The following is a 144,179-nucleotide window of genomic DNA, read 5'->3' as shown; positions in this document are numbered from 1 at the left end:
ATGAACACCCCCAAAAATCGAAAAACACTGCAAAATCAGCACAATCCCATTCCATCCATGATGTTTAAATTCAAGACAGCCCACAGAAAGACTAGGCCCCATGCACCACTCACTACCCCTGGTCAAGGCCCCAACAACAGGTCAAAAATCGAAAAACACAAAATTTTACACAAAAAAAAATCGAAAAACACAGAAAAATCAGCACAATCCCAATTCATCTATGGCCTCCATGATGTTTAAATTCAAGACAACCCACAGAAATACTAGGCCCATGCAAGACTCACTACCCCTGGCATAAATAAAGGTTGAAAAGTAGGCAAAATGGTTGGAGGCCTAACAACAAAGCCTGCATTCAAAATGGCCACTTGCCTGCCAGCACATGGCCAGTGCCTGTAGCTGCACTCAAAATGGCCACCAGCCACATGGCATGTCCCTCCCCATGAACACCCCCAAAAATCGAAAAACACTGCAAAATCAGCACAATCCCATTCCATCCATGATGTTTAAATTCAAGACAGCCCACAGAAAGACTAGGCCCCATGCACCACTCACTACCCCTGGTCAAGGCCCCAACAACAGGTCAAAAATCGAAAAACACAAAATTTTACACAAAAAAAAATCGAAAAACACAGAAAAATCAGCACAATCCCAATTCATCTATGGCCTCCATGATGTTTAAATTCAAGACAACCCACAGAAATACTAGGCCCATGCAAGACTCACTACCCCTGGCATAAATAAAGGTTGAAAAGTAGGCAAAATGGTTGGAGGCCTAACAACAAAGCCTGCATTCAAAATGGCCACTTGCCTGCCAGCACATGGCCAGTGCCTGTAGCTGCACTCAAAATGGCCACCAGCCACATGGCATGTCCCTCCCCATGAACACCCCCAAAAATCGAAAAACACTGCAAAATCAGCACAATCCCATTCCATCCATGATGTTTAAATTCAAGACAGCCCACAGAAAGACTAGGCCCCATGCACCACTCACTACCCCTGGTCAAGGCCCCAACAACAGGTCAAAAATCGAAAAACACAAAATTGTACAAAAAAAAAAAATCGAAAAACACAGAAAAATCAGCACAATCCCAATTCATCTATGGCCTCCATGATGTTTAAATTCAAGACAACCCACAGAAATACTAGGCCCATGCAAGACTCACTACCCCTGGCATAAATAAAGGTTGAAAAGTAGGCAAAATGGTTGGAGGCCTAACAACAAAGCCTGCATTCAAAATGGCCACTTGCCTGCCAGCACATGGCAAGTGCCTGTAGCTGCACTCAAAATGGCCACCAGCCACATGGCATGTCCCTCCCCATGAACACCCCCAAAAATCGAAAAACACTGCAAAATCAGCACAATCCCATTCCATCCATGATGTTTAAATTCAAGACAGCCCACAGAAAGACTAGGCCCCATGCACCACTCACTACCCCTGGTCAAGGCCCCAACAACAGGTCAAAAATCGAAAAACACAAAATTTTACAAAAAAAAAAAATCGAAAAACACAGAAAAATCAGCACAATCCCAATTCATCTATGGCCTCCATGATGTTTAAATTCAAGACAACCCACAGAAATACTAGGCCCATGCAAGACTCACTACCCCTGGCATAAATAAAGGTTGAAAAGTAGGCAAAATGGTTGGAGGCCTAACAACAAAGCCTGCATTTAAAATGGCCACTTGCCTGCCAGCACATGGCCAGTGCCTGTAGCTGCACTCAAAATGGCCACCAGCCACATGGCATGTCCCTCCCCATGAACACCCCCAAAAATCGAAAAACACTGCAAAATCAGCACAATCCCATTCCATCCATGATGTTTAAATTCAAGACAGCCCACAGAAAGACTAGGCCCCATGCACCACTCACTACCCCTGGTCAAGGCCCCAACAACAGGTCAAAAATCGAAAAACACAAAATTTTACAACAAAAAAAAATCGAAAAACACAGAAAAATCAGCACAATCCCAATTCATCTATGGCCTCCATGATGTTTAAATTCAAGACAACCCACAGAAAGAATCAGTCCACCCACCACTGAGTACCCCTGGGAAAAGGCCCCAAAACAGCAAAAAAATCGAAAATCCCAAAATTTTAGTTGCAGCAACTGTAATGCCCCAAACAAACTTACTTGTAAAATTTCTAATCCAACAGTGATCCAAAGAAAGTCAAAAAGGCCTCAAATCCAAAGATCCAGCAGCATCCACAAAAGGTAATCCTTCCAGGTCCACATCCGAATGAAAAGTGACCAGGAGATGGACAAAGCACTGGGAGGAGCCTGCTGAACAGGAACAGGAAGTTGAAGACTATGGGGCACTTCCTTCCTCCCACCCCCCTGCCCCCCTCCCCAAAATGGACTCCTCGCTAAAAAAGTGCAGGCAAATGTCAAACTAAGGAGTTATTCACATAAAAATCATCATTTCTAGAAGGTTTATGCTGCTTGCTGGTGGATTTCTTGTGCAGAATTGCAAATTTATATTTTCGCGCGCCGCATCTCAAATCTCGCAATTTGCGAAGTACCGCGAGACGTGATCTCGCCGTACTCGCGTTGACAAACTCTCGCTGGCAAGCCGCGATGACGTAATCGCGCTCGCCAATTCCCGCGGGATCACACAGCAAGATCCAAAATGGCGCAGCACTCGCAAACTATCGAAAAAAACAACTCGGCAAACGATGATAAACGCCGCGCGCCGCAAAAATTGTATCACCAACGCCGCGCGCCGCCAAAAAAATCCGCTGCGTGCGAATTTGCGGATTTTGCGGGAAATCCGCAAATCTCGCGGATTGCGGATTTCCCGAAAATCCGCAAAATCCGCGAGCGGAACGGATTTTCCGCCCACGCTCTCTTTCAAAGCACAACGTGGCAGGCTCCACGGGGGGCCTGTCACGTTGTGCTTGGAAAAGCACAACATGTATTTTTAGCATTGCGGCAGGCGGTGCTTTCGGTACCACCCACCACAATGTTAAAAATATGGGATGCGCCCGCCACTGTGGCGGGCGCATCCTAACTGTCTCCACGGGACCCCCGCTTTTATGGCAGGTGGTCCCTTTTTAGCGTGAGGATGGCGGGTGGAGTTTGTCTGCCCGCCATCCAACGTCCTAAGTAAGTAGGTAAGTAGATGTCCTAAGTAAGTAAGTTGTTATGAATGTTTGATTGGCATTGGGGCGGGTGTATTGAGTAACCAATGGCCTCATCTATCTGTGATTTTTCAACTCCGCTTTGAAAATGTTATGGTGAAGACTAAGAGTCAGATCAGATCACCTGATGTTCAACTGAAAGTGAAAGACGGGTAGAAGGAAGAAAGACGGGCGAGATTTAATAAATGTTATGTACTGTGCTTTATAGTGCTACCATGACACTATGTGTATAATTAACTTGTCTTACTGTTTTTCTAAGAGTAGTTTTTACAATTGTCTTGTTTTTTCTTTTTGATATACATCTACTCCTTCCAAGGTTGATTGGAAGGAGTTGGCCGCCAAGGCACGGCACCGCAAACTGGAGGCAATCCAGTGGGAATTTCAGCGGCTGGTGGTCTTGGCATAGGAGGAGGAGGAGACTGCTGCAGCACCTCCTCCAGTGACCCGGGCCCCAGCCACCGCCCTTCAGCGGTATGGCACCACCGTCTGGCAGCCGGACGCCACACCATCTCTGGTGCCCCCCCACTGTTCCTCCAGCTGCCGCACTCTCAAGCACTGTGTCGCCCATTTAGAGGAGCCGATGCGAGTCGTCCCCCAAATCCCCCCACTCCTCTTAGAGTCCCTGTCTTCTGCCCATTTTTTAAATATTGTTTTGGTGGGTGAGAATTGGGCGTTGGGGATTTATGGACATTTGGACTTCAGTTTCTTACGGACATTGGTTGGGGTTAGGGAGGGGGGTGGGTCAACTTTTGTGGGTTTTACATAGTTTATTTTTATTAGGGTAAATTAAATCTATATTTATACTATACATGCAATGTTGTTAATGTTTTGTAGTTGGGGTTACTGTTTTACATCACACTGTTTACTTGCTGGTGCAGGTCCGCCCATAGCCAGTGTTTGATTTAAATAGTTGCTTGACTGTGTAAGACACAAACAGATAGATGCAACACCCCTCACTGATTGAGTTGTCCTTCCAGTACTTTGTCTCTCTCTTCTAGTTTATGCATTCTTTATCTGGACTCAAAGGGGTGTGTGAATTCATTGAAAACATGTCCATTATTAATTATGCCTCCGACAAACTTCTCTTACCTTTGCTTGATATTTAACTTAGGCACAGAGATGGCTGCATGGTGAAGATGGTTTCCTTTTTCTAACATGCCATGATTGGGGTGGTGGTGGTAGTATAGTAGTAGTAGACACTGGCAGGGCAGCAACATTTGCAAAAAAAGAAAATGAGACAGTCAGTTGCCTTTGAGAGACTGTTCGAGGAGTAGTAGAATTAAGTACAGTACCGAACTTTCTGAGCAACAAAAATATGCTAAAATATTTTACAACAAAACATAATGGTGGTGGGGATAGCCTACTAGACAGAGTTACAAACTATAGTTGTGTCGAGTCATTTGACTAGGCCTACAGTGTAACAGTTACTGCTATGTATGAGGAATGACAACAAATCCAATCAATGCCGGCAATTAATTATGAGGTATATGTTCCTTTGTTAAATAAAAATCACCTCTAAAATATACAGCTCATGTGTGGGAAAGCAGAAGAAGATCATCGCTCTGCCTTGAAATTGAAGTACTGTTGCTTTCGCCACATCCGCCCCAGCAAGCGTGTGATTAATTATTGGTGTACATTTAATTTAGTCACACCTCAAAAGTCACACAGCCCAGGGGAAGAGGGTTAGGGTTGGTTGAATAGATGGGAATTGGGTTTGGGGAAAGGTTTGACAGTGAAAAACAGTACGCATGGACAAACAAACGACAATCTTTGAAGACTACCATAGCCATATCAATATGTTAAGGGAGAAAAACGAAATACATGCATGAAGATGAGATCCGGATTACATACACTTCTTGTTCTGTTGTTCCAGGCTTAATACTTTGACAGATAGCAAATAGAATTTGTAAATCTTGGTAGAGATGAATCATAAACAGAGAGAAAACCTAATAATAATAACAACAGCAAGAAGAACACACTGTTGTAAAGATTGTAGACAAAAAAATGAATCAAATTATTTAAAAGAAGGTGAAAGTTGATACTATTACTGTGTTATCCTGGTCAAAAATGGGGACTGGATTTGCATCTCGGCATTCCTCTTGGTCGTCTCGTCCATCAATCTTGGGTGTCGCCACTCGCCACTGCCCGCCTGGAATTTTTTCTAGATTTATTGGTAAGGTAAGTGTGCATTGTAATGTTTTCCCAAGTATGGGGCAAGGCCCGGCCTGTAATTGTAGATGGAAACACAAAGGGGATATTGAGAAACAAAGTTGAAACAAATACACAAGTTATGGTGTAGTGCAACACAAGAACACTTTCCGAGGCGGCATGTATGCATCATTTCTACTCTAGTCTGTTTCCAGCATTGACCTTCAACAACAACAGGACAGATAAGGCCCACAGTGACAGGCCTGATGGCACGTTGCTTAGCACATCCTCCGTTTAGAGTACTTTTTTTAAAGAGTTGGACAAAGGCAAAGCACATATCCATTACAAACATAGCATTTTACACTTTAAGTTAATTAATTAAAAGCACCACAGTCATCCCACCGCTACACTCGACTCCACTTCTACACAGACATTTGGGTCTGCTGTGGTTGTTGTTAATGTGTTTACCTTTAGTCTTTTATGCCATGCATGAAACATCCTCCTGGCTTGTTATTATTCCATCAATCATCTCCGATACTTGCACTGACTGACTGTGAAGGTCAGCCTGCAGTAGAAGTACAAACATTTTATTACGCAACAAGAGTAGAACTATTATTGATTTGAGTCAATCCTTAGTGTGTACCGTAAATTTACTAGTACACTTTGACTTCACTTCGTGCACAACAAACAAACAACAAAAACACAAACACCAATCTCTCAGAGTCATGTCCAATGCATGCCATTCATTTTTTCATTACCTGTTCCTTCTCATCATAGGTTAACAGGCCATCCTTTTCGCCATCATCATCATGGACGGTGCTGTTGTCATACTCAGTGCGCAGATTGAGTCCCCTTCCTATATTCAATCAAAAGCAATGTATAAAGCTGCAGTAGAAGTACACATTTCTTATTTGCAAGAAGGGGAAAATTCACCTTGAGTTACGTTTAATGTGTACTGTAGAAAGATGATTAGTGCACAATGACAGAACTTCATGCACAACAAAGAACAACAAAATCACCCAGTCTGCGACTCTGCGTCCAATGCATGGCATCAATCATTACCTGTTCCATGTCATTTTCACTTACTGGGCAGTCTCTCTCGGCTCTGAAAGGAGGATAGCTATAGTAGTCATCATGTTCCACTTCTTTTGGTGGGACTAGGAAAGTTTTTATTTTTTCTTCTATTTTCCATCATCCAATCATCATGAGGGCCATGGATTTGACCGGAGATTCAGTATGATTGAGTGGAGGAGCTAGATTCAGAGGACTGTACTGTCAAAAATGCAGACACCTGAAAGTTGTATATTGAAATAAGAGTAGAAGACGGTGGTAATGGATTTGTTGTGATTCAAAGTTTTTAACGTTTTTGAAGTAGTGTGGCTAACTGGTTAGAGGCGGCAGACCCGAGAGCAGAGGACGGCCCAGGTCCAGGGTTCGATTCCCGACGCGGCAGGTTTCTGGACCAGGGTCAGCGGACTCGATAATTCTCTCGCCTCGGTGCCCACTCTGATTAGCGATCACACTCGGCAACTCTGGGCACTAGCTTGCCTCATCTTCACTAACGGCCCCACCAGACCGCCGGGGATGCCTGGTCTCACCCTGGAGATACCTATTAAGGGACCATCTCTCAGGGAAGCCAGGAAGGGTTTCGCAGCGGTCGAAGCGTGGAGGTACCCCTTCGGGGGTGATTCCTGCGCTATATAAGCACACAATTAATTAATTAATTAATTAACTGGAACAACAGACGCACAAATAAAGGAAAAAAGGGAGGAAGACAGTAAGTGCAAGCCTAATTGTCAGGGAAGTATAGATCATCCTCAAACTCTGGGGGTTCAGCCAGTAGTAGATAATCATAATGTGACACACTACTTCCGTCACCTGAGCCGCTGTCCTCATCTACCTCGCTTGCTTCATGTATTGTGTAATTCGGTGGTCTGAAGTGCTGATTCATTTTGATCATTGTTAACCTCTCCACGTTTTTGGGTGAGAGACTAGACCTTCTCACTGTTACAATGGAACCAGCAGCACTGAAAACACGTTCGGAAGAGACACTTGCGACAGGGCAAGCCAGATAGCTTATCGCCTGCCTGCTGAGCAGTGGCCATTCAACCCTTTTCCTATACCAATACTGCAATAGGTTTTGATCAATGTACACCTCTCTTGGATCGTCCAGATAGTCCTGGACCATCCGCTCAATGTTCAGGGGTGCTGCTGCTAACCTTTCGGGCTCTTTTCTCTGTGGATCAGCACTGCGCTTATTAATGCCTAACTGTAAATACCAATCGTCTAACGATTCTACTGGGCCTACTGATCCAGTTATTGTTGCTGTTGTCGATAGTGATGGTGAGTTTTGTGATCCAAACGCACTGCCCTCAGCCTCCGAAGTTGCACTTGATGCTGCATGCCCTTCTGCGGTACTTCTTGTGGGCTGATCTTGCGGGCTATTAATTAACAGCCGTTCATTTTCCAACTTACTTGCTGCCTCAGCTATCCAAGTTTTGTAGCGGGCAACATCAATCTCTGAAAACTGAAATAATGTCTTCAGTCCCAATTTTGCCCGTGGATCCAGAATTGTGGCAGAAATGTAATGTTCTTGTGACAAAATTTTATTTTCAATCCTTGTATTTTCAGCTAAGCGACGGGCTAAGCTCTCCACCAAGTCATAGGCTTCCTTTTGTCCTCTACACCTTTGTATAATTCGGACACCTTCTTCAGCTGATGCTCTAGCATTTGCAATAATGGGATAGCTTGGCCCATTGTACAGTCCTTCTTGCTGACTTCACTTGTGAAGACCTCAAAAAGACGAAGCATCTCAGTCAGGCAATTAACTAGGCCCCATTGATCCATCTAAAGGGTCATGCCTTTCACAGTGGCATCCCCTCTTTGCATGACATATTCATTGAGTGGCCTGTACTGCTCAAACAGACGATCAAGCATGTAATATGTCGAGTTCCAACATGTTGCCACCTCCTGGATGAGTGCTTTGACTGGCATCCTATATTCACATTGAATGATCCTCAGCTGCCTCAGAGCTTTAAAAGAATGGCTGAAATGAGTGCATATTCTTCGACAGATGGTCAGTAAGTTGCTGACTCTGGGTTCTTTTTTCAGAAAGTCTTGAACTATAATGTATATGCAGTGCACCAGACTTGGAACCCTGAAATAGGAACCAAGATCCATGGCCTTAAGTACGTTTCTGCCATTCTCTGTGGCAACAAAACCAATACTAAGCCCCCTTGGGCGCAGCCATTCAAAAACCTTGCTGCGAAACTCTTGCAAAATGTTTACAGCAGTAAAAGATTTCTCCATGGCAAACATGGCTACAGCTGCATGTTTCCGAGTAGCTTTAAAAATCTCAGCTGTGTCAACAGCACCTCGTTCAGATAGTTTATCTCTAACCCCCACAAAAGAGACCCACTGTGCAGTGATGCACATGTAATTGGTGGCTTGGCAACTGGTCCACATGTCTGTAGTCAGGTGGATATTGTGAACAGCACTCTGATGCAAAGCTTGTCCAAATAATTCCAGCACATCATGATGTAGTGCCGGGACAGCAATTCTTGCGAAATAGGAACGGCTGGGAACCTTCCATTTAGGGTATATGGCTGACACAAATTCAAGGAAACCCACCCCTTCCACAAATGAAAAAGGGAGAAGGTCCAGTGCTAACATTTAAGCGAGATTTGCATTGTACGACCGTGCCGTTGGGTGGTTGTGTTGGAACTGCCCCTCTAACCTAAGCATGCTCTCAATTGTAGGCTGGATTACTTTCCTTTGTGGTGCTGTTCATTAACCCACTTAGGCTCAACAACGCAGTTTGTCTCATTGCGGTACTCGGTCGCCTTGGTGTCTCAGCCTGACTCTAAGTATGGCTCTTACTGTGGTGCCACTCAGATGTTACTGAGGATGTGGGCAGTACCACTACACTACCGGGGACAGGGCTAGAAATGCCTCCCTCTCCTTCACCTTACACCGCAATAATATAGTTTCCTGATTCTTCCTGACCAACTTCAATGGGTTGAGTTTTTCTACTTTGTTTTAACTGAAGTAGGTGATTCTCCCACACAATAGTGTGGTGTATTCTGAGATTACTTGCTTGGCCTCTGGTACCATAGTTTGTACCAAGCTTACCGCGCCGAACAGCAGTGCGACAAATTGAGCCTATAGCAATGTTCTTCTCCCTGGTGCTAACAGAAAAGAAGTCCCAAACTGGGGAGGAAAACTTTCTGGCACTGCTGGATGTGTCACTTTCAATACCAGATGAACTGGAGGGTGTGCTTGGAATGTGATGACTCTGTGCAGCTACACTGTGACTTTTACTACCACTACCTACTGAGATGGTTGAGCTGGATGTAGGTCCGTGCCGGGCCTTGGAAAATATGGCAGCTGGAGGTCGTGGTGGTGTAACCTGTGTTGGTGGTATCTGTGCTACATCCCGCTCAGTAGCAGCCTTTCTGGATAGGGTGAGAATGTTGGTCTCTATACCCTTTGGGGCGGGAGTGATGTGCGTGATGAGTGGCTCATCTTCATCAACATCACCCCCCTCTTCTACATCTACCTCCATAACTGTAATTTTTTCGGGAACCTTCCTTTTCAGAAGCATTGTCTTGTGGCGTTCATCACTCTCAGACTGAGCTGGTGGCTGCAAAGTGGCATCTCGGTCATCAGAAGCGGGGCCAGAAGAAGAAGATGATGGACTAAGCCTCCTTTTCCTTGCTGGTGGTCTGGAAGACAATAGATCTTCCGAAACAATGGTTTGCTCCACTTTGTCTGCAGGAAGCTCGATTTCCTGAAATGCCCCTATGTCAGGAGCAACAACTACTATTGTGGGCTGTTCTTGCGGCTGCTGCTGTTGTTCTTGCGGCTGCTGCTGTTGTTGTTGCGGCTGGACATTTATCTGCTGAGTGGCCTGCGTTGATTGTGTACTACTTTGCGATGATGACATATCAACATCGCTGCTCGTTAGTAGACTGGCTACCTCTGCAACACTCAAGGGCTTGGGCCTAGGTTGGTGGGGTTGGACCGCTGGTGCGGAGGTGCTGCTTCCAGCTTGGTTCCCGGACAACGCTGCTGCAGGCGTAACTTTTTTGCTCCCAAAAAAAACATTGGCCAGCACACCAGTCGTGGTTAATGGCACTTCCTTTTTCTGTTCCTTCTTCTCACCAGCAACTTTCTTGGTACTGGACCTGGTACCTTTCTTTGGAGACATCTTCTTCAGATGTCAGGCAGGACGCAGATGCACAACAAGTTGTGTTCACACGTGGTTGTGATGCGCAGCAGGACTTCTGTCTGGCTGGCAGTACAACGGGTGATGATGATGACACCTCCTCTTCTCCCTTTTTGTGCACCTAAAAGCAAATGAGCCAGGAGAAGAACATCAATGAAATTTTGCATTTGTTGTTGTGGTTCAGTTACTTACTACTGTACAAAAGATATAGTCTAACCATTTCTGAGACTTTGTCAACAAGGGCTATATTATACTACTGTGTATACACACACTACACTCTCAGGAATGATAGGAAAGAGAATAAGAACCACAAAATTAAAAATGTAATGGAAGTGGGGTGGACCCTATTTGCTATTAAATTATCAGAGCATCACATCAGTCATGGAGTTGCTGTTGGCAAAGGGGGTGGATGGATGGAAGCAGTAAGCCAATAGGAAAATCATGCAGGCCTATATGGCAAACGCAGGACACTAATAACTCCCAACACAAAGAAAGGCCGCCAGCCACATGGACACTCAAAACATTACAAGCAACAAGCAGGGGGCATGGGAAACACCAGGAGCTGACAAAGGGCCTATACAAGCCAGGCAAAGGATGCATGCTAAAGCATACTGTTCTGCCTTTTTAATGCAACAAAATGCAAATATGAACATTCACAGGCCCCAAAAAGGTCAGGAGGGTGCATTGCATACCAACGCACACCAGACACACACAACAAAGGCATGACTTCAAGACGCCCAACATCGAAAATCCCACCCCAAAAAAACACACTTCCCAACTCAATCCAATGCCATCCATGCCCTAAATGATGTCTAAATGTAACAGACCACTCAGAAACACTTGCTTAATACAGTGTGGCTACCTGCTCGGAGCCTACTGGATGAAAGCAGGCCTGTTGACAGAGACAATGCCAGACAAGCTTGCAGGCCTAGGCTTCAAAATGGCCACCAGCCACATGGCCAGGCCCAACAACATCAGAAAGCCCACCACCAAAAAACACACTTCCCAACTCAATCCAATGCCATCCATGCCCTAAATGACATCTAAATCCAACAGATCACACAGAAACACTTGATTTAATAAAGCTGTGGCTGCCTGCTCTGAGCCTACTGGATGAAAAAAGCAGGCCTGTTGGCAGAGACAAGGCCAGACAAGCTTGCAGGCCTAGGCTTGAGGTTCCGTGACAATTGTAAGTGGTGTTTTCGACTCGCACGAATATGGTCGAGTCTGGTATCTATGAACCGCAAATGACGAGTTTAGTGGGTATATGCAGTTTCGCTGTGCTAACCTAAACCGTTCGTCTGTTACGTGGGTTATTCTATCTGTACCCACGGGTTCCATCTTAGATATGGCATCCATTTTGTCTCTTGCCCTCAAGTAGCCAGCGAACGGACGTTGTCCGCTTCGCGACCCTGGGATTCCCAAGATATCTACGGAAGACACATGTCCTTTGAAAATGTCTTTATGACGAGGGGGATGATACTGTAAGGCAAATGGCCCCGCTCGAGGCTCATCTTGCCGTGCCGGTTTATTGTCTCAGCCGTGCATCTCATTAGGCACGTCCCTTTGATGCCTGTAGCTCGTGTTTCCCCGACACCTCCTCTTTTGCACCCTTTCCAATTCCCCACTGTCTCCATCTTCCTCCGCACCTGTCCTTGTTCCTTCTTCGATCTGTTTTTATTGCTGAATGGAATGTACTAATGGTGAGAAGATGGGTTTTTGCAGTTGGGAACCGCCAAATGTTTCCGTACTTATGTTCCGGACCTTGAATGTATCAAAGTGACCAAAGCGACCCCTCTCGGGGATAACTATGGGAACCAAGCCATAAATCTTTGTGTGCCATGTAACCCTATGGAAGAAACTTGTATAAAAGGAGCGACCCACTTGTAGCAATTTGAAGCAGTCTCCACAAGTAGCACGCGTTGTACTTGCCGTGACTTCTGTGTTCCCTGCAGTAAATAAAGCTTGAATCTTTGACGCCGAAGGAAGTGTCCCGTGTCTCTGTCACTTGTACGCCGGAGCAGGTTACCCACGAAGGTTTCAGGTGTTGTCCCCTGGCACCGCTGGGTCTTAAATAACCCAGTCCTTCAGTTGGCGCCCAACGTGGGGCTGCATCAGTGGTACCGGTCCAAGCCCGACGATCGTGAGGAACTTCGTGTGAAATCTCCGAGGGAAGGTGCACTCCGCTTCATCGATCCTGTTGTCGAAATAAGTGGCCCGAAGACTTTTCCCGCGAAGATTCCCGCCTCCTGACGGCTGCGACGGACTGCTGCCCTGACTGTAGACCTGTTTTGGCGCCTGGCGTAGACCTTGGTATAGCGAGACGATTGACGGGCCTTCCTGGTGACGCCATCGATCTTTGAGTTAAGTATTTGTGGGTCGCTCCCAGAGTTCTTGGTTGTGGTTACTTAGTTGTTACATGGTTCCATTGCATTTGTGGTTCTTGGTACTTTGTTGTGATATTTGACGACTGCAGACGCCAAAAACCGAGGGTTTTTGCTCTTTGCTGGGACTTGGTAAATCTCGTAACCCTTGAAGTTTGTGAAACACGGCTAGTGTGCAAGATGCCTGGTCGCTGTACTTTGTTTAGTTGTTTCAGACGTTGTGGTACGGATTCCCGACTGGAGGACTCGTGTCCGATACCTCCGGTTGGAACTCCCACTTATGAGCTCTACAGTAAGCATGGGCTAGGCCCGATTACTTTTAATGACTATTGGATTCGGTATACTAAGAAGGACGGTGTCCTTAGTTGGCCACCTCATGGTAGCTTTGAGACTCCAATCTTAGATAATCTAGAAGCTAAATTATTTGCGAAGAAGTCAAGGCCGGCCATGTTTGATGCCTTTCGGTTGTGGCGTAAGGAAGCCCGACAGAAAGAGATCAGACAGACTAAACGTAATCAGAGAGATGGTGTTGCTACCATTGTAAAGAAAGCAGAGCAGTTTCAGCGTGATAAGGAGGATAAGGAAAAGGAAGTGTTTGATAGGTTACAGCGTATGTCCATAGATAAATGCTATCCTGCTTTGCCTACGGAGTCGGATAAGAAGGAAGAACCAGTTGAGGATCCTCTAATGTCTTATCTTCTGAAATCGCCACCTCCGTATGTACAGGGTACCGCCGCTCCAGTGGTTCCCCCTGTACCTGTTCCTCCACCTGTTCTTCAGCCTGTTCCTGAACCTGCACCCGTTCTTCCGACTGTTCCTGCTCCTTTGCCTACTGCTATTCCCACTGCTCCTCCACTTCCGCATACTCCTGCTCCCGCTACTGTTCCTGCTCTACTAACTCCTGTTGTTGCTTCTGTTTCTACTCCTTCTCTTGTTAGTCCCTTGTGCTATACTTCTTCAGCTACTCGTAGTCGTACTTCTCCTGTTGCGGCTAACTTCTTTCATTCTCCTGTCCTTGGGTCCGCTGGTTCAGATGGTCCTCAGAGACGTAGTCAGCTTCCCGGTGGTAGGGAACGCGCTTCGCTATATAACATGGCGATGGGTTGGATGACGCATCCTCTTAGAAATCCTCCACGTGTTGTACTTGATACGTTCTGTCAATTCAATGTACCGACACAAAGATTTGTTTTCGAAGAAATGTGTAAAGTTTTGCGCGATCAGATATCGGCCGATGCACCTGACGAGGTGTTGACCGCTTTGTCTGATCTACAACTTCAGTTCTCGAACGGACTGATAGTGGATACCAACGTTCGACGTGCTGTTGAGCGGTTGTTATCTTTCCGTCCCACTCCTATACCCCAAGCCCTGTTTGTTGAGGACGTTGAGAGGCAGTTCGATGCGTCTGGTCAGTTTCCCATGCGGGAAGTCCCTCCAGTATGGATGCCAGCTAACCCTCAAGCTCAGCCACCGATTGTGGCACACTTCCAGAGGGTATGGATACATCTCCCATGGAAACGATCGGAAGTGTTACAGGTGAAGCAATCTTTGCCTGACCCTCGCAAAAAATCCTGCAGGGTACTATAAGGAATTGTCGCAGCTTGTAGATGCTACGATAATGAATCTTGCCGATATCGATATGCTGTTTGGCAATGTTGTGCTGCAACCGGTATGGGCTAAGATTCGTCAGGAAAATCACGCAAACGAATTAGGCGGTGATTGGGCGGCCATTATAGCGGCGGATGGGTTGCAAACTGGTGGTGCTAAACCCGAACAGTTGATTGCTGCTCTCCCTCAGAGAATAATTACACTAATGAAAACACTTATGCCGGCTATGAGGGTGAATTGGGACAAATTGTCGGCTTGTAAGCAGAAGAAGGACGAGAGTGTCTCCGACTTCTTTACGAGATTTGAGGAGGCATTCATCGATCATAGTGGGCAGGATATGGGCACTGAGGGTGGTCAACGGTTGTTCGTGGATAAATTTGTCTCTAACTTGTTGCCTGATTTGGGCAGTAAGTTGAAAAATTCTGAAAGTGCGTGGGCCGTTTCTACCTCGGCTCAAATATTGGCTACAGCACAGTATTATGAGAATAGAGAGAAAGAGGAGAACGACCGCGCTGATAAAAAGACGAAAGAACTTAAAACTAAAGTGTTGTTACAGCAAGCGTATCCTCCGCGTTCGAATCAGAATGCTTCACAGCAAAATAGATCACAGTCGCAGTCTAATCGATCACAATCTCAAAATGACTCCTCTTCTCAAAGATCTTCGTTAGGGTACAATCAGTGTGCCTATTGTAGACAGGAGGGTCATTTAAAATTCAATTGTCCTGTCCTAAACGATCGTAATAGTGGTAACTCATCTAGAGGAGGTCGTGGTGGTTCTCAGCAGACATCACGTGGTAGAGGTCGTGGTGCTCAAAATGACCGCTCAGACAACTCATCAAATTCTAATAATTGTTTCGATCAACGTGGATCATCGCAAGGACGATCTGCGCAGTACAATGTAGACGATTATTACGTCGATCAGGGAACTGACGACAGTAATTACTAGGACAGCCATAGACAAGGAGAGGGAGTGGTATCAGTTCCGGTTGATCAGAGAGGGCCTTACATCGCAGTTGCTACATCGGGCGTCGTTGAGCCTTTTCTGTTGGACACTGGTGCAGCGAAAAGTTCCATTATGCATTCGAAACTCCCTGGCGCACCTTTGTCTGGCTTAACAAATGTTTCCGTTGAATTCTCTGGCGCCCCCGTTAGCAATCCAGTTTCACGCCCTTTGCCTCTTACAATTGGGCCACGTGAGCTTGAAGCTCCGTTGATTTTGACTACTGGTTGTGGTGAAAATCTCTTGGGTCTGGATTTGCTAAAACGTTTGTACGCAACTCTGTATTGTTCTCCTGCGGGTGTAAAGCTTACGTTAGGAGAGAGGGTTGTCTCTCCTATGTACTTGTCTCTCGATAAGCTTCCACCGGAATTGAGTTCTCTTCCTGCATCTCTATGGGCAACAGGTACCCATGATGTGGGCCTGCTTGACATCTCCCCTTATGTTGTTCAGTTGAAATCTAATGTGCGATTGCCACGTATTCCCCAGTATCGTATCTCTCTTGATGGTGAACGAGCACTGTTAGCGATCATCTATGATTTGATCGACAAAGACGTTATTGAAGAGACTCGGGGAAACGTGTGCAACAGCCCCGTACTGCCTATTTTAAAACGTACTGATCCTTCGAAACCACCTGTTTATCGTTTTGTTATCGACTTACGGGAGGTAAATAAAATTGTGATTCCTCAGTTTCCTGTTGTGCCTGACATCACGGCGCTACTGACTCTGATTCCAGCCTCTGCGTCTTGGTTTTCGGTGATCGATCTAAAGAATGCGTTCTTCAGTATTCCGATTGCTGAAGAGAGCAGAGACCTTTTCAGTTTCTCTCTTGGTGGACGCAGCTTCCGGTTTAAATGCGCTCCTTAAGGCTACTGTGAGAGTCCATCGATTTACAGTCAAGCCTTGAAGGGTCAACTGGATGGGTTTACGTTGCCGGCTGGTGCGGCCTTAATCCAATATGTTGATGACTTATTGGTAGCTGCGGATACTCAGGACATTTGCAAAATTGCTACGGTGTCGTTGCTGCAACATCTCTGTGACTTACATCACAAGGTGTCACCTTCTAAACTCCAATATTGTTGTCAAGAAGTAACCTATCTAGGTCACTTATTGTCAAAGGAGGGAAGGCGGTTGACCCCAGAGAGAATTGCAGCAATTGCGCTAATGACTGTGCCAACAACACAAAGAGATGTGCGTGCCTTTCTAGGTATCACGTCGTACTGCAGACAGTGGATCCCGAATTTTTCATTACTAGCGAAACCATTGGTGGCTCTTACGTGCAAGGATGTTTCAACTCCTTTACCATGGACGGAAGAATGTCAGAAGAGTTTTTCTGAATTACGTGATTCATTGTGTTCGGCTCCTGTGTTAGGTACTCCTGACTATAGTAAGCCGTTCACATTATATGTTCACGAGAGGGAAGGTTGTGCTTTGAGTGTCTTAACGCAACCTTTTGGTGGTAAGCAACGTCCATGTGCATATTTTTCCTCGACCTTGGACCCGGTAGCTAGAGCATTGCCGAGTTGTTTGAGAGCAACAGCGGCAGCTGCGGTGTCCATCCAACAATCAGCAGGATTGGTCATGGATAATATGCTTACGGTGATGGTTCCGCATGCAGTCGACACTCTTTTAAATCGTACGAAAACTCAGCACTTGACGAGTGCGAGGTTGTCTGGGTACGAGCTAACGCTGCTGGCAAGTCATATTCAGATAAAACGTTGCAATGTTCTGAACCCGGCAACTTTGTTACCAATTAGCACAGAGTCAGATGAAATAACAGAACATGGCTGTTATCTGAGGACTGAAGAGGAAACAAAAGGTCGAGTGGACCTTAAAAACACCCCTTTAGAAGATCCAGATGGAACGTTGTATGTGGATGGCTCGTGTTTTAAATTGCCGAATGGCGATGTCACCACTGCGTATGCTGTTGTGACGTTGAATACTGTTGTTGAAGCTGCAAGATTGAATCAGAATTCTGCCCAGGCTGCGGAACTGATTGCGCTTACTAGAGCGTGTGTGTTAGCAAAAGGGAAACGTGTGAATGTGTTTACCGACAGTCAATATGCGTTTGGCGTCGCCCATAGTTTTGGACGATTGTGGAGAGAGAGAGGTTTTATGACGTCGCATGGTACGAAGATTCAGCATGGCCAGCTTGTGAATGATCTTTTAGATGCACTCACATTGCCTAAGCAGATAGCGATTGTTAAATGCAGTGCGCATCATAAGGTGACGGATGATGTTGGACGCGGTAATGTGTTTGCAGACGAGACTGCTAAGGAGACTGCCCGGAACCTTAGCACTCGAATGTATGTGGCAAGTTCGGTTAGGTGGCCTGCGGAGACTAGTATGTGTGAGGACACTATCGAGAGTGTGAAGGCGATACAAAATGAAGCCACCGAGACTGAAAAGAAGAAGTGGAATGAAAGTACGGGAAAGTTGGATGCGAATGGTTGTTGGGTAGACTTGTCGGAACATAAGAGATGGATGTTGCCAGATGCGTATATGCTGGCTATTGTGACAATGGCACATGGGTTAGCACATATTAGCGTGAAAGGTATTTGTAAGTTGCTGTCCCCTGTGTGGAAGAATGATGGTATCACGAAATGTGCTGAGCGTTTGGTTAAGAATTGTATGGTATGTATGTTGTACAATCCTGGTAAGGGAACCCCAACTCCTCCTGGTAGTTTTGCTCCCCCTTCGTGTCCCTTTGAGGTGATTCAATTAGACTTCATCCATATGGAGCGGTGCAATAACCTGAAATACGTTTTAGTTGTGGTTTGCGCGTTCTCCCGATGGATTGAAGCCTATCCTCTCAAGGACAACACTGCTTTGTCAACGGCAAAATCCTACTGAAGGAATACTTTCCTCGGTACGGAATGCCTCGGGTTGTGTGGTCTGATAACGGAAGCGAGTTTGTGGGGAGTGTGATGAAGAGTGTGTGCAAAGGCCTTGGAATTAATCAAAAATTCCACAGCGCCAATCATCCCCAGTCAGCTGGTTTGGTTGAAGGGTATAACGGCACCCTTAAACTAAAACTAGCAAAGATTCAGGCTACGACTGGTCTTTCGTGGCCTGACGCTTTACCCTTAGCTTTACTGTCAACAAGGGCAACCGTACACTCCCGAGTAGGGCTTAGTCCCTATGAAATAGTGTTCGGTCGCCCTGCGAATGTGTGGGGGGTCCCTAGACCGGGTGTGTTCCGCAATATTGAGTACCCAATGTTGATTGATTATCTTCATGATCTGACTGCTAAACTGAGGTTAATTCACCAACAGGTTTACGAAGCATTGCCGACGCAGACGGAGGGTCCAGGCCACCAGCTCCAGCCCGGAGACTGGGTGGTCACCAGAAATTTTGCTCGTAAGAAGAACTTGGAGCCCAGGTTCACCGGACCCTACCAGGTCCTCCTTGCCACGAGAACTGCCGTTCGTTTAGAGGGCCGGAAAAATTGGGTGGATGCCACCCATACGAAGAAAGTTCCTATTCCGTTACCGGCAGACTCGTGGGTGAGGAGGGGCATTGCTTCAGCTGAATCCGAAGGATTGCCGGCGTTTGTACCTTTCAGCGACGCACAGCCTGTCGGAGAATCCCCAGTGCAGCAGAAAGATACTGTTGAACATTTGTCATCAAAGGACTCGAGACCAGAACATTCGACTGATCAACAAAACTCTGTTTCTTCAACGTATCCTTTGTTTGATGAACAGACACGTCCTGGGAAAACTCGATACTTTCTGCGATCCAGCACTAAGGACAAATAAAGTTTTGTTTTGCCCCTTGGCAATTGCATTATCCCGTTTTCCACGATCAGTCTGAACACCTGTATCATTGCAATTATTCTTGTATATATTGAAGGTTCTTTTTCTATGTATTTTTGCTTCCACAGCTGAGAGACATTGCATATATATTGTAAATAAAGGCCGTAGGGCCGCGCGCGTACTTCCTTCTGGTTAGTAGGTCTTGACGCTAGGTTAAAGACCGTCGGTTCCTGGGAACTCCTAGGGATTGACTATTGCTACACAGAACGAAGTGCGTCAAGAAACGTTGCGGACGGTCATAGGGGATGGCGTTTTCAAAGCTGATGGACGTGGAAAAAGCACAGGCACAAAGATTTGAGCTACAACAACTTAGCCGTACGAAATGTTTTATGTTTCAGATATCTGTATTGCTTTTGACTGTTTCTGCATTATTGGCGGGTGGGGTGTACTATATGATGTCGTACTTCTTACCTTCTGCCATACCTACTCCTACTTCTGACCCTAAACTTACATCCACTGCATCCCCTCATTCTTTTCATATCTTACCTGAACACGAGCAGGCTAGACGTGTAGAATTCCGTAATAATTCCTTTATCCAGCTCCTTCATCAGCACCAGTTAGTGGTTAACACTACTAATTGTTGGGTGTGTGGGTTGATGCCACATACCACGGATAGGGGAATTCCATATCTGGTTTTACCGTACAGTTCCCAGGGTTCCGCTCGAGCATTTCAAACAATGTTTCGAAGCGCACTAGATTCTTACCCCAGTCGAGAGCCACGTTCTCCCTACTCTGGCCCTGGCTCGTATCACAAGCCTTTGTCTATAGCGATAGAAGACTTAGATAGGGATATCTATGAGCCGTCGCTCATTCCGGAGGAAGAGGTCCAAGCCTATAGGGTCCTGAGTAGGGTTGAATATAGTGCGCTCACGAGTGATAAACAGCTTAAAAGCTCACCTCCGATATGGGTCGTACCCCACATTGGTAATTTTTGTTTAATGGGTCGTGGTCGAAGATCGAAAGCTCGACTCGGAGCAAGTGCCTGCACTGAGAATTACATTCTGCCGATGATCTCATCCCCTGTGTTTCTGGCTGCCAAGGGTACATACTTTGTCTGCCATGATCGTGCGTATGCATGGTTGCCCTCCGACTTTGCGGGCTCATGTTTTATCGCAAATCTGTTGCCTCCGACGTTTACTGTAGATGCAGACTATCACAAGACTAGAGTTGTGAGAGGCGTAATTAGCGAAGAGGATACTGCCGGTCAAGAGGCAGGAGACTTTTTCAAGGGTTTCCTCCCGTTTTGGGGGCCTATGGTTAATAGTAGGAACCTGAGACAATTGACTCGAGTGGTGGAATCGACAGCTAACATTACTGCCAGTGCCCTTGGTAATATCACCACAGAACTTCAGGCGGATAGACTTATGACGTTACAAAACCGTATGGTTTTAGACGTGATCCTAGCAGATCGAGGTGGGGTATGCAAGGTGATCCATTCGAGCTGCTGTATTTTCATTCCAGATAACGCTCCGACCGTCTATCAAGCCATCTCAAAGTTGCATAAGATCACTGAGTCCATACACGTGGACATAGGGGATTGGACGCTGCTTGGGTGGTTTTGGGGCCTGATGTCGACTTGGGGTTGGAAGATTCTGATGATTATCGGAGTTGTTGTGGCATTCCTGTTCACGTGTTGCCTTTGCGTGCAGTGTGGTCCTGCCTTATGTGGCCTCTGTGCTACAACGTGTATAAGACAGCCGCCTGTTACCAAAGAAGCTCGATTGGACAGAGCTATGTTACAGCAACATCTAGATGGTCTGATGAATATCGAGTATGATTCCGACTAGTGCTTGCCTACATGAGGGCAAAAGGAGCGTCTGAGGTTCCGTGACAATTGTAAGTGGTGTTTTCGACTCGCACGAATATGGTCGAGTCTGGTATCTATGAACCGCAAATGACGAGTTTAGTGGGTATATGCAGTTTCGCTGTGCTAACCTAAACCGTTCGTCTGTTACGTGGGTTATTCTATCTGTACCCACGGGTTCCATCTTAGATATGGCATCCATTTTGTCTCTTGCCCTCAAGTAGCCAGCGAACGGACGTTGTCCGCTTCGCGACCCTGGGATTCCCAAGATATCTACGGAAGACACATGTCCTTTGAAAATGTCTTTATGACGAGGGGGATGATACTGTAAGGCAAATGGCCCCGCTCGAGGCTCATCTTGCCGTGCCGGTTTATTGTCTCAGCCGTGCATCTCATTAGGCGCGTCCCTTTGATGCCTGTAGCTCGTGTTTCCCCGACACCTCCTCTTTTGCACCCTTTCCAATTCCCCACTGTCTCCATCTTCCTCCGCACCTGTCCTTGTTCCTTCTTCGATCTGTTTTTATTGCTGAATGGAATGTACTAATGGTGGGAAGATGGGTTTTTGCAGTTGGGAACCGCCAAATGTTTCCGTACTTATGTTCCGGACCTTGAATGTATCAAAGTGACCAAAGCGACCCCTCTCGGGGATAACTATGGGAACCAAGCCATAAACCTTTGTGTGCCATGTAACCCTATGGAAGAAACTTGTATAAAAGGAGCGACCCACTTGTAGCAATTTGAAGCAGTCTCCACAAGTAGCACGCGTTGTACTTGCCGTGACTTCTGTGTTCCCTGCAGTAAATAAAGCTCGAATCTTTGACGCCGAAGGAAGTGTCCCGTGTCTCTGTCACTTGTATGCCGGAGCAGGTTACCCACGAAGGTTTCAGGTGTTGTCCCCTGGCACCGCTGGGTCTTAAATAACCCAGTCCTTCAGGCTTCAAAATGGCCACCAGCCACATGGCCAGGCCCAACAACATCAGAAAGCCCACCACCAAAAACAAACTTCCCAACTCAATCCAATGCCATCCATGCCCTAAAAGATGTCTAAATTCAACAGACCACACAGAAACACTTGATTAATAAAGCTGTGGCTACCTGCTCTGAGCCTACTGGGTGAAATCAGGCCTGTTGGCAGAGACAAGGCCAGACAAGATTGCAGGCCTTGGCTTCAAAATTGCCACCAGCCACATGGCCAGGCCCAACAAAATCAGAAAGCCCATCACCAAAAAAACACATTTCCCAACTCAATACAATGCCATCCATGCCCTAAATTATGTCTAAATTCAACAGACCACACAGAAACACTTGATGCAGATCGGTTGGCAGAGACAATGCCAGACAAGCTTGCAGGCCTAGGCTTCAAAATGGCCACCAGCCACATGGCCAGGCCCAAGAACATCAGAAAGCCCACCACCAAAAAACACACTTCCCAACTCAATAAAATGCCACCCATGCCCTAAATGACGTCTAAATTCAACAAACCACACAGAAACACTTGATTTTATAAAGCTGTGGCTGCCTGTTCTGAGCCTACTGGATGAAAAAAGCAGGCCTGTTGGCAGAGACAATGCCAGACAAGCTTGCAGGCCTAGGCTTTAAAATGGCCACCAGCCACAAGGCCAGGCCCAACAACATCAGAAAGCCCACCACCAAAAACACACTTCCCAACTCAATCCAATGCCATCCATGCCCTAAAAGATGTCTAAATTCAACAGACCACACAGAAACACTTGATTAATAAAGCTGTGGCTACCTGCTCTGAGCCTACTGGATGAAATCAGGCCTGTTGGCAGAGACAAGGCCAGACAAAATTGCAGGCCTTGGCTTCAAAATTGCCACCAGCCACATGGCCAGGCCCAACAACATCAGATAGCACACCACCAAAAAACACACTTCCCAACTCAATACAATGCCATCCATGCCCTAAATGATGTCTAAATTCAACAGACCACACAGAAACACTTGATTAATAGAGCTGTGGCTACCTGCTCTGAGCCTACTGGATGAAAGCAGGCCTGTTGGCAGAGATAAGGCCAGACAAGCTTGCAGCCCTAGGCTTCAAAATGGCCACCAGCAACACCAGAAAGCCCACCACCAAAAACACACACTTCCCAACTCAATCCAATGCCATCCATGCCCTAAAGGATGTCTAAATTCAACAGACCACACAGAAACACTTGATTAATAAAGCTGTGGCTACCTGCTCTGAGCCTACTGGATGAAAGCAGGCCTGTTGGCAGACACAAGGCCAGACAAGCTTGCAGGCCTAGGCTTCAAATGGCCACCAGCCACATGGCCAGGCCCAACAACATCAGAAAGCTCAACACCAAAAACACACTTCCCACCTCAATCCAATGCCATCCATGCCCTAAATGATGTCTAAATTTAACAGACCACTCAGAAACACTTGATTAATAAAGCTGTGGCTACCTGCTCTGAGCCTACTGGATGAAAGCAGGCCTGTTGACAGACAAGGCCAGACAAGCTTGCAGGCCTATGCTTCTAAATGGCCACCAGCCACAAGGCCAGGCCCAACAACAGAAAGCCTACCCCAAAAAACACATTCCTCAACTCAATCCAATGCCACCCAGGCCCTAAATGATGCTTGAAAATAAAATACATTAAAAAAACACCAAAGTAACAATTGCTTCATCATGCACACTCCTATGAGGCCATGACTAGCTTGGGCCTACTACTGACTTCTACTACCCACAACATTTATTTAAAAAAAGGAATGATAGTTACCAAAATTTAATTGTCGTTGCAACAACTGCAATGCCCCCAATCAAACAGAGACAACAACCACTTACTTGTAAAATTCAAAATTCAAAAATCCTCAAATCAAATTGAAATGATACAGCAGACAAAAAGAGTGATCTTTCCAGCTCAAAATCCAAAGGCAGAATTACCAGGAGATGGACAAAGCACTGGGCGGAGCCTGCTGGACAGGAACAGGAAGTTGGAGATTCTGTGGCACTTCCTCCCTCTCGCCACCTTTTTAAAAAAGGATTCCTTGCACAAAAAAAGGACAGCCAAATGTCAATCTGAGTAGTTTTTTTATCCAAATCATCATTTGCAGAAGGTTTCATGCTGCTAGAGCTGATATTCTTCTCCAAATTGAAAATTTCACATGTTCGAGTTCTCGAGCATCACATTACTTCCGACGGCGCGTCCAAACTGATGTGATCGCGTTCTCTCGCTCCCTGTCACGTTGGATAGGACGTGTTCGGGTTCTCTCGCTCCTTGTGGCGTTCGATATGACGTGTCCGCGTCCTCCGGCTCTCGCTCGCCGTGGAGAATGAGGTGTCCGAGAACTCAATCATCTCGTGGTGCATGATCACGAGAAGAAAGACATGATCGTGCGACGAATGACGTGATCGGGCGACAAATGACGTTAATGCGGGAGCGAACTCTCGCGTGATAGCGCAAAAGGCTACCACAATCCAACATCTCCTGGAGAAAGTGATCAGATCGGGAACGCAGGGATTCAGGTAATGGGATTGCGCGCGAGAATGTATGTTTTTACAGCGCGAGCAAACCAAATAAAATGCGGATTGTGGAAATTTTTACATTTTCGCGCTTTCCGCGAAACGCGAAAATGTCAAATTATCGCAATTTCCGTGAGCGGAACCAAATTTGACACCCACCCCTAACTCTCAGTCCACTCCTAGGCCCTAATTACCAGGTCACTGAAAAATACATTTTTGTCGGGATCAGAAGTGGGGCTGCTAGTAACTGGACTCTCCAGCAGCTATTATTATTGTTTGTGCCTGTTTATGTATTGCTAGAGTCTGGGTAGATGCTATCAGTCCTAGTGTTAATGAATTATGGGTTCTACTTAGACAGGTTTATGAGATGGAACTAACATTGGCTAAAACTAGGGGACCACGTTCTTGGTTGAAATTTAATCGGATTTGGACTGACCAGTTATGGGAGCATTAAGGCGTTTTTTGCCCATGACGGTGTTTCATTTTCTTTTATGTCTTTTACTCTTAGCTTTAAAGCAGCCTAAATGAGTGAATAAACTTATTTGGAATCATCTATTTCACGGAGTCAGTGCCTTACTTGCATGAGAAAGTTTGGAGTGTTCCAGATATATATATATATATATATATATATATATATATATATATATATATATATATATATATATATATATATATATATATATATATATATATATATATATGTATATATATATATTATTAATTATGTCTAACCTTCTAATGTCATGTATATAATGTTTGTTTCACTTATGGCTTAAAAAAAAGTTTTAAAAAAAAGTAATGGCTGTTTCCCCCGATACCAAACCTGTACAGATATTCAAATGAATGCCACTCTACAGAGCTCAGTATGCAGGCTGATAAACTCCGACGTTTGGTTCAGCATATTAGTCTTTCTTCTTTGTATGCAGAGGATATTGCCATAAATGATGCAATATCTTCCATTTTGATCAATTAATTCCGCATTAGTGATTGGGCGTGATTTATAAGGTTACTTATAGTTAGTATGACATTTCTGTTCCGAAGGCCATTCACATTGTTATTGTTTCTGAACAATAATGTTGTGAGCCACCAAAGTGCATTTCTGAGCAAATTCAAAATAACTTTATTCGGGTGTCATTTCATCTATAAAAGGAATACAAAAATAAGTTAAAACAACAAATTGCCTCCTTCCCTTACAGCATGTCTCAGAAAACATCCTACATGTAAGCTAACTTTGTCGTCATTCAATTACGGAATAAATGTGAAAGCAACTCTGGACTGTCTGATATTACTTCACTACTTTTTCAATAATGGGATTAAAAACAGCCTAGTATATTTTATAAACTTTACAAAAAAACATAAAGGGGATTATTACTATGTCGGTCGGAGTTGCCTCCGACCGACACCGTCTCGGGTCTAAGCGACCTCCGGTCGGGGGTTCTGACCACCTGATTACGATGTGACTGAACACTGGTTGCATATTCTATGGTAATACGGTCTCCCATAGAGAAATGAGGAGGTGTGTAAAACCCTACTCCTTGTGGCAGGCACCCTATGGTGCTTGCCACACATTGCAGGGACTTACAGGGGGGTACCCTAGGTATCCCCTCGACCTGCAACCCCAGGCTACGGAGGCAAGGGGGCCCCCAAAGTCACTTTCCGATAGCCTTTCCATGTCGGAAAGGCCGGCACGTAAAGGCTGTCCGAATCCGTCATTGCAATTCTAACGGCAGAAACGCCGTCCGTGGGGGATTACGGTGTGGTTCTGACCACCTGGAAGACTCCAAGAGCCAGTCGGAACTGCGTTGGCATGACTGGCCGGTTTACATTCTGCCCGCCGACATCTTAATCCGGCAGTCAGACTGCAAACTGACTGTGTCGATAGGAAAGCCTCTGACCATGGTCAGAAGGCTTCTGACTGGCGGACTGAGGCTTTCCGACCGACATCGTAATCGGCTCCAAAGTGCATCATTTTTGGCCGGTTCTTCCATCATGTGGACATGGAATAGCACCCAGGTTTGACCGATAATCAAGTGGAAAACACAGCAAATATTTAGCAGTGCCAGCTCTAAAACAAAATAATAAAGAGTGTTCCCAGCACCACAGTGGTTGCCAAAGGTAAGTAGGTGGGCCGTTAGGAGCTCTCATAGACAGATACAACATAACCTGAGTTTCCCCTTCCATTTTATATAAATGGCGTTCTCATTCAGAGTCATAGAAAGTGGATGCTAATTCTTTCTTCTTGAAGCTAAGACACGAGACTGGCTTGGCAAAAGTCTCTGTGCCAATATGTTGGCTATGTGGCTGAACTGACCATATAAAATAATCTCCAACTTCTGCATTATATTGTTCTACGGTCCTTGGCCTAAGAACAGCCTTAGTGTTTATAGTGACTCAAAATGATTTTCTTAAGTATTTGATAAACCATCGATCTAACTCCAGGAAGCAGCAGGGTGCCTAAATATGAAACAAGATACTTAAATGATAAATATTTAAGAAACGTTCTCAAAATATTTCAAATGCAGTAGGTGGCATCTGCATTAGCTGGTGATAACAATAGAGCATTTAAGTTAATTGGTGTGTTTACCATCCATTTATATAACTAGGGATATAGAGCTCTGCTCTGCTATATTTGTAGAGCTGGACAAAAAAAATATATATGATCAAAATCTTGGATACTGTTTTTCACAAACAACCATGCAACACCTATGGGAGCGCCTCCCTGGCGCAGAGTAATGCAATGCAGCAATTTGCACTGAGTTACAATAATCGAGATTTAAGCCATGAAGAGTCACAGAAGGTGGCCTTGAGAACCTTTATAAATCTTATTTTACATTTGCGTCGTTCTTGCACCACGTTACGTGGTGCTAGAGTGGCGCACAAGGGCTCAGAAATATGCCCTGCAGTGATTAACTTAACGTTGCTTACATTTTGGTGAAAGGAAGGCAGAGGGGTTGAAACACGTCTCAAGACTAAATGGTCTTGTAGGCCCACAAAACAGACTCTGATTAACTCACCCAATGTGCACCAACTGCTTGGACCAGGAATAGTCCCTATACAGACTTTGGTGCTCCCTGATGGAACTGTCTCTATTAAATGTTATACATTAGAATGGAGCAGTAAACATTCTCAATAAGAATGACAGATGAAGGCTGAAGTTTAAAAGTTTACTCAAAGAATATATGTAAAGAAATGCATAGCTGGATCATCAATCAAATAAGTATACAGGAATCTAATTATAAAGATGAAAACAAATTATATCATAAATCTACTACATTAGATTCAGAGATTACCAGCATCTATGCAGGTGACATGACTTGATGCATAATGAAATTCAGTCCTGAGACAGCTAGGTTTCTCCTTGATTAGGTTCAACTGGTTCAGTGTAAATGGAAAAGTTTCAATCTTATAGTGCATAGCTCACATTTTTTAATTATATCAAGGGAAACAACATCGACAGTGATCACATGGTACACTGCGACGTCACATCCAAAAAGGAGGAAAGCATGAAATTTACTTAGGTCAGTATAAGCTTGATTTCTCATACATTAACCCTTGCATGCTTGTGACGGAACCGTTCCGTCACAAGCCTGGGGTGAGCTGTGCTTGTGACGGAATGGTTCCGTCAGGGCCCGCTCGCCGGGCCTGCACGGCGCGAATTCCGGCCTGCGCTGACGAATTAATGGGCGGGCGGGTTTGTGACTGAACCGTTCCGTCAAAAGCACAGCTCACCCGCGAGCCATGACGGAGCGGTTCCGTCACAAGCACGGAACCGCCGCGCGGCCGCCCCACCCCCTTAGCGCTGCGGCGGAATAGCCGCCGCAGCGAAGGGGTTAAACACTACATATCCAAGAAAACAAATCCCACAGTCTCCAGCTCAGCCACTAGACTATATCCCGCCATATTTAAAGTTAAGGACATGCTCCTTGTACGGATGTCCCTTCATTTATCTCACCATTATCGGTTACACCTTGATGTTGCATTCAGCATTGCTGGTGTGTATGGTTGTTAGATTGTGCGCCTACATACCACTGCAGGGTTTGCTGCATTACGTAAGGAAATAGCTCCAGAGACATATGTTTGTGCTGTCTTTTAAGGTGGAGGCCTTTTGGGTGACATTCTAGTCATGCAGAAAGCTGCAACAGTGGATAGTTATGTACCCCACAATCCCTTTTTGAGATATTGTCTAATGACTACATATGGCTATGTTTCAGAATATTGTTAGCATAAATATCGTCTGAAGGAAATATTGTTCCGTGAATTAAAAAAAAATATATATAATGTTCAATTGGGTGTAAATTGTCTATTATTAACTCCAGTACAGTTATATTTTTGTAAACAATATCCAGAAAAAGATATTTCTATCAGTTACTATTTTGATTGTGATATTTTGCTATCATACCCAACACCACCAAATCCAATGTGACTATGTTGTTTGATGTTCGCTTTGTAAGTCCAGTATTACATTGTCATTTGCTCAGTGGCCTGCTAGCCCTACAGGTTAGTTATTCTGACTTCCACCACCCAGTGGAGAACCACACACCACATCTAGAGATCATCACCTGCCTGGCAGTGTTCATTGTGGCAAAAGCACAGACGTGTGGGTGGTCGATATACTTTTACCACTATTGAATGCTGACTAAGCCACATTAACTTTTCAACCTGGTCTGTATTCTCGTTTGCTTTTTGGCAACCTCTACACTGACCCATTGATACTTTTGTGGATTGACCTCCAGTTGAAGGATTCATGATGGTGGAACCAGCAGAGATCATGTGGGTCCCTCACATCTAGCGGGTGCGTGGTACCACAAGTTTGATGGAGCACACTTACCGCCATTTTATGACAGTGCTCCAGGTACATCCAACTCTGAATGAGGCCCATTATATCCCACAGTGTTTCAACGCCTAGTTGCCTCACAAGGGAGAAACTGGGTATCAACATGTCAACATTGATCTACAACATCTACCATGGGACAAGTTACCACTTTGCACAGAACTGAGTGAGCAGGTAGTCTTAAATTCTCCTTGATGGCAGTGTGTTTATGATGTGCATTCTGTCTGACATAAGTGCTGATTTTGTTTGTCTACTGACACTGTGTGGTGGAGGCCTGCCTCACTGACTAGAGAGACTATGCCTGCATAAGCAGACACCTTTTGGGGTCACGTTTCATGAGTGGCTACTTTATGGCGTCATGTATTGTCCTTAGGGTGCTGAGTTGTGCCCACCCTTATAGCCATATTTTGTAGCCTCAGAAAAGGAAAAGAAATGCAAGAGCACCGAGGAAAGCCCATAGTAAGGGGAGGGCTAACAGGTGTTAACATCATTTAATGAGAGATAATCTGGTTACCGGTACCTGGTACCGAGCCGTGTAATAAGTGTTTTTAACATGATAGGCTACACACGTTCATAAAGTGGCATGAAACACCTTCACGCATCTGTGAGTCACAATCAAGTATGTTTTTGGTGTGTGAGGAAGGAGACGGAAATACATTGAATTTGCATCTCGTTTTATTCGTGTTCCTCGTCGTTGACATTGTCTGCGTCTCCTTCTCAGTGACTAATAATACTCTGGTCGCTTCCCCCTTACCCACAGGGATAGTGTCATACTTGGTGAAGTCTGACATTTTACACTATAAGCAAGAACCCCCTCAGGCGAGCAGCAGCCTTCGAGAGACAGATTCTCTTATTAAGAGAAGATGTCACCAAAAGAGCAAGTCAACAAATATGCCATGCCCAGCAACAGCCATTAAAGGCAGGGAAGGGAGAGCTATTGTATCTCTGGCTTGTCACTTGAGGACAGGGAGCGTGGAAATCCTGTGCAGGAAAATATAATAATGAGCTGCCACCGGATATTATCATATTACCCACCTGACTCCTTTCAACCAAATAGGCCTCTCGAACTGCTGAGTGTTCAGAAGATGCCGCCTGCGAAAATAGCCGACTTTATTTCCACAACGTCAGCCCTCCAGCGTCGTCGCCATACATTGTGCGACTCCAGGAGCCCGCTTACGGCCCATGACTCCCAGGACGTAACGAGCCATCGCTTGTCTTTGCAGGTCATCTGAATAAAGATGTCACTTTCAGCCTTTTTTGTCCGTTTCACCTCACTAATTGAAATACTGAGAGAACGTAAATCAACGCTGCGCCACAAAAATAGTCAATTGTGGTATTCACGTAAATTGATGTCATGTTGTTGACGAATTCCGAATTTCGCCTGTTGCAGATGCTCACGCGTCCCGTTCTCGTACATTCTTTGGCAGGCAGGGTTGAAGCTACAATTGGTGCAGCAGGTCCAGTGACACAGGGGCCCAGATCCCGACGGGCCCATTGAATCCTGGTAATTACTGCATTGCACTGCTCAGCAGCAGGCAAATGGATATTTTCTTTGCCTGCACCAGGGCTCATAGTATCCTTGCTACGCTGCTGTTGGCAGGCAGAATTCTCTGTAGACTTGGCTAATATCTACTACGTGCATGTGTTTATTTTGACGTTTTTATAAAGGGATGAGTCTGTGCTTTTACTCACTTTAAAGTAATTGGGTTTGTGGCCAAACACGGTTTGTGTGAATGAAAGAATGAAGAGGTTCGAACATTACTGAACGTATGCAGGATCCCACCAACAATATTCTTAATTTGCAACAGCTGCAATGCACAGAAAATCTGTCAAAGGCGTGTTTAAATAGTTCTGAATACAGGGTTCTTTTAACCTAGAAAGGTCGATTTCTGTTCTTTGTGCAAGAATTATGACATTTTTAAATTTTGATCCCTTTTTTAGGTTTTGACTAGCCAATGCTTACGAAGTAAGCATTCGCTAGAAAAAACCTAATGAGAATAGTATAAGGGGCTTGGAATCCGCCCCGTCTTCTATTGGCTAGCTCCATAAATGGAGGCTAGCCATTGGAAGACGGGCCTGTCCGTCAATGCCAGACCAGATTCGGGGGCGTTCCCGAAAATTTTTGGCTTTTGGCGACGTCGCTCTACGTCAGCCAAAAGCCCTCGGGAACGCCCCCGAATCTGGTAAGGCACTAGTGGCACCCCGAGCGCTCTGCCGCCTCCTACTATGGTGCAAACGCTGCCTCCCTGATTGCCGCCGCTGCCCGGGGCCAAGAATGACTTTAGGAACTCGCCGGGGCCACGGAGAGCAAGAACGAAGGAGCTGCCCTCCCATTGGCTGAGGGGGTCGAGCCCCCTCAGTGCCGCCACGCTACGAGTGGTTCTCGAGCCGCCGCGTCATCGCTGGAGTAGCCCCTTATTATACTTCTAATATGCTTTGTACACCTTTCAGACTTGCAGACAGATCTCCCTTTTGATCTCGATTGTAGGATAAGTGGCAGAGACCCGACCCGAGACAAGCACCCCGCCAAGGGCTTAATGTATTCTAGGCACCCCCCCCCCCCCCCACGTTCTCACGTTGTCCCCGTGGCCCAAAGGGAAGTGAGTGCCTCATCTAAATCAATGTAATTCTTCACCTGGCGATGCCACACATGAAACACAAAAGGGGTGCACCTTTGGTTAAATCCCTCGGTAAATTGCATTCTAGCAGACCCGAAACTAGAACCCTGGTCTGCAGTGGGACATGCGTATCCTTAGTTCAAGAACGAAGGAGCTGCCCTCCCATTGGCTGAGGCGGTCGAGCCCCCTCAGTGCCGCCGCGCTACGAGTGGTTCTCGAGCCGCCGCGTCATCGCTGGAGTATCCCCTTATTATACTTCTAATATGCTTTGTACACCTTTCAGACTTGCAGAAAGGTCACCCTTTTGATCTCGATTGTAGGATAAGTGGCAGAGACCCGACCCGAGACAAGCACCCCGCCAAGGGCTTAATGTATTCTAGGCACCCCCCCCACCACCCTCCCCCCCACGTTCTCACGTTGTCCCCGTGGCCCAAAGGGAAGTGAGTGCCTCCTCTAAATCAATGTAATTCTTCACCTGGCGATGCCACACATGAAACACAAAAGGGGTGCACCTTTGGTTAAATCCCTCGGTAAATTGCATTCTAGCAGACCCGAGACTAGAACCCTGGTCTGCAGTGGGACATGCGTATCCTTAGTTCAAGAACGAAGGAGCTGCCCTCCCATTGGCTGAGGCGGTCGAGCCCCCTCAGTGCCGCCGCGCTACGAGTGGTTCTCGAGCCGCCGCGTCCTCGCTGGAGTATCCCCTTATTATACTTCTAATATGCTTTGTACACCTTTCAGACTTGCAGACAGGTCACCCTTGATCTCGATTGTAGGATAAGTGGCAGAGACCCGACCCGAGACAAGCACCCCGCCAAGGGCTTAATGTATTCTAGGCACACCCCCCCCCCACGTTCTCACGTTGTCCCCGTGGCCCAAAGGGAAGTGAGTGCCTCCTCTAAATAAATGTAATTCTTCACCTGGCGATGCCACACATGAAACATGAAACACTGTTCGTAATTTCCTAATAATTAGGGATTCGAACCTGTGACCATGAGGACGGACACAGGCCCCTACAGTGGATGCATTCGTCCACTACGCCACCCGACCCGGCCATCCGAGCCTCAAGCGCTGTAACACGATGCCTCGCGCCCCGAGGGGCCGCCCCATAAAATTGCAATCAGGCACAATCGGGGTAGCTGAGGTTGTTACCCTAGTGACCAAACATCGAACCCGGCCTACAAGGCCCATGTGTTGCAGTAATCCGCTTTACTTCAATTTGTATCCCTAGCAACTTACACCCATGTCGCCTCGTTTTTATCCTTTAATGTACCCTTTGTTAACTCCTGTATTTTGTTGGCTCAACAATGGCACTATTGCCCCCTGTAAATAACGTTTGCTTTTCCCTATTCCGACACGCTCTAAGACCTCCGGGACCGGCATCCTGATCTGCAGTGGTGCCGAGGCCTAGCACAGCCCCGGAGATTCTCCCGATAAATCATGCCATGGAGGGCGGCATGCTTTCTCGCGCCTACCTCCCGCCGGCTTCCAGCCCCTCGGAGCATGTGTGTCAGCAGGCAGGTGGGGGGGGACCCGAAGGGGATAGCTTTAACAGGGAAAAGGCAGATTTTATTGCCACGCCAGAGTCCCCAGAACCGGCGATGTAAAGAAACCCATCCCCCCCCCCCAGGGCCATGGGCACTGGGAAGAGGGATGCTCTCTGGATTCAAGATGGGGTGAGGGCGGGGCCTGCCCCCCATCCCAGGACCTCCTGCACTTCCTCCATTATGCACAGGTTGCTGGCCCATCGTGTTCGGAATACAGTGACCAACTGGCATTGGTGCAAATTCAGGACGGTGAGTGTAAAAATTCAAGACAAAGGGTCAAAATTCAGGACACAAATTCAGGACAGGAGGTCAAAATTCAGGACAAAACTTCAGGACAATTGGATACGTTTTACAGATACATCAGAGGTCGCGCAATAGTATATAAGTAAGCCCAGCCATATCCAAACATATTCAACCATTTGCAAACCTATCCATCATGTATCCTTCCATCTATCCTTTCACTCATCCATCCATTCATCCAACCTTTATCCGTCCATCCACCCTTTCACCCTAGCCATCTGTACACTCATACATCCACTCTTCTACCCATCCATCCATTCACTCATCCATCCCTCCATCCACCCTTTCACTCATCCATCCATTATCCATCCATCCACCCTTTCACCCTATCCATCTGTACACTCCTTCATCCACTCTTCTACCCATCATCCATTCAATCATCCATCCAGCCATTTACCCTTTCACCCATCCAGCCATCCTTTCACTTACTCATCCATCCACTCAGTCACTCATCCTACCTCCCATCCACCCTTTCAGTCATCCATCCATCCTCCCTTTCTCTCTCCATCGACCCTTTCACTTAGCCATCCTTCCTTCCATCCATCCACCCACCCATCCATCTACTTATCCACTCATGAATCCATCCATTGACCCTATCACTCATCCATCCTTTCTCTCATCCATTTATCCTTTCACTCCTTCACTCATCTATTCATCCTTTAGTCCATCTACCATCCCTTTCACTCACTCATCCATCCTTACATCCACCCTTTCACTCATCCATCCATCCATTCACCCTTGCACTTATCAATTCATCAATCCATCCATCTTTTCACTCATCCATTCACCCACCCACTCACTCATGCACCTTTTTACTCATCCATCCTTTCACTCATCCATCCACCCTTTTACCCATCCAGCTACCCTTCCACCCAAACATCCAGCTATTTACCCTTTCTCCCTTCCATCCTTCCACCACTCACTCATCAATCCACCCATCCTCTTTTATTATCCATCTATTCAATCTTTCATTCATCCATTCACCCTTTTACTAATTCATCCAGCCATCCACCCATCCCTTCCCTTACTCACTCGCCCACCTTTTCATATTAATTTTGAGCTGAGCCTTTTTGAGCTGCAGGAGCCATTCCTGGACTGGGACAGAAGCCACCCAGGGCAGAGACAGGATCCACCACAGATGGGGGGGGGGGGGGGGGGCGAGGGACAGGAGCCCTCACTGGGGGAGGGGAGGCAGGAGGGGGACCAGGATCCACCAGGGTGGGCACAGGGGTGGGCATGCAGTATTTTAGTATCATCTTGGTCTCTTTCAGGGTGGGGTAGGGCTCCTCACCCCCTCCTGGACAAGACAATGAGAAGTCAGTCTCTCTTTCCAAAGTGTTACTTTTGTCATCCCCCACTCTGATGTACAGTACTTAAAGGAGATACTCCAAGAGAACTAATTTAACTGATTGTCCTCCATACTTTGTTATAGTGGGTGCGATTGTGCCATTTCTTAATTTTATTATATTAAAGACTTCATGTTTGAAGAATCGAGGTTTGTTTACAATTTAGTGACTGTAATTAAGCTCTGTGCTGTGAAGAGAACCACGTGCTGCCTCTGTGTAATCCAGACCGGTTGTAGGATGTTTGGGACCGCGCAGAAAGGGAAAGTCTCACACAAATTGCAGAGCCATGACGCATTCAGTGCTGTTTGCATCTGAATAGATGCCCCCTGCTCCTGAAGCTGCAGCCCCCCTCTCAGTCACCTTCGAGCACCTCTTAACAGCTCATCAAGGGCTGGAGGTGTGAGGGGTAGGGGCTGCAGCTTCAAGAGCAGGGGCATCTATTCAGATGCAAACAGCCCTGAATGCGTCATGTCACGTCAAGAAGGGAGGTGAGGGGAAGCTGTGCCGGCTTTAGGGAGGTGCGACCGGTGGCCGGTTAAAATTACGGACAAATGGCGTCCGTTAAAGAATCCTTCACGGACAACGGACAGACGGCCGAAATTACGGACTGTCCGTGAAATTTACGGACGGTTGGTCACCCTAGTTCGGAAGGCGCCTCTAGCCCCCTGAGGGTGGGGGGATAAGGAGGCATGGGCCCCCATTGCACTAGACAACATTTTGCAAGCAGCTGCCTATTATTGGCGATAACAATAGTTTGGCTAAGGCATATGAAATTGCCCCTACTCTCCCACACTCCGACTTCCAGCCACGCTGAAAGCACTGTTGATCCGTATTCCGAGGGAGCCTACCACTCCCATCGGACGCTGAGGTACTTGCCGCCCCGCCTGGCTGTGGCGTGGCCTGCAGATGGAAGCGGGAGTTCGGACCGCAAGGGCTGGGAACCTATGCAGCCATGTTACGGGGGGTCACGAGGCGTGAGATGTGAGCAGTTGTTTCCCTTGGCTGCGCAGGGGGCCTGAGGCACACCTCAGTGCCTGCCCCTTCCCGCTTGTCGCCAAATTAGAAACCAGCACCACGCTACCGCCCATTCAAGCAGTGACCGGATGCCAGCAGTTTGCGTGGCTCCCCCCCCGTCGAGTGGAAGCCCCGCGGTAACGAGACGGTGGTAGAGTCCAGGGTATGACAGATTTAGCAATCCTCGTCCTCTTCATCACTCGATATAGCTGCCACCATGCTGCTTTAGTTTTCCCCTACACGTGTCACATAGGTCTTATGAGGGAGAATCCGATTTTGCTCATCTCACTGACGTGCCGTTACTCTGGAACAGCAGGTCTTTCAAATTGTTCAACTTGGTTACGCCCCTTCCCTTTTTGTCCAGCCCTCCACATGTATCACCAGTAGGTGATCAGACATTGGTAGAGCATGCCAGCATTCTAATCAGAAACGTTTGGGTGCTGTTTGCCAGTTGTGCGATCAAATTTGACCCAAGGCAGCACGGGGCGCAAGATGCTACTATCAATACTTCTTTGGGGGCCAGGTGCCTGCTTGTGCTGTGTGGGTGTGTGTGGAAGGCTCTGTGTGGGTGTGTGGGGGGCTTTGTGTGGCTGTGTGTGTGGGGGGCTCTGTGTGGCTGTGTGTGTGGGGGCTCTGTGTGGGTGTGTGTGTGGGGGGCTCTGTGTGTGTTTGTGTGTGTCATTTGCGAGAGATAAAGCTAGTGGCATTGTAAATGACAATGCCATTTATTTATGTTAAAAAGACATAAATAAAAATAATGTCAAGAGCAATGCCAATAGCTCTAACTTTAACAAAGGCAAAACCATTGCATTGTAAATGCTTGTTCTCCATGTTTCAGGTGCTTCTGGGTTTGTCGGTTGAGCACTGTGTTGGAGTTGATCACGTTCCTAGTAGGCATTTTGGGCCATATTATCAAAAACAGCAATAACATTATCGCTGCTTTAGTAGCAGGAAACTGCCGCTAAAGCGGCGATAAGGGGCTTGATAATATGCCCATGTGAATTCCCATAGAAGCCCAGGTTTGGTGTCCTGTACACCAAAACCTGGGCTTCTATGGGAATTCACAAGGGCATATTATCAAGCTCCTTATCGCCGCTTTAGCTGCAGTTTCCTGCCGCTAAAGAGGCGATAATGTTATCGCCATTCTTGATAATATGGCCCTTAGTTGGGTGTTATTTTCTGCAGTGCTTAATTTGTAAAAGAATAAGTGGTGGGGTCCAAAGTTTTGCGCTGAGGCTCGCGGGCAAAGCTACAAAATGGCATCAGTCCCGACCACCATTCTCAAGTCTTTTTGATCCACCACCAGACACACCCTGCCCCTTCATGTCACTCGTTTATCTTCTTGCTAAAAAAATTTGTCTTTGTGGGCCTGAGGTCTTCGATCGCATGATTCATCCTTCCAGTGGGCTACCCGACTGCGGTCCCAACTGACGCCCAAGTTCTGGTTCCTAATCTTTGGAGATCGAGATCTTTGTGACAGTCGCGTTGGAACGGAAGATTAACGGTCAGGTAAGAGTGGGAGTGGCCCACGTCTTCGGTGAATTGTATTTTGGTTTTGGTATTTGATTCGACTTTTGAAAAAGCCGAAGCCAAGGGGTAAGTATAGTTGTATACTGTAAATATTAGATTTTGCCCTTTGTTGTTTGGAGCCAGGATACACAACAAGAGATGCCTGGATTTAGTAAATTCCGGAAATGGTGTTGTTGTTATTGTACGCAGGACTCCGCATTGGAGGAATCTTGTCCGATTCCTTCTTTGGGGACCCCTCATCATGAAGTATATGCTAAACATGGTGTTGGCCCGATTATGTTTTCTTCACTTTGGCACAGGTATACGAAAGGTAGTGCTGAATTACAATGGCCAATGTACGGTAGTTTTGAACCTCCCGTTTTAGATAATTTAGAGAAAAAGTTGTTTCAAAGAAAAGCTAGACCTGCGATGTTTGATTCCTTTCGGGTGTGGAGCAAGGAGTCCAAAGAGAAAGAAATCAAACTCAAAAAGAACGAAGCTAAAGTAATGCGTATGAGTGTGATTCAGAAATCCCAGAGTCATGATAATCAGAGAATAGAAGAGGGTATAGTAATACATGATAGATTAAATAGAATGCAGATAGACGGATGTTACGTTACAAAGAAGGTCCCCGAAAAGGCCTGGGACAAGGAGGATGACCCTCTTATGTCCTCCATGTTAAACACTCCTCCACCCTATACTCCTGCCATGTATCCGACCCTTAATCCTGCCCAATTGACCCCCGCTACTGCTCCAGTTGCTGTCCCTGCCCATGCCCTGGTTTGTTAAATTCCTCAGCCACTTGTTCACAATGCCCCGACTGTTCAGGCCACTGTACCAATGCAAGTCCACCCTTCTTTTCCTCTTGTTGCACCTTCCACTGGTTCCGCACCTGTCCAACCCAATATGCCTTCAACTCCCATTTCAACCAACCCATTTCTTGTTGACAGTCATCCGACACCTTTCCCCAGTGCAGGACTATTAGCGAATGCATGGTCAGTGATTACATCCCTTATGCAACTCCGCATAGACCACCCACTCCCAGACAACGCACCTTGCGCAGACTGATAGGTAGTACACAGGAACAACTCACTATGAGTCAACAAGCTTGTGTGTGGATGGAAAATAACACTATGTACACCGCTCAGGATATATGGATGACAATGGATCAGTGGACACGCATTCAACAGATTGACATTTTTTGTTAAATGTGTGACATACTGATTCAAATGTGGGAGGATTTTGTAGAATCAGGTCCACCCCCAGGTCTGTCTGACCTTCCCCATAAGGTGGAAAAAGGGGACATTCAGGGCCCAGCACTATTATGTGATCTAATCACGTTAGTAGCCTATAGAGACTCCTTATCTGGTGTTACGTTAAATAAGGGTTTTCCAATGAGGGAGGTACAGCCTGTTTGGAGAGACCGCGTTGCTGGCGCAGATGGCAACCCTGAAAAACTGGCAGGTTTTAGGCATATGTGGGTCCATGTCCCTTGGAAAAGGTCTGACATCCTCCAACTTAAGAACCAATTGCCTGACCCAAATAAAAATCCAGCAGGTTATTATAAGGAATTGACTCAGACACACCAATCTTGCATAATGACTTTAGCAGATATAGACATGTTAATGGGACAAGTAGTACTGACTGAAGTATGGTCCAAAATACGCCATAATGATCAGACAGAATTTGGCCATACATGGAAGGAATTTGAGGAAGCTGACAGAGCTCAAACTGGTGGTGAAAAACCCGATCCCATGATCTTAGCCCTTCCGGCCCAGATACTAACTGCCATGAAAAAGATGTTGACACCTCACCGTATCAATTGGGACAGATTAGCTGCTTGCAAACAGAAGAAAGATGAAAGTGTCTCTGACTTTTTCACGCGATTCAAAAGCACATTCACCGACTATAGTGGACAGGACATGACCTTAGAAGGGGACAGCGACTGTTTGTCGATAAATTTGTGTCCAATCTGTTACCAGAGCTTGGAACTAAACAAAAAATGTCAGAAAGTGTATGGCCCATCTCCACCCCGTCTGGTATTTTGACAATGACCCAGTACTATGATAATAGGGAGAATGAAGAGCGAGATAGAACGGATAACAAGACTAAAGACTTAAAGACAAAGGTGTTACTCCAACAAGCATACCCGACCCAGACCCAAAATAGAGGTGCTCCTAAGTTTCAACGAATAGCTCAGAGACCTGCCCCTGTGACTCCTTGCCCACCGCTGGCACCCAACCAGTGCGCTTATTGTTGCCAGGAGGGTCATTGGCGCGACGAGTGTCCATTCGTGGCCCAGAACAACTCTGCCCCCACTGACCGCTTCACAGGACAACGTCCCCAGAGAGGACGAGGGAGAGGCATAAATAGAACACAGTTACAGGACAGGCACCCCCTTATGCATGAGAATAGATTTGACACCGCTAATTATGAGGACCGTAATTATTTTACTGAGGATTATGAGCCTGAAGAAGGGACGGGGTTCATGTCCCACTAGGATTGCCAAGGACAAGAGAAGGGACCCATGCCTATTCCTGTTGACCAAAAGGGACCATATGTTCATGCTACAACACTGGGCTCCACAGAAAAATTCTTGGTCGACACTGGTGCAACAAAAAGTTCTATTGCTAGGTCCAAAGTCCCTGGGGCCCCCTTATCTGGCGCAACCAACATTTCTGTAGGGTTTTCTGGCACCCCAACAACAACAACCACTGGAACTAACGATAGGACCCTACACGATTGATTCCCCTTTGGTTTTGACTTCCACATGTGGCGAAACTCTGTTGAGGTTAGATCTTTTGAAAAGATTACATGCAACAATATACTGTTCTCCTGATGAGGTTTACATCACCATGGGTCCCCCTACCACACACCCAGAATATTTGGCCTCCCCAGATCCCATTCCCCAGGAACTTCAGACTGTCCCTCCTGCTCTTTGGGCCCAAAGTGATACTGATGTTGGCCTTTTGTCCATACCCCTTTTTATGTTACCCTGAAGGAAAATGCTCGCCCTCCCCTACTTCCCCAATGCAAAATACCCAAAGAAGGGGAGAGTGCATTACTCCAGGTCATTTCTGAACTTGTTGACAAGGGGATGGTTGAAGAGACATGAGGAAATGTGTGAAATAGCCCAATTTTGCCTGTCCTAAAACGCACCGATCCTTCTAAGCCCCCTGTTTATCGTTTTGTCATTGATTTACGTGAGATAAACAAAATAGTAGTACCCCAGTTTCCTGTGGTCCCAGATATCTCTACCCTACTTACTATGGTTCCCCTGGCTGCATGTTTTTTGTCTGTCATTGACTTAAAAAATGCTTTCTTTAAGTATACCCGTTGATGACTAAAGTAGGGATCTTTTTGGATTCTCATTGGCAGGATGGAGTTTCCGATTCTGCAGAGCTCCAAAAGGATATACAGAGAGCCTCTCAATTTACAGTCAGGGACCCAAGGGCCAACATGATTCCCTGGACCCTGACCCTACCCCAAGGTACTGCACTACTCCAGTACGTTGATGATTTGCTTATAGCGGCAGATACCGAGGCAATATGTAAAGAAGCTACAATGAAATTGTTCCTGCATCTGGCACAGTTCAATCACAAAGTTTCCCTCTCCAAACTCCAATATTGTTGACATGAGGTGACCTACTTAGGTCATCTTCTGTCGAAGGAGGGACACCGCCTCACCCCTGAACGAATACAAACAATAAGTAAGATGCCCCCACCAAAAACGCAGAAAGAGGTACGTGCTTTTATTGGTATCACCTTCTACTGCTGCCAGTGGATACCCAATTTTTCTTTACTCATTAAACCTTTTTTGAGCCTCACACATAAAGATGTTCCCCTCCCAATCCCTTGGACAAATGAGTGCCAGCATGCATTTGAAGAACTGAAAACAGCCTTGTGTTCAGGCCTGGTGCTAGGCACCCCTAATTATCAGAAACCTTCACCCTTTTTGTACACGAGCCTAATGATTACGCATTGTCAGTGCTAACACAGTGTTTTGGTGACAGACAAAGCCTCTGTGCATATTTTTCAGCAGTTCTAGATCCCGTAGCCCGTGCACTACCCAGTTGCTTAAGAGCAGCTGCTGCAGCTGCCATATCCATTCGCCAATCTGATGGCCTGGTCCATGACACTTCACTTAGAGTTATGGTTTCTCACGCAGTTGACACTTTATTAAATAGGACAAAAACACAATACCTTACTAGTGCACGTTTGTCCGGATATGAATTGACTCTCTGAGCCAGTCATATCACCATCTGCCGCTGCACTACGCTCAATCCAGCCCCATTGCTACCCTTTGTTAATGATGACACTAGTCCTGATCCAAATGATTGTGTCCTCCGGATAGAGGAAGAAACTAAAGGCTGTGTGTATTTAACTGACACACCCCTAACTGACCCTGATGGTACCCTGTACGTGTATGGTTCTTGCTTCCTGATGGCAGCACAACTGCTGCCTACGCCATCACCACGTGATAGACAGTAGTAGAGAGTGAGAGAATACCTTACCAATCAGCCCAAGCTGCTGAGTTAATGGCACTTATCAGAGCTTGTGAACTAAGTACGGGGATGGCCGTCAACATCTACACTGACAGCCAGTACGCCTTTGGCGTGGCCCATCATTTTGGGCGACTATGGGCTGAGAGGGGATACTTTACTTCTCACGGCACTAAGATACAGCATGGTCATCTGGTCAGCAGGCTATTAGAAGCATTGACTCTTCCTTCAAAAATAGCTGTGATCAAATGTAGCGCCCACAAGAAAGTAACTGATGACACAGGAAGGGGTAATGCATTTGCTGACCAGACTGCAAAGGCAACATCTAAAGATGTCTCTGCCCGTATATATGTAGCTGACCCCTCAAACTGGGTACCGGAGAATGGGATGCACAAGGACACTATTGAGAATGTGAAGGAAATACAGGCAGAGGCGACCAGAGAGGAAAAGGCTCTCAGGGAAGAGCTAACAGGCCTATTAAATGAGAATGGCTGTTGGACGGATCTGTCTGAACAACAGCGATGGTTGTTACCTGATGCCTATGTTTTTGCCAGTGGTCACTATGGCTCATGGCCCAGCTCACATTAGTGCAAACGGCATTTGCAAATTGCTAGCTCCGGTATGGCAAAACAAACACATCCCAAAATATGCTGAGAGGTTAATCAGGCATTGCATGATTTGTTTGATGCATAACCCCGGAAAAGGCACACCGACACCTGCTGGGAATTTTGCACCCCCATCTTACCCCTTTGAAGTGCTCCAAATAGATTACATACAGATGGACAGATGCAATAATCTCCGATATGTCCTGGTAGTTGTGTGTGTCTTTAGTAAGTGGATCGAAGCCTACCCCCTCAAGGACAACACTGCTATAAGCACTGCCAAAATATTGTTGAAGGAATTTTTTCCCAGATTTGGGATGCCCAGAATTATCTGGAGCAACAATGGAAGTCACTTTATAGGGGAAATAATGAAGAAAGTGTCTATAGGGATGGGGATCAGACAGAAATTCCATGCCGCCAATCACCCCCAGTCAGCAGGTTTGGTTGAGCGCCACAATGGAACACTGAAATAAAAATGAGAAAGATCCAGGCTGACACAGGACTGTCTTGGACGGACACCCTCCCCCTTGCCCTCCTATCAACTAGAGCCACGGCACATTCCCGTACCGGACTGTCTCCGTACGAAATAGTGTTTGGTCGGCCGGCAAATATTTGGGGAGTACTCCGCCCCAAATAATACTCTGACATTGAATACCCGTTGTTGATTGATTATTTACATGAATTGACCACTAACTTATGTCTCATTCATCGTCAGGTACAAGATATCCTGCCACCCAAACCAGAGGGCCCTGGTCACACCATCCAACCCCGGGATTGGGTTTGCATCCGGAACTTCCAGAGAACAAAGAACTTGGAGACGAGGTGGAAACCACCCCAGCAAGTGTTGCTGGCGACCAGGTCTGCAGTGAAGGTGGCAGGAAGAAAAAACTGGGTCCACGGAGTGCATTGCAAGAAGGTGCCTCTACCTCTACCATACAACCGGTGGGTCAAGAAAGGCCTGGGAGACGACAAATGCAAAAAGGTCCCGCGCTTTGTACCCTTCATTGATGCCAACATTGCCTGGGTTTCATCTGAACGAGAGGACAACGACATCCTGCAAACTGCCGTTCCTTCGCATCTGAGGTTGCGGGACACTCAACAGCCAGAGCCTTTGTTTCCTGATCAGACAACGCCCAGGTCTACCGGTACAACCTCCGACCCAGAAAAAAGGACTGAAGAGACAAAGGTCTCTGCCCTCTGCTTGACATGGTCCGACAAATCGCTGCAGGGCTGTGATACACTGGCGCATTTTTATTTTTCTCTTTGACCGGAGCCGGTACAGCGGACTGGAAAAGTACCAATAGGGCAGACGGAATCACTGACCGGTGAAGCAACCACCAATCACAGGCAGCAACTAGGGAAGACCAAGTGAAGCAGATGATGAATAAAATGATGAACACTGAAAGCTTGAAAAACAAAGAAATAAAGAAAGAAGAGTACATGAAAAGAATACGTGGCCGGTACTCGATCTGCCTAATAATAGTAATGACTATCTAACTGGGACTGGCCTGCCTCGGATGGGTAATGCAAGCTGCCCTTGCAGCACCTAAGACTCCTGCCTCTACAGAAGCCTCATCAGCATGTGTCATTACCCACCCATGAGAAAAACAGGACAGGTTTCTTTAACAACACTTTCATTCAAATGCTACACAAGCACCAGCTTGTGGTGAACACAACAAACTGTTGGGTATGTGGGTTGCTGCCCCATACTGCAAGCACTGGGATGTCCCTGATTCCTGCTCCTTTTTCTAGAGCTGGTACACTGTGTTCTTTGATGCATTCTATTCAGGTGACACATCCACACGATCCCTGGGGAAGATCAGTAGCAGACACGCCTTCCGCCACATCATGGCTGCGGAGTGGCCAAGCATGGATAAAGATTAAGCAGAAAAGAATGAATATGAGAACAATCATGGGTCCTTCTATCCATCGAACATTTACAATGGTGGGGGAAAGAAAAGACTGCCACCTATCAGAGATCTCCCTGTCTACCCACATCCCGGAAAATACTGCATGAAGAGCAGTGGAACAGTATGGGTGGGAGAAAGTGAATGTGCCTACACACTCCAGCTCAATGGTTCGACTCTCTCAGCTCTGGTGTCCTCACTGAATACGTACTTTGTGTGTGGGAACAAGGCCTACACCTGGCTGCCCAAGTCCTGGGCAGGCACCTGCTACATTGCTTGGTTGCTCCCCCACCTACACAGCTGATGCAAAACACCACATCCAGAAGAGAGGTGTGGTTGATACTGAAGACACAGCTGGCCAAGAATTTGGTGACTTTGCTAAAGGGTTCCTCCCCTTTTGGGGCCCTATGGTCAATAGTCGCAATCTCCGACATCTCACCAGGGTGGTAGAGGCCACCATCAACGCAACTGCCGGTGCTCTCAGTAACATCACAGCTGAACTTCAAGCAGACCGCCTCATGACTTTGCAGAACAGAATGGCAGTTGACGTAGTGCTGGCGGATCGTGGAGAGGTCTGCACATTGATCAAAACAAGTTGTTGCATCTACATTCCCGATAATGCACCAACAGTCTATCAAGCAATCCAGAAGCTCCACAAGATTGCTTCCGACATCCATCAGGATGAGGGTTCATGGTCCCTGACAGGCTGGTTTTGGAGCATGGTATCTCAGTGGGGATGGAAGATAATGATTTTCATTGCAATCCTTGCTGCCACATTGTTCTCTTGCTGCCTCTGTGTTCAATGCATGCCCGCGCTGTGTGGGCTCTGTGCCACCTCTTTGGCACACAAACAAGTGAATCCACACCATCACAATGCCATGATGATGATGATCGAGAACGAGGTCCAGGAAATGATAGACATTGACCAGGATGACGACTGATTATTGCCTCTGCATGATAAAAGGAGGGACTGTTGAACTGCATTTTAAAAACCCACACAACTCCATTTTGTGTTGCCATGCTTTCGGCAACCTGGTGAAGAACTGCTTTCCCCGTCCCCATGGAAACTTGCACAACCCTCCCTGATCCTTGTGGTTGAGCCGATTCCGAGAAGCTGCCTGTGTGCCTCACCCCCCCAGTTGTGTCAAAGACTCAGCTACATCCTATCCACCGTTGGTAACTCAGCCTGTCACAACTCCTGTGCCCTGTGACCATGCCATCTGGTCAAGGAAGCACAAGGCTGTGCCCCGTTACCACACCATCCGATCAAGGAAGCACAAGGCTGCACCCTGTGACCACACCATTGAGCAAGGGAGCACAAGGCTGTGGACATTGGGCAATAAGAGACAGATGTCCCCTGGCCACGATTGCACCTCAAGACTGACGAAGAACTTGTTAAATGAGGAACTAAGCAAAATGTGGAACTGTGTATTGTGTAAATGGGCTTGGCTAGCGCTATATGTATGTGTTTGCTGCGGATTGAAGCAGCAGTCTCCGTAGAATTGGCTTTGTACCATTCTGGAACCTCTGTCCTTAGCTCGAGCTAATAAATAACTTACTTCCCTCCCTGGCTGGTTGTCCTGGTCTCTTTGGTAATGTATGACTTGAACAAGGAGAACTCGTAGATTTTAAGGTGTGCCCTGCACCACTAGCTTTGACTCTCCTACTGGGGGAGAGGTCTCCAAAAAGCCGGTTCTACATCACGTTAGCTTATTTTCATATGAGTTATAAGAATCTGATTTTAGTCACAACTGTCACAGTAGAGTTTGTTCTCTTGACGGACATAAGATTTTCTGCAGAGTTTTTATATGAAAAAGCACACATTTCTAAAGAGGAAGACTAATGTTCACAGTTCACAATGTAAGCTCTAATCTTACTGTCCTGAAAACGTTCTCTTAGTCATGAATACTTTCTCTGGGTTTCTGTTCTTCACAGATGAGTTTCTCCTCAGCTATTCTTGAGACACTACTCTCCTTCAAAAAAGGGGTGGGCACACCGCTCCGTGAAGGCGTAGACCAAAAATTAGGAATATACAGCAAAAGTCGCACTCGTTGAGCGAGCTCATTTACGGAACACTTCTCTTCCTCCTCAGACTACAGTTGAAGTGCGGAGCTCACTGAGCGAGCGTGCCAGAGAAAGCTGTTTCTCGAGGACAAGGGCAAAAGACTAGAGCGCCGATGTTGGGCACAATGGCGGTCACCATCTTGGATCTCTTGCCCGGTAAGAGTGATTGCAAGAAGCAGTCTCCGTAACAGAAGCCAGAGATGGGGACGTCGCCGCAACCACCAGGGATAAGAATTTCTGTGCCTTCTCATCTCAGGTAGACATTCAGAGAAGCAGGCAACCATATTCTGACACAAGGAATGTATTTCCTGCTTGAGTAGGGCTTCATCCCCCCCAGAACCAGTAACCCAAATTCTGACACTGGTGGCAGTGGTGGTATTGGACTTGTGTTTGTGCAGTGCAATACAGTAAGTTTGTGTTATACTACTGTTGGAAATGGCCCTTATTGCAGGGATATCCCCAAACCTTTTTGTTTCTTTCTCCCTTGTATTCCTGACCTGTGGTTGTTGGCAATAGGACTCTGGGCACTTAACCACTGCTGATCAGTGCTTAAGTGCATATGCTCTCTGTGTACATTGATATTGTAATTGGTTATCCATGATTGACATATTTGTATCACCAAGAAGTCCTAGTAAAGTGCACTGAGTGTGCCAGGGCTGGTGATACAAATGGTACTAGTGGGCCTGCAGAACTGATTGTGCCACCCACATGAGTAGCCCTAAAATGGTGTCTCAGGCCTGCCACTGCAGCGCCTGTGTGCAGTCTGTGAACTGCCATGTCTTCCTGTGCCTAACCCTTCCCTTTTTGTGCACATTGGTCACCCCTATGGAAGACCCAAGGTACCCCCTTGGGCAGGGTGCAGTGTGTGTGAAAGGTAGAGCATGTACTAGTGTAGGTGACATGCTCTGGTAGTGAATGACAGCCATTTTAGTTTTTTTCACTATTGTAAGGCTACCTTGCCCATAGGCTATCATGGGGAATGCTGTCTACAGTGGCTACCTGCATATCTTCCATTAGGAGCAAGGTAGGACATACAAGTCTGGTATCCCTGAACTCAGAATTTAGTAACACATCTTTTAGGAAAGGTGGTTTTTAAATCCTGTGTTTGAGAACAGCACTTTTAGAAAGTGGCTGTTCTCTTGTCTGACCTTTGTATGTGCCATGGCCTGTTTGTGAATTGACAGTCTGGTTTGTGAGTGACAGGGTTGGGGGATTCCAGGAGACATAATGAGTCTGCTCAGTGGTGAATAGAGAGATCTGCATCTAGATGGGAGGGAGGAGTTGCACCTGGGACTTGAATATGACTGTGCCTGCCCCCCACAGTGCTGGCTCTACCCCCTGTGGTGCGTCTGATGTTTCTGCCCTGCACTGTGAAAGGAACGAAGGAATCATATCAACAAAGTGCTCCAGGGCTGTGCTTTCCCTCCACAATGCTGGCGCCACCTCCTGTGGGGCGTCTGATGTTTCTGCTCTGCACTGTGAAAGGAAAGAAGGACTCATGTAAACAGAGTGCTCCGGAACTGGTTTGGACCGGGCTCAGAGCCCTCCTGCACAAAGGGAACAAAGACTTTTTGTGGTATGAGTACAGGACCCCAGACTACAGAAAATTAGATCATCCTGGAATCAAGAAGGAACCTCTGCCAAGGAGAAAGCTGGAAGACTAAAGAAGGAAGACTGTCCTGCTGTTGCTTTGCTGGACTGACCTGCAGTTGCTTTGCTGCCGAGAAGAGGGGAAGGACTTTGTTGTTGCTTTGTTCCCTTGCTTGAAGAGATCTCCAAGGGCCTGTTGTGAGCTGGCCTCCTGTTAAGAAGTCCCAGGAACAAAATGACTTTACCCCCAGCTTTCCCTGAACTCTGCTGAGAGAGTTCTGCCCTTCCTGAGTGCTGAATCCTACTGAGGTGTATCTAGAAGTTGTGGCCTGCTGTTTGGAAAGCTGGAGAACAAGAAACTAAGACTATCTGCAAATTGCACGCATTGCTCACTTGCGGAGCGCATCCCCGTCAGTGCGAGGAAATTCGCTCCGGTGCGGGAAAAGTACCATCGCTGCGAGTATCGTCGCAGAGCCTGTCATCGCTGGGTGAGATCGCTGCACCGCTTGCTTGCGGACCGCATCACGTCGCTGCCAACATCATCGCAGAGCCATCGCATCGAGGGGCCGCAAGAGGAGAAGATCGCGGCTGCGTCGGGAATCGCCGCCGCACCTGAGATCATCGCCGTCCCGAAGATCGTTGCATCGTGCCTTTGCGAGACACTCCCTATGGAACCTACGCACCGGAATCCATAAAAGGTATTGCCTCCCTCCCCATACAGACCGGATTTGTCGCAACAGGCCCGCTGCGTCTAGCGGGGCTGTCGCATCGCCTCCCCAGGGTCTCAGGAGTGACGCATCGCTTCTATTCCACTGCACCAGCTTCTGTTTTGGAACTTTGTCGCATCTAAAGGTACTGTTGGCTAAACGTGACGCAACTGTGAACTATTCTAACGCAACTGTGAACTATTCTAACGCAACTGTGGATTATTTTGATGCAACCATTAAAAACTCTTAAAACAACATATCTTGAACTGTGTATGTTGGATTTGTGTTGTTTTGGTCTTGTTTAGTTTAGATGAAATACCTTTATTTTTCTAAACTGTTGTGGAGTCAGTTTGTGGTGTTTTCACTGTGTTACTGTGAGTGTTGGTACAATACTTAGCACATTGCCTTTGATAAGCCTGTCTGCTCATGCCAAGCTATCAAGGGGGTGAGCAGGGGTCATCTAAAGAGAGGATCCTCCATACCCTGACTAGAAGCAAGGGTCCCTATTTGGACAGTGGTACCTACCTCTGCCAAATAGAGACCCCCAGTTCCAACAACTACCCACCCACATAAACAATTTGAGACCATTTTAGGCTCTTTAACCCCTTCGATGCATGTGACAAGGTCAGCTCGTCATGGGTATTACCTGCGCTGTGCGTTTGACGAATCAACCTTGTCACATAACAAGGGTTTTTTTAAATTGCAGCACAGCACGGGAATTGCTGCAGCAATGGTGCGGTTAAATTCTCCTTATTTGGCTCTTTTTGCCTTTTTCTAAATCTACTTTCATTGCTGCTGGACTGTCTGACTTGCAGTAATGGAGTTTGAGCTGGCCACCTGAGAAGTTACACTGTGGTTGAGCTCAAATAGTTTGGTAAGGAAATGGAAAGGGACTGTATATGAAGAAGGGCACTAAAGAGTTGGAGCTGCAGAGAGATTTAGAGGCCTGGACAGTGGCCCACCAGTTGACAACAGCAGCAGAGGAGCAGGATGATGAGCAGGATTAGGACCTGGTTATCAGCTCTGATACACCGCCTTCAGTGGAGGAGAATGGACCATCTCCTGCCCCTGAACAGGAACTCCCTGCCAGAGCAGGAAGCAGTATATCCTCACATGGCCTGCCCCAGAAGAGCTGGTTGACAGGAAGGCCGAGAGGGAGTTTTAGCTGCAGATGGCTAAATTAAAGATGGAGAAAGAAAATGAAATTGGCCATGAAATAAAAGAGAGCGTGTCCGTAAGCGTAGTCTCAGAATGCTGGAAATTAATGCAGAGTAATCAAATTCCAGCAGAAATGGTGACAGCATACACTCAGGGGCCTACTTGCGAGATGGTTTGCATCATGTTTGCACCAAGCAATATGGCACATATGCAGCACAAACCTTAAGTAAGTTTTATGAATCCACACAAGGCTACTTTGATTGGCCCTAAGTGGCTCCATAAATCTTGAGTAAGGCAATTCAAATTTAATTGTTGCTTTGCTTACTCTGCCCTCTGAAGTTGTTCCATGGGTGTTGTGTGGCTGTTCCCACGCAACCCCCATGATTTTGTAAGCATTCCCAGATTTACCAGAGCAGGCAAACCTGGGAATGCACTAAAAATATGTGACTTCCCAGGAGAAGTATAACGAGGAAAAATATCTTTATTTCTCCTTTGTAACTTCCTCTTTCTATGTGTACTGCATACTGCAGCACACATAAAAAGAGGAATATGCCTCAAAGGATTGTTTTTGTGCAGGAAGGTGCCCCTTCCTGCAGTAAACAATCATCCATGCAAAACAGGCACCATTGCACCATGGTTAAAGGGTGCCTGCGTTGGTGCTAGGCTGCCAAAAGGGCACAATCATAGGGGAAAAGGCAGGAATACTTCATAATGCCTTAAATAGGGTGCATTCCTGCCCTTTCCCTGTCATGCAGTGCAGAACAGCAAGGGGACTTGATGCGCTGAACTTTGTGACTTTTTCGTTAAGTTGGCCCCATAGTGTTTAAAAGAAACAAGAAGGTCCATATATACAAGGACCCGGTGGCCAGCTATGTGGTGGGAGATGACCTAGATAAATGGTTTTCTACTTATGATATGACCCTGAGAGTACACAAGATCCCAGAGGAGCACTGGGGAAGTGGCCTGAGAAAGCATATGCCCCCAGTAGGGAGGGTCACACGTCTTACCCTAGAAATAGAGGACCAAACCAGGTATACCTCCATTAAAGCCATTCTAATACCTAACTTTAAACGGACCCCTAAGAAGTAACATCAGAGGTTCAAGGACAGCCACAATTAATGATGTAAATTGCTCACTCAGTTGTGCCGATGCGTTTCTAGTCCAGGGAAACCAGTTCCCGGACTTTCATCAGGCCTTTGTCACTTCTTCTGTATAAAATGCAGAAAAACAATAAAGTTTTATTCACTATCTGAGCACCTCTCTTCAATCTCGTAGTGCCCTGCAAGATAAATAACATTGTACCTGTTGATATCTGGTATCATGGCCCTTTGTGATGTCAAAGACAGGCTCAGGTATAACGTATTTCAGTCTTTGTTTAAGAAATAGTGGCTGACATTGTACCTCAAGGCATTTTGTTCATTGCCTGAAATAGGAAAACATTTTTGTGTACATGAAGACGCTATTTTATGTACACATGGGGGGCAGAAGAAATAGTGCTCCTTACGAGGAACTGCAAAATTGTAATCTGTTCATACCTCAGAATACAAATCGATGTCTCACTCGTGGCCGCTATTAAGCTTGTACTCCAATAATGCAGGCGAATTCTAACAAAAAGAAGGGTGAGGTTTTTCACCCATTACAACCATGTCACCACTTATTGAAAATGTATTGCATATTGCCCACCACTGACGACGTCACGTACCTTTTACAGTGCGTCACGCCAAAGGTGCCTGTTCTTATTTTGTAATTTGCGGTTCCCGGCAGCATCCGAATAAAAACGGTGGCAAAGGAGGTACCCATACTTTTATATCTACCCATTTATGCAGTACTTGTAACATTGTTAGCAAGCTGACGTTTGTGGCGAAAATAAGCCTACCTGATTATATCTACGTGGTAATCGGCGGTGATTGTAAGAGCTGGCTTTCTATTTTCGCACGGCTCCTGAAAGCATGGCACTGATTTAGCCGGTGTCCATGAGTAGATGCAAACCAGTAATATCGCTTTTCTAATCAGCGATACCAATAGAAATTTGAACCTTATTAGGGGCAATACCTTATGCTGCAACATGCGCTCAAATCACTCGATCTCTCTGCTTTGCTCTGCCGGTGGCCATTTTGAATGCCTACATATACATCCTCATTTACCAAACCAACAATTCTGGGATTTGTAGTTTTTCACAAATGAAGAGGCTGTTTTAAACATTTGGTTTCTGCAAAGTGTGGAATAGTGGGGCATCCATAATCATGCTATTAATTATCAAAGTCAGATATAGCAGTGTTTGCATGGGGACAGGTAGACTGAAAGTGTCACATACTGTTTATTCACAATCTTGATCATTCGGAAAGGCTGTTTAATCCTGTCAACGTACTATTAAATTTCAGGATAAGGTATGCCTCTTTTTGTAATAACACTCTGTCAACATCAGCAGGGCGTTTTGCCTGATTCAGGGTGAATAAAATTGACCACTTAAAGTCATTTTCACTATGCTCTTTTTCAACAAAATGCTCAACCATTGGTGCTGTCATGACTTTCTTTTTTATGCGGGACCTGTGTTGACTAATTAGCTCTTTTGTCAGCAAGAACAAAAGCACACTCTAGGGCAGGATTGTCACCGTACGAGGTCGTGTTTGGGTGCCTGGCAAATGTTTGGGGCTTCCTGCATCTCGTAGGTTCTCAGATATTGAGTATCCATTGTGGATCGATAACCTTTACCAGATAACTGCAAATTTGCATTCTATTCACCAACAGGTCCACAAGTCCCTGACACCCACACCAGAGGGACCCGGACATGACATTTGGCCTGGGGACTTCATACTCGTCAGGTACTTCCAGCGGGAGAAGAGTTTGGAGCAACGCTGGAAGGGACCAGAACAGGAACTCCTGGCTACCCGTACCACTGTGAAGGTCGCCGGCCGAAAGAACTGGGTGCATGCCACCCACTGCTGCAGGATACCTTTGCCCTTGCCCTATGATCAGTGGGTGAGGGATGGTGTGGGGGACTCTGAGTACGAAAAGGTGCCCCAGTTGATCCCTATTAGTGATGCAAAGATGACTTGGACCCAAACGGGAAAGGAAAATGATGAAGTACTAAATGCAGCGGTACCCCCGGAGATATGAGCTATTATGGACCCGCTGTTTGTTGATCCAATGATGCCTGAGGCTGCCACGGACAATTTGCGGCCCTACTTGGGAATAGTGCACAAAAGAAGAAGTCAGATTAGACAGGTATGGACTGTGCAATTTAGGATGTACTTTGCTGCAGTAGCAACAGAGTTAGTGTAGGTTAAAGTTATATTTTGTGCACTGTTTTTAACTTTGGACAGGATAAGTTGAACATGCTCCCTTGGAGGGGGGTACATTATCCTGATCGATGTGGGATGTATCATGAGCTTAGGACGGAGCAAGCTCCACCACCGGTGCTCAAGAGCCCCAACTTTTGATAAACAATAGGAGCCTGTACCAGTGAGGCTCTGACCGACACCCGGAACACTTGCCTTCATTATTATTTTTGTTGCCTTTCTCTCCTTGCCTAGTCATGCATCCTTTTGTTTGGCCTATTGCTGAGGAGGAACAGCCATTTGCACCACCACATTCAGTGAGGGGTTGGTCGACAAAGAGTAAAAGAATTTCCATATTTATTGTTGTGATTGCATTAGCAACAATACTTGCTCAGAGATCATCTGCGGAGTACCCCAAGCATCCTCACTCAGCCCCATTCTCTTCAACATCTACATCAGGGGTCTCAAAACCGGTCCTGGAGGGCCTGATCCATGCCAGATTTTTTGGATATCCCCATTGAGATACATGTAGCAATTTTAAAAATCTGGCATGGATCCGGCCCTCCAGGACCGCTTTGGAGACCCCTGATCTACATGGACCCTCTCGTCATCATTATCAGAAAATATGGACTCAGCATTGTATCTTTCGCCAACGACACCCAGTTCATCCTCTCCCTCACCAATGAACCCAGAATCACCAGATACAGCTTCCAGGAAGGAATGAAGGACAACACCTCCTGGATGACCAACAGCTGCCTAAAGCTCAACTCAGAAATCCTCTTCCTTGGATCTACCCCCTGTGCATGGGACAACACCTGGTAGACCACCTCCCTCAGCAATCTCCCACACCCACAGATCACACTCCCAACCTCAGCCTCATACTCAACTCCTCCCTCACCCTGACCCGACAGATCAATGCCATATCTTCTGCGTGCTTCAATACCCTCTTCAAGCCCTTCAAATGGATCCCCCCAAATCCAGAATGATCGTCACCCACACACTCATTTCCGGCACACTAGGCCACGGGAAAGTCCTCTACGCTGGAATAAACAAATCTCAACTCGTCAAACTTCAGTCTAGAGGAGAGGTTTCCTGTACACTTCTTGGTGTGTACTACTACCACATTCCCTGAGCACATTTTTGTTACTCTAGCCCCCCACAAGGAAGCATGTAGACTTTCTTACACTGACAATGTATTTATAAAAATGCTGCATCAGGCTCATAATGTGTCCAATGCAGCTAATTATTGAGTTTGTGGATTGCTCCCTTCAGTTACTCATATGAGCAAAAGTTACATGCCTCCCTCGGATCTGAAATGTACATAATGTATCTCTACGTTTGCTGATGTCAGTCCCTCTGCAGCACTCCTAAGAGACTGGGCAGACTTGGCTTTGCTCGAGTGTATCTGAATAAACATATATTGGTTTGTATTCCCTACTGTCTGACCGACTCTTCATTTGGTATGGAAGACTGAGAGGTGGTGGCGATTGACCCAGGTGAACCTAAAAGGGCCACTTCCTTCAACTGGATCTGCTCCTTTCCCACCGGCCGAACCCAAAGAATCAGACTCCCGCCCTTCCTTCTCTGAACCCACAGATATCCTCTGCGGAGTACCCCAAGCATCCTCACTCAGCCCAATGCTCTTCAACATCTACATGGACCCTCTCGCCATTATCAGAAAATATGGACTCAGCATTGTATCTTATGCCGACGACACCCAGCTCATCCTCTCCCTCACCAATGAACCCAGCATCACCAGAAACAGCATCCAGGAAGCAATGAAGGACGTCAACTCCTGGATGACCAACAGCTTCCTAAAGCTCAACTCAGAGAAAATGGAAGTCCTTGTGCTTGGATCTACCCCTTCTGCATGGGACAACACCTGGTAGGCCACCTCCCTCAGCAATCTCCCACACCCACAGACCACACTCCCAACCTCACCATCATACTCAACTCCTCCCTCACCCTGACTTGACAGATCAATGCCATATATTCTGCGTGCTTCAATACCCTCCTCAAGCCCTTCAAATGGATCCCCCAAATCCAGAAAGGTCATCACCCATGCACTAATTCCCGGCAGACTAGACCACGGGAAAGTCCTCAAATCTCTACTCGCCAAACTCCAGACCATCCAGAATGCCGCAGCTAGAATAGTCCTCGGCATCCCACGACAACACCACATCACTCAGCACCTACGAAAACTCCATTGGCTTCCCGTCAAGAAGAGAGTGACCGTCAAGCTCCTCACTCACTCCTACAATTCCCTCCGCAACATCGGACCCAATACTTCAACAAAAGAATCACCTTCTAGCCACCCAAGAAAAGCCTCCTCTGCCGACCCTGCCCTGTCCAAAATCCCATGCATCCGCAGAACCAGAGCAGGGGGCAATGCTTCTCCTACATCACAGCCAAGACCTGGAAAGAACTCAGCATCAGACAAATCCCCACACTGCAAGCATTCAGCAAGAGCCTCAAGACCTGGCTCTTCTGATGAGGCAGGGTCATCCCCAAAGTGTTTGCCTTTACCGCTCACTTTTAGCTGAATTCACTTTTGCTGGCCTTAAGATCTGTGCACTTTACCACTGCTAACCAGCACTACAGTGTTTGTGCTCTCTAGTAAATTGGTATTACATGCACACAGGACCTGGAAATTAAATGCTGCTAGTGGGCACAGAGCACTGTTTGTGCTGTCCACTTAAGTAGCCCTTTAAACATGATTCTGGCCTGCCATTACAGCCTGTGTGTAGGGTGCAGTGTATTTAATACACTGGACATGTACCTTTAGGTTTTGCATGTTCTGGTAGTGAATATCTCTTAAATATGTTCTTCACTACTGCAGGGCTTACCTCTCCCATAGGATAACATTGGGGTTACCTTATTATATGTATTCCAAATGGGAATAGATAAACAATTTATGGTTGGTGTCTTTGAAATTTTAATTAAAAATCCTATCTAATGGTAAAGTTGGATTTTGAAGTACAATTTTTTAAATGCACGTTTAGAATGTTTGCATTTTCTTACCTTTGCCATGGGGTGCCTGCAGCCCAGCTCTGGATCACATAAGTGGATGTAGTGACTGTTGGGCTTTGTGTATTCCTCCTGGAGAACTACACACAATAGAGCGCTAGGAAAGCATAGATGGGCCATCACTGGCAGAATGGGAGGGAGGAGCTGGTCACAGCCTTACTTACACTTGAATAGGCTGTGGCTTGCCTCCACACAAATGGCTGCATGCCCCACGTAGTTAATTTGCAGTCAGGGCAGGGAATGCAAGACACCTGTTGCCACGACCAGGAAAATACTAACCTGAATCCTTACAGGAGTCTGCAGAAGCAAAGCTGAGACCACAAATCCCTCTGAAGGCTGACTCTGGGCACACTGTACCAAACACTTTGTACAGGGAGTAGTCATCAAGGGAAAAGGGGTTGGGAAAGAGAAAAAGAAGCGAGTATTCTGACTTCTTATAGAAATTGGGTGGGTATAGTCTGACTTTCTTGGACACTAATCTCCAAGGTCAAACCATTAATGGCGTTAAGGATCCCTTCTGTTAAGAGGAAGTACAGGAAAGGTTATACTCCCTATTACACTGTCCCACCAGGTTTGATCCCCACTTCCCATTTGTATACCTTGTCTCTGTTGGGCCACTAATGACTTCTTCTGTAAAAATGTTTCATTAAGTAGCGTGACTGATAAGCATGTATCTCCACCCGAATGAGAGTGTGTGGTTTGTTATTCCCTAAATACTCAAGGAGTGAATTAGCCTCAGGTTTAGTTAAGTAATACCATACACGTATGTGTGCCCTTTTAATCAGTTACCTCATTTGTGGGCTATTCCCTAATCTTTAAAGGTTAACAATCAAACCTCATAGTCTTGTGTTTCTTAGAAAACGAATCTGCAGATGCTTGTAAGGTATCTGATGAACATTTGGATTTATTAATGCACCAGTTTTTTCTTATTACAGAAAAAGATTTTGAAATCAATGGAAACACATATTTGGAACAATTCCTGATCCTCTAACCCCTTTGGTGCTCATGACGAGCTCAGCTCGTCATGAGGCACAGTGCTCGTGTGGTCATGACGAGCTCAGCTCGTCATCACCACACCCGTTTCTATTATGGTCCAGCACAGCAGGGGAATATCTTACGCAGCCAAGGTGTTAATACTTCCAAAACCACAAACAATCTAATGATCATCTTCTTAGCACTATTTTTGTAGTCATTAGTTATGACTTTTCAGTTATTATCTAGACTTTATTATAGCTGTGACTACTTAGATGTCTGAGCGCTTTGTTCTTTCATTTCTGCCAACCATTCCTTAATTTGGTTAGTAGATTAGCCTCAGATGGCTGTCAATATGGAAATATGGATCAGGACTGACTCTCATCATGTTGTAGTGAATATATTTTTACATATTTGGAGCTTTATGGAGGAGTTGTAGCTTGCTGTGCACACTGAGGCAGTCGTTTGTGATATCACCCCTTTTAAACATATACATCAGCAATAGCATCCTAAATGAGTTCTAATTGTTCAGTGCCCCCAGAACACATTGTAGATGTGCATTAGCTGTGGTAGTCTACTCTAGCTAAGCTAGAGATACAACTCCAAAGGCATAGGTGGTACAGTTGAGATTAAGGATGTACATTGAATTTTAGAAGCAAGCAAACCTCTATATTGTGTACAGTATGCACTGTTCAGGTTGATTAATCTTTGTACATTTTGTATCACCAATGACATTGGAGAACAACAGAACTCATACTGCTTTGTGAATTTATAGACTTATTTGAAGATTCGAATTATGTATCTTTTTTAATCAAAACCTTTACATTTCTATAATACCATGGTTATACTTTTTTTCAGGCATACCAAAAAAACAAATTGCATTTTTTTCCTGATTTTTTTATACTCTGATTCAAAACATTTATTGAAGCTTGCATATCCTGAACCCCAATGGGCACCCAGGCTTACTTACCTGAATAAAAAAATGTAAAAAAATAATACACTTTAGTAAAAATCAAAATAGATATACAGGGGTAGAAAATGAGACAACAGAGGCTTAAGACAATCAAGATTTTTTTAAAGTCCTTATTCACTTCAGGTTGTCCCACTTAAGATCATTTCCTGTGTACACCCTTATCTCAGATCTCAGAGGGAGAAAAAAACTCCCCACCACGGTAGTGTATTGCTGATACTTCGGTACAACACAATCTTTTGGCTCAGCACCGAAGTACTAAAACAGTAAATCAGTGCAATCATAGGACCACACACTAACTACCGGTATTTGTTCGATTTTTGCCTTTTCCGTCATCTATCTTTCTAGCCATTTGATCAATGGGAGCCAAAACCTAATCTTCTGCCATCCAGATCTATTGCATCAATTTTTAAGTTATATGTGACCGACCCCAGCCAGTAAATGTACAAAGAGGGGAGACCACTGAGCCACTTCCTACAAATCTCCCTCAGAGCCAGGAGGATCATATATAGGAGCAGGTTTTTTTCTATCCTAATTAAGCTTGGCCTGGCCCTGCAGGGTCCCAAAGATAACAAGGGAGAGAGCAGTGGTGCAAATATATCCATTTACTTATTAATTTCATTGCCAAGGGTGCTGAGGTCCCGGCCTCTTGGAGAGGAGCAGTGATCATCCCTTTGTTTAAAAAGGGAGACCGTGCACAGCCGGGTAATTATAGGCCAATAAGCCTTATTGACACTGTACAAAAAATAGTTGGCCGTGTGGTTGCAAACAGGCTCCTAGACTGGGCAGAAGACAATAATATCCTATCACCCTACCAAGCAGGATTTCGAAGGGCAACAAGCACGGTGGACCAAGTATTCCGCTTCCAATTGCTTCAATGGAAGACTGTGGTGCTGGGAGGAGGCACCCTATATGCGGCATTTGTCGATTTGAGGGCTGCCTTCGACCTGGTGCCACGGGCTAAATTGTGGCAAGTTTTACAGAGTCTGGGGGTCCCTGAGGAATTATTGACCTTGGTAATGCGATTGCATGAGCTTACCTTTGCTAAAATACAGTGGGGAGGCCATGATATGGTCACAGATGAATTTCCAGTAGAAAGAGGGGTTCGACAAGGGTGTTCAATGGCCCCAACCTTGTTAACTTTGTACATAAATGGTGTTGTCCCCCTCATGATAACAGCTTCAGTAGATGCTCCATCTCTTTCAGGGCTAAAAATCCCCATACTAATGTTTGCGGACGATACGCTTATTCTGTCTAAAACCCCTAGTGGTTTGCAGCGTGCTCTGTCCATTTTTGAGAATTTCTGTGGGGATCATGGGTTGGAGGTGAACGCCACTAAAACTAAACTCATGACTTTCAAACCACACCGTAGCTTTAAGTCTAAAATTGTTATGAGTGGGCGGCCTCTTGAGGTGGTAAACTCATTCACATACCTGGGAATTCTCATTACAGATAATAACAGGTGGAGCCAGCATATAAATATTGCTACCCTGCGACATAAGCAATTATCGGGTGCCATTAATTCGGAACATAGGAAGTCTTTGACCAAACTTGTCAAGCCAGCTTTGCTGGTTTATGAAGCAAAGGCTATAGGGTCCGCGCTTTATGGTGCGGAGATGTGGGGCTTTGAAAATTTGAACTCTCTACAAGGGTCAGAGAACACATTTTTAAGGCTACTCACCGGCACCCCGAAAAGTACTCCACTCCTGCCTCTAAGATAAGAGCTTGGTAGGAAACAAATCAAGGACCTGGCCAGACTACGACCAATTTTATATTGGCGAAGACTTTGGACTACTCCCGAGCTTGTGCATTATGCCGAAGGTTTTATTGATGTCATAAAGGCGGACTGTTTTCATAAAATTAGTTGGCTCAATTCACTCAAGGCAATATTGTTCGAGCTTGGGTTAAGTTCTATATGGCTTGATCCAGCAGGTGCATTATTCCCCACCAAGTCTGCCCTAAAAAATATATTTTGGGAACACGTTGCTAGCAAGAGTTTGTGTAATTCTAGTAATGGGTCCATGTCCGCGGGTTTCCTTGAGGTAAAACTGTACCCGGCTCTGGAGTCGTACTAGGATATCATCTCAAAGCCGGGTGACAGGAAGCTCCTATTCCAATTGAGAGCTGGAGCCCTCCTCATAAGATCATTGACAGCCAAATGGGGCTCAGGGGGGTGTGACATTTGCCCAGCCTGTGGAACGGGGAAGGAAACTCTTGGTCATTTTTTGTTCTCTTGTAAAGCATATTGTGCCCCAAGGCGCGCCTGGCTAGCACCTATGTGCAGGAACCTTGGTACCACTTGTAGTTCTGTTGCCCTGCGCATCATATGTTCAAGCCCACTTACATGGATATTAATAGCCACAGCTAAATATATTGGCTGGGCATGGGCGATCAGACAGAGACTGCTAGTTAATTAACTATTCTCTGTCTCTAAAATCTGTCTCTATGAACTTATTTCTATTGCTTTTTAGATTAATAATGAACTTGGTAGCTATACAGAGACTGCTAGTTAATTGCCTATTCTCTGTATGTAAAACTTGTTCCCATGAAATTGACACTATCGCTTTTTAAACTATAAATGTTTTTATAATAATGTATTAATCAAATCTCTTTTTAATCTTTTTTACTTGGCAAATACTGTGAGACTCCTTTTTTAATTGATTGTATTTTATGGATCCAATAGTGCTTTGTGAATGTGTTTGATTGTAAATTTAATCCTATTTTAATATTGTCAATATTTTGTCTATGTTTTGCTTTTATGAGTAATCACTCAAATAAAGCACTTTTTGAATTGAATTGAATTGAATTGAACAAGGGAGAGGCTTACCTGGATTCTGATATTAAGAATATCACACAAAGCATTGCACATGTCTTTCCAAAAGCTATACATTCCCGGGCAGTCCACAAAAATGTGAGTATAATTTCCTTTCTCAAGCCTGCATTCCATGCAATTCACCATTCTGCCTTCCCCCATCTTCGATAGCCTTTCCGGGGTCTAGTATGCTCTGTGCAGGGAAAATAGATGGTTTCTCCTTAAACAAGCAGGCTTGACAGTGCTGTTTAAAAGATTTGTAGATAGTTGCCATTTAGCTATTAACTGCATCCCTAGCAAGAATTTTCACCACAGCTCCTCCCACAGTGTGAAATCTCTGTCCACTATGTGCACCAACAGCCAATACCATCTCGCGACTTCCTTCTTCTTTAGTTTCCCTTGAAAATGATACTCTTCCAGTGCATTTGCGCCCCCATGTCAATGCCCAGACTCTGAGACCAATTTTTAACTATAAGATACCTGAATCTTGATATATCACCTTCCACCACTGCTCAAAGCTCATCCCAGGATGACAGCATGCCATCATGTAATAGTTGGCCTCATTTGTTGACACCACCTACCTAATGGGAAATGCCAATTTTTCCTTGGCCTAGTCTGGGAGCCGAGGGAGTCCCAGATGAGTGCATTTCTGCTGAAGTAGGGAAGACTAGTATCCTTCCTGATGCAACACAGTAGCTCTGCCAAATCGTACAGCACTTTAAGCCTCACCTTTTATAGAATTTACAAGGAACAAGAGTCCCCACCCTGAACACCTGTTAACATCGCTTTAAACAGACTTCCTATCTCTGAGTTGTCCATGCCAGTTAGCAACATTCTGCCATTTTTTTTAATGTAAATGCCCATGTATAATTCTGGAAGCCGGGAAGTGGCAACCCCCCTATTTCTCTTTTCCTGTGCTGCTTTTTCTAAGCAATACATATCCCATTTGAGGCCCAGATCAATCAATCAATCAAACATTTGTAGAGAGCACTACTCTCCCGCGAGGGTCTCAAGGCACTAAGGGGGGGCAGAAAAGAACTGCTACTGCTTGAGCAGCCAGGACTTTGTGAAGTCTCCTGAAGGTCAGCAGGTCCTGGGTCTGTCTCAGGTGGATGGGGAGTGTGCTCCATGTCTTGGCGGCGAGGTGGGAAAAATATCTGCCGCCGTTGGTAGTTCGGTTGATGCATGGGACGGTGGCGAAGGAGAGTTCAGTGGACACAAGCTGGTGGTTGGGAGTGTAGAAGATGAGTCGTTTGTTGAGGTATGTTGGGCCGGTGTCACAGAGTGCTTTGTGAGCGTGGGTGAGGAGTTTGAAGGTGATCCTCAGATGAAACTATTAACCCATCCTGTAGCTTATCAAACCACTTCTTCTTGAACATCAGAGGAATTACATTGAAGATAAACATATATTTGGGTAGTAAATACATTTTAACCAGGTTAATGCTACTTAATATGGAGACAGGTAGATGCTCCCAACTCTTCATCAGCCTGCACTAATCCTTCATAGTTTAAAATAACATTATTTCTGAGAGTTACCTAATATCATATGTAATTTTTACACCCAGGTACCTCATTTCCTATTTAACTAACCCATTTTACCTCTGTATGTTCTAGACCATAACCTCCCTTGTTAACCAAACTCCCATCATGGAACACCTCAACTTCCAAATGCACATTAATGCCAACATAACCATGAGGGGTACCCTTTCCTACAGACCCCAGGCTGCCCCGCTTTCTGCAATGCCATCACTGAAATTATTACCCCCACCTTGTCATCAAATCAAAGCAATACTTCAACTGAGGAGACCTCAACCTCCACCTCGAAGATCCCACCGGCAACAACTCCGCAAACCTCCTGGAGAACATGGACAACATCGTCCAGACAAAAATCATTACCACCCCCACCAGAGTGCCAAACACACTCTCAACCCCATCTTTACCACCATCAACAGAATCTAATTCAGCCACACCTCTAAAGACTCTTGGACAGACCACAGGATCATCCATTTCACCATTGCAGACACACTACAGTCCACCGGCAAACCATACACCGTCACGCAAAGCAGCTGGAGCAAAATAATGCAATTCTAATGGACGACCGCCCTCTGCTCCACAACCCTCCACACCACAGATGACATGGGCCAGGCCCCCAGAATTTTTCACACTAGATCACCGCCAGTGCAGATAGCATTGCCCGCATCAAATCACACAACACCAAGAGTTCCAACAAACACACCATCTGGTTCACCCCTGAACTCTGGACCTCAATAAGACAATGCAAATCCATGGAGAGAGGATGGAGCTACAGCAGAGACCCCACAGACCCCACTGTGCCAAAGTTCACCCTCAGAAGATATCGGATTTTCTCGCAAAATTGCAGAAAAATCCGCGAATCCGCGAGCGGGACGGATTTTTTCCAGGCAGCACATACAGGGTTACAGCAGGTGCCCAAGTTGAAGCTAATTTCTTTGTAATCATTTACAAAATGGTTACAAAGAAATTAACTTCAACTTGGGCACCTGCTGTAACCCTGTAAGTGCTTCCTGAGCGGCAGCCTCCTTGCCTACTTGCAACTATTCTCTGACCCTGCTCTGACTCTCGAAGCAGTGTCAGAGAATAGTTACAAGTATGGCACGAGGCTCCTGAACCAAAAATTAAACCTCAACAGGAAGCACTTACAGATAAGTAACAAGTGCCCAAGTTGAAGCTGAAATTCAGTAGCGTTTTAATCAGCCAAAACATTAGTGAGCACGTCGAGGCTGGACAAATGTGCTTTAACCCCATCCCTACTGTCGGAAATACTCGAGGGAGGTCTTTGCATCCATGAGTTTCTCGAGCGCGATCCCCTTGTAGTTCCTGTGGCCAGGAGCCTGCTTTCTCCTCACCTGCTGCCCTGCTCGCTCTCTAAACCTTTACACAAGAGGCATGTGCACACGCATAGAAACCCCGCACCACACACTAGCAGTATCAAACGATTTTTTCGCCCTTTCCCAACTATGATGGAGAGCTCACTCAAGGGACCTCGGCGCCTTTTGGCGCGGTGGCAAAGTAACAGGCACACATGGTCAGTGGAGACAAATCTTCTGGCCCTTTACGCAGCTGCAGTGTAGGAAAAGCACTATACATTTACACAACGAGGGAGCACTTACTGATTAGCCAGTACTCCAGTTCAGTAGAGGTATTACACAAAACGGTGGCATCTTCCTGGATAACTATGCAGGGCAGGATTCATTCTGGCACGAAGGTCCTGTCGCAAAAATTAAACCTCAACAGGAAGCACTTACAGATATAGCTGGTGCCCTACACCGTAGCGATTATTGTTACAGCTCATGGCGGGAAACACCCATTACATCGGAAACACTGCATCGCGTTGCTATCGCATCGCGACTATTACATCGCAGATGGCTTCACACCGCATGCTACCGCACCGCATGCTAAGACGCCGCAATGACTTTTAAAGCGGCAGGCATTACATCGCAATAAGGGGCAAAAGCCATTACATCGGAAATGACACATTACATTTTGATTTACGACCCAAACTATAGAAAACATATTATACCAAATAATCCAAATGATTACGAGACAAACACTACAATATATTTACGAGCACAAATGATTTATGACCCAAACAATACAAAAGATGATTTACGACCCGTAAGTTATGATATTATCTGATATACAATTAGGATTTTTGCACTAATGATTTATGACTCAAACAATAGGACAACGATGGTCTGAGGGCAACGCGGCCAACTTTGGTGCAGGGGACTAATGTTCGAACCTCCTGTCACGTTTCAAACACATATTAAGTTCACTCGCCGGTACGGTCTTGCGCCTCCCCACCTTCCCCCTGCCAAATACATTAATTCCAAATACTGCTTATTTTCATATCAGACTGACTTCTCACATCTGGGATAGCAGGGGCACCTTCCACAGTGACTAGTGCTTCACAAAAAATAATTCTTGGCTAGTGCTCAGAAGCCTTGAAGCTTTGATTGAATGACACCGCAGTTTGATGCCCGCTCGTCTTTGATGCTAAACTGTGACTTGATCTTTATTTTGGTCATTTCGTTTGCCGGGAAGCACTAACATATTTGTGAAACCCTCTTCTTTTATAGTTTGAGCATCGTCTGTCGTTTAGCAGGATAACGCTATATATTTGAAAATACAAATATCTGTGAGGAGCAGAGAGCAAATCTCCGCGATGTTGGGCATTCTCCTATCAAAAAGGAAGCGTGTTGGTGGGACCTGTGGCGTCGAACCCATCATATAACCCTATATGCGTGGGCACCTACCACAATAATGTATAGGATGAGTTAGTTCCGTTCCCGTTTTTAATTTGATATAAAACTCAAATCACTGCACACTCTTTACTACACACACTCTACTACAGTCACTACTCTCTACTACACACACTCTACTACAGTCACTACTCTCTACTACACACTCTCTACTACAGTCACTACTCTCTACTACACACTACTACACACTCTCTACTACAGTCACTAATCTATACTACACACTCTCTACTACACACACTCTACTGCAGTCACTACTCTCTATTACACACTCTCTACACACTCTACTACAGTCACTACTCTCTACTACACACTCTACTACAGTCACTACTCTCTACTACACACTACTACACACTCTCTACTACAGTCACTACTCTATACTACACACTCTCTACTACAGTCACTACTCTCTACTACACACTACTACACACTCTCTACTAAAGTCACTACTCTATACTACACACTCTCTACACACTCTACTACAGTCACTACTCTCTACTACACTTTCTACTACACACTCTACTACTCACTCTCTACTACACACTCTACTACACACTCTCTACACTCTTCTACACACCCTCTACTACTCTCTACTGCTCTACTACACACTCTCTACTACACACTCTCTACTACACACTCTCTACTACACACTCTCTACTACACACTCTCTACACTCTACTACACACTCTCTACTACACACTCTCTACTACACACTCTCAACTACACACTCTCAACTATCTACTTTCTACTACACACTCTACTACTCATTTACTACTCTCTCTCTACTACTCACTCTCTACTACAGTCACTACTCTCTACTACACTCTCTACTACACACTCACTACTCTACTACGCACTCACTACTCTCATTGGAATGTAAGAAACCCCTTTTGTTTTTAATACTTCCTTTGACAGCACACATTGGTGGACCTAGATCTTTTCTGATAAAATCCTTTTTCTTTTTGACTTCCATGACTTTCATTTTGTTTTCATTGTTTTTTGCCTATATCTTGTCTTGTGTATATTCTGCGCAGTGCTGCGGAAGGGTGAGGGCGAAAAAGTGTTTGTGGAACACATCCGAGTTTTGATGCTACTCATTTGGTTGGCTTTTTGTTTCTTGTGTAGCATGTGAAGTAGTGAGCCATACACTATTGACTGCTGAAGAGCGGTGAGCTCTGTCTTTTCCCAGTTCCACGCTGGGCAAACGTTTTGTTCTACTTCCTTTTCGGGAAGAAAAAGACTCCTTCACTGACATGTCCAAGTTTTTATTTTTCGCTTGTGTGGGTAGCAACTTTTCTCTTATTTCAATATGTTCCCTAACATATAGCTGAAATCTTTAAGTACTGACTGTTAATTCTATTGAGAAGGATTACTGTCTGAACTACGAGATTATTTAGTATTGGTGGCCCTGCCTTTTCCCAAGAAAGAGCAACGAATTGGATTTGCACACACTCTCTCTCCGTCTGCTGGACATTCTTAAGGAAGTGTGCTATTGGCTTCTCAAATCTAACTTTGGATCACTAAGAAAAATGATAACAAGCATTAGCATACCCAATAGGTCTCGCCTTTGGGACTTTATAAGTGTTTAGCCATGCAACAGTTGATGTTGTTGCACAAAGGATATTGTGCTGCATAACTAAATACTTATAAGGTCCCAAAAGCGAGACCTCTTGGCTGTGCCAATGCTTGTTTATTTTTTATTCTGGAAGTGACCCATCAGTACCTGATATATGCTGGACATCACTATGGTGCAAAGGAGCATGAGGTGTAAGGCAGTCTAAAAGAGCACTAGTGCTAAGGAAGAGACCGGTGGTAGATGTGTAGCTGTCCTGCTCTCTCCTCCTAGTGCATTGACATTGGTTGCTGTGTTGTGTTGTGCTATAAATCAGTACATATTCCCCTATATCTTGGAACTTCCATTCCAGGCGTATTGAGGCCGTTTGGTAACAATGGCAGAACATGTGTTAAACCGAGGATCTATAAAATAAACACATTGCTATTCATGATATCACCATTACGCATTTGCATTTATAGAACGATGTTAGCGATTAAAAGAACGGGAAAATGCGGGAAAATGCAGCACACCATTAAAAATAAAATCACAGACAGTCAAATGCGTTATGGTGAATAAATAAAATCACAGGCAGTCAAATGCATGAATGAAGGATGGGTGATTGGGTGGGTGATGGTGGGTGAATGCATGGATGGGTGAATGGGTGGGTGATGGTGGATGAATGGATGGGTGATGGTGGATGGATGGATGGGTGGTTGCTAGGGGGTGGATGGATGGGTGTGTGGGTTGATGGATGCATGAATGAAGGATGGGTGGATGGATTGAATGATGAATGTCGGATGGATGAGCGGATGAATGAGTGGAGGGATGAGCAGATTGATGGAGGAATAATGAGTGGCTGAATGAGTAGATGATGGATGACTGCAGTACATGCTGTAAACTTCCACACAACATGTTACACACAGCACACCGTTACGTCTGAAGTGCTTTTGAGATTATCGATTCAGATGGCGGCCAGGAACCACCACAGAGACAAGCTACAGACAGCCTTATAAGAGAGTGCAGGGGGAGCAGGGAGACTCCGGTGACGAGAGCGTGATAACAGAGTGATTGCAAAGTGCGCTTTACAGAGAGCGCTGCAGTAGTGAGTGAGATTGGAGGGGTCTTTGTAACGGAAGTGCAGCTGCACTGAGACTGCAAAGGGTGTTGCTGTTGAGACGACCAAGCCTGCAGAGTGCTTAACGGGATAAGGCCTCGTCCCGAAGGGAGGCCCCCGTTGTGAAAGAACCGTGCCTGGACATGAATAAAAAAACAGTATATACAATAAACTGTGTCTTAATCGCTTTTCAGAGATCGACAGTTTCAACATCAACAGAGAAAGGCCTGAAAGTGGTTGGAGGAGCATGCTTTTATGAGATGTGGCACGATTAGGATGGCCTAGCACTTAATCAGAAAACGATGTTAGACATAATAGCCCAGTACTGCCTTTGTTAAATCGAATCTTGATGACCTGGATTATACAGCGCATATGAGCGCATCACCATATTCAAAGGTATGTGCTTCAACCATCCATTATCTAGTTCTGACTTTACGTACGTGGGTCTTCAGCAGACTTAGAAATATTCATCACTACGCTCCAAGGCTAGATTACGCGTTGTCCTGACACGAGATTTCAAGCCATGCAATGTGTTGTCCTGCCAATAGTATTTACCGCACTAGAGTCGCAACGACGTTCGAGGTAAAACATGGCGGTGTAACAGTAGATGCGATGTATTTGCGGCGATGTAAAGCCGCGCGAGGAAAGTGTTTCCGCTGTATCATCATACAACCCTCATGGCTCACGGCTTTATGACCTTGAGTTTCTACGATATACAATAGAATCGACTGCAACGCAAGAAATGTCAAGATAAGTCTTACATTTTTTGCAACAGGTCAATGAACGCCGCCAGACCCCAGGGATGTCGGCATACAAGCTGTGTTCTTATGGACTGCTTCGCAGCCCAACTATTTAGGCATTGCGCTGCCGGCCCTTGTGGTTGTAGGCTGCAAGCTGTGTATATCCTTTTGCTTATGAATAAAGGTGTTTAAAAAAAGATATAGCTGGTGCCCGAGTTGAAGTTCAAATTCAGTAACGTTTTTAATCAGCCCAAAACATTAGTGAGCACGGTCGAGGCTGGGCAAGTGTGCTTTAACCCCATATCTGCCGTCAAAAATTAGCTGAAATACTCAAGGGAGGTCTTTGCATCCGTGAGTTTCTCGAGCGCGATCACCTTGTAGTTCCTGTGGCCAGGAGGCTGCTTTCTCCTCACCTGCTGCCCTGTTCGCTCTCTGACCCTTTACACAAGAGGCATGTGCACACGCATAGAAGCCCCGCACCACACACTATTTGTATCAAACTTTTTTCCTGCCCTTTCCCAACTATGATGGACAGCTCACTCAAGGGACCACGGCGCCTTTTGGCGCTGTGGCAAAGTTACAGGCACACATGGTCACTGGGGACAAATCATCTGGCCCCTTTATGCAGCTGCAGTGTAGGAAAAGCACTATACATTTACCCAACGAGGTAGCACTTACTGATTAGCCAGAAGAAAGTACTCTAGTTAAGTATGTTACAAATCGCAAATCCACAAAATTCGCCCATACTTAACTAAATGGCTCATCCTCAGCGACTGGATAACCCCTAAGGTGATAAGCTGAGTTCTATAAATTCTGCTAATATGATTTGACGAAATACCCTGCAAACTGCCCAAATTGTCGTCTGCCTCTTCAAAATTGATAAAGTATCCTGCAGAAATGACATGTAATCTATGAGGTTGTCTGCGATTAGAACAGCCTTCTTTGGTCAACCATTACAGTTGAAGGGGTATACACTTCTTTCTTATTTTACATGTTAGGGTTTCAATATACAGAGTGAACTAAACCTGGGTGGAGTTCGCTGTGTTCCACACGCTCCACGAAGTTTCACAAGCGGAGGGGGGAGGTAAGTCAAGCTGCTCACGCTGATTTTTGAGCCGGGAATCTGTCCAGTGTGAACAGCACTTTGCACAGCGCAATAGGGCACATCTTCATTCTGCCACTCGAGTAGATGTTCTACTCGAGCAGCAGCTTCCTCAATGCGAGCGGCAGGTTTCTCAATTTGAGCGGTAGTTACCTCCCGTGACCATCCACTAAGAATTCTCACCAGGAGGTGGTCTAGCATTGAATTTTCCTTGTTTGACTTCACCAACTTGAGGTTGACGAACTGTGAGAGAGAAAAAAACTCCACTCCGTGCCATTCGGCTGGGTTTTTGGGAACTTTGCGCTTGACCCGGAGTGCAGAGTGGGGAATACTCTGCAAACTTACTGGCCAGGCCTAGATTGAACTATGTGGGAGATAATGGGCACACCTGCCTCATTCCCCTAGTTATTTTATAGAGCAAAGTCGGGCTTCCATTTACCAAAACTCTAGCACTGGGATTCTGATAAATGATTTGTAGTGTTCAGGACAAATTCTCCCCCAAATTTAAGAGCCTAAGCATGGTTTGTAGGTAGCTCCAATTCACTATGCCAAATACTTTTGTGGCATGCAACATTACCACACCCAGGAGAGCGTTATACGTTGTAGCCAAATCTATTAAACCAATAAAGCCATAAGTCAGCTCTCCCCTTAAGAAAACCTTTTTGATTATCATGAGGAGTCCACCGATCACACCACTCAGCCTTTCAGATAAAACCTTTGCAAAACTTTGATAACCAGAATTTAGAAGCAAGATTGGTTGGTGCAAGTCACAGCTTCTTGGACACTTCCCTGGCTTCAAAATGAATGTGACTATGGCCTCGTTCCAGAATGGAGGTAGCTAGGTCCCTGTTTCATAAATCTGCCCGAAGAACCTAGTCGTGACTGGCAGAATACTATCAACCAGCACCCTGCATAATTCAAGAGGGAGACCATCTGGGCCAGCTGCCTATCCTGACTTGCTGGTCTTAATTGCCTGTTCGACTTGAGGTCATTCAATATAGCTGTTGAAAACAATTTTCTGTTCATCATTTAAAATATCTAAGACAATGAAGGACTGACAAAACAAAAGATGTGAGCTTGTAATTCTTCAGTGGCAAAACTGTGGTATAAGGGAGAGTGCTCATAGACACCTGAGCACCCCCCCCCCAAGACATGCACTGACAAGAAAAATATTAGTGTTGTTCTAGGACTTACAACATATACCTATAAGTTCCCACAAAGTCTGACTTGATGCACTTCACCACCTTAAAGACCAGCACTTTGCAAGTCCTTGACCTCTAATTAACCTCTAATAATGCAGTTGTTTTGTGATTCAGTTCTGTTCAAGAACAATATCTCATAGCTCCTGCAGAGGTTGCTCTCTTGAAACACTAGCCATACAGCATTCAATTTACAAGGTATTTATTTTCAACCTTCTCTTTAGAGATCCTCACACCAGGCAGTACAGTTTTCTCTTGTGCAAAGGCAGCTTGAAGTAATACCTCATCTCCAGAGTCCTACGTCTCTTCTTCACATTCAACAAACATTAGGATACTGATTCTAGCATATATTTTTCTGAACTGGTGCATAGATTCTTCTTTCTTTAGATGTCCAGATGATGTGTAAATGTAAATGTAAATGTACAGGAATTTATATAGCGCAAATCACCGAGCGGTTTCTAAGCGCTTGCTTAGGGAACCCGTCCTGGTATTCCCCTGTGAGATAACCCCGGCAGGGTATCCGCAAGGTGAAAGCCAGGCATCCCGCCGCCAGGGGCCGTTGTGGAGATTAAGCAAGCTATTGCCCAGAGTCGCAGAGTGTGAACCCGTGAATCGAGTAGGCACCGGAGCGAGAATTGTCGAGTCCATGGACATTTTAGGACTCACGACCCGGCCGAGCCGGGAATTGAACCCTGGTCCCAGGCTGACCTCTGCTGCCAGGTCTGCCTCCTCTAACCAGTGAGCCACACTTCTCCACTTACTGGTGGGATAAGACCAGTATTCAATTTAATTCAATTCAATTCATCTTTATTTCGATACAATTGCATCATAAAAGATACACAAACTTAAAACATTTGTTTAAAAGAAAAAAAATTCCTTCCATTTTAAAAACAACTTGATAAGACATCATTTTACAAAATAAGCGTGGAGGGGCAATCCCATCGTAAAGTTAAAATACAATAAATATTTAAAAAGGCACGTTAGAAAAAGCTAAAACTTCACATTTTCCAAGCAGTATAGCAGTTCATATTTGTACAGTCAACTGCCCAATACCATCCAATAAACCTGGGCAGGATTATCTTCCAATTCATTTCATATTTAAAATAGGGGAGCCAGAATGTGCTCTAAAGCTTCTCTCTGCCTTTATCCTAATAAAGTGCACTGCTAACAAGAATCTAGTTATGGCAAAAACATAAACTTGTCTAGTGTCAGTTTTTAGTATCCTTTCTGCCTCTCTGTATGATCTTATGCCTATATTTCTACATAAGGGTCTAATCCATTTTTTCCTTGCATTCACATAGGCCGGGCAAAAGAAGAGAACATGTGCAATATCTTCCCTTCCTCCCCCTGAACACAAGGTACATAATTTATTTCTATTCTTAGACCATCCTACCATGCTACATTTTAGCATTAGTACACCGTATCTGTATTTCAAATAAAGTGTTTTTGCCAGTGGTGGATTTACCTCATTTAGAAAGGGTTCAAAACTTGAACTGGCTTTGAACAGGAGGAATTCACAAGTCAATGATCCGGTTACTCTATCGTTTGGTCTATTTGACTCCACGTAACCCCAGAAGGACGATTTAAGGACCTTCCCAGAGGTTGGGGTCAAGGCACTTGGGTTATTCCAAAAGTGTGTTAGACTTCTTCAACCATACACTGACATGATTAAACCATGAGATACGGTTACAGGTGTCCAGATCTTTTATCTCGATTAGAGCTGCCCTATAATCCGCTTAATCAGGTGTTATCCATAGTCTAACCCAAAACATCAAAGGCCTAATAATTACATGGTAATCAGTGCGCCTAACATCAAGGTAATAGGTATCTTTAACAAGGCCCTAAAAAACTTGTTTTCGTTCACCTCAAACACCTTGTTACATGATGGGCCCCACAATTCTGCCCCATATATGGCAGCAGATTGCGCTTTAAACCGAAATACCTCAAGCGCAGGGGAAACCGCTTTGTTCTGACTATTATCATGTTTTTTTTAAATTGGTAATGTGTTTTGTGTTAACAGAAGCTTACTCTTTTCAATTCCAGTATTCAATGAATGAATGAATAAATCATGATTTACCTAGAGCTGCTATTCACTTGATAGGGTATCCAGGCATTTGCCAGTCATCGGAAGCTTAATTCGAACAGCCAGATCTTGAGGGTCCTTCAGAGTTCTAGGAGTGAGGTAGTGCTCCTGATTTGCATGGGGAGGCTGTTCCAGGTCTTGGCGACATTGGAGAAGGAGAGTCCTCCATGTCGGCTTCCTTGGATGCTGTTGATTCTGCTTCGGGACACTGGTATGAAGCGAGTCCCACCAAAGAACATTCTTGGTGTAAAATCTAGACACTGCTCCTACTGGGATAGATTACATGTTCCCTGACTTTCTGGATTTCAGAAGAGGACTGATAGCAAAAAGACACAGGAATGTGTTATCCTTCAGACTTCTGTCACATGGTTAGGACAGGCCTGGTTAGAAACACCTTTTTTTTTACAACAAGGGGTGGTGAGGGACAGAGTCTCTGAATTAAGCAGAAAACTCTCACCCAGTCAAGAGATCAGGGCTAGATCCAACACCGTTTTTTAGCTCACTGCACCATCCCAGTTTCAGAACCTGGCTGTATGCAAATTAGTCTGTTCCTGTCCCAGTGCATGATGGGAACAGGGCAAACCAAACTACAAAAGCCAATTCTTACACTGGGAAGGAAACAAGCTCCCGGGGACCGGTTTCTGGCATTACAGCCGTCTTCGGCCCGGTTTGCTTGAATCCTGATGGTGCAATGAGCAAGGGTCTCACATCTGAGAATACCCTTCCACGCTTAGGGTGGACAAAAATATTTACAACAAGGGGTGGTGAGGGACAGAGTCTCTGAATTAAGCAGAAAACTCTCACCCAGTCAAGAGATCAGGGCTAGATCCAACACCGTTTTTTAGCTCACTGCACCATCCCAGTTTCAGAACCTGGCTGTATGCAAATTAGTCTGTTCCTGTCCCAGTGCATGATGGGAACAGGGCAAACCAAACTACAAAAGCCAATTCTTACACTGGGAAGGAAACAAGCTCCCGGGGACCGGTTTCTGGCATTACAGCCGTCTTCGGCCCGGTTTGCTTGAATCCTGATGGTGCAATGAGCAAGGGTCTCACATCTGAGAATACCCTTCCACGCTTAGGGTGGACAAACATATTTACAACAAGGGGTGGTGAGGGACAGAGTCTCTGAATTAAGCAGAAAACTCTCACCCAGTCAAGAGATCAGGGCTAGATCCAACACCGTTTTTTAGCTCACTGCACCATCCCAGTTTCAGAACCTGGCTGTATGCAAATTAGTCTGTTCCTGTCCCAGTGCATGATGGGAACAGGGCAAACCAAACTACAAAAGCCAATTCTTACACTGGGAAGGAAACAAGCTCCCGGGGACCGGTTTCTGGCATTACAGCCGTCTTCGGCCCGGTTTGCTTGAATCCTGATGGTGCAATGAGCAAGGGTCTCACATCTGAGAATACCCTTCCACGCTTAGGGTGGACAAAAATATTTACAACAAGGGGTGGTGAGGGACAGAGTCTCTGAATTAAGCAGAAAACTCTCACCCAGTCAAGAGATCAGGGCTAGATCCAACACCGTTTTTTAGCTCACTGCACCATCCCAGTTTCAGAACCTGGCTGTATGCAAATTAGTCTGTTCCTGTCCCAGTGCATGATGGGAACAGGGCAAACCAAACTACAAAAGCCAATTCTTACACTGGGAAGGAAACAAGCTCCCGGGGACCGGTTTCTGGCATTACAGCCGTCTTCGGCCCGGTTTGCTTGAATCCTGATGGTGCAATGAGCAAGGGTCTCACATCTGAGAATACCCTTCCACGCTTAGGGTGGACAAAATATTTACAACAAGGGGTGGTGAGGGACAGAGTCTCTGAATTAAGCAGAAAACTCTCACCCAGTCAAGAGATCAGGGCTAGATCCAACACCGTTGTTTAGCTCACTGCACCATCCCAGTTTCAGGATTCAAGCAAGCCGGGCCGAAGAAGGCTGAAATGCCAGAAACCGGTCCCCGGTAGCTTGTCTCCTTTCTGGTGAAGAATTGGCTTGGTAGTTTAGTCTGCCCTGTTCCCATGATGCACTGGGCCAGGGACAGACTGATTTGCATATAGCCAGGTTCTGAGCTGGGATGGGGCAGTGAGATAAATAACGGTGATGGATCAAGCCCTGATCTTTGGACTGGGTAAGAGTGGTCTGTTTAACTCAGACACTCTGTTCATCACCACCCCCTTTTCTAAATCGTTTTTGGCCACTATAGGTGTGGCATGGTATACTCAGACATGAGTCCCTTTCTCACTGCTCCATCAGGATTCAAGCAAGCCGGGCCGAAGAAGGCTGAAATGCCAGAAACCGGTCCCCGGTAGCTTGTCTCCTTTCTGGTGAAGAATTGGCTTGGTAGTTTAGTCTGCCCTGTTCCCATGATGCACTGGGCCAGGGACAGACTGATTTGCATATAGCCAGGTTCTGAGCTGGGATGGGGCAGTGAGATAAATAACGGTGATGGATCAAGCCCTGATCTTTGGACTGGGTAAGAGTGGTCTGTTTAACTCAGACACTCTGTTCATCACCACCCCCTTTTCTAAATCGTTTTTGGCCACTATAGGTGTGGCAGGGTATACTCAGACATGAGTCCCTTTCTCACTGCTCCATCAGGATTCAAGCAAGCCGGGCCGAAGAAGGCTGAAATGCCAGAAACCGGTCCCCGGTAGCTTGTCTCCTTTCTGGTGAAGAATTGGCTTGGTAGTTTAGTCTGCCCTGTTCCCATGATGCACTGGGCCAGGGACAGACTGATTTGCATATAGCCAGGTTCTGAGCTGGGATGGGGCAGTGAGATAAATAACGGTGATGGATCAAGCCCTGATCTTTGGACTGGGTAAGAGTGGTCTGTTTAACTCAGACACTCTGTTCATCACCACCCCCTTTTCTAAATCGTTTTTGGCCACTATAGGTGTGGCAGGGTATACTCAGACATGAGTCCCTTTCTCACTGCTCCATCAGGATTCAAGCAAGCCGGGCCGAAGAAGGCTGAAATGCCAGAAACCGGTCCCCGGTAGCTTGTCTCCTTTCTGGTGAAGAATTGGCTTGGTAGTTTAGTCTGCCCTGTTCCCATGATGCACTGGGCCAGGGACAGACTGATTTGCATATAGCCAGGTTCTGAGCTGGGATGGGGCAGTGAGATAAATAACGGTGATGGATCAAGCCCTGATCTTTGGACTGGGTAAGAGTGGTCTGTTTAACTCAGACACTCTGTTCATCACCACCCCCTTTTCTAAATCGTTTTTGGCCACTATAGGTGTGGCAGGGTATACTCAGACATGAGTCCCTTTCTCACTGCTCCATCAGGATTCAAGCAAGCCGGGCCGAAGAAGGCTGAAATGCCAGAAACCGGTCCCCAGTAGCTTGTCTCCTTTCTGGTGAAGAATTGGCTTGGTAGTTTAGTCTGCCCTGTTCCCATGATGCACTGGGCCAGGGACAGACTGATTTGCATATAGCCAGGTTCTGAGCTGGGATGGGGCAGTGAGATAAATAACGGTGATGGATCAAGCCCTGATCTTTGGACTGGGTAAGAGTGGTCTGTTTAACTCAGACACTCTGTTCATCACCACCCCCTTTTCTAAATCGTTTTTGGCCACTATAGGTGTGGCAGGGTATACTCAGACATGAGTCCCTTTCTCACTGCTCCATCAGGATTCAAGCAAGCCGGGCCGAAGAAGGCTGAAATGCCAGAAACCGGTCCCCGGTAGCTTGTCTCCTTTCTGGTGAAGAATTGGCTTGGTAGTTTAGTCTGCCCTGTTCCCATGATGCACTGGGCCAGGGACAGACTGATTTGCATATAGCCAGGTTCTGAGCTGGGATGGGGCAGTGAGATAAATAACGGTGATGGATCAAGCCCTGATCTTTGGACTGGGTAAGAGTGGTCTGTTTAACTCAGACACTCTGTTCATCACCACCCCCTTTTCTAAATCGTTTTTGGCCACTATAGGTGTGGCAGGGTATACTCAGACATGAGTCCCTTTCTCACTGCTCCATCAGGATTCAAGCAAGCCGGGCCGAAGAAGGCTGAAATGCCAGAAACCGGTCCCCGGTAGCTTGTCTCCTTTCTGGTGAAGAATTGGCTTGGTAGTTTAGTCTGCCCTGTTCCCATGATGCACTGGGCCAGGGACAGACTGATTTGCATATAGCCAGGTTCTGAGCTGGGATGGGGCAGTGAGATAAATAACGGTGATGGATCAAGCCCTGATCTTTGGACTGGGTAAGAGTGGTCTGTTTAACTCAGACACTCTGTTCATCACCACCCCCTTTTCTAAATCGTTTTTGGCCACTATAGGTGTGGCAGGGTATACTCAGACATGAGTCCCTTTCTCACTGCTCCATCAGGATTCAAGCAAGCCGGGCCGAAGAAGGCTGAAATGCCAGAAACCGGTCCCCGGTAGCTTGTCTCCTTTCTGGTGAAGAATTGGCTTGGTAGTTTAGTCTGCCCTGTTCCCATGATGCACTGGGCCAGGGACAGACTGATTTGCATATAGCCAGGTTCTGAGCTGGGATGGGGCAGTGAGATAAATAACGGTGATGGATCAAGCCCTGATCTTTGGACTGGGTAAGAGTGGTCTGTTTAACTCAGACACTCTGTTCATCACCACCCCCTTTTCTAAATGGTTAGAAACACCAACATTTTACATGCTCATGTTTCTTAAATTGCCTTCTTTCTTACACAGTGTCATTTGACATAGATTTGCTTGCGTGTCTGTGCAGGATATTTACTGAAATTGTGTTGCTTACATTTCTACTTTGTAGGCACACTATCACAACACCTTGAACATTCCATAGTAGGGAAATGTGTAAAAATAAAAATGCTCATAAGAAAACCCACCCCCAGAAAGAGGGGAAGTGCCTGCATTACCCCTGCCAGTATATGCCTAGCTGAGCTGGGTTCCATGATCCTGCCCTCGGTGACACGAGCATCCCTCTCCCCCCATAACAACACAATTCCTGTAATGTTAGGAAGACATAAGAGATAGCAGCGTAGACTGTCATTGATAAATCCTGAAGCAAAGATAAACATCACCATTTGTCCGAATTTATAACAGTTAGCCTATATAGTTCATAGAACATAGATATTAAAGACATTCTCATAGTGTTACAAGCGGAAAGTCAATCAACTAAATCCTAATATCGACATATGATCATAGTCGCGATGCATAGCAAACCATATCCTATATTTTGGACTTGCTAGAAATCTGCTGTAAAAGCTCCTGTGCCTCTGAAACATTACAAATGAAGTGAAATTTCCCTTTCACAAATACCTTCAGTTTGGATTGCTGCACAATCATTGCCTAAGCACCCTGAGCTTTAAACAAATAGAGCATTTTAACAAATAATTTTTGATACCTATCGGCAGAGGCCGACATGTTAGGAGAAATGCAACAGAGGTAATTCTGGTGTGCTAAAATGCCGCTGCTTAATTGCCTTTGTTAACACTTGCTTTTTATTTCAATAGTCCCCAAAATGTATTAATATCATACATGGGAAATTTGAGATAGAGGACTGCTGTGCAGGCACAAGTTGAGCTCTAGTTAGAGTAAAATCACTTGTGTGTTCTAGTAGGAAATGTGTTCCTATAAATGAATAGACCCATTAAAGAGTTTGTTGGCCCTCCCATCCCTTCGGTACCCCTACAATGCATAGATTACTATGACGTGAATGGTTTTCAAGTTCCTCTAGCTTGTCTTCCAACAAAGAGCTTTTGTTTACGGAATATATCTATCTTCTTCTGCATTGTAATAACCTGGTCCAGCTCTGAAATCCCGAACTCAGCTTCCTTTAGCCTCTCTGGAATCTGAGCCAAAGTATCCGCAAACGTAGAGAGCCTAGCGCGTAGAGCTGAAATTTTTACAGCTTAGGAGGCCTTAAATTCTCTGATCTCATCCAGAATAAGATTAAGCATGTTTTTGGTATCCCAGTGCATAGTAACTGCCTTGTTCCCCTGATGGGTATCCTCATGCTGCAATCCTGGTGTTGATTCACTAAGCACCCTCTCACTTCATGAGTTTACAGATTTAACAACTACAGGCAAAGGCAATGGCAAAGTGTTCTGTGGAGAAGGAGGAGGCAATTGAGAAGTGCCAGCTTCACTCATATCTGACGCAACAGATATTAAAGAGTGGCACTGTGGAGCTATAAACTGAAAGCTCTCCAATGCATCAACTCCTGCTCCTATTCCTGTTTTATTTTTCATAAATAAAGGATATTGCTTTGTTACACCCAGGCTTAATTCTGTTTAAAGAGAGGTCTCCACTGAATTTCCCTGTGCCATTTGCTTTGATAGAGCCAAACCAGCTGCTAAACTGTTATCATACGGTGAGAGAATGATATTTGACTGTTCTATTTCAAAAAGTTGAGAGTGTTCTGGAGCACTCAAATTATCCTTGAGATTCTCTGTATCAGTGGCCATCACTAGCTCCTTGTGAAGAGAAAAAGTATGATTAGCGCAAGATGCTGTCTGTCCTTCATGTTTTTTCACTCTAGGAGTCAAAGCTGAAGTATGCAAATTGGCTGTAGCGCCAAGTGCTTTTTAATGGTTTTGCATACTTTACAAAGGGCAGAGCCTTTAACTGACGTGCAATCATATTTAATAGATCGTTGAAAGTCCATAATCCAGTGAAATTCTGCAATGCAACCCGCACATAGGCTCTTTATTGCAGTGAAGCCCGCCCAGTGACCCTCAACCGGGTAGTGAAATAGCACACTGCCTCCACTGCTTGCAGAGCAGCACACATACAGTCCAGCAAGAAACCTGGTGATTCCAGCTCTGTTGCTCTGTGTCACACATACCACGTCCATAGGTCCTTCTCATCACCATAACCAAGCCTGTGGAGAGGCATTTTCCATGGTGGAGGCGCAGATGTAGAGCAAATTTAGGCAGAAAACATCAAGCCACATTTCAACCCCTGTTGTCCTTCAACTGCAGCTGAACGTGGTGCAGGTCTCCTGAGGTCTCTCGGCTGTGTAATTTGGCACATGGACTTTCCAATCCAAGCCGTGGGCTCAAGATTATGCTAGAAATAAACCTGCCGCAGTATCGGCTGCAGGAACTTCAACAGCCAAAGAAAAAACATTGCCGTGACCGCCGGCTGCCAACACAAACCACCTGAGCAGCTGAGAAATTACTGTGTGGTGGCAAAACGGTCTCCTGGTGAAAGGGGGAGGGGCTACCAGTACTTAGCTGCATATAATGCTGGATCCCCTAGAAATTCAAAAGTTATAGTTCATACCTTATATTTATAATTTATGACTACCTTCACATTTACCATAAATGTATTAATTCATTCTATACAATCCAAACTCAAACTACAGAAACATTAGAAATTCTAAGGTTATAGTTATACCTTAAATGTATTATTTACACTCCACCTTCAAATTAGTATTAACTCATGCACCTACATATAAAATGTTGTCAACTTGCTAGCCAGTCTACATTAACTATAACTCACATCTTTAAGATGCACTGATTATATTGTTTCATATTACATCACTCATAAAATGTGAAATTATAGAATTGATAAAAACACTAATAACATCTCAAATGACATAATTTGTGAGAACATTGTGCATGATGGAGTGTCAATTGATAGCAAATGCAGTCTGGCTAGTGGGTTGACCACACTGTGTACAGGAGTGGGCAAGTTACACTAATTTGAAGGAAGTGCCTAAATTATACATTTAATGTATAACTACAGCTTTAGAATTTGTGTTGTCTGTGTAGTTTCAGTTTTGGCTTGTATAGAAAGAATAAATAAAGTTTTCCTAACTATAACAATGGTTTAAGCTTTGTTTTTTATTGATATATATATATATAAAGGTATTTTGTACCAAACAATTCCTTTAAATCAGCGCAATCTCGGTTGGGGCCAGTAGTGCGGACATCGATCAAGAACCGCATTGAGTATAGCCATCAAGGAAAGATTACTGGCACTTGAGGAGATTAGTTTTAGAGGCTTACTTAATTCAGTGTATAACAGCCATTACCTTCAGAAACTCTCACATACCAATGCGTTTCAACCAGATTGGTCTTGATCACGGTTAGCAGTGGTCTGTCTTTCATTTCTTTTTATACAATTACCCAATTTGCCTATTATAATGCATTATGGGAAATGTGGTTTACATTTTCAAGTGATAAATTACAAAGTGCATACATTTTAATGTAAAATGTCCATTGTGGAAACCTTTACAGTGGTCATCTTGTTGCAGCATTAGCTCTTTATTTTCAAAGCATGTCACATATTGTCTCGATCTGCGATTATGTGAATAGGGTCTCAGTGCCCTGGGATAGATGAGATTATCCTCATGATCACGGTTGTATCCCGGATGATCCTGTTCTTTTCTAAGATAATTTTCGAAGGCAATTTACATTATAAATGTAATAGGCTCGGTGTCATTAGACGTGTTTAGAATCTGATCTTGTTTGAGGAATTCTCTGATTGCCTTTGTTGGCTATCCTTTTATGTTTGATATATACTTATTTACAGATGTGCGTGTAATTCTTCATCCCTATTCAAACCGGCCAGTTGTTTGGTGTGGAACCCAATTATCATTCTCGATTCAAGACGTCTCAGTTTCTTGGTCAGGTCTCCACCTCTTTGCTTTGCTGGGATTGTTGCCAAACCCCAGTACTTCATTTGCTGACAGCTGTAATTCTCATTTGTTTTCATGTGTTTTGTCACGGCATAGGTATATCCTCATTTTGGATTGCACGAATGTGTTCTTAAATTCTTTTTTTGAGTTGGCAGATTGTACTTCCAATATATCTGCGACCACAGGTGCATTCCAGCACATATACTATATACATGCTCTCACATTTGATTTTTTTCATTGATTGAAAATGTTCCTACTTTAAAATCAGTGATTTCTTTTTTATTTTCACCTATTTAGCAGCCCTTGCATTTTCCGCATTTTTTTAAACCTACTTGGAACTCTGTCAACCATGATTTTATTTTTGGTTTCGTGAAATGACTATGTACAAGTTTGTCCTTGATCAGTGTCCTTGATTCTGTATGTAATATTGGGTTGTCTTTCAATATTCTTTTCATGTCTGGATCCTCAAATAATACATCCCAATGTGTATTCATTATTTTAGTCAGGGAATAGGTTTCCTAGCTGTATGTCAAAATCAATCTTATCTCCGGATTTTCCTCTCTTGTCTCATTTTTTCCTTTGGAGGTTTGCACTGTCTGATCCCTGGAGATTTGTTCAGCTTTTTTCCTTCCAGCTTTTACGTATGCCAGTTTATAGCCTCTTACCAAGAACTTTTTTGTAGTTTTGTACATTTTACATTCTAGTTATGTTTTCTGAGCAGTTTCTTTTCATACGTAAAAATTCGCCATATGGTTTGCTATTAATCAGGGGTTCTATATGGCAACTGGAGCCATGTAATATACTGTTGGTTGCAGTTGGCTAACGGTACATTGTTCTTTTCAATTTTCCTTCCTCTTGTCTTGATACACTTCAATGTCCAGGAACTGTATTCTGGTTTTGCCCGAGTTGTTACCCTTTGCTCTTTGGTTGTGTGTGAAGCATAGTCCTGTTTAGATTGTTCAAGAGATTTACGTATTAGCTGAATTCCTCAGATGTTCCCTTCCATATGATGAAAAGATCATTGATGAATCGTAGCCATACCATGATTTTTTTAGTATATTGATCAATGTCTTCACTCCAGTCTACTGCCTTCTCCCACCAGCTCATTGTGAGGTTCGCCTAACTTGGTGAGAATGACACACCCATGGCAGTTCCTCATATTTGGCAATATAACAGCTGGTCAAACGTGAAGATATTATTTCTTAAGCAGAGCTCTACCATCTCCTTGATCATTCTCGAATGTTCAAGATATTTGATATCTCTCTGTGCCAAGAAATACTCCAATTCCACAAGTCCCATGTCATGGTTGATTAATGTGTAGAGAGTGAAACTACATCTATCATAGCCAATCGGTAATCCTCTTGCCTTGTGTCTCATTCAGGACTCTCAGGAAGTCGTCTGTATCTTTATTGTATGAGTTTAATGTGGTGATGATGGGTGCCAAAAACGTATCCACATATTCTGATAGGGGCTCATATATACTGTTGCAGCTTGAGATTATGGGTCTCCCTGGAGGGTTCACAAGTGTTTAATGGATTTTGGTTAGGAAGTATATGGTGGGAATCATAGGGTTCTCTTTAGTTACGAACTTGACTTCATCATTGGTCAGAAGCCCCTTTTCAGTAGGGGTGGGCGGAATTTGCGTAATCGCGTTATGCAAATCTCCGCGAGATGGTAAAAAATCTCCACGAACATGCAGAAATTCCGCGAACAAGCAGAATTGCTTGTTCGCAATGCTTTTTTACTGTTCGCAATCGCTGCTTGTGTGCTCGGGGGGAAATATCTCGCGAACACGCATTTGAAAATGCGAACAAGCAATACATTTCGCAAAGTCGCAATTTCACGTTCTCCGCGGAACGCAAAATTACCCAAATTCCACAAATTCCGCGAAAGGAACGGAATTTACCACCCAGGCCTACTTTTCAGACCAAATTTTTATTTTCAACTGTAAGTCCAATATCAGATCATTCATTGGATTTAATTTCATTTTTTTGTGCATCTTTTCTGGATTGGATTGTCCCCATTATGACAATATTGCCATCTTTGTCAGCTGGTTTTATCTCTAGATTTTTATTTTCCATTAATTCCTTTAGCGCTTTTCTTTCTGCTTTGGTCAAACTCTCTTTTTTTTGGTAGCTGATTTGTTTGCTAAGTTCTCCAAATCTGATATTATCAGTTCATGACATAAGTCAATCTTGTTCCCTGGATTCAGGACGTGACAGCACTTTGATTTTGGTTTGAACTTTGGGGCTCATTATGATGGCGTAAGGACTGCCGGTGCCGGGCCGGTGGTCCTTCCGCCATCACACAGGAAATTCCCACCACCAAATTGGGATGGCGGTGGGAATCCCAATGTGTCCACGACGGACGGGAAGTCTATCCGCCACGGTTCCGCTAGGCAGTCCTTTTCCGCCTGCCTTGCGGAACCAGGACACAGGGTAGCATTGTGGTGGTGTCTTGCAGGCACCGCCATAGGGATTACGGAATCCCTTTCTGCCTGTCTTTTTGCTGCAGTCATCCCACTGCAAAAAGACGGTCAGACGGGCAAAGGCTGGATTCGGGGGCCCGTTGCGGGCCCTATCTGTGTGGGGGTGCACTGGGGGAACCCATAGTACACCCCTGCATTTCCATGCACCAAGTGGCAGGCACCACATGGTGCCTTCCACGTAGTGCAGGTAAATGCAGTGCAAGCACTTTTAACATTGAGTACGGTGCTGCAGCTAGCAGCACTATCCGCAATGTTAAAAGCTCAGGCATCCTAATATGTGTGGTGGGACTGCCGCACGTCTGGTGGGCAGTCCCAGCACCGCAACGATGGGGGGCGGACAGTCACCGGCCCACCATCATAATGAGCCCCTTTGTTTTTCTGCTCCCTATATAGGTATGTTTATAATCTTACTATATATACATTACATTGAATTGTTTAATAACTATGCAACTAATGTTTACATATAAAAAATAACATTACTCATTTATTTATAAACAATATAATCATGCATACTTATCAATCATTTTTATTAAAAACATATGAATTCTTTAATCTTAAGTCTGCAGCATTTTTTCAAACATGTGAGGAATAAACAAAATATTTACAATTAAAAAAATCTAATGCACTATTAATACTACAGTCTAACAAACATTAAGCAAAATGCATGAATGGGGCAGATTTACAATTCTAACTGCAGTCCAACAAAAATGAGGGAAAATTTATAGGTTTAGAAATGTCATATTTGCTATTCTAACTCGATTCCAAGATCATTAGAAACAAGTGAATATATCGAGGGGGGTGTCAGATTTACTATACTTACTCCAGACCAACAAACTCTGGGGAAAGCGCATACATATGCATGCCTTGGTGGTGGATTTACTATTTTAACTACAATCAAACCATCAATGGGGCAATTGAAATAATTTGGGGGGGGGGGTCGACTTCATAGCGGAAGGGCACATATTTGGATAGGGAGGAGGTCTTATTTTATATTCTATGTCAGGCCTTATGATAATTGGGAAACAATAATACATAGAGGTGGTGGGTAAGGTTTAATATTCTTACTCCCATCTAACGAACATTAGGGAAAGTGGACATGTTTTTTTGGGGGGGGTGGGCAGATTGACTCCAATGCAACAAAAATTTGAGAAAATGTATATATGTATGGCTTCATATTTACTCTAGTCCAGCAAACATTGAGAAGGTGCATCCATTTGTTAGGGTGTCAGATTCTATGCTTTAACTCCATTCCAACAAACATTGAGGAATGCTCTTATATTTGAGGTGTCAAATTTACTATTCTTAGTCCATGGCAAACAAAAAAAGGGGACGGTCATATTTGGGGGTGGAGGGCTTATTTACTATTTTAACACCAGTCTAACGAACCATTAGGTAATACTTTTCCAATCATTCATATAGGCCTATGGGCCCTTAAGGGGGAATGGTTTTGCATTAGCTAATTTGCGATTACATAATTGGTAATCGCAAATTAGCAAATGCAAAGCCAAGGTGCCCAGGGGCCTAAAGCACCCTGAATCACATTAAGAACACCTCTTTTTCTAAGTAAAGAGACGGGACCGGCACACCATGGGTTTTCACTCTGGTATAGTTTAATAGAGGGTTGCTATCATTGCTATCATCCACGCGTTTCGGCTGCAGTCTGCAGACTTGTTCACGACCATTAATATATATATATATATATATATATATATATATATATATATATATATATATATATATATATATATATATATATATATATATACATATATATAATCCACAGTTTGCTTTTATGCAAGACGCGCACTCAGGAGATTACAGCAGAAGATTTCTTTATTCTTAGTTCACGCTAAGCGTTTCGACATCCAATGTGCCTTGATCACACGTTTAACCATTCTGCCAGAACCGGCATGTTAAATACAAAAGTAAACATAGATAAGGTTAAGGGTAAGGTCATGTGACTTTACACGGAAAAGATCATCTTGGAGTGGTGATTTTCAGACGTAAACAATAAAGTTTTACATTCAAATTATACTTCTCATACTTCATGATCTATTAACATATAAACAAACAGAATATAGTAATTCCTAGTTTGTACGGCAAATTCTTCTGCTTTATACGAGTCTCACGGGACTGTAGATCAAGTGTATGTTTGCAAACCCATCGAGTAAGGACAATACATGAGTCCATGAGTTTCATTTTTTTCGGTCTAGTGCCTGAAATTACCTAAATATAGAGATAACCCATTTTATATCGGTTGTCTACTGCAGGAGACCTCAATTCAACGGTACTACATTAGTGCAGTAGCTTAATACGATGGTTCACGTAAACTCTAAGTGAAACCCAATTAACCCAATTGATGATACACTTTCTTAAGTCAATATGCCAGGCATGGCCAGATATCAGTGCAAAAGTAGGAGTGATTGTCTCTTTTTCATACAAGTGAAGTTGTGTCTTCAATACAGGTGAGGGATAGGGTGTAGGGAAACCATGAAGTGTACGTGAAAAAAAGTGACTTCTCCCTTCCTTTCCTCCTAGAAGAAACATACATACATACAGTTAAATTATTCATACTGAATTATAAAAACATTTTAGAGCACAGATAAGCAATTCTAAATCAAACACATGTTACTGTATCAACTTCTATATCAAAATCCAATACCTACTTTGAACCAGACTTGTTACTAGACAACTCCTTGAAAACTGGTGACCTAATCCTCGTGCAGATGTGTTGTAAGTTCCTCATCTGAGTTATGACCCCCAGGGAATCTCGTTTCGAGTTCTATTATCCATCTGGATTCTCTTTTTCTCAGGGCAAGTTCTCGATTACCACCTCGTCTCCCTATGTTGACTTGTTCTACTGCAAAATATCTAAGGAGAGCATTGTTAGATTGGTGGAACTCGTGAAAGTGTCTAGTAATGGGGTACCTACTATCTACATGTGTGATTGCTCTAAGATGTTCTTGTATACGTTTTTACGCCATGCAGGTGGTACTACCCACATATCTTCATTTGCAGGGACACTCTAAAACGTAAATTACATAGTTGGTATTGCATGTCAAAAACTGTTGAATCTTTTTGCATTCAAGTTTCCCTGGGATTTCTACTTCCTTCACCATGAAGCTTGCTTTACACGCCCTGCAGTGGCTAAAGGGATAGAAGCCTTTAAGGCCTTGTATTTGATGTTTCTTATTTTCAGAAATGTCTCCCTTTATCAGAATATCCCTCAAATTTCTACCTCTTCTGTAGGTAATTTGAGGTCTTTGAACTAAAAATAGAATTAACTTATGAACAAAGATATGAACCGATAAATACAAATACTATAATTAAAATTGATATTGTACTGTATAATATGTGAAACTTTGATATTATTTTACAAAGTAAAAAATTAAATACTAATATTCGATAAATTTGTCCACTATGTTTTTGTCGTTCAGATATTTAAACACAATATTATGGTTCGACAATATTTTGAAGTCAAGATTTTATTGTGTAAGATGCTAAACACTCTAAATTTTGCAGATAGGCTGTCCACAGCTTTTTGACGGATATACTTCATCAATACTTCAAGCAATAATTAAGATCCATATCCACAAAAGTAAGATAAATTGGAACAGTTTGCCCCACTAAGCATCAAAGAATGTGCATCATATGCATTCGCCTGTGCTTCTCTGTATAATGCTCTACTTTTATATTTTTACTGTGGTCACAAACATAAGAAGGAAATCTGTAATACTGGAGCCTATACCTAGATATAGCTGTGAGGTCATGTGATTTCATGAGCGCTTCAGTGAATTGCTTGATGCCTGACTGGACTTCCATCGCACTAGTAAAAACAAATATGTATCCCAGATATTCTCAAAGGATGGATCAGTTGAAAAATATTAATTATTTTAAGTGTTGTCATTTAAAAATTAGAGTTTGATGGAAGGCATACTCTGTTACAAACATGGTGGATATCTTGTCCACCATATGACTAGTGCAATTTAGCCAATGGCACTTGTAATACTGTAGGTAGGATATCTGTCAGTCTTGATGGAGTATCCCAACTACCATACTCTATTTAATGCACACTGTTCCTAGCTCACAATGTGATGTGTCTTCTACTCTATACATGAGAAAGTCATCTTGTGATCAATGATTTTCAATACATCACAGGAGGTTATAGAGGACCATTGATAAGATGAAGTAAAGGATCCATAGACCCACTGAAAGAAAAGTCTTTATGGACAACAAATTAGATGATCCACGGGTGAGGTATTCATATATGTCTTCATCATGTAGTGGCCCAGTGGGATGAGGAGATGATTAAAGGGCTATATACAGAGAGTGACCAAAATCTATTCTCTATTTGCATAGCTGCTTTAGGCATGCCCGGGGCCATGCCCTGCAAGTACAGCATGCTGGGGTGGTAGGGAATCTGATCAAAGCGCTATATTGTGCTTGATGGTCATGCACTATCGTTACAGAAAAATATTACATTTTCCCCAAGTCTGTTTCCCCCACTACTTATTGACTAGATGGAGATTAATCTGTATAAAGCTAGACAATGTAAAGTGCATTGAGTGTTTATAGTCCATACTTCACACCACTGTTACAGCCTTGTGCCTGCCAAATGTCAGAGTGTACACATGTTTACAAGAGCTGCAGTGGACGTGAAGGGTGAACAACTTCAAAACGAATATATAGGGTGCATGTCATGTTCAGCAGGCATCTATGCAGTGCAATGCTGAGACAATTTTCTCTGCACATTATGACCTATGTGACACAACAGTGTTTATCTAATTATAATGCATGTATATGAGTACCACTGTAACAATTAACCCTGGGCGAAGCACTACGCTACGCTCGCGTAGTTTGCGAAGTTTGCGCAACTTCGCATTACGCGAGCTGCGCAGTGCAAACACGCGTAGTGCAGCGTAGCGGTCATTTTTCGCTTGTTCGCGGTCCGCACCGTCATGTTCGCGACCGCCAGCAAGCAAAATGACATCCCGGTGAGATTCTCAATGCGGGGAGGTCAGGTTTCTCATTGCGAGTGGTTGCGCATGCTCGCGACCGCTCGCAATGAGAAACTACCAGTTCGCGTTGAGAAAGCTGCCGCTCGAGAAAAAATCTACTCGAGCAGCAGAAAACTACAGCTCGCACTGTGCAAGATGCCGTTTTCAATGATTGCACAGTGCCGGATGCTTGTCCGCACTGTGCAATAATTGAAAACGCATCTTTCAAAGTGCGAACTTGCTACTACGCAGCTCGCGTAGTGCTACGTGAAGTTCGCGTAGTGCGAAGTGCACTTCGCGTAGCTTTGCGTAGCGCTACTTCGCGAACTACGCTTACCCTTAGTAACAATGTGAAAGTAATATACATATTTTGACTGGACAGCTCTAGTCTATGCAATGGGAAGCTGTAATTAGTCATATCACTTAAAAAACTAAATAAATTACAAAACAAAAGAAAGTAAAGTATTTATTGTTTTTTCTATAATAATTGTAAACAACAGCAAATAGGAAATACCTCACCATTTTCTTCATGCTATAGCTGCTTCAAAGATACCTCATTCCACCAGAAACTCACTCTGGATTGTCACCAAGACAAACCATGACATCACACTTTTTTTTATTTTATAGCCTTGCGTGTAATCCTTTTCAAAAAGCAAAGTTACTGTTGAATATCAATACCTTTGAGATTTTAGCTCCAGTAAACAACCTGGTCTGTCTGTACCTAAGACAAAATAGCTGAGACACTAATACCATTACTGGCAGCCAATTCTCCAGTGCTTGGAACCATGTCTAGTTTTTAACAGAATAAGCCAGTTTACAAAGGTGAGGGAAAGGCAATTTGAATGGAGATGTGCGGTGTTCTACTGTTGTAAATGAATCTAGGACCCTAGTGTAATTTTCCAAATTCATGCCCTTATATTGGTATAAATTACCCCATCCTTATATAGGCATAGAAATCATTACCATATTCAGACTGAGCCTATGCAGCCCAAATACGGCAAGGCTACTTCCACTAAGTTCCGAGAATCAACAACGATTTCTTAGAAAAACCCGCCTTCAGAAGCTAGGGACTTCCCCTCGCCTGAATTATAATTTATCTAGGAAATCATGGAGTTTTCACAGAACTGCGTCTTTGAGTGACGTTACTAAGTCCAATCATACGTCAAACTCGGCACCTTAGCATAAATATGCCTACATTTGCCCAGACAAACACACAGGGGTTTAGAGCAAATCGAATAACTACTTGCCCGACGCCCTGCAGCAGCAATTGCCGAAGGAAGCCGACCCTCCAGCTGACGCACTGAGAGACGCTGTCTTTTCTCCTGCCAAGAAATCCAGCTCCAGTGTTTCCAGGCTACCCTTGCGGGTTGCTGGGAAATCGAGTCCTGAGAGAGAGATACAAGACCTCCTTCATTCTAGAACCAAGGTACGGAGCTGATTAGACCCTTAGAGAATTCTTGGATAGATCCTTGGCAGAGAAATACTAATTTTAAACTACTCCTCACTTACTTCTTCCCTTGTACTAGACTTAGGTTAGGTACACCGGGGCAGGCATATTTTAGAAGCACCAGTTGAGGACTTTTAGTCATTGGTTTATTACTGTATGTATTTTATATGTTTTAAGGCACTTTACGGCTTAGAAACAATATCATGCTTTTACAGTACTACTTTATAATACTTTTCGTATTATATACTCTGTACTTTATAACCAGTATTACTATTGTAGCAGGACATTTCTTATGCTTGAGAAAGAAGACTGTTCAATAAATACTTTTTATTGAAAATGGCCATCTCTTTATTTTCTCAGCACCTCTGGTGAAACCAAGCATGCACGATTGACTGAGTAAAATAGTTATCTATTGTTTCCGAGACTCTAGAGGTTGATTTCTTATTCTTGGGAAACAAAGTTGTCATGTTTATGCGGTTGTCAGAAACTAATCCCTTCTTGTGAATTCGGGAACGTTTCTAGTGACCTCTGAGCTAGCTGGCACTCACAATTAAGTTTAATATATACGATAGAGACCTAGTCGAACTCGTCCTACGTCTAAACTATAGTATATGTTATTCCAATGCGCAGAGCCTATTGGGAAGATAGGAACTACACTACATGGCATCCAACGTTTGGTAAGGCAATAATTTAACGCTAGATACTAGAGTAACTCAGTCGTGGTTTTCACACAGACCCCTTTTTCCCATAAAATACTCCAATAGACGTCTGGAGTGGGTAAATGGTTAATATCCGCCAAAACTAAGTAGGACGGAAAATCCTATGTATTAGTTTTTGGTTTATTCAACGTTGAAGGATACAGTGTTCCAAAATATTGTGCCTAATCTTTGTTTCCTTGAAACTTTGCTCTGCAAAAACATCCAGTCAACAAAATGTCAGAGAGTGATGAAGAAAGGGAGAGAGCTAGAGTAGCAGCTCAAGCAGTCTTAGATGACACAAATCTCCAACAAAATGACCCGGATGCAATATTCATCCCGGTAAATATAAGGAAAACCATAAATATAAAACTTATAGAGAATGGAGTATCATTGAGAGGTGGTAAAGTAATCTTTGTTATAGAGGCGCATGAATATCGGCAGTCAGAGGTATTCTACTCATGGGTTCTGTTTCCTACAGCAAATCCAGTAACACACGAGTTCCACTACTACAAAGTAGAGGGACCTCCAGCAGAATGCGTTTCTTTCGAGGACGTTGAAATTCCATTAACTTACCAAGAGCATCAGCTGTGGTTTAAAGGCGCCCTACAACATCAAAATCACAATACTAGGCTCGGTCCACTAGGTAGACCAGGAGCTACATGGCCGGTACTAGCCAGCTATACACCACATCCTGACATAGAAAATATGACAGGTCGAGAACTGTTAGCCCAGCTGAAACAGTTAATTAAAATACGTAGACAATTGGTTCAATATGTCATGTGGATCTTAACAGTCCAACCTACTGTAAGGATTCTACAACACACCCCTCACCAGGGGAACACAAATAAAATCAGACCACAGACTATGCAATCAGTCATTTGAAAATTGCCTGCCAAAAAGGAACATATTCCGTTTTGGTAAGCACAAAAACTTACTCAAATTGAGGCAGTATTCCCTGATAGTACACCTCATGAGAAACACAGAATTCTGACAATCTGTTGACCAATGGGGATAGCACCACATGTGGAGGACTGTGACACTTGGGGTACAGTCTTTGCTTCAATCTACACAAAAACACATGGTGTACCGTCCATGGCGGTAATACCAGACGTTCTGAGACAGATTCAAAATTAATACAGTCCAGAACCATCCTTAAATCTGGGTATGAAATTACTGAAAGATTTCAAACAGGTCTCAGCTATATTATTAGCTAACATTAAATGTGAAGCAGCATCCGTGGCAATGCGCCACAAATTAAAAGAAAGAGACATAACAGACCAACCATATGAGCTTGCAAGAATTATTGAAAAATCATATGAAGAACTGGGAAGAGATAGTTTGGGTGGGAAAGCAGTAAAACTCGAATTAACAGAAAATCCTGAAAAGGTGTTTATTAAAAATAATCTCACTACTCCTAAGAAGAAGTGGGAAAATACTAAACAGACAATTCCTAAAGAGAAACGTTCTCAGTCCAGAGGAAGATCTCCCCAACGTGGAGGTAGATCTCCCCAAAGGGAGCCCTCTGAAAAAAGGTAATCCTTAGAAATAGGGATACTTTAAGAAAACCTGATAGATATCAAGATACTTATACACGTTCCTCTCGTACCGTTCAGACTTCCTCGCAAAAATCCGAGAGGAAAGGACGATCAGAACAGAAAGAGGAAAGCGTGAAGTCTAAAGAAGAACAGCACGTTCCAAAAAAGAAGAAAACTCAATTCACCAAAACAATGGTCAGACAATGCTAGACAGCGCAGCAGAAGTCACCATAGTTCGCAATATCTTGAAGGATCATCTGGAGACAGTGGACTTGAATGAATCCATTCAAGTTGAAACTGCTGATACCAGGGTTAGTGTATCCCACAAGTTATATGAAGTAACACTCCGGATGGAGGGTGACATAACTAGAACAATAAGGGCACTCTTTTGGGAGAAGCTCTCTAAGGGCTATGACATTCTTCTAGCTGAACAAGACTGGCCACCTGAATTTGTCAGGGAGTGCCCACATGGCAAAGAGATAATTATGCCAGCCTTCTCAAATCACGTTCCAATTCATAAAAAATACACATATGCTAGGAAATGGGCAATAGCTCAAGATCCAGCATTATGCAAGAATCATGCAGGATGGGATGAGGACTCTCCTCACCATAAAATCCAATTACAAATTCAGCCCACTGCACAAAGGCAGTATCCAGTTAAGCAAGAAGCTAAAAAAACAGGTCAGGGAAATTTTAAATCAACTAGAATACCAAGGGGTGTTTGAAACATGCACCTCATCAATGAACAATCATTTGTTTCCTGTCTCCAAACCAGACAATTCATATCGTATAGTATTGGATTACAGACATTTAAACTCCTGTTGCAAAACTTTTGCAGTACAAAATGCACATAGTGCAGCATTGTTGAGTAACATCGTGTGGAAAAAACATAAAACCACATTAGATATTTTGAATGGGTTTTTATGTCAAAACATTGCACCTGAAAGTTGGCATTTGACCGCTTTCTCAATTATGGGGACACAGAGACAATTTTGCCGTCTCCCCCAGAGATTCACGAATAGTCCAGGGTTATTTTCAGCTAGAGTAACAGAGTTACTACAAATGTATGATGATGAGGCATTATCTTAAGTCGATGACATCTATCTTACAGACGATGATTTGGACGTACACTTGAAAAGAGTGAACACCATAATACTTGGGTTCGCATCTGAAGGGTATAAATTCAATTTAAAGAATTCACAATTTTCCCACCTCAACGTCCTATTTCTAGGCTACGAGTTATCAAGTGAAGGCAAAAGCCTGGCAGCGAACTTTCTAGAGAAATGTGCGCTGCTCCAACCTCCAAAGACCCTGAAGAACATACAGTCAATTCTAGGTTTCCTGAATTTTGGACAAACTTATGTTCTGAATTACGCAGAAAGGGTTAACCTCTCTACGAATTAATCAAACCTGATTTCAAACCAAATAGTTGGACTCAAATACACACAGAAATTTTGCGTTCAGTGCAAACAGACATGTTAGCTAAAACAAAGTTAGAGATCCGCGACAATGTGCACAACCTTGTGATCCGAATCATCCCAGGAAGATGCGGATTCACATACCTGACCTTTAATGATGGTGAAAAGGTACCAATAGCATACAAATCACATTTGTACACACAAGCTGAAATAAAATTCACTTCTACAGAAAATATTCTGACAGCGGTTCAAATTGCAGTAGCAAAAGAGAGAGCTCTCGCACAGGGAAAACAAATAATGATCGTTACCCCTGTAGCTGCCTTAGAGTCCGTGACGAAAGCAAACATTCCAAATGCAAAAGCTTTACATCCGAGATGGATACAATGGGTTAACTCTCTTGCTGCAACAGACGGTGAATACATCTTTGACCTCTATTTGAAGACACAAGAATTTTTACAATACGAACACGAATGTCCTCTGCCGACTGAGATTCTGCCTCTAGAACATTACGGCTGTATAATATATACAGACGGATCAGCACAACCCGCAATTTGGGGTAAACAGGCCTATAGTGCTGCGTGCGTGATTGTTAAAGGTCGCTGGCGCAAAGGCCAGTTTAGACATATGGTCACTAAAACTCAATCACTCGGAGACTGTACAGCTCAGTGAGCTGAACTACAGGCTTTCAAGATGGCGCTTGAAAATACCGATTGCGAATTCCCCACACTAATAGTGCGCGATTCGTATTTCTGCGTTGACTCTTACAACAAACACTTGCATAGCTGGGTTTAAAACGGGTTAAAAAATTCAAAAGGTGACACAATTAAGCATAAAATACTTTGGGAACAAATAGTTCTTTTAAAGAAAGAACTACAAAAGACTCAAATGATTCATACAATGAGTCATCAGCGTGATGGCATTCACGTTGCAGGGAATTTGTTGGCTGTTGAAGCTGCGAAGGCAGCTGTGCAAACGGCTTCCATAGATACAATTGCTCGCTCAAAAAGAGTAATAGACGGTGAAAGGTTATTAGCAGTAAAAGCCTCAATGGAAGGCAATTTTGCAGCATTACCTCTAAACTATCCACTCATGCATACATACATAATTGATGCAAACTCCGTTCCTTTTGCTCAAATCCCTGGAGTGGGGGACAGAGTCATTCCAAACAGGATGCAGAGAGCTTACTTGGTTCAAGAAGCACATATGAGAGAGTGTCTGACACATCAAGGGATCTTGAAATCTCTAATAAAAATAGAAGACATGCACTGGTGGCCAGGAATGAGAGTCCAAGTTTACGAATTTGGAATAAACTGTGATACCTGTCACAGATATCATAGCTTTGACAACTACCAGATACCTGACTACAATGTAGCCAGCCCAGTTCAGATGCCTTTGTTAGACAGCATTAGACAATCTACATGAAGACATCGCCATGGACAGAAGCGGTCCCTCAACTACTAGGACAAGATTTATTTGGATGTGGCCCCAGCACTCGGCTGATGCCAGAACTGTTATAAAGGATTTGCGAGTCTTTATCGGCACATATGCAATCGGCACGCTACATTCTGATCAGGGTCCTGCTTTTAGCTCTCGAGCTTACAAAGAGGCCATGGCTGGCTTGGGCGTTGCATTGCAGTATTCTAGTCCCTTCCATCCTGAGGGTAATGCTGTAGTGGAAAGAAAAAACCGTGACATAAAGCAATCCATAACAGCTAAGGTATTAGGTTCGGGTGATGGGTGGGTCAAACATATAATAAATGTCCAACGTAGTCTTAACTATCTGCCAAGAAATTCTCTGGGTGGAATCACTCCATATGAATTACTATTTGGTACTATAATGATAATCGAAGACCTCGATTGTCAAACTTCAGTGGTGGAACAAAAACCCTTTGATGTCAAAGATCGTTTGGCTATTTTACAGGACCTAAATGAAACAAGAAGAAGTCTGAGTAACACGATACAGAAGCCAACGACCACTGAAGAAAAACCCCCTGTCCCAGCAAGACCTGTCTGGATTCCAAAGATTTGGGATCTAGTCAGGGAAAAAATCGCGGTAAAGAAGGAATTTGGGCCTTCTTACAGAAAAGAAGTACCTGTTTTGGCAATCCAAGGAAAAAGATCAGTAGTACTACCACCCCTTGCTGGTAAAAGGGAGAACAGAGTTGTGTCCATCGACCTGGTCAAACCACAACATGTTGCCAATAATAAGTAGTAGGCCCAGTGGACTCCCAAGATGAGCAGAAGACCAAATCTCGCTACTATCCAAGAGGTTCAAACTGAAAGACTTATCACCTTTGATAAACCTGCAGTAAGAAAAGAAGAACTATGCAATAAAGCCATAGAACTAGTGCCTCTTGAGACCCAAATAACAGTTCGTCAAGAAACACCTGTCTACAATGATGTAGCTTCTGACTATACCAATATGACAAAGGAAGAAGCAACTCCAAAGATTAATAACAATCCTGATGCAATTCCAACAATTGACAGAACTGCCTCTGGCTATTTTATCAACTTTGATACATTTTTTGAGGATCCCAGTGAACCTGAAGTTAAGCCAGCAAATGAAACTTTCAAAGAAAAAATAACACAACTCTTTCATCAACTTGAAAAAAGATATCTGGTTTCACCATGGATTAAATTTTGGATTGTGTTAGGTGTACTTTTCCTCCTGTTCATGCTCATTCTGGTGTTGAGCTTGGGAAAAATGATAGATGGAAAATACAGTACAATGGACACAGCAAGTCAGAAAATCAACTTGGTCCTGAAACCTCACAAATCATCCCATCGTGAAAAAAGAGACCTGTCATCAGTGAACATCACAGCCGTTCCTATACCTGGTGGTATAGCATGGGACAGAACTGATTATGATATCTATGGCCCGGTGGAGCTGCTGAAGATTCCACACCAGTTCAAGGCTTCTTTGAGTGACTTTGTATCACCCAGCTCATTTTCAGATGATTGGGACTTTAAGACTATTAATAATATGATGTCAGATTTAGAAATGTCTGCAAAATGTAAAGAACATGAATACTTAGAAGGTTCATTAGATTATGAACAAATGTATTGCTTTAATCACTATGGTCACCATTAATTGCATAAATCTGCAAGCCCTAGGAATGTTTTTACTTATAATCAATGGGAAAATTGTCCAACGCCGCCAAAGGGCAGCTCAAAAACATTTTATGAAAAGTTTCCATACTTTTCAGGGTTTCATGTGACAAATCCAGAAACGTTTTATTTCAAAAATTTAAATCAGACAGGAATGAAAACTGTGTTGACCAATACTAAAAAATGTATTGTGCAAACTTTTATGCTCAGCTGTCTGCATTAGGTTTTGACTTTTGGAAAGACAACATTGAGACAAAAACTGTCTGGGGCACGAAAGACTGGCAGGTGCAAGGTTTAGAAGCCCTGTTCAGAGCCTGCATTATACCAGAACAAATAATGTTATTTTTTTTGTAAAATCTTTATTTTTTATGTAACGGAGACAAGACAAAGCAGCCGTGGACCAGCATAACACCCCTCACAGGAAGCACAATCAAAAGCAATTGGGAACGGCGACCAAGAAAGGCACGGCTACAAATGAACAGGCAGCAGGTCAGCGCCATCGGGCAATGGAGCAAGCAACAGGAGCATTGTACCAAAAGTGTAGCCATAGGAGTAACTGATGATGCCCATGAGGGTATCAAATAACAAAACTCCACAAACCCGTCCACCCCCCTAGTGGTGGTGACCTCAGCAACTCCATTCATACTCGTGGGTCCTTTATTAAACCTGAAAAAGGTGAAGCGAACGTATGGAGGATGGGCAAACTGCAGAGGGCAGGCCTTTGGAGAGAAAGCGAACCAGGGGACCCCAACGGAATTGGAAGTTCTTAAAATTTGATAACTGGGCAGTCCCACCAAATGTGGCGGAAGTCCCCAAGCAGACCGCAACCCCTCCAGCACCTGTCAGAGGTGACCGGGAATATGCAGTGGAGTCTGGCCGGGTACAGGTGCCAGTCCATGAGTGTCTTAAGATGGGCCTCTCTCAGGTCCAGCGAGTGATTATAAGTAGAGATATTGCGCCATAGCGCCAACCATTCCCTGTCCGAGAAATCCCTTCCCAAGAGCTCCTCCCAATGTCCCATGTAGCGGGGACGAGGTGACATCGCCGAGGTAAGTAGAAGTTGATAAATAAAGGAGATGACTCCTTTCATGGCGGAGGTCCGGAGTATGAAGGCTACAAAGGGCGAAGGATGTCTAGTGGCTGCATCAAGGACTTCAGGCGACGTGGCCCAGTGGAGCAGCTGGACATGGTGATACCGTTCTGACGGTGGGACACCATAGTCCCTCATGCAATTGTCAAAGGAGAGGGGAGCATGGCCGTGAAATAGGTGGGTTAAATCTCTGCAGCCTCCCTCCCTCCACACCCTGAAGGGCCCATCCTGTAGCGCCGGCAGAAAAGCCGGATTAAAGTGTATGGGCGTGAATGGGGAAGGAAACGTGGTCCAGTGGTCATCAGCGGCCAGCGAGTCCCAGACCTTCAGGGTGGTACCAGTCGGGGTACTAATGTAGGCGTTCGGGGGCCTGTCTTTCTTAGTTTTCCAGGCCAGGTCCCAAATTGATCTACCAACGACACTCCTATCCATGTGTAACCAGTGTTTCTCTGATGTTTGTTGGGACCATTCCACCAGCACTCTTAGTTGTGCCGCTTTATAATACAAATGTAGATCCGGAAGGCCTACACCCCCCTCCCCCCGAGGTCGCCGCAAAACCGTGAAGGAAAATCTCGCCCGGCCCCCTTGCCAAACAAACCGGAGCAACTGAGTCTTAAGGCGTCTAAAGAAGTCCCCATCTATGGGGATAGGGAGTGCCTGAAAAAGATACAGGTATTTAGGGAGGAGAACCATCTTAATGGCATGGATTCTGCCCAACCACAACAGGTACTTGGGCTTCCACCGTTCCAAGTCCGCTCGAGTCTTTGTCAATAACGGCAGGAAATTTGCCGAGAACAACTTTCCAATCGTGGGCGTCAAATGGACCCCCAAGTAAACGATGGAGCCGGAGGCCCATGCCAGCGGAGTTAAAGGCCGCACCCATTCCTCCTCGGCCGGCGAAAGTGTAAGGTTTAATACATAGGATTTATCATAATTGACCTTGAAGCCGGGCACCTCCTCAAAACGCAACAGGACCTCCCGGACACAGGGCAGAGATTGTACTGGATCCATGATAGAAAGCAGGACATCATCCAGAAAGAGTGTGATTTTATGCTGCTCCCCAGTAAAGGGAAGGCCTCGAATCCCCTCATGTTCCCGCACCGCAATCGACAGAGGCTCGATGCTCAAAGCAAACAGCAGGGGGGAGAGAGTGCAGCCCTCCCTGGTGCCGCGGGAATGTGGGAAGAACTCCGACATGTGGTTGTTCACCGCCACCCTAGAGCGGGGGCTGCAGTAATTCGCTTTGACCATGGAGATGAATTTCCCTGAGAAGCCGAAGGCTGCCAGGGTATTGAACAGGAAGCCCCAGTTCACGCGGTCGAAAGCTTTTTCAGCATCAAGGCCCACGAGGACTGCCGGGATACGAAACCTGTCAGCTTTTTCTATCAAGTGGACCACCCGCCTAGTGTTGTCATGTGTCTGGCGCCCCTTAATAAATCCGGATTGATCCGGGTGTATGAGTGCTGGCATTAAGTCCTGCTGCCTGCGCGCAATGATCGAGGAATAGAGCTTGGCATCGATATTGAGAAGGGCAATCGGGCGAAATGAGGAGCAGAGGGCGGGGTCCTTCCCCGGTTTAGGCAAGATCGAGATCACGGCTTCCGCAAGGGAGCCGGTGGAGATGCCAGAGTCAGCCATGTCATTAAAAAGGGAGGCTAGAAAGTCGCACACCTCAGAGGAATACGTCTTGTAAAAAAGAGCGGTGTAGCCATCCGGACCCGGCGCCTTGTGGAGTTACAGGTCCTTAATGACATCGAGCACCTCGCCACCAGTAATAGGGGCCTCCAGTAGCTCGTTCCATTCCTTAGACACCTGTGGAATAGGCATGTCCCGCAAGTATTCCCGTTGGTCATCGGTATCGAGGGACTCCCCCGCATAAAGTTCTGCATAGAAGCGGTCAAAGATGGCAGCCTTAGTTTTGTCACGGAACTGTAGTTCACCTGTCGAGTCTCGAACCCCCCCAATAGACTCCCGTTCCCTCTTGTCCCGCAATTGACGAGCCAGGTGTCTCCCCACCTTATTCCCGTGAGAGTACGACAGGCGTCAAAGCCTCAACAACGTAAACTCCGCCCTATTATTGTAGTGGGCCCTCAGTTTCCCCCGGACCGCCGTCAATGGGCGAAGGGTCAACCTCGAAGGATTAAGTTTGTGGGCCTGCTCAAGTGCCGCCAGTTCGGTGTCCAACTCCTCCCGTTCCCGGCGTCGCATTTTATTAAGGCGCGCATTAAGAGCTAAGCAAGTGCCCCTGATTGACGCCTTAAAGGCGTCCCAGGTGACGGAGATCGAAGTATCGGACACCGGGTTGAGCGCAAAGAATTCCCTAATAGCTTTCCGCAGCTCCTTGTTTGAAAAGTCATCCCTGACCACCGATGCCGGGAAGTACCACTTCCGCTGCCCATTACCATCCGGTGACCAGTGCAGAATGAGCACGAGCAGACTATGGTCGGAAACTGATAGTGGAAATATTCTAGAGCTGAGGACATCTCCCCTAAGAGACTGTCTTATAAAGATGTGGTCCAGGCACGAGTAGGATTGGTGAACATGGGAGAAAAAGGTGTAATCTCGGGACAGGGGATGTAAGGAACGCCAGCCATCAAGTAAGCCCAGCTCCCCAACTAACCGTTGTGATGCAGCAGAAAATAGACCTGTATCAGCTTTATGGGCACCGGAGCTATCCATATCTCTATTCCACACCAAATTAAAGTCCCCCATCAAGAACAAGCGTCCTTCAGCAAAATCTCCCACCTTCTGCAACAAGCCCTGGATAAAGCCATTCTGACCAGTATTAGGGGCATACACTACAACAAAGGAGCACAGCCTCCCATGAACAAGCCCTTTCACCATCAACCAGCGTCCCTCTCTATCCCCACGTACATCCATCGGCTGAAAGTGCAAGGCTGCCCGGAAGAGAAGGGCCACCCCCCTATGCTTCGTGGAGGCAGATGCTCTATATATGAGGGGAAAGGATTTATGCCGGAGGCGCATCTCATCTTTACGCGCCAGGTGAGTCTCCTGGAGGCCCACAACGTCCAGCTTGTGATCACTCACATACTTCCACACCTTCTGACGCTTCTGCGGGGAGTTCAAACCCTTGACATTCCATGTCCCAATGCTAAGAGGCATCATTAAACAACAGGACCGCTCTGGCTATAATCACCCCACAACTCCCCCCACCCACGCCCCCACATCACGCCACCATAGACAATGCAAGGGGGCATCCCAAAAGGCCCTCCCAGCACCCCACAGCCCAATAGCACAGGCATAGGATCCTCGAATCAAGCCCCACTCTATCAGCACACACAGCAACCATTTGCCAGAATACCAGACTCACACTTAGCCACACACCTCTGTCACCACCACTACCCCTGCCACCCCCTTTCCCCCACAACTCCCCAACAAACCCCCCTAACCCCACCACCCCCCCAAGAGGAACCCCATAGAAAAAGCATAGAAGAACAATGTCCTTAACCAAACCAGAACAAAGAGTGTAGTAGTCTCCTCCGGGGGGCGAGGACGGGACACCGCATGGTGTGCCCATGGACCACGTACCGGGGTGTCTTCCCAAAAAGTACAAATTTACCCATGGTACCTGCAGGGCCGTGTCCCTCCGGCGCCAAGCGTCCATCGTATCAGGGCTCATGCCGCCACGGAACTATGCTGTGAGGAGGCCTCCGTGACCGAGGCCACAGAAGCCACCGCCTCCCCTCTTTCTTGTAGACTGGTCGTTCGATCAGGCCTCCTCCGCTCCGACTCCCTGCCCACTCTCTGTCACGAGGAGGACCGCCGTCTTCTCCGCGATGATGAGCCACTGCTCTCTGGGGGGGAGCCGCATCATCCAAGCCCAGGAGATCCTTTGCCACCTGATGTGATCGAATCTGAGCTAGCCTATTCTGCCACCGAAAAATAATACGTAAGGGATGGCCCCAGGAGTAGGGGATGTTATGGTCCCGCAGGAAGGCGGTTACAGGGCGAAACTCGCACCTTTTTTGGAGGATTGACGCTGCCAGATCCTGATACAGTTGAGGATGGTGCTCCCGGAATTGCAACGAAGGGGTCTCCCGTGCCTTTCGAAGAATGCGTTCCTTCAATTGAAAGTCATGAACGCAGACCAAGATGTCAGGAGGCGGTCCCCCACCTCGCCAAGGCAGACCCACCCTGTGGACCCTGTCCATCTTGATATCCTGTAGGTCCTCATCATCAAGGATTTGTAAGAAGAATGCCAGAACGTATCCCCGCAGGTCACCTGATTCCCCGTCCCATGGTACTGCACGTATGCGAATGTTGTTCCGGCGGGAACGATTCTCCAGGTCCTCCGTATGTGCTTGAAGATCCAGGTTCTGCTCTGTGAGCCGGATCACATCCTGTTGCAGTTGGTGGACATCATTAGCCACACTCAGGTCGTGGTCTGCCAGGGTGGCAACCCGCTCTCCAATTCCATCCACGTCCCACCGCACCTCGCAAAGATCTGAAGCCAACTGAGAGAGTAGCTCCGAAATATCTTCCTTAATGGAGGCGAAAAGCTCCGTCATAAAGGTTTTGGTGACAGGAGCCTCATCGTCCGTCGATCTAGGCGAGGTGCTAGGCCCCGGGGACGCCAGCTTCTGGGCCCCCTTGGAAGGACAGTCTTTACTAGGCTTCCCTTTCGGCCGTGTAGAAGACATCACGGCGCCCTTGGTCTTCCGGGTATTCAGATTGTGAGTGTCCGTGCACCACGCCGGTGCCACCGCAGGCCGGGCACCGCTCCGCACCCACTAAGTCTGGTCCAGGAGTAGGTAGTCTCCCCCAATGGGTCAACGGTGCAGTCGGGCTACCCACGGGTAGACTCGGGCTGACTGGCCACCCAGAGCGCTTGTCCGCCACCGCAAGACTGGGCCGCAATGGCACCACAGAGCCACAGGGGAAAGAGCTTCCAGTGCATCACCCGGGGGGAGGGGGCCCCCAGAGCGCTACCCGTCGGTAAGCCCACCAAGCAGCCGGGTTGCTGTCCCCCAAAGTCACTCACCCCAACCTGGCGATGTCTCCAGGGCTTCTGTTTAAACTCTGACCTCCAGCAGTCCCAGCCCGCGGCATGCAGAGCGTCCCCGAGGGCCGATCACAGATCCCCATAGGGCCACAGCAGCAGGCCCAGTGCCAATCCAGATCCCGACAGCCTAATAGCGGCAACCAGCAGACGCTTAGCCTGCCCGCCACAGTGGGGGAGGGGCGGTGTGCATATGGTTTCTGCAGTCCCAAGAGGCCGCGCAGGTCCCCGCGGCCCCCCGCAGCAAAGCAGCTCCGCCCGCCAGGCAGCCCGCTGACCAGGGATGGAGGGAGCGGGGCGCCGATCCAGGGACCAAGGCACTGTAGGTCCGGCCGAGCAACGGGCACCGAGGGATCCTCCTCCTCATCTGGGACCAGTTCTCAGTTCATGCCGTTGCTGCCTAGAAGTGCCGATGCAGCACCCCCTCTGGGCCTTAGCACGCCCATAAGCCCCGACCTCAAGTAGGGACTCGCGCCGAATCAACAGCAGTACAGGCCGGGCGTCCTCGCTGCTCCCGCCTCTCTCGGGCGACACCAGGTTCTCCACCGTCCGGTCTCCACTCACCGGCAGGGCCTCAGGAGTTCTCCCACGCCGACGGGACCCGGGGGCTCCAACGCCGCCTAGTCAAGCTGGTACCCCCCTGGGCCGATCCCTCCCGCAGGCTCCACTGCTGTTGGGAGCAGGACCGCACCCGGCGCCGGGTAGACAGCTCCAGCGGCTCCAGGCGCTACAGGCGGCAGTGCGGGACCTCCAGAAATCCCAGGAAGACGCCTAGAAGTGGGCTGCGTGGGCACAAATGTCCGACGTCCAAAATACCGCTACTCGAGCCACCGTGGCTGCGAGCGCGCCGGAGCCAAGGTCAACGCCAGACACTGCCGCCGCTGAGGCCCGATCCACACTTGCCGCCCGGCAGGCCGCAACAGCTAACGTCGTCTTTCCGCTTCCCCGCTGGCTGCACGGGACTCCGGGCCACCCAGGGTGAAAGCTGGCGCTCTGGCGATACAGGGGCATGGAAGGCCGACCCCCAAGACGGTGCTTTACAATGCTATTTTCTTGATGGCGCCGAAGGGACTCGAGAACACGTCTCACTCCATCGCCATCTTGGAAACGCCCCCCCAAATAATGTTTTTAAATGACACTGTTCAACAAACTTCTTGTCTTGACTTAGCTAAGATAAAAGATTTAAATAAACCATCTATACCTAAACCCACATCTGAGAGTAATGATACTACAGAAAAGTAGGTAGACGTACCATATATTTTAAAATACAACAAAACTAATCCTGATTGGGAAAAAAATGGTTCATCTAGCCCACAGACACTAATAACTGTCATGATAGATTCCTGAACAAAACACAGGGGTTCAAAATGAACAGGCCAGATAAAAGATATTCCCAGAGACAACATCCAGGGATAGTAACAACATACAGTGTAGGAAAACTATGCCTTGACTGGGTGTGAGTGTTTGATTGATTCAGATGCTCTGTTCATCACCACCACCTTTTGTACCGCTTTTGGCAGTCATAAGTGTGGCAGGGTATGCTCAGACGTGAGTCTCTTGCTCAATTTTGCCACTGGATTCAAGCAAGCCGGGCTGAAGACGGCTGGAATGCCAGAAACTGGTCCTCGGAAGCTTATTTCCGGTCCAGGGAAGACATGGCTTGGCAGTTCGGGCTGAACTGTTCCCACGAAGCACAGGGTCAGACTGATTTGCATATAGCCCTGTCTGAACTGGAGTGGCAAAGTGGGCTAAAGAACGGTGATGGATTAAACCCAGATCTTTTGACTGGGTGTGAGTGTTTGATTGATTCAGATGCTCCGTCCATCACCACCCCCTTTTGTACCGCTTTTGGCCGCCATAAGTGTGGCAGGGTATGCTCAGACGTGAGTCCCTTGCTCACTTTGCCACTGGATTCAAGCAAGCCGGGCTAAAGACAGCTGGATTGCCAGAAACCGGTTCTCGGAAGCTTGTTTCCGGTCCAGGAAAGACATGGCTTGGCAGTTCGGGCTGGACTGTTCCCATGAGGCACAGGGTCAGACTGATTTGCATATAGCCATGTCTGAACTGGGGTGGCAGAGTGGGCTAAAGAACGGTGACGGATTAAACCCAGATCTTTTGACTGGGTGTGAGTGTTTGATTGATTCAGATGCTCTGTCCATCACCACCCCCTTTTGTCCCGCTTTGGCTGCCATAAGTGTGGCAGGGTATGCTCAGACGTGAGTCCCTTGCTCACTTTGCCACTGGATTCAAGCAAGCCGGGCTGAAGACAGCTGGAATGCCAGAAAACGGTCCTTGGAAGCTTGTTTCCGGTCCAGGGAAGACATGGTTTGGCAGTTCGGGCTGAACTGTTCCCATGAGGCACAGGGTCAGACTGATTTGCATATAGCCATGTCTGAACTGGGGTGGCAGAGTGGGCTAAAGAACGGTGATGGATTAAACCCAGATCTTTTTACTGGGTGTGAGTGTTTAATTGATTCAGATGCTCCGTCCATCACCACCCCCTTTTGTACCACTTTTGGCCACCATAAGTGTGGCAGGGTATGCTCAGACGTGAGTCCCGTGCTCAGTTTGCCACTGGATACAAGCAAGCCGGGCTGAAGATGACTGGAATGCCAGAAACCGGTCTTCGGAAGCTTGTGTCCGGTCCAGGGAAGACATGGTTTGGCAGTTCGGGCTGAACTGTTCCCATGAGGCACAGGGTCAGACTGATTTGCATATAGCCATGTCTGAACTGGGGTGGCAGAGTGGGCTTAAGAACGGTGATGGATTAAACCCAGATCTTTTGACTGGGTGTGAGTGTTTGATTGATTCAGATGCTCCGTCCATCACCACCCCCTTTTGTATCGCTTGAGTGGCTACAGACATCCACACTTCCAGAAATCAAACAACACTTATCTTTACTGAAAGAAGGCAATGATTTGCGAGATTTCTTAATGGGGCCTCGCAAACCACGTCAAAAACGTTACATATATGCCGGTATATACGCTGCGTACAACGAAGCTTGGAAAATAACGCAAATGGAAACTGCAGAAAGAATACGAGAAATTGATCGTATTAATTTAGAGAAAGCTCTCTCTGTAGTGGACAATGGCTTAACGACTTTGTCCTCCAGAATATATTTGTTGGACAGCATTGTATCTTCTCCAATTGACATTATGGAGCAGGACTTGCTAATGTTACAGCATGGCCAGTCTCAATTAGGTTCTATAATGCAATTAGGCTGGATGTTGCAAAATCTTCGTTCAGGCTATGTGCCATGGCGTCTAATCAACACAACATCATTGTTTGCTGTATTTAGCCCTACAGATAAACAAATCTCTTTGGCACAAAGAGGAGCAGACTATACGGTGCTGAGCATTGAAAAACTGGAAAGATTACCATTGACAGTTTCTGAGAAGCCTGCCATTGAATGGATACTACATGGCACCATTACGATACCAGTGACGATTTTCCAATTTCAGTATTGTCTACAGCATATACCAGCGGGCCTGTATGAAGGGTTGGGTAAAGAATACATTAAGTCGACCTGGACTTTACCATACACACACAAATGTTGGAGTGGGGGAAAAGAGGTATTCCTTAGTGGTAAAAATTGTATGAAACTCACTAAGTGGTACACTTTTGTGCCAAGGTATTAATTTACAAGGAGCCTGCGAAGGATCTGCAAATAACCTCTCTTGCCACCTCCAATTTTCAGGCAGCTATCCAATGGCAGCTACGTTATGCTCAATGACCACAGCTGTTGTGGCATGTTGCCAGGAAAACTTATCTCATTAGTGTGTCATCCAGGGTCACTTGTTGTATGCAAGTATTGTATCCAAAGAGCACGACAGACAGGGAGACGGAGTTATGTCCTTCAATGAATATCTCTTCTATACGAATTGATACTTTAAGCAGAATGAAAGTCAGCCTTTTGCAAAAAACTGTGCCACTGACCTCGTCTAAAAAAAGTATGATCTGCTAGTTTCAAGGACTTCTGCAGAGATACATGCATTATTATCAACAAACTGCCCAGTACATTTCGCAGAAATGTTAAGTCAAATCCTAAATATGCCTGATACCAGTGGCATCGCACATGTATTTAAGACGATTTTTTGGGGACTGTTAACACCATTTGAAGCAGTCCTCGGCATTTTTCCAAATTTCGTGCACTCTTTGTTCAGCGGTCTGCCTCTCATTTTGGGACTCGTAGCAGGAATATTATTTTTTTTCCTTCTGCTCCGATATGGCAAGTCCGGTCACCAGCAATACCCAGAATACTATAGAACAATGCCTCCTTGCCATGAGGTATCGTGAGAGAATAACACAGATTCTTGGCTTGGCTTGTTTAAGAGATCTGAACACAAATTGGTTTCTATCGTTCAGACCAATCTGGCAAGATTGCATCTTACCTGTTCTACGATGCCTGCTTTGCGGAGAGGAATGCGTGTTGGACATTTGTCTTACACTTCCATCAGTCCTGCCATCGGATGTCGATGCCTTGCTAGGTCCGGTAACGACTCATGCATTGTGTTGTCCCCAACGGCTACCAGTCCTGATGACGGCATTCATTGAGGTCTCACCAGTATGTCTAACTGAGGGTGAGATACGAGGATCAACAGGCACACAGGCAGCATCTGATATGAACATTGCTAACGCGGCACTTGGCGCTGATGGCAATACTTCTCATCTGTGCACATTTGATCTACTCGATGAAATAGTTCCACTTTCACCTACTGTGGTAGATGATTTCTTTGCCAGCCTAGATGATCTGATGTTCTCTCCTGACACCGAGAATAACTCTTGATTCATGCATACAGCGTTCCCTGAACTCTGAAATTCGGCCTTCCCGTTTTCAAAACAAAGATTTCTAACTTTGGAAACTCTATTTTTCTCAAACAATTGCATTTCTTTTCTCCCCCAAAACATTGAACTTTGGCACAGACTAATCTGCTTAAAGTAGAACTATTCTTAGAGAACAAGAAATTATTTTTGAACACTTCCTAGAGGAAATATTTGGCCTTGTCCTCAATACTATAAATATTGACAAGCTATGTTATATTATAAAATAGTCTCAACCTTTTTTTCTGTATTTAAGAGCCATTTTCATAAATGTAATTACATGGTTCATTCAGTTTGCATTTCAGATATGGTACTTTATGCTTAGAATGACATCATTTTCGTTAAATGCGTACAGTAGAAATGCTAAAATTTTCGTGTACAACCATTTCGAGTGCCTTTGATGTATTTTGGGGTGGGATTGTAAACACGTGCCTTAGATATGTTCAGTGCTTATACATTTAGTTTATTGAACTTAATATCGTGGAGTGGGTGTTGTAAATGAATCTAGGACCCTAGTGTAATTTTCCCGATTCATGCCCTTATATAAGTATAAATGACCCGATCCTTATATAGGCATAGAAATCATTACCATATTTAGACTGAGCCAATGCAGCCCAAATACGACATGGCTACTTCCACTAAGTTCCGAGAATCAACAACGATTTCTTAGGAAAAGCCGCCTTCAGCAGCTAGGGACTTCCCCTCGCCTGAATACTAATTTATCTAGGAAATCATGGAGTTTTCACAGAACTGGGTCTTTGAGTGACGTTATTAAGTCCAATCATACGTCAAACTCAGCACCTTCAAAGTATAAATATGCCTACATTTTCCCAGACAAACACACAGTGGTTTGGAGCAGATCGACTAACTACTTGCCCAACGGCCTGCAGCAGCAAGTGCCGAAGGAAGCCGACCCTCCAGCTGACGCACAGAGAGACGCTGTCTTTTCTCCTGCCGAGAAATCCAGCTCCATTGTTTCCAGTCTACCCTTGCGGGTTGCTGGGAAATCGAGTCCTGAGAGAGAGATACAAGACCTCTTTCATTCTAGAACCAAGGTACGGAGCTGATTAGACCTCTAGAGAATTCTTGGATAGATCCTTGGCAGAGAAATACTAATTTTAAGCTACTCCTCACTTACTTCTTCCCTTGTACTAGACTTAGGTTGGGTACACCGGGGAAGGCGTATTTTAGAAGCACCAGTTGAGGACTTTTAGTCATTGGTTTATTGAATGAATGAATGAATGAATGAATGAATGAATGAATGAATGAATGAAAATATTTGTAGAGCGCACGATGGCCAAAACGGCTTCCTGGCGCTGGGAGCTCTAAAGAACCGAACAGACAGGGCCAGGAGGTTTAGCAGGGGTAGGCCAGGGCAAACAGAAAAGTTTTCAGCGCTTTACGGAAATGTGAAAAGATAGGGATCGAACGCATAGAAAGAGGAAGGGAGTTCCAGAACCGGGGAGCAAGAACAGAAAAACGGGTTCCACCAGTGCGAGATTTGTGAAAGCGGGGAACAGTGAGGAGGGCAGAAGATGATGAACGGAGAGTGCGGGCAGGGGTGTGAAGGGAAATCAAAGAATTGATGAAAGCCGGTGCAGAGTGATCAAGGGCCCGATAAACAAGGCACCCTAGTTTAAACAGAGATCTCTGCAAAATGGGCAACCAGTGAAGGGATTTGAGGACGGGAGTGATATGATGGGTTTTGGGCAGGTGAAAGATAAGACGGGCGGCCTGATTCTGGATAGCTTGTAAGCGGCGGGTTTCATAGGCAGGGATGCCAGCGAACAAGCTATTGCCATAATCAAGGCGGGAAGTGATAAGGGCAGAAATAATGATTTTAAGGGAGTCAAGAGAAAAGAAACGAGAAATTTTGCGGATCATTCGAAGGGAAAGAAAACAGGAGGACACCACGGCACTGACCTGGCCATGCATGGACAGGTCCTGTCTGACCTTGATGCCCAAAGTTTTAACAGAGGGAACGGGGGTGGGAGGGGGGCCAAGAATGGGGGGCCAGAAAGCAGGGGACCAGGGACTGGATGAGCCGCCAATCAGGACAAGCTCAGTCTTATCTGGGTTGAGCTTGAGGTGGTTGGCGCTCATCCACCCAGAAATAAAGACCATGGTGGAGTCAAAAAAGGATAGAGAGTGAGAAGAAGAGGAGAGATCAAAGACGAGCTGGAGGTCGTCAGCGTAGTTATACACAGAGACCCCCAGCTCAAGAAGGGAAGAGATAAGAGGGTGAATATAGAGGTTGAAAAGAAGGGGAGAGAGGGAGGAACCTTGGGGGACCCCACAGGGCACCGGGAGGGGGGAAGCAGAAAAGCCGGGAAGGTGAACGGCTTGAGAACGACCTGTCAAGAAGGAGGTGATCCAGGAGAGGGCAGAACCTCGTATGCCCGCTGCGCTGACACGGTCCAAAAGAATGTTATGGTCGACCGTGTCAAACGCAGCGGACAAGTCGAGGAGGATCAAAGCTTGGGGGGAGTTGACGTCGGCTTTGGCCTTAAGCTCGTCAAAGACGGCTAACACCACGGTTTCGGTCGAATGACCCGAACGGAAACCAGCTTGGTGAGAAGCCAGGAGCTGGTTCTGTTCAACATAAACAGAGAGACAGGAAGTAACGTAAGATTCGAGAATTTTAGCAAGATAAGGGAGAAGAGAGATAGGTCTAAAGTTAGAGGGAAGAGAAGAATCGAGACCAGGTTTTTTAAGAATGGGAGAAACAATAGCAGATTTAAATGAAGAAGGGACCAATCCAGTGAAGAGAGAGGCATTAAGAAAGGAGAGAGGGGTATCAGGACAGGAAGAAAAAAGGGTTTTAAGAATACGGGCAGGGGCACAGTCAGTGGGGGAACCAGACTTGATTTTGGTGAGCAGAGCTAGAAAAGAGTCCAAGGGGAGGGGAGGAAAAGAGGAGAAGGAGGATTTAGGCGCAGAGGGAACAGAGTGAGGAGGAGTAAAAGGAGTGACCAAGATGTTAGATTTAATTTTTTCAATCTTCTCAATAAAGAAGTTGTTAAGAGAGGAGCAGAGGGCCTGGGAGGGAGTGAAGTGAGGGCAAGCGCGATCAGAGGTGGCCAAGTTGTTTACCAGAGAGAAAATTTCTTTAGCTTTGTTGGCCGAGAGCGCCACTTGTTCGGAGAAGTACTTGGTCTTAGTGGCCAAGATGGCCTGCTTGTACTCCTTAAGAAGAATTTTGTATTTGGCCTTGTGGTCAGGGCAGTAGCTACGGCACCAAAGGCGCTCTGAGCGTCTAAGCTCCAGTTTAAGAGTCTTGAGCTCCGGGCTAAACCAACGGTGAGCCTCGTGGGGGCGAATGGATTTGACTAACTTGAGGGGGGCTACTAAATCACATGCAGAAGAGAGCCAATTACCAACTGCAGCGGCCTGTGAGTCAAGGGGAATACCAGTGAGGTCTGGGGAAGAAGAAGCAAGGGAGTGAGAGAGGGAAGCCAAGTCAACACGATTCCAGCTACGGGAGAAAACATTCTTGGGGCGAAGGGGCTTGTGAGGGGAGCCAGTAGTGATAGAGAAGGAGATGAGGGAATGATCAGACCAGGTACATGGGAGGATACTGGGGGGGGAGACTATGTCCTGGGATGACCAGACTTGGTCCAGGATGTGTCCGAATTTGTGGGTAGGGACCAGGACGTGAGACTTAAGGTTGAGACAGAGGAGAGTGGCCGTGAAATCCTTAGATGCTGAGTCCTCCCTGGGATCGCCAGGCCAGTAGTTAGAGTCCCCAAGCAGGAGGACAGAGGAGTTATTAACCACCAGCGTGGCGAGAAGTTCCTGCAGGGAAGCCACGAACAGGGGCATGTTCAGGGGAGGGCTGTAGACAAGGACAACGGTGAGAGGTGCCGGCAGATTGGAAGAGCGAGCGACCAGGAAGTCCACTCCAGCGATGGATGCTTGGGGGAGAAGCTGGAATTGAATAGTGGATCGGACAATCATGGCAACACCCCCCCCCCGATCTTGTCCGCAGGGCGGTCAGCCCGAAGGACATAATAAGAATGGGGAAGGATGGCAAGAATGTCGGGGAGGGAAGCCTCCGAAAACCATGTTTCCGTTAGGAACAGAAAATCAGGGGAGTCTGTAGTAAGAAGATTAAACAGGTCAAGTTAGTGTTTGCCTGCCGAACGAGTGTTGAGGAGATAAGCAGAAGCAGTGTGAGGGGGAGATGAGGGTCCTATGGGGAGGGAATCGATATCTGGCGTAGGAAGGGGAATAATTGGGTGAGGAGACACAACACGGTCTGAGCGGGGAACATAGATATCTAATGCAACAAGGTGCTGCATGAGGGTATGGGGAAGAGGCACATCAACAGTGTAGGAGAGGAGTTGTGCAGGCGTGTATGACAACAAAGAGGCAGGGGGTGTGGCCCCTGGTCCCGGCCCGTCGCGGACGGGCGCAGATGGGCTTAACTTAGGCGCAACTTCGGCGCGCCTTCGTCGCGCCCGCTGCGCTCGTCCGCTGCGCGGCCGGGATAGCAGTGCCATAAGTAGGGAGCCGGAAATGGTAGGGCGTGGCAGGGGGTGGAGGGACAGAGGAGCTGCCCCGCCAACCAGAGAGCAGCCCAAGATGTAGCACACGCCCGTCCCCGCCCTCGTGACCTGCCTGTCAGAGGGGGAGGGAACGCTCAGCGTGGGGCGCTCTGGTGGCAGCAAACAGGAAGTCCCAAGAGGATAGGGGGTGCGCGGTGTCCTCAGCGCAGCCCCTGAAGCAGGAGCAGGGTGAGTAAAAGTGTCCAAGCACTATTTAAAAAGATCGTTGCGCCGCGCCTCTGCAGCGTTGTTGCTCCCGGCGAAGCCTCGGGAGGTCTGGCGATTCAGCAGAGCTAAGGCGGGACTAGCCCGGCAGGAAGAAATTGCCAGGGGGGGAGGGACAGAGGAGCTGCCCCACCATCCAGAGAGCAGCCCAAGATGTAGCACACGCCCGTCCCCGCCCTCGTGACCTGCCCGTCAGAGGGGGAGGGAACGCTCAGCGTGGGGCGCTCTGGTGGCGGCAAACAGGAAGTCCCAAGAGGATAGGGGGTGCGCGGTGTCCTCAGCGCAGCCCCTGAAGCAGGAGCAGGGTGAGTAAAAGTGTCCAAGCACTATTTAAAAAGATTGTTGCGCCGCGCCTCGGCAGCGTTGTTGCTCCCGGCGAAGCCTCGGGAGGTCTGGCGATTCAGCAGAGCTAAGGCGGGACTAGCCCGGCAGGAAGAAATTGCCAGGGGGGGAGGGACAGAGGAGCTGCCCCGCCAACCAGAGAGCAGCCCAAGATGTAGCACACGCCCGTCCCCGCCCTCGTGACCTGCCCGTCAGAGGGGGAGGGAAGGCTCAGCGTGGGGCGCTCTGGTGGCGGCAAACAGGAAGTCCCAAGAGGATAGGGGGTGCGCGGTGTCCTCAGCGCAGCCCCTGAAGCAGGAGCAGGGTGAGTAAAAGTGTCCAAGCACTATTTAAAAAGATCGTTGCGCCGCGCCTCGGCAGCGTTGTTGATCCCGGCGAAGCCTCGGGAGGTCTGGCGATTCAGCAGAGCTAAGGCGGGACTAGCCCGGCAGGAAGAAATTGCCAGGGGGGGAGGGACAGAAGAGCTGCCCCGCCAACCAGAGAGCAGCCCAAGATGTAGCACACGCCCGTCCCCGCCCTCGTGACCTGCCCGTCAGAGGGGGAGGGAATGCTCAGCGTGGGGCGCTCTGGTGGCGGCAAACAGGAAGTCCCAAGAGGATAGGGGGTGCGCGGTGTCCTCAGCGCAGCCCCTGAAGCAGGAGCAGGGTGAGTAAAAGTGTCCAAGCACTATTTAAAAAGATCGTTGCGCCGCGCCTCGGCAGCGTTGTTGCTCCCGGCGAAGCCTCGGGAGGTCTGGCGATTCTGTATGTATTTTATATGTTTTAATGCACTTTATGGCTTAGAAACCATATCATGCTTTTACAGTACTACTTTATAATACTTTGCGTATTATATACTCTGTACCTTATAACAAGTATTACTATTGTAGCAGTACATTTATTATGCTTGAGAAAGAAGACTGTTCAATAAATACTCTTTATTGAAAACGCGTGCCTCTCTATTTTCTCAGCACCTCTGGTGAAACGAAGCATGCACGATTGACTGAGTAAAATAGTTATCTATTGTTTCCATGACTCTAGAGATTGATTTCTTATTCTTGGGAAACAAAGTTGTCATGTTTATGCGGTTGTCAGAAACTAATCCCTTCTTTTGAATTCGAGAAAGTTTCTAGTGACCTCTGAGCTAGCTGGCACTCACAATTAAGTTTAATATATATGATAGAGACCTAGTCGACCTCAGTCGTCTAAACTGTTATTCCAATGCGCAGAGCCTATTGGGAATATAGGAACTACACTACACTACCACTATTATGTATCCTTTAGCTTTAGGTTGCCAAATGAGGTTGAGAAGTCTTTGTTGTGTCACGTTGAAACTCACCACAACACCTGGTCAAAAGCAGGTGTTGTGGTGGGTATCAACATGAAAAAATGTAAAGCACATGTATCAAAAAAGCATTTTGTGATCACCAAATAGCAAGTTTTACCAAATCGCTATTTGGTAATCGCAAAATGCTATGCATGTAAGGAACCATTAAAGATTTAGGCCTAGATGTTTCAAGCCTTTTGCGATTCGTGCGAATTTCGGCCTTAACGAATCGCAAAACGACATTTTGCATCTTTTGGCATGTATGTAAAATTAGCCAAATAAGGAATCGCAAAAAATTGCGATTCCTTATTTTGCTTAAGCATTTAAGGAATCGCAATTTTGCGATTCCTTAAATGCCATGTATGAAGCTTTTTAAAATTGCGAATTCAGGTAAAGAAATCGCAAATTAACACCAAGGTTGGTGTTAATTGCTAAATCCTTTCAAAATTCACAATGTGGCAATTTTGAAGGTTGCATGTGACACACATACATGCCCATAGGGCATATATGTGCGCCATATGCACACACATGTAAGTTTCAGGGGTGCAGCAGGGTGTCCATAAGACACCCCTGCACCCTTGAAATAATTCTCAAATTGCGATTAGCAAATTGCGTATCGCAATTTGGGAATTATTTCGCAATCATTCCTATGGGCCTCCTGGCCCCTAGGAATGAATGGGAAAATATTCCTTATTTGCGAATTCGCAAATTACGATTTCGCAAATAAGGAATAATAAGAAATCGCAAAAAAATAGCAATTTCCTACATACATCACATTTTGCGATTTCTTAATAGCGATTCGTTAAAAATCGCTATTAAGAAATTGCAAAAAGTAATGTTGATACATCTAGGCCCCAGCGATTTCTTAATATTACCAAATAGCGATTCGGTAAATAGGTAATCGCCATTAGGTAATACTTCTCCAATCATTCATATCGGCCTAAAGACACATAGGGAGGAATGGTTTTGCTGAGGTCACATACATAAGAAGGAAATCTGTAATAATTAAACAGTAGCTAATTTGCAATTACGTATTGCCCAAATTAGCAAATGCAAAGCCAAGGTACCCAGGGGCCTAAGCCCCACTGAAGCAAAACAAAAATAATTTGCACATGTAAAGCACACACGTGCTCTAGGGGCATGTGTGCGCTACTTGGCACTTTGAAAAATGCATATATATATTTTTTTTCATTTGCACATGGTTACTATTAACTTGAGGTCGATGATAATAGCATTTTCCTAAATGCACAGTTTGCATTTAGAAACAGCTTGGTACATTTGCTAAGGGAATCGGAAGAGATTCCCTATTTACATTTGCACGCTCAGATATTCTCAATTTCTGCGATTACCTAAAATTGGTACTACAAAGCCTTTCATACATCATGAAAGGCTATTTTGCATTCTCAAACAGGCACATTTTGCGATTTTCACAGCTTGTGAATGCAAAATTGCTTCATACATGTAGCCATAGGCTTTTCAAACACCCTGAGGATGCCTTTAACTTCATATACCATCTCATATATCTTATTTATTAGATTTAAACATAGATGACAATGTTAACCGATATATGCATTCATCAAGTTTATATATTGTACATCAAGTATATACTTCTGTCCACTAATTCGTACTATACAAACAATTAAATGTTTATAAATGCTTGGATTATGCTTTAGATGTTGATTCACTTATTGTCTAAAGCATTGACAGCTTTGTTTTCACAGGAAGCAAGTTGAAGTAAGTGCATGACTGATTTAGATAGAAATACATACATGCATGGTATACCTATACTTATATTTTTATGTACAACAAGGCTTGTGTCTGAGCTTTCATTTATAAATGGGCCATTTTCTTTTTAAATCTTTTACATGGGGAAGAACATCATTGCTTATGCGCATATAAAAGTGTAGGTGTTGATTCAACAAATCCACATAAAGGGGGTCATCGTATCGGAGTTGGGACCGGCCGCCCACCATTCGAATTAAGATGCGACCACCACCATCGCGGTCACATTACCTATATTTTGTATTGTGGTGAGGAAGCAGTGAGCAGCACCCATTGCAATACAAAAAATAGGGTGCAGACATATCCCTGCACTATGTGGCAGGCACCATGTGTTGTCCCTCCCTCCCGTTTAAAATGTTTTAAAAGGAAAGGCCTGGCCCTGGGGAATTGGGTCTCTGGGGCTGGAATCGACCCTGGAAAGGGGGGACATAAAAAAGGCTGGGGGTGGTGTCCCCTGAAACCAGACTAATATGGGGGCTGCGCAGCCACCCTCCCCATTCTAAAAAGGCTTGGCCTGGCCCTGGGGGATGGAGTCCCTGGGGCCGAAATCCCCAATAAAACCAATGCATGTGACAAAAAAGAGACATCTGGCAATTCACTGAAGGCCCGCCCCTTTTATCATGACTCTGCAAATGCGCCACCTGGTGCACTTCTATTTGGGTGATGAAGTCCGCCTGGCTCTCAAGGGTCCTTGGAAGCCAACTATCACTGCTGTTCCCTCCAATAAGTCCCACACAGCAGGATTTCTTAAAGGTCATCGAAGGCACCACTCTCTTTTTCCTCCACTCTGCAATCACTCCTTCTGGTGCACTACTGGTTGAGGAATAAATACCTCTTGGATGCTGAGGGACCTTGGGGCCAACAAACCCTCCTGTTACCACCAGTAAGTGACATCACTGATGACATCATACACAGAACCACTTACACCCCCATACATCCTCTGGTACACCCACTCACACAACCACTCACACACTCATTCATGGACCCATACTAGTGCTCACACACTCACTCACTCCTCCATTGAGCTACTCTCACACCCACTCACTTGTACAGCCACTCACCAAACCATTCACTCACCCTTAAAGGCACTCATACAACCAGTCACTCACTCATATAGTCAGTCACATAGCCACACACTCTCCATACAGCTACTCATGCACCCACTCAGTTACCTATACTGTCATTCACACACCCACTCACTTACCCATACAGCTTCTCAACACAGCCACACACTCCCCCATAAAGTCACTCACACACCCATGCTTTCCTGCCTTAGAACCCCTCCTCTGTGTATCTCTAAGCCTTCAGAGTGTTTCTGTTCCTCCTGTGAACTCATGCCCCCTTCCCGACCCTTCTCTTGTGTGCTCACATCTTCCCTCATGGACACCGAGAGACTTTTGTCTCCTCTTCTATCCACAGAGGACTTGCTGGCAAGGGTAAGTCTGAGTGTCACTACCTGAGTGGCTCTCTGCAGGTTCCGTACCTGTGGCACATGTCCTACAAATGGCAGCAGTTCTTGCACTTTGATAGCCACCTTGGCACTATGTCGCTGACATGTACTTCGGGAAACTGAACACAAACTATTGGAACAGCAATAAGGCAATCATGAAGCAGAATCAAGCTGCAATGGACAGGTTCTGCAGACACAGATACAGGGTTTTGAGAACTTCATGGAACACAGGAGACATGAGTGACGGGGGAAGGGAGTGGGGTGCTGCTCCTGCAAACAATATACCATAGAATTCAGAAGGCTTCTGCTGCACTCCCAGCAAGGAGTATGTCATATCCTGTTGGCTCCAGGCCGCAGATCCTCACAGTGAACCGCATCCATCCTGAAAACCAAGCATTAAATTCTACAGGATTTACTGCTTCAGTGTATAGCGAGCCTGCAGGCCGCAAGCTAGCAGGGAGAGATAAGGCACCGGCCTGTGCATGAGCCAAGTCACACAAGATCTTTCCTTTAGACACCTCTCCTTCCTCCCGCATTAGTTTTCAAACCACTATGTTAGACATCTCAGACTGGATGTCTCACAGCCAGCTCAAACTAAACCCCACAAAGACCAAGCTGGTGCTGGTGGGTGGATCCGCCAACCCATGGAATGACAGCTTCTGGCCCCACTCACTTGGGATCCCCCTCGCCCTGTCAATTCCGTGAAAAGCCTCAGTGTAGTCATCTCTGGTGACCTTTCTATGAAGCCTCAGATTAGTGCTGTAACATCATCCTGCTTTTTCCACCTACGTAGGATACGCAAAATCTGTAGATTTCTCACCAGAGATGCACTTATCCTCGTCATCTTGGCTCTTGTAATATCCAGAATTGACTTTGCTAACTCCCTATATGCAGGGATCCCCGCCTACCAACTCCACAGGCTGCAGCTGATACAAAACCAGGCTGCTCGCTTAGTATATCATCAGCCTAAGCATCAGCACGTCTCGCCGCTATTACGGAGCCTGCACTGGCTCCTGGTGGCCAAACGTTGCCCTTTCAAACTTGGCTGCACAATATTCAAAGCCCTCTCCAATCTCGCGCCTGCCTTCATTTCTTCTAGCTTGAAGCGGTATACACCCTCTAGAAACCTTCGCTCTTCCGCTGATAACCTCCTGCTCATCCCTCAAATCCGTCGCAAAAAACATGGCGGCCTCCGCTTCTCTTTTTTAGCCCCTAAATTCTGGAACTCCCTTCCGTCCTCTTTCCGTCACTGCCGTTCCTATGAGTGTTTTCGTAGGACACTGAAGACGTTTCTCTTTCAGTTAGCATTTGAGTAAACATCTGCCCTCTCCCTCCACATCTGTTATGAGCGCCAAGAAACCGTTTCGGTGAACGTGCGCGGTATAAAATATTTTAACATAACATAACATAACATAAGAAACTTCATACATTAATATTAAGGTCTCTTCAAAATTCAAAAAGGTTCATTCCTTAACATGTGCATTAGCTGCACCTTATTATCACTGACTTAATTATTAGAAATTATAGTTCTATCACATGAACTTTAAACATTCCTGCCCTCTCCCTGATGACAATGCCAGTGGGAACCAAGAGAAAAGTCAATTGTCATATATACCCTATATGTGACCTAGATTCTTCTAGGTGGAGCAATATTAAATCAAACACATGTATGATACTAAAGAAAAAAATATTTTCCTAGGAACACACAATTTAGTCAAGCAGCAAAGCTGGAATCCTATCTCACTACTCAGTGTCATCCAACCCTGCATTACCACCTCGCCCAGCATTCCTTGCCCCATTCCTTATTACGTACAGTGGGAGGCACTGCCTCCCGATGACCACCCTTTAAAAGTGTCCTTTTTATTTTAACTACTCCTTGATTAATTAGTTATACATTACCCCTGGAGTTAAGCGGAGCAAACGATCGCTTTTTTATTTAATAACGGTGCAGTGCTCCATGATTAGTGCAGGGGCCAGTACATATTGCTACATGGATTTCAACTTGTGTTTTCTGGGCATTTTTTCTGAGGCCAAACTTAGAGCATTGATATGCGTGTGAACTTACTTGGAATCAGTGGCCACTTCTTGGTTTGAAAGAGGTGGTGTTAATTTTGTTTACTTATTACAAATATATATATATATATATATATATATATATATATATATATATATATATATATATATATATATATATATATATATATATATATATATATATATATATATATATATATATATATATATATATATATATATATGTATATATATGTATATATATGTATATATATGTGTGACCAAGGCCTCTGGTTAGGCCGAAACGTTATACTGGCAGGCTGCGCTAACATCTGAAAAAGAAAAAACTTCTCACCTGCAGCACTGGGTCGGGTCTCGCTTCTTTCCTTGTGTAACCCCGGGCACAAGGGGGTTTTTGGAAGCTTGGAACGAGTTCTACAGCATAAATATATATATACCATGGCAGCAGGTGCACTACGGAGCCTGGAAGAGGCAGCAGCTGACATGTTCAGTGACGAACCTGCGGGCGCGGCGCTAAAACACCAAGTTAACTTCCACAGTTGATGTGGCAAGCGTGACCTATCGGGAAAAAATCAAAAAAATGGAGAAACTTAAAAAGGGTGAGCAAGCTAAGTGGTGGGAGCACCGGTCCTTGTCCCATTATTTGGAGGTGGGAAGAGTACCTCGGGGGCTTCGAAGCATGCTGGCTCCAACGTATGAAACACCAAACCCTAACCTATTGACAGAATGGGCACAATGTAATCTCCAGTCTTCAATGAATTTTATGACTATCTTGGTCAAATATGCAGAGCTAGATTGGGCAGCCTATGAACAATAGATAACTGCATTGGAATTAAAACTGGCTAATTGTGAACAAAATGCCGCAAACAAAAAAATGAGGGATGATATGTTGGCGCGCATCTTAAAGGAGGAAGAAACTATCAGGAAACGCAAAGCGTTCAAATTTCTGCGCGACAAATTAGACTATGAGAGGGGGCAAGTCTTTACATTTGCTAAGCGCTACGATGCTGTCAAGAGAAACATAACAAAATCTGCGATATCAGGCCCCCATAACACAGTACCTGGCAATCCTCCTTTAGCTGTGAGTTCTATGACTTCCCTCTCCGACTACAGCTCGGTACCTGAGAGCGGATCAGAAAATGAGCAGGCTGGCCCTAGCGGTGATTTGGGGTTTCAAAGATACTCCCTGGCACAGGAAATTGAGTGCATGAGACGGGACCGCATAGACACACTACGGCCCAGACATTTGAAACCAGACGCCTCAAAAACTACAAACGCCACTAACGGAGGAAATGTAACAGGACGAGGAAAGGCCAAGAGGAACAACAGAAATCACACATGGAAGCTCAAACCAGTGCCCCAGTAGTGGGAGCAACAGGCAGTAACTCTGTAATAAATTTGTCGACAATTGAACTTAGTGCGGCAAAAGCACAGATTTTGTCTTTAGGACTATCATTTAGTCCAGAAAGTAACTTTCGCTACGCTCAAACAAGAGTAGATGTTTTTCAATACATATGCAAACTAAAATTAAAAAAGGTTTTTTCAACGAGGCAGACAAAAGTTGGTGTCTCTAGAAGTAATACAATTCAAACAAGCATTACAGAAAATTAGACTGCAGGCGATATGCAGCTGCGAATGGTTTTGATTGGACTACAAGGCGAAAGCACTCAAATGTCACAGGAAAAGAGCGATGTTGCCGACTTGGACACCCCAACGGCGCTAACACAGTTTAAAGCAAAATCGAAATTTTGCCCCATCATGATCAAAGACAATATTGATTACTATTGCGAACTGGTTACTGCAGACATAAAAAAGTTGCATCATAGTGTATCACGATGTAAGACCACATTTTCCCAACAAGACAAACGATATCATGAATTGATTAAAAAATTGCACAATGAAAAATCTGTGATTATCCGTCAATTAGACAAGGGTGTTAATATTGTTATCTAGCCAAGGGATATGTATCTTGAGGAAGCCTGGTGTCATCTAAATGATAAACTATGTTACAAGAGGGTAGATTTGCCTATGGTTAAATCAACATGGAACACTTATTATTCTAAATTGGGGGCCTGGAAGGGCCTAGGGCTATTAAGTACTAATGAATAAAAAAAAATTCAAAATGATAACCCGGTTATTCCCTGTATATACTTTATACCTAAAATGCACAAATCTTCTACATATCCACCGGGTAGGCCAATCATTTCAGCCTGTAATAGCCTTCTTGAAAATACCTCAAAGTACATAGACTTTTTCTTACAAGAGCATGTCATTAAGTTGCCTTCGTATGTGCAGGACACAGGAGATTTTCTGCGAAAATTACAAGGTATAAAATGGCAAGATGATTTTATTCTGATCACGCTCGACATGACCTCGCTCTTTACGAGCATTAATCATCTTGATGGTCTCAAAGCCATACAGTACTTCCTGGATAAAAGACCTCTGCATTGTTTCACACATAACAAAATGCTGGTAAGCATGATAGAGATGTGCTTGCGGAATAATTTATTCATGTTTCAGCAGATGTGTTTCCAACAGTCTAGAGGAGTGGCAATGGGATCCTGCTTATCCCCTAGTTATGCATGTCTACACATGGGGCTATGGGAGAAGCAGGTCCTCGGAGTCACGCATTTGGAAACACTTCGTGACCATGTTGTGTGCCTTTTCAGGGATATAGATGATTTATTTATTATCTGGAAAGGGGAAGAAAGTTTGGCTGTCTCTTTTATAGAGGAACTGAATGATAATGCCTTGAACCTGCATTTTACCTCTCATCTAAGTACCTCCTCAGTGATCTTCTTAGATGTGGAAGTTTACATAGACAACAATACCATCCAAACTAAGTTACATCGTAAAGCCAGTGCAGGTAACACCCTATTGGACGCCTCTAGCCATCACCCCAAACATCTTATTCATAGCACCCCCTATGGGGAGATGCTACGCATCAATCGTATTTGTAGCAGACAGGAAGATGTGAGGGATGCTCAGGAGGCCTGTTGATTGTGCTTTTTGGCCAGAGGTTACTCAGATAGAGTTATCAAAGCAGCAATAGTGAGAACGGCGGGTCTAACCAAAGAGGAGGCACTTACTACAAAAGCGATGAAGGTAACAAACAGTTCCACCCCTGACTCTGAACCAATACGTTTAATCACAACTTTCAGCAAACAACATCATATAATTCGAAAAATCATGGGAAAACATTGGGCTCTGATCCAAAATGATCCCAGTCTTAAAATGGGATCTTATCCCTCTCCCACAATTGCCTACAGGAAGGCTTTATTTATGGAAAACTGTCTGGTGAGCAGTAGTCTGGAAGTCTTGGCTAAGACGAACTGGCTAAGCTCACGCACAGGGTTTTTTAAGTGCGCTTCCTGTAAAGCTTGTAGATATGGCGTGAATATGACATCGTACGCAACACGCTTTTCAGATCATAAGACTCCAATTTCAAAATATTTGACCTGTAAAACTGAGTTTGCCGTTTATGTTTTGGAGTGCCCTTGTCCTTTAAGATATGTGGGGAGCACGAAGCTCCCTGTACATAAAAAGGTGCTCCAGCATATGAGGGATATTACCCACTGCGACAAAACTTATCCTGTCGCCAGACATTTTAATGACTGCCACAAGAGAGATTTGAATCTTGTGAAATATTATGCAATTGATGCAGTTATGCCTCTCAGGAGAGGAGGCAATAGAGAAGGGATTCTTTGCAGATTGGAAACACACTATATTTTAAACCTAGACAGTAAACAACCGACAGGTTTAAATGCCAGCGAGGATTTTTACACATGTCTGTAGTTTTTACTCTAATAATAGAAATGACTGCCCCAAATGGATGCATTCACTGTTTTCTCAAAATTCAACATATAGGTCTTACGCTGAAATAGGTTCGAGTTATAAACCGTACATTAGTTATGGTGTTTTTCTTAGTATATGTCGCTTTTTAACTATGTGAAAATTAAATCAATTTAATCTTTTTAGTAATTGTCGCACATTATTCACAATATTCTGCTTTAATATATAGGTTGCACTAGCTTAGTGATTTGCACATTTGGGCACACTTAGTAATTGACAGCGTTATCATGAGACTGTCCATTGGTAATTAATGGTTTTATGGAATTCGATTGTACATAAATCATAGGTGCTAACAAGCCAGTATATGTTGTGTTCATATGCAATGTTGTATTTTACAATTATGCACCAAACATTGTGACTGTGGTATTGCGGTTCAAGAGACCCGACCAGTTATTGCAGTTAACCCTATTTTTGATTTACTTTTAAACGCATTCATCGTTTAAATTCAATTTTACAATTAGAATGAATTGTTATTTGTAAACTGATTTATGTGATTTTAGAACCATATGGTTTTACAATATCAAGCGAATTTCATCAGTCATATGTCTACTATGTCTATGATGACGATGTTACAATTATTTTTGCACTGCCACTTTAAATAATTGGACAACCCTCCATAGCGTGTCATGTGATCAAGGGCCGTTGGGCTTGAAACGCGTCATGGAGGAGGTGCGGGGAAAAGCACAATAAAGATATAGCACCTTCAAACTTCTGGGTCCGCTGTCGTCTTTTAGACTCTGTGTTTGACGACTTTTTGCTGCATATATATATATATATATATAATCGCTCCTAGTGCACCTTGTCAGCAACGGGGCACTCGTAGGCGGGTGCCGAGAACACGGTGGTGCTCCGTGTTAATATCAACGCTCCTAGACCCCCTCTCCCAGCTACGAAAGAAGCACGGCATTCGCGGGATAGTTGTCAATAGTTTTCTTTATTCTTTCGACGCTCGCACAGATGCGTTTCGGGTAGTTCCTTCCTCAGTGTGTTCACAGATTGTGAACCCGGAAAGCATGTATTTATTAAAAGCGCTCTCAGTCATGAAGTACAAAAATAAAGGTAGGACTGGTCGCCCTGAATGTTTGGTGGGCGCCATCTTGGAACGTGCAAATTTTGACATTGTTATTTATAAGAACAATGTCTGGTTATTGTCTTCAATGTTTTGTAATAATAGTATTATTATATACAGCAAAGCAGTAATTAAATATTACTATGCACATTCAATCAAGGATCTTGCCGTGGATCGGCGTTCGGCGGTTCCATGTGTTGGAGCCGCCTGTTGTCCTCTTTTATTACGCCGTGTATCGGCATATCCTAAAAGTACTTCAAGATTAATTATTCATTCCACATTAATTTCATAAGGTTTTTCTCAGATAGGGGATGGATTAATTTCCTAGGTGGACTGCAAGTTCTTCTCCGCTGTTCAGTCCCCCAGGATTTTTTGTTTGCAAGTCGATGATAAACCTGGATTCCAGTCCTCTTAATTTCAAAGTCATATCTCCGCCTCTTATGTGTGTCGGGATATAATCCAGTCCGAAATATTGGAGCAAGTCTCGGTTACTTTGATGTTTGATTGCGAAATGTTTCGCCACCGGATATGTCAGATCTTTGTTGGCGATGGCACGCATGTTTATCGTGCTTCCTATATATTTCAACTTGCACGGACACATCAAGCAGTAAACCACATGTGTGGTTTGGCATGTTATGAACTTATTTATAGGTCTTCTGTCTTTTAAGCCTGGAACTTCGTAGCCCAGAACTCTTTTGCTGTGTGCTCACGCCTTGCATCTTCTACAAGGGAAGAAACCTTTCATTGCCGCAAGAGAGTTCGATTTAGGTGGAATTGTGTCCAAATGGCTGTGGACCAGTTTGTCTTTTAAAGATTTTGCTTTCTTAAATGTTACTAGAGGTCTAGGTGAGACATCCATTCCAATAATCGGGTCAGTTCTTAATATATGCCAGTTTTTTTGCAGTGTCTTTTTTAAGAAATTTGCATCTTCAGAGAAAGTTGTAATCATGCGGAACTTGTCTTCATTTTGTTTGTCCTCTTTATTTTTCCGCAATAAATGTTCTCTGGGTATTCTTGTCACCTTCTTGAGTGTGTTTTTCAAATGTTTTGGATCATAGCCCCTGGCTAAGAATCTTTCTATGCTTTCCTCTGCCGCCTTTTGAAAATATTCCTCTCTGGAACAGTTCCGTTTTAGGCGTAGTAATTCGCCGTAGGGAATGCTTTGTTTTAATTTCATTGGGTGTCCACTAGCCGCATGTAAAATGCTGTTGCCCGCGGTTGGTTTTCGGTACAGGGAGGTGGCGATTTTATTATTCTTAATTTCGACCCTGAGGTCGAGATAGCTCACTGCCACTGAGCTGTTCTCGCCCGAGAATCGTAGATTAATGTTATTATCATTCAGATGTTCCATGTATTGTTTTGCACTCTCCACAGATCCCTTCCACACCAGGAAGAGATCGTCTATGTAACGATACCAAGTGACAATTTTCGCTGTCCATTCTGTGTTACCTGCGGACCAGGCCAGCTGCTCCTCCCACCAGCCCACGAATAAATTTGTGTAGCTGGGGGCGAAGCAGGTGCCCATCGCGGTCCCCGAGACCGGTCGATACAGGTCCCCCTGAAAGAGGAAGATATTGTTCAGCAAACAGAATTCAGTCATTTCTAGCAACATTGTACTATGACCTGCAAATTTCAAGGCTCTTTTCTTGCAGAAATATTCTACTGCCTTCAGACCATGTGAGTGTTCAATACTCATATATAGGCTCGTGATGTCTAGAACCATCAATGTATATTCCGGCTCCCACTTAAGTTGCTCAATGTGTGAGATAAAGTCTTTGGTGTCCCTGACGTAGGATTCCAAAGATAGAACTGACTCAAATAGAAAATTATCTATGAAGATTGACATATTTTCGGTGAGACTTCCAATCGAGGAAACTATAGGTCTTCCCGGTGGGGCCCTAGTGTCCTTGTGGATTTTTGGTAGTTGGTAGAATGTTGGAATAATTGGATTCATAGTTCTTAAAAACAAGTATTCCTCAGTGCTCAACATGGTCTTGTTATGCCACTTTTGTATCAAGGCATGGTATTCATTGATTCTTTCCTGATATCTTTTCATTGTTGTCAGTTCATAATGATCTTTGTCTTTGAGCTGTCTCAACGCTTCTCCTACGTATTGCTCTCTTGATAGTAGGACAATGTTACCTCCTTTGTCCGAAGGTTTATATATGACGTCAGGATCAACGATCTTGAAAAGAGGACAACAGGCGGCTCCAACACATGGAACCGCCAAACGCCGATCCACGGCAAGATCGTTGATTGAATGTGCATAGTAATATTTAATTACTACTTTGCTGTATATAATAATACTATTATTACGAAACATTGAAGACAATAACCAGACATTGTTTTTATAAATAACAATGTCAAAATTAGCACGTTCCAAGATGGCGCCCACCAAACATTCAGGGCGACCAGTCCTACCTTTATTTTTGTACTTCATGACGGAGAGCGAAGGGCCTTGATCACATGACAATTAATATATGTATGTATGTATGTATGTATATATATATATATATATATATATATATATATATATATATATATATTTATATGACAAAAGGAGCGGCACAACCAATTCTTTATTGAAGCCTCACAGGGCTTTGTTCACGGTCAGTTAGTCCTTCTACCATTTTCCTTTTTATACAAGTGGTGTGTCATTATATTGCTAATGCATTTCTTAACATGTTAAATCACATGGGCAGAATAATTTTTTATAGTTCATAATTGGAATAGTTCCCAGTTATTATTACTTTTAGTTGTCGGTTATAGTACCCAGTTAAAGTAAAAATATTTCAGCTGGTACTATCAAGTTCACTCTAAATGTATATGGAGGTCTTCCCGAAAGTTCAGGCCTCTTGGTATTTTTGTTCGCATCAAAACACATTCAGAGGTGCAGCACAGGAAAACACATGATGCATAAACATACAATCAGCGGAGTAAGAACAAGGCACATGACGCATCAAAACACATTCAGAGGTGCAGCACAGGAAAACACATGATGCATAAACATACATTCAGCGAGAAGGGAAATGCACATAACGCATAAAAACACATTCAGAGGTGCAGCAAAAACTAATACGCAGAAATTACGTAAGCCACAACCTGCGGCAGTCCCAAATGTCATGGGGGGCCTAAACGGAGCAGCTGCCCACTAAGTGCTGGGCAGCTGGAGATGATGGGGCCAACACGTTGGAGCCTTGCAGGCTCTGGCCACAAAAAACACTTGTGAACCTCGTGGGCTCTAGAACAACTGTGGGGGGGCAAGTGGGAGCGGCCCGCTGCTTTCCGGGGCCACTCTACCACACCTGGACAATGCCCCCTATTACGTGGGAGTCCCTCTCGGGGACTCGAAAACAACTGGGGCACTTGGGAGCCTCTCGGGGCTCGTAAATCAATAAATGCCGCCTGGGTGGAACCCCCCCCTCTCGGGGGACTCGAGGGGTGAAAATGCGCCCGGTGCCTCAGGGAGGTTAACACAGCAATGCCCCCTCACGTTGGAGCGACCCGCGGGTCTACTCCAGGAAACCTGGACAAGGGAGGAGGAGCCCTTACTCACCAGGCTCTCCTCGATGCTGCTTTTCGGCAAGGGCGGTGCCCTCCTTCTCACCCGGTCCTGCTCCTGGGGGCCGGTTGTTGACAATGGCGGCGGACGGGGCTCTCTTCCTCGGGAGAGCCTCGCCTGGAAATCAGCACGCTTCCTCTCCCTGCTCCGGGTTCGGCCTTGCTTCCTGGGGAAGCCCTCGAGCCGGGAACCAATCCCAGTGCGGCCTTCGGGAGGCTCAGGGGTGCTTGGGCCAATCCCAGCTCGGGCCCTACTGATGAGCCTCCCGCAGGGGAGCCAATGGCGGCCGCGGCAACTCTTCTTTGGGGCAGCCAATGGCAGCGCAGCCCTACTGACGAGCCCCCTGGCTCCGGTCGTGCTGCCGAGGCCAACGCTGCAATTTCTCCGCCAAAGCACGGGGTGGGCACCCGTTGCAATTAAATTAATAATTAATTCCGGCAATGCCCCTGGCTGGGTGGGCACCCGTCAGGGGTCAAACAAAGGGGCAGGCACACTGCAATACGCTGCGCGGGGAGCCACGAAAGGGAAAATAAAGCGCTCTAGGCGCTAGGGGCAAGTCCAGCACTTCCAGGCGCTGGTGGCTCCAGAAAAGTAAGAGAAAAGCGCTCCTCATGCGCTAGTGCCCGAAAGTCCTGCACAAAGTCCTTCAGGAGGTGGGGGGGGGGGGGCAAGGCTGGGCCCAGAGCCAGCTCACAGAGTCCTCCTAATTAGGGGGGCAATCCCCAGTGGCTGTCCTCCTGGCACCCAGCAGCGGCAGCAGCTCCCCCTCAGGAAAAGGATCCAAGAAGAAAACAGTCTATCACGCCTCCAGGATATCCAGTGGCTGGGCAGGGCCCAGGGAGGCAAACCTTCCCCTGGGCCCCAGCAGCAGCACGCCCCAGGTAGATTCCAGTCAGAAACAAGAACATTTTACAAGAGGTCACAGCCTCCTTTTATACACACAATTCTTTGGTCTAAAGGTGTAGGCAAGGAGCGAACCAGATGCAACTGGTTCCTGAGCACTTTGATTTTGCTCAGCCCCTCTCTCTATTCACTGGATGAATCAGGGCCAAGTCCAACACAACCCCCTTCCAGCCAAAACGCAGGGCAGGCCAATCACCACTGTGATGGACTTCCCTGCTTTGGGCGATACAACACGGACGCGGGCCTGCAGTGCAGGGACACCCTCCGGTTCTACGCCCTTTGGTTCCACAAGACAAGCACATACATAAAAAAAATTCAGGCCCAACTAGGCTACCCCACTGGTACTCCTTAGTTGTCCACAGCTAGAACCAGGCCCTAGGCCACCCAGGTGCCACTGGTCCCTTCCTATTCACAGAGTGGGGGGTGGTAACCCCTGGCATACAATAGCCATTCTCCACCCTTCTTCTCAGTGTAGTTCCAAACTACCACTGACCCTTCAACCTAGGGTCCGCACCCTCAGGCTGACCATAGGTCACGGGCAAGAATGCCTCACCCTACCTCTACTTCTGAAGCACCCTCCAGAACACAACTCTCCCACCTGGGATCCAAATTCACCGGATGCACAGGGGTCAGACTCCCTCTGATCCCCTTCCAGAATTCTGCACCCTCCCAACTCTAGCGGTACTGCCAGACACCAGAACTACTGAAACCCTGTTCACCGATGTTCCACATTCTTCAAACACTCTGGGAGATCCTCCTCAAATGACCTATTGGTACAGCCTAGGCCCCCGACCTGACGTTCCCTTCAGAAACATTCCAGGCCCTGAGAATGGGTTTCGGGCACCTGGAGACACGCAGTCCCTCCCACTTAATCTCCTCTGAGACAGGACGTGAGCCCCTACACCGAAACCTAGCTGGGCTACACTGAAACTCTTCCACCACACTGGGCTGGAAGACACCTCAGCCGCTCCTTTAGGAATCACTCCATCCTTGATGTCTTTCTCCAACCGGAACCTTACCAACTCCAAAATTCTGTCTCTAAACATACCACAGAAATCAAAAGCAGGCTCCACTTCTGCAGACGTTCTTGGGAAAGGTTTAACACACGGAACTTAGGTATGCGAGCAAAACAAGAGTACACAAGTATTCAACAAGCTCCCCATCCAGAGAACTCACACCATTCATCCACACACACCCCCCCAGACTGGTAAGGCAGTTTCTACCACCCCTGATTTCTCAACCTGTCCACACGTGACACAGGTACCATTACTCCAGGAAAGGGACGGGGACACATGCACCGGACACATTTTCGCTGCCACCACTGGATCCCACTCTCTGGTGAATCCAGAAAACACACTGCACTTAGGGGATGATTTACCCTCCCGAGCTAGGGACACCTAACTCACAGTGCACAAGAAACACATTTCCAGAGAAATGAAATTTTTAGCAAACTTAAAAACAATAATCCCCTTCCATGTGACTATCTAAAATGCGGAGTTTTGTAGTGGGGCCAGTTGTCGCTGTGGTACTGCGCAAACACAAGTCCATTTCCCACCGCTGGCCACCAATGTTAGAAATGGGATTTCTGGTTGGCTAAGGCTTGCGCCAAAGTCAGGCAGAAACCACCATTCTAAGTCAGGGCACAGAAGTCACCCGCCGAGATAACCCCTGCTCACCCTCTTGGTACCTTGGCACGAGCAGTCAGGCTTATCTCAGAGGCGATGTGTAAAGCATTTGCCCACGCACTTACCTGCAACAACATCCCAGATCCCCTACAAAAGGAACTCCACACAAGGTATATGTAAAAATAGCCTTTGTATTGCAAAACACATTAGATAGAAACACACACTTTGCAATGTGCCACCAGGCACGGGCAGAAATTACAGCGGATATATGTACAGGACAGGGCCACAGGGACCACTGTCGGGAATATGCACTTGTAGATTTTAGAATAATAATCACTGTAGCACAAAATAGCAACTGTAGCACACAACCAGTAATCACTGGTACCAGGTAAGTACCACCTACGCAACCCTAACCACCTTAGGAGAATATTACGCAGGGAACCTGGGCTTCACTAGCACACCTGTACTAGAAAGAACAACCACCTAAGTATCACCATACTTTTAGGGGTATAGGCAAGAACACATTACACATGATGCATCACAACATTCAGAGGCGTAGGGAAGGAAAACACATGGTGCATAAACATACATTCAGCGGTGTAAGAACAAGGCACATGACGCATCAAAACACATTCAGAGGTGCAGCACAGGAAAACACATGATGCATAAACATACATTCAGCGGTGTAGGGAAATGCACATGACGCATAAAAACACATTCAGAGGTGCAGCAAAAACGAATACGCAGAAATTACATAAGCCACAACCTGCGGCAGTCCCAAATGTCATGGGGGGCCTAAACAGAGCAGCTGCCCACTAAGTGCTGGGCAGCTGGAGATGATGGGGCCAACAAGTTGGAGCCTTGCAGGCTCTGGCCACAAAACACTTGTGAACCTCGTGGGCTCTAGAACAACTGAGGGGGGGGGGCAAGTGGGAGCAGTCCGCTGCTTTCCGGGGCCACTCTACCACACCTGGACAATGCCCCCTATTACATGGAAGTCCCTCTTGGGGGACTCGAAAACAACTGGGGCACTTGGGAGCCTTTCGGGGCTCGTAAATCAAAAAATGCCACCTGGGTGGAGCCCCCACCCCCTCTTGGGGGACTCGAGGGGTGAAAATGCGCCCGGTGCCTCAGGGACGTTAAAACAGCAATGCCCCCTCACGTTGGAGCGACCCGCAGGTCTACTCCGGGAAACCTGGACAAGGGAGGAGGAGCCCTTACTCACCGGGTTCTCCTCGACGCTTATTCTCAGCGATGCTTTTCGGCGAGGGCGGCGCCCTCCTTTTCACCCGGTCCTGCTCCTGGGGGCCGGGTGTTGACAATGGCGGCAGATGGGGCTCTCTTCCTCAGGAGAGCCTCGCCGGGGAATCAGCACGCTTCCTCTCCCTGCTCCGCGTTTGGCCCTGCTTCCTGGGGAAGCCCCTGAGCCGGGAACCAATCCCAGCATGGCCTTCGGGAGGCTCAGGGGCGCTTGGGCCAATCCCAGCGCGGCCCTACTGACGAGCCTCCCGCAGGGGTACTAATGGCGGCCACAGCAACTCTTCTTTGGGGCAGCCAATGGCAGCGCTGCCCTACTGACGAGCCCCCTGGCTCCGATCGTTCTGCCGAGGCCAACGCTGCAATTTCTCCGCCAAAGCACGGGGTGGGCTCCCGTTGCAAATGAATTAATAATTAATTCCGGCAATGCACCTGGCTGGGTGGACACCCGTCAGGGGTCAAACAAAGGGGCAGGCACACTGCAATACGCGGCGTGGGCAGCCGCGAAAGGGAAAATAAAACACTCTGAGCGCTAGGGGCAAGTCCAGCGCTCCCAGGCGCTGGTGGCTCCAGACAAGTAAAAGAAAGCGCTCCTCCTGCGTTAGTGCCCCAAAGTCCTGCACAAAGTCCTTCAGGAGGTGGGGGAGGCAAGGCTGGGCCCAGAGCCAACTCACACGGTTCTCCTAAGCAGGGAGGCAATCCCCAGTGGCGGTCCTCCTGGCGCCCAGTAGCGGCAGCAGCCCACCCCCTCAAGAAAAGGATCCAGGAAGAGAACAGTCCATCAGGCCTCCAGGATATCCGGGGGCTGGGCAGGGCACAGGGAGGCAAGCCTTCCCCTGGGCCCCAGCAGCAGCAGGCCCCTGGTAGATTCCAGTCAGAAACAAGAACATTTTACAAGAGGTCACAGCCTCCTTTTATACACATAATTCCTTTATCTAAAGGTGCAGACAAGGGGCGAACCAGATACAACTGGTTCCTGAGCACTTTGTTTTTGCTCAGCCCCTCTCTCTATTCACAGGATGGGTCAGGGACATCAGACACACCACAGGGGGTGGAGCCAGCATTGTTTGGGGAAAGCCCAGCCCTATTCAGGTCCCAGGTGTACTCCTCCCTCACATCACTCATGCTAATCTCAACACTCACCACCGGGGCAGACCCATCATGACTCATGGACAAAGGCTCACCAGCCAGCTCCAGCCAATCACACACCAGACACAAATTACACAAACATGCCAACTTCTAGAAGTGGCACTTCCACACTAGACACAATCACGCCGCACATACCAAACTCGCACCTGCACTCCCCACACATCAGGAACTACCAGGGACACATACATTCCAAATGCATTCCTATGAGAGGGCAGGCCAATGTCATACACGCACTCAGGGAGCACACGCACTTTACACTGCGCCACAGTGTCAAAGTGCGCAAAGACCAGAAATGACTATAACTATTTAATAATACCAGGCAAAAAGTTCAGGGGTGAACCTGCCAGAAGGGCCAAGTCCAAGAATATATATATATATATATATATATATATATATATATATATATATATATATATATATATATATATATATATATATATATACACTCCATTTTCTCCTTAGTACCTCCGTGCACAAACAGGATCACAGACTCAAACTTTCGCTGATGGCAGAAATCATTTTTATTTAATTCAAAGTGCTGGAACAGTGCATGCCTCATGTACTGGTGATTGCCAGTGGGTAATATATAGTATATGTATATATATATATATATATATATATATATATATATATATATATATATATATATATATATATATATATATATATATATATATATATATATATATATATATATATATATATATATATATATACATACAAATACTATATATACTATATATTACCTACTAGCAATCACCAGTACATAGTTATAGTTAGGACCTAGTTTCCATAGGAAAAGGGTTTTTTCTTTTCCCAAAAACTTTGACGCCAGTTGATTAATCTTCGTGAAATTTTTCAATGAAAGTGGCCTGCTCTGGTCAGCTTCAGTCTTGAAAGTTTTGGGGTGATTTGTCAAGCGGGGGCTGAGAAAAAAGGGGGAAATTTTAGACAAAGCTACAGCCCAAACTGATGAACGGAATTACACAATTTGGTAAAAAGGTAGGTCTTGGTTCAGAAAGAGCCCTTTGTTTCAATGGTGGAAATCCGTTCAGTAGGTCCTGAGAAATTAGAAAAAGAAAAGGTTCAATATCTGTCCTCCATAGGAAACTTTAGACAAAGCTACAGCCCGAACTGCTGAACGGAATTACAAAAAATTTGGCAAAAAGGTAGCCCTCAGTTCAGAAAGAGCCGTTTTTAGGTCTCGCCTGTCGATGCGCATGCGCATCGAGCAAGCGAGACTATGGGGGCTTATCCACTCTTTATCCAACTTGCAAGGAATCGTGGCGATTCCTTGCAGTGCCCGTGACTTTTAAGCTCAATGCGCATGCGCATTGAGCTTAAAAGCGCATGCACATGCCCCCAGCCGCCTGCCTTGCCTACTCTCCCGCCCCCTCACTTCTTGATTGCACGGCCGCTAGGCCGTGCCTCCCCTACTCTCCTCCTCCTACTCTCCTCCCCTCGCCGTCTGTTCCCGCACTCCTCCCACACCCCCGCTCCGCCCCCTCCCCTGCCTGCCATGTCGCGTCGCATTTCTCCTCCCCCCTTCCCACAGCTCCCCTACTCTCCTCCTCCTACTCTCCTCCCCTCGCCGTCTGTTCCCGCACTCCTCCCACACCCCCGCTCCGCCCCCTCCCCTGCCTGCCATGTCGCTTCGCATTTCTCCTCCCCCTCCCCACAGCTCCCCTACTCTCCTCCTCCTACTCTCCTCCCCTCGCCGTCTGTTCCCGCACTCCTCCCACACCCCCGCTCCGCCCCTTCCCCTGCCTGCCATGTCGCGTCTAACTTCACAAAAACCAAGACCTTGCTTAGACCATTTTGTGCACACCAAATGTAATTTGTATTATGGAGAATTAAGAAAGGATTATTAGATAGAGAAGTTTTCTAATTTGTATCATTGCGATTTGAACTGTGTACGAATTTCTATGCATAATACCAAGATTTTCAAGATTTACCAACAGCTCTATGTTAACATGTCCGATATCAGCGTAGATTCTGTATAGATTCGATTCTCATGATGGGGCTGTACTTTCAATCCTGAATGATCCGATTTGTGTCCAAATATGTGTTTTCAGCCCGTTACATCCGAAATGTTGCCTCATGTTAATCTTCACATTTTGTTTCTTTCTAATGCTGGCACACAAATTAATATTCTTTCACCAAGTTAAAACCCACTTCCTATATGTCGAATTTATAGGTTCCCTTTCTACTTTAATTGGGACTCAGGCTTCCCTTCTTTACCAACATCTGACCTTTACACAACAACCCTTCCATGCACGTCTTTATTTCTATTAAGTAAGCATACTATGTCACGCCCTCAGCAACATTCACTGAGGCAAACCCACAGCGAGGTTTACGTTTCAGCTGTTTTGATGCGGGCCATTACTCTAGTCACGGCAGGTGACTACTTAATCACTTCCGCTTCCAGTTTGGGTTCCACACACGGAATGCTCAGAACGGTGATACAGATACTTGTCGACCATCAAGTAAGTCTACTGGCACTCTGTGAATGTTAACAGTAACGTCTACGGCACCATTATTTATTTTTTCTTGCTTAAACATGGGAGCTTACCCCAGTCTCCCTTTATGTATTCATAGACGGCGCTGTGACGCGTAGAACGGTGATACAGATACTTGTCGACCATTAAGTGAGTCTGCTGGCACTCTGTTAATTTTTAACTGTAACTTTTACGGTGCCATATTTTAATTTTTTCTTGCTTAAACATGGGATCTTACCCCAGTCTCCCTTTATGTATTCACAGACAGCGCTCTCAAGGACACGCCACCTACATGGACGTTGTGCTCATCTTCGTGGAGCATTTACCTATGGAGAATGGTCATATATAGACGTTTTCCGCTACCCGATCTCATATTTAGGATTCTCATCCTCGCAGGCTAAATCCCTCTACTGGACCCCAACCCCCCCCCACCGCGCCCCCTTGTTTTGTCACCACTATCTTTTCCCAACCCAGCGAAACGCTTTTATCAGGACCTGTGGACAAATCTGGTGAGCATAGATTTACCAATGAGTTTGCTGTCCTCACACAAATGCTGCACCAGTCAGCAGGTCGAATGCTCCCTTGGGATAAGCTGCGGTTTCTGGATGCTTAATGCAGTGGAAACAAGGAATGTTCCGTGGTTAACTGTCTCTAACGTGCCACCTTCGCTGCATGTCTGTGGGACGTCACGTTTCTCGTCCTAGGCTTTCATCTGACGCCCCAGTAGGTTCTGGGAGTTGTAGTCTTGGTATTGTTCCTATAAATCAACTGGACCTGCTTACTCAACAAGGCGCACTGTTGACAAAGACTGATGAGCCAACTGGTTTAACGAGGATAGCGATGTTGGCCACCCCTCACCCTCACTCACCCTCAACCCCTCACCCTCACTCACCCTCAACCCCTCACCCTCACTCACCCTCACTCACCCTCACCCTCACTCACCCTCACTCACCCTCAACCCCTCACCCTCACCCTCACTCACCCTCACTCACCCTCAACCCCTCACCCTCACTCATCCTCACTCACCCTCACCCTCACTCACCCTCACTCACCCTCAACCCCTCACCCTCACCCTCCCTCACCCTCACTCACCCTCACCCTCACCCTCACTCACCCTCAACCCCTCACCCTCACTCACCCTCTCTCACCCTCAACCCCTCACCCTCACTCACCCTCAACCCCTCACCCTCAACCCCTCACTCACCCTCACTCTCACTCATCCTCACTCACCCTCAACCCCTCACCCTCACTCACCCTCAACCCCTCACCCTCACTCACCCTCAACCCCTCACCCTCAACCCCTCACCCTCACTCACCCTCAACCCCTCACCCTCGACCCCTCACCCTCAACCCCTCACCCTCACCCTCACTCACCCTCACTCACCCTCACTCACCCTCACTCACCCTCAACCCCTCACCCTCACTCACCCTCAACCCCTCACCCTCACCCTCACTCACCCTCAACACTTCACCCTCAACCCCTCACTCACCCTCACTCTCACTCACCCTCACTGCCTCACCCTCACCCTCACTCACCCTCAACACCTCACCCTCACTCACCCTCACCCTCACTCACCCTCAACACCTCACCCTCACTCAGCCTCAACACCTCACCCTCACCCTCACTCACCCTCAACCCCTCACCCCCTCACCCTCAACCCCTCACCCCCTCACCCTCACTCACCCTCACTCACCCTCAACGCCTCACCCTCAACTCCTCACCCTCAACACCTCACCCTCACTCACCCTCACAACACATATTGTGTTACAATAGGTGTCACATTTGCGAAAGATAAAACGATTGGCATTGTAAATAACAAAGCTATTATTTCGCTATTTTAAAAACAAGCACATACATAAAAAATGTGTCCTTTACAATACCAATAGCTAAAACGTTCCTAATACGAGACATATTGCATTGCTGTGCTTCTCTCCCCTGCTGCACTCTCCTGCTCTCTAGAGATGTAGCATAACGACGAGAGCTGCCATATAAGTCACGTAAATACAAAACATGTTGCATTCCAAATGCTATAGGTGTCACATTCGCAAAAGTTATAACTATTGGCGTTGTAAATGACAAAGCTATCAATTTAGCTATTTTAAAAACCAACAAATAAATAAAATATTTGTCATTTACAAAACAAAAAGCTCCAACTTTTCTAATGCGAGACCTATTGCATTTCCAATGCTTGTTTTAAATGGTGTAAATCTGTTCAGTAGTTCCTGAGAAATTAGAAAAAGAAGTCTGCACCCTCCTGGGCATGAGCTACACTTTAATTGGCTGCCAACACTCTAAACCAGGAAGTGTTGGTAGAACCGAGTCACAAGAAAACCTGCTCTCGCTTCAATGAACCAAAGCAGGATTGCTTTTAAACAAGAAGAACTGCATGTCAGCAACTCCCCCTGTGGAAAAGCAATGCTGGCTCATGCAAGAGACAGGGAGCCAGCGGGACCGTCTGGGAATTGGGGCTCCCCCAACAGTCCCCAGCTGAGAGTCTAGGCCCCGGGGGATGGTGTCCCTGGGGCCAGAAGTGGCACGGGAGGGGGGCCACAAGACCCTACTCCTCCAACATAAAAAATAGAGGCAGAGCCCCAGGGGATGGGGTCCCTGGGGCTAATAGAGGCCTCAGGAGGGGGGCCACGCAGCCCCTCTCCTTACATTTTTTTTTAAATAAATAAATAAATATATGGCCATACCCTGGGAATTGGGGTCCCTGGGGCTGAAATTGGCCTCAGGAGGGGGTGCCCCGCGGCCCCCTTCCCATTTTTTTTATAGGGATCAGGTCCTTGGGATGGGGATGTCCCTTTTTTCACCTCTCTGCAACACAGATCTGTGGTGCTTACTGGAGGTACCTGGTGGCCTAGATAGCCCCTAGGCACCCTCAGGATTCAAGGGGACTTAATCCCCCAACTTGCAATGTGACAGTGGGCCTGTGTGCACAGTGTTGCAGGGGGGGGGCTGATATTATAAAGTATGCAACACACCCTCTGGCGCATTGTAAATTGGGGGGTTAAGTCCCCTTGAATCCTGAGGGTCCCTGGGACAGAGTAGCCCACCAGGTCCCTAAAGTAAGCGCCACAGAGCTGCGTTGGAGAGAGGTGATCCGAGGCCTCACCCCTTTTTATACCACTCTGCAAACGCTGCTTCTGGTGCACTGCTGGTGGGGTGATGAGGTCCTATTGTGTCCTGCGGACCTCAGGATACAAGTGTACTTCATCCTCCGAGCAGCAGTGCCCCAGAAGCTGTGTTTGCAGTGTGGTGTAAAAAGGGGCATGTGAATGTCAATTATCTATTAGAGCATAGGACAGTGAATATATTTTATCTCTTTTAACTGAAATGGATTTTATGAATATGGTTATTAATGATTGGTTTTAAGATATTTGGGTAGTTTTATTCAGGTGTCTTTTAGCCAATTGTTTTAAATAGTGTCAGTGGAATATGTGTGCAAAACGTAGAAAGGGGGCAGGGTAGAAATAATTTTACCCTTTAGACCTGCTAAGGGGATCCCAGAAGGACCCCCAGGCGACACCGGCAGGTGCGTGTAGGGTGCACGGACTCTGCCATAAAGTAAATAAAATAAAACAGAGCTTTTTTATAATCAGGCTAAATACCAGGCGCAAAATTATTACACTTTATGGGGGGCCCAGAGGGGCCTCCCAGCCCCAGGGATTGTCACCCCCCGGGGCTAAAAAAATAAATGGTGGGTGGAGGAGTCCAAGGTCCCCAATGCCGCGGGGACCACCCCCCCACCCCCCCCCGGGGCTTTATGTGTTGTGGGAGGGGGACTCTGTGGCCCCCTTCCTGGAGCACTCGAGGGCCCCGTAATCCCCCGGGGCTACAAAACAAAATGGTTGGGGGGCTGCAAGGTCTCCAAAGCCCGGGGGACCACCACTCCCCGGGGCATTATGTATTGTGGGAGGGCCGGCTCCTGCAGTGTCCCAGAGTGTCCATTCCGCCCTCCCATAGCAAGGAAATCTGTTCTCTCTTTCAAAATCTAAATCAGATTGGTTTTTCACATGGGGAGCTGCATGTTAGTAGTTCCCCATGTGGAAAAGCAGTGCCAGCTCCCAAACGCGTAGAGGTTGTGCACCAAAGGCACTGGAGTTGCGTACCCTACAGATTATGAGTTGTGCATACAGTGCGTGCACACCAGGGGGCCGCACTGAGCGCCTCTCTGGGTGCGCGACTTTTAATGTTACCGTAAAAAAATAGCTCCTATCAGTAATGTCTAATATCCCTGGGGACTCTTTTCCCCAGGTCTTATAAAAAATGTGCGAGACCGTGGGTAGAGTCACAATGCTCCCACTGTCCCGCCAGGCCCCCGCGTCCTTCGGGAGCCAGCATTGCTTTTCCACATGGGGAGATGCTAACTTGCATGTGGAAAGGCAATCTGGTTTGGATTTTGAAAGTGAGAACAGATTTCACTGCTCTGTCTTTCAAAATCCAAACCAAGGGGCATATTATCAAGCAGGGCGATAAAGATTATTGCTGTTTCAATGGGCTTGATAATCTGGCCTTTTGAATTCCAATAGAAACCCATGTTGTGGTGTGAACATGGGCTTCTATTAGAAAGTGGTTCAAGGGTGTTGTAAATCTGGTTTGGATTTTGAAAGAGAGAACAGGGTGCATCTGTAGGGTAAGTGCAGGTTAGTGTAGGGGTAACACTTACTATTCTAACTCCAGGGGGTTGCATCAGTAGGGTAAGTGCATATTAGTGTAGTGGTAACAATTACTATTCTAACTCCAGGAGGGTGCATCTGTACAGTGTGTGCTAGATAGTGTATGATTAACAATTACTATTGCAAATTCAGGGAGTTGCACCTGTGGGGTATTTGCTGGATAGTGTATGAGTAACAATTACTATGAAAAAGAAAGGAGTTAAAGGAGAAGGAGACACGCACTTTCGCCGTGAACCTGGAACAAGAGAAAGTGACGAGAGATGATTTCCGACGTGTTTAGGCTTGAGAGCCTGGTTAATCATTAAATGAAGTCTGGCAGATAAGTGCGTACTTATTCTGCAAGAAGCCTTTTGGGGACTTGTGAAGGCAAGTCATCTTCAATAATTGCCTCCCGCTGCGTGTACTTGCAAGGTCATCTGATTTGCTCATATGTTAAAAACAGAAACTTTCTACACCTCTTTTTCATTGGTTGTGAAGCATTGTAAGAAAATGTATTACCGACCAACCCCTTTCCTTGCGCAGATTTTGAAAAACATTTGATTGGTTGTTGTGTGGTTAACTCTACCTTCCTAATCCTAATGTTGATTGGCTTGTTTTTTCTATGTGACGTTACGATACGCTCACCATGTACGTAGCCCATTTTGTGACGCACTTTATTTTACAATTGCTTTTCAAAAACTAGTTGTGGTAGGGTGTTTTTAACTTAAACTGTGTACTCTGCTTAGGAGTTTGTTGACTGTAAAGGTATTTAAAAAAAATATTATTCTATTTTCTATTCTATCATAATTGTGCTGACTTTTCTCCTTTAGCGTGGAGTACTATGATCTTTTATTAAATGTATAATTCTTCAAACCATCCTTGAAAGAAAAATGCTCATGTTTCCAACATATTTTTTTGAGTCTTTTATATTCATCATATGGGTGAAATGCAAAATCTTTTTTTCATTCATTGGTATCACGCGTTGGACCACATTTTTTTTATTTTACCATAAGCACTCATTCCTTATGTTTACATTATATAAGTGTTGCCCCATCATCTATATTTAAATGTTTGGGATTTTTTTACTTGCAGATAAAGTAGAATAGAAGTGCTATGACAAACACTCCCTCACTACTTCATCTTTCCTTTTTATGTACATTTCATTTCATTATTACATTTAACAATCATTTTAAAAAATGGTCATTATTAATTAACATTTGAAGCTACAATTATATTATTTTTTTCAAAAAAGTGCTTGTGAAGATAATCCTCCTGTTCTTCACAAGTGAAAATTGAAATATACATTAACAATATGATCCTTCTGTGGAAATGAAAGATAAACTCAAGATGATGGCATCGCTCCTAACCATTACTTTGCACATAGTAATTCCTTAATTAACCTATATTTCTTGTAATGGTTCTTTCGTAAACTCGTTATTATATTCTATTTAAACTTAATTGTACCACATTCTATAATCATTTAAATATTTTTGCTTTCTTTTTTAAAAATATCAAACATACACCCATTCAGATAAATTACCTCTCTTCGATATTCTTTCCTTCCTCCGTCGAAATTCATCCAACTCCTCTGGAGGGGACATAATGTTTTATGTATTTTTAAATATACATTAACAATATGTTCCCTCTGAGGAAATGAAAGATATTCTCAAGATGCTTCCGCAGCCCCGAATCATTACCTTGCTCGTAGTTTCTTTGTCCGTATTGATTCTCTGAAACGAAACTAATCATCCCATGGGTGGGGTTTATATACTTTTTGGTTACTTAACACTCTATGGGATCAATGTATTGCTCCTCCCACGTTTAACTCACGTTTTTCAGTTGACAGGTGTTCTCGTTTCACTGTTTTAGTACGTCATGTATTTATATAAACGTGCCTCTTTCCATAATTTTTTACTTTCGTATAATTTCTAAAATGCTTTATTTAAACTTGTTTTTCTTAGTAAAACATTTCTATAGGTTACTTTTTTAAATACGAGTATTATTATTCATTCCCTTTTTTTCCCAACTTATTATTCTAGTAACTTCTCTTTTTTTTAAACTTTTTTTATTATTCTTCATTACCCTAAACCCCTATTGTCCCTGCATCCCGTGCCAGAGATACTCTCTATTAAAATTAGAGTATTCTAATTTATATCCGAGTATTAATTTTTTAATTCCATTACTCCGAGTTTTAATACATTTATTTATCTAAATATTTTTAATCAGTCAGGCTTTAGGGTATGCAGTGCTTCAAACTCCCTATGCATTATGCATGTAGTGGTGTAACTACCTTCACATTTGTGCTTCAGGCCTACAATTCCCCAGTCACTATCCATATACTCCAGCAAACACAGTGTGACTGCTGTTGCAATGTCATAATGACCCTTTCAGTACCTTGTATTAATTCATTTACTAAAGTAAAAGTCAACCAACTAAGAATTCACCCAGTGTCTTTACTTATATTAATATAATCATTCAGTCAGTAAGCATGTACTCATGCAGTGAGCCAGACTTTAGGGAATGGAGTGATTCAAAGTGCTATGTATTATGCATGTAGTGGTGTAATAACTCACATTTATGCTTCAGGACTACAATACCCCACTCACTATACATACCAGGGGTCTCCAACCAGTAGCTCGGGAGCTACTGGTAGCTCACCAGCACCCTGAAAGTAGCTCTCAAAGGTGAAGCCAAACCAAGCCAATCTCAGAGATTCTGTGTATATTAAAGAAGGTAGCACTGCTCATTTCACTACCCTTAAGAGTTACAGACAGCCAAACCAATGGTAGGGCCTGTTGATAACACTCAAACACACAATGTTGTGGCATATCAATTAATCATTTAGGGATGTATAGGGCGCACTACTCACCTGTGAGGGTTTCCAGGTGCTGGGGGAGTATGTGGGGGGATTTGTGCAGCTTTGGTCATTCGAAAAGTCAAGTCCTATGGCTCTTCCTGAATGCTTTCAGTGTGGGGCTTCATCTGATGCTGAGGGGGATTTCATTCCAGGTCTTGGCCATAATGTTGGAGAAGGGTGTGCCTCCTGTCTAGTTCTGTGGATACAGAGGATTTCGGCCAAGGCCTGGTCAGCGGAGTGGAGGTTTCTTTTGGGGGTGTAGAAGGAGATGGAGTTATTGCAGTCTGGTGTTGTGGAGGGCTTTATATATGTGTGTGAGCAGCTTGAAGGTCGCTCTTTTTTTGACGGGAGCAAGAGGAATGCTTGTTTATGCTGGGTAATGTGGTCTTGCCGTGGGATGCTGAGGATGAGT

This window comes from Lissotriton vulgaris, chromosome 1_1, assembly GCF_964263255.1.
Source record: "Lissotriton vulgaris chromosome 1_1, aLisVul1.2, whole genome shotgun sequence".
Classification (NCBI taxonomy): Eukaryota; Metazoa; Chordata; class Amphibia; order Caudata; family Salamandridae; genus Lissotriton; species Lissotriton vulgaris.
Note: the sequence above shows the minus strand (reverse complement) of the source record.